General features: G+C 46.9%; 14 protein-coding genes and 1 pseudogene across 20 annotated transcripts; 6 read left to right on the top strand and 9 right to left on the bottom strand.

Annotated features, from left to right (window-relative positions):
- The first annotated feature begins 12,218 nt into the window (after positions 1–12,218).
- On the top strand, positions 12,219–13,276 carry LOC117864903 (uncharacterized). Its single transcript, XM_034748970.2, has 3 exons — positions 12,219–12,223; positions 12,328–12,598; positions 12,680–13,276. Exons 1-3 carry the CDS (start codon positions 12,219–12,221, stop codon positions 13,274–13,276), a joined length of 873 nt encoding a protein of 290 aa, XP_034604861.1.
- Positions 13,277–15,421: 2,145 nt separating this feature from the next.
- Positions 15,422–19,722, top strand: LOC117865969 (uncharacterized). The gene is made up of 2 exons (XM_034750252.2): positions 15,422–15,858; positions 17,245–19,722. The coding sequence occupies exons 1-2, from the start codon at positions 15,721–15,723 to the stop codon at positions 18,451–18,453; spliced, it is 1,347 nt and encodes a 448-aa protein (XP_034606143.1). The 5' UTR covers positions 15,422–15,720; the 3' UTR covers positions 18,454–19,722.
- Positions 19,723–28,410: 8,688 nt separating this feature from the next.
- LOC117864394 (V-type proton ATPase 16 kDa proteolipid subunit) lies at positions 28,411–31,361 on the bottom strand. Its single transcript, XM_034748483.2, has 3 exons — positions 31,122–31,361; positions 30,430–30,715; positions 28,411–28,868 (listed from the first exon to the last, which is right to left on the bottom strand). The coding sequence occupies exons 1-3, from the start codon at positions 31,195–31,197 to the stop codon at positions 28,736–28,738; spliced, it is 495 nt and encodes a 164-aa protein (XP_034604374.1). The 5' UTR covers positions 31,198–31,361; the 3' UTR covers positions 28,411–28,735.
- Positions 31,362–32,878: 1,517 nt separating this feature from the next.
- On the bottom strand, positions 32,879–38,877 carry LOC117864902 (fatty acid amide hydrolase). Its single transcript, XM_034748969.2, has 18 exons — positions 38,469–38,877; positions 38,183–38,292; positions 37,762–37,822; positions 37,321–37,644; positions 36,246–36,471; positions 35,379–35,491; positions 35,184–35,259; positions 35,011–35,082; positions 34,863–34,905; positions 34,695–34,766; positions 34,527–34,607; positions 34,287–34,390; positions 34,101–34,193; positions 33,965–34,033; positions 33,777–33,841; positions 33,606–33,667; positions 33,403–33,498; positions 32,879–33,288 (listed from the first exon to the last, which is right to left on the bottom strand). The coding sequence occupies exons 1-18, from the start codon at positions 38,566–38,568 to the stop codon at positions 33,226–33,228; spliced, it is 1,830 nt and encodes a 609-aa protein (XP_034604860.2). The 5' UTR covers positions 38,569–38,877; the 3' UTR covers positions 32,879–33,225.
- Positions 38,878–42,367: 3,490 nt separating this feature from the next.
- LOC117863463 (uncharacterized) lies at positions 42,368–43,454 on the bottom strand. Its single transcript, XM_034747168.2, has one exon. It carries the CDS (start codon positions 43,216–43,218, stop codon positions 42,889–42,891), a length of 330 nt encoding a protein of 109 aa, XP_034603059.1. The 5' UTR covers positions 43,219–43,454; the 3' UTR covers positions 42,368–42,888.
- Positions 43,455–43,727: 273 nt separating this feature from the next.
- Positions 43,728–50,517, bottom strand: LOC140223314 (uncharacterized). 5 transcript variants are annotated; one of them, XM_072294963.1, is made up of 5 exons: positions 50,359–50,517; positions 48,297–48,516; positions 47,101–47,386; positions 44,510–46,884; positions 43,728–44,359 (listed from the first exon to the last, which is right to left on the bottom strand). In XM_072294963.1, exons 2-5 carry the CDS (start codon positions 48,411–48,413, stop codon positions 44,003–44,005), a joined length of 3,135 nt encoding a protein of 1,044 aa, XP_072151064.1. In that variant the 5' UTR covers positions 48,414–48,516; positions 50,359–50,517; the 3' UTR covers positions 43,728–44,002. The 5 variants fall into 5 exon arrangements, with proteins under 5 accessions (XP_072151064.1, XP_072151065.1, XP_072151067.1 ...); XM_072294964.1 differs by having other exon boundaries at positions 50,355–50,512; XM_072294966.1 differs by lacking the exon at positions 50,359–50,517 and adding an exon at positions 50,082–50,260.
- A 7,425-nt stretch (positions 50,518–57,942) lies between these two features.
- LOC117865512 (CBS domain-containing protein CBSCBSPB3) lies at positions 57,943–62,971 on the bottom strand. Its single transcript, XM_034749740.2, has 14 exons — positions 62,671–62,971; positions 62,407–62,566; positions 61,663–61,795; positions 60,855–61,025; positions 60,341–60,419; positions 60,145–60,258; positions 59,997–60,063; positions 59,802–59,907; positions 59,661–59,719; positions 59,469–59,578; positions 59,264–59,391; positions 59,084–59,166; positions 58,628–58,717; positions 57,943–58,524 (listed from the first exon to the last, which is right to left on the bottom strand). The coding sequence occupies exons 1-14, from the start codon at positions 62,826–62,828 to the stop codon at positions 58,345–58,347; spliced, it is 1,638 nt and encodes a 545-aa protein (XP_034605631.1). The 5' UTR covers positions 62,829–62,971; the 3' UTR covers positions 57,943–58,344.
- Positions 62,972–65,476: 2,505 nt separating this feature from the next.
- On the top strand, positions 65,477–69,034 carry LOC140223344 (uncharacterized). The gene has a single exon (XM_072295033.1). It carries the CDS (start codon positions 65,679–65,681, stop codon positions 66,684–66,686), a length of 1,008 nt encoding a protein of 335 aa, XP_072151134.1. The 5' UTR covers positions 65,477–65,678; the 3' UTR covers positions 66,687–69,034.
- A 3,900-nt stretch (positions 69,035–72,934) lies between these two features.
- LOC117863190 (fructose-bisphosphate aldolase, chloroplastic) lies at positions 72,935–74,653 on the bottom strand. The gene is made up of 3 exons (XM_034746805.2): positions 74,375–74,653; positions 73,809–74,279; positions 72,935–73,717 (listed from the first exon to the last, which is right to left on the bottom strand). Exons 1-3 carry the CDS (start codon positions 74,519–74,521, stop codon positions 73,169–73,171), a joined length of 1,167 nt encoding a protein of 388 aa, XP_034602696.1. The 5' UTR covers positions 74,522–74,653; the 3' UTR covers positions 72,935–73,168.
- Positions 74,654–75,615: 962 nt separating this feature from the next.
- Positions 75,616–80,445, bottom strand: LOC117863189 (calcium-dependent protein kinase 28). Its single transcript, XM_034746804.2, has 7 exons — positions 79,182–80,445; positions 78,536–78,679; positions 78,272–78,424; positions 78,040–78,155; positions 76,539–76,706; positions 76,202–76,426; positions 75,616–76,119 (listed from the first exon to the last, which is right to left on the bottom strand). The coding sequence occupies exons 1-7, from the start codon at positions 79,789–79,791 to the stop codon at positions 75,988–75,990; spliced, it is 1,548 nt and encodes a 515-aa protein (XP_034602695.1). The 5' UTR covers positions 79,792–80,445; the 3' UTR covers positions 75,616–75,987.
- Positions 80,446–84,052: 3,607 nt separating this feature from the next.
- On the bottom strand, positions 84,053–87,142 carry LOC117862766 (probable sodium/metabolite cotransporter BASS1, chloroplastic). The gene is made up of 7 exons (XM_034746277.2): positions 86,687–87,142; positions 86,423–86,563; positions 85,770–85,925; positions 85,564–85,685; positions 85,337–85,474; positions 85,080–85,140; positions 84,053–84,330 (listed from the first exon to the last, which is right to left on the bottom strand). Exons 1-7 carry the CDS (start codon positions 87,071–87,073, stop codon positions 84,142–84,144), a joined length of 1,194 nt encoding a protein of 397 aa, XP_034602168.1. The 5' UTR covers positions 87,074–87,142; the 3' UTR covers positions 84,053–84,141.
- A 2,842-nt stretch (positions 87,143–89,984) lies between these two features.
- On the top strand, positions 89,985–93,707 carry LOC117864417 (zinc finger protein STAR3). The gene is made up of 2 exons (XM_034748521.2): positions 89,985–90,255; positions 91,987–93,707. Exon 2 carries the CDS (start codon positions 92,049–92,051, stop codon positions 93,480–93,482), a length of 1,434 nt encoding a protein of 477 aa, XP_034604412.1. The 5' UTR covers positions 89,985–90,255; positions 91,987–92,048; the 3' UTR covers positions 93,483–93,707.
- A 5,685-nt stretch (positions 93,708–99,392) lies between these two features.
- Positions 99,393–103,259, top strand: LOC117864463 (wall-associated receptor kinase 1-like; annotated as a pseudogene).
- Positions 103,260–104,058: 799 nt separating this feature from the next.
- LOC117864465 (uncharacterized) lies at positions 104,059–107,438 on the bottom strand. 3 transcript variants are annotated; one of them, XM_034748578.2, is made up of 5 exons: positions 107,167–107,437; positions 106,828–106,998; positions 106,256–106,366; positions 105,583–106,182; positions 104,059–105,498 (listed from the first exon to the last, which is right to left on the bottom strand). In XM_034748578.2, exons 4-5 carry the CDS (start codon positions 106,081–106,083, stop codon positions 104,236–104,238), a joined length of 1,764 nt encoding a protein of 587 aa, XP_034604469.1. In that variant the 5' UTR covers positions 106,084–106,182; positions 106,256–106,366; positions 106,828–106,998; positions 107,167–107,437; the 3' UTR covers positions 104,059–104,235. The 3 variants fall into 3 exon arrangements, with proteins under 3 accessions (XP_034604469.1, XP_034604468.1, XP_072151120.1); XM_034748577.2 differs by having other exon boundaries at positions 106,934–106,998; XM_072295019.1 differs by having other exon boundaries at positions 105,583–106,366; positions 106,934–106,998; positions 107,167–107,438.
- A 1,461-nt stretch (positions 107,439–108,899) lies between these two features.
- On the top strand, positions 108,900–112,467 carry LOC117865888 (alpha-(1,4)-fucosyltransferase). Its single transcript, XM_034750148.2, has 4 exons — positions 108,900–109,585; positions 110,640–110,813; positions 111,381–111,956; positions 112,041–112,467. Exons 1-3 carry the CDS (start codon positions 109,049–109,051, stop codon positions 111,948–111,950), a joined length of 1,281 nt encoding a protein of 426 aa, XP_034606039.1. The 5' UTR covers positions 108,900–109,048; the 3' UTR covers positions 111,951–111,956; positions 112,041–112,467.
- The last annotated feature ends 6,234 nt before the right edge of the window (positions 112,468–118,701 follow it).

Raw genomic sequence — 118,701 nt, 5'->3', positions numbered from 1 at the left:
CTTTTATTCTTTCTAAAATAAAATCAGTAGGTTTTGTAAACAACAGGATCTAAAACGGATGACCCACATCATGGCGTTCTTCTAAATTAAAGAATGTAGACCTACACCCCGTCTGGCTAGACAGATCGACCTCCTACCATTGATCTCAAGCACCAGTCCCCAGCAAGTTCACGCGTCTAATTATATATGCCTCCTTGATATAAGAGAAGAAACGAATGCTTGATCAAGACGAGGAAAAGCATGAGAGATGTGCAGGTGAATACGTACTCTCGGCCTCGAAGGGGATGGCGCCGTTTCTGCCGAACATCGAGAGCCAACTCTTGCGGTGCAATTCAAAGCAACTTTCCGGCCCCAGCTCCTCGTCCTCCTCCTCATCCGTCTCCATGGCGCTGCGGTGGTCGCCGTTGTCGGCCTCGCGGGGCCTTTTAGCATCGCCGCCCTGAAGCACTTGACCCGTGGCCTTCTCCGGATCCAGATCAGACCCCTTGTGGCCGTGGCCGTTCTCACCCAGCTTCGCCTCCAGATCCATCGCCTCCATATTCCGCCGCCGAGAAGGTTAGGGTTTTTGCCCCGCCACCGAAGAGAAGGTTAACGAGATGCCTCTAGGGGGTACCCCGGACTAAACTTAGGCCCCCTTTGGTAGGGCTTCTCAACCGGCTTCATACCTGAAGCTCCGGAAATCTCGCTGAGAGGAGCCAGGAGAGGGAGGAGAAGCCCAAAAAGGGGCTCCCCGCGGCTTCGTCCCTTCGTGGGGCCAAAATCCCCATCTTGGCCATGGGCGCACGGGGTCGGAGGATGGCACGGGCGCGGGCGCAGGGAGGCCGGAGGACGGCCGGCGGCGGCGGGCGAGGGGCGGAGGACGGCCGGCGGCGGCGGGCGCGGGGCGGAGGTGGCCGGCGGCGCGTGCTGGAGCGGATAAGGCAAGCGGTGACAAAAAAGGATGCCAGCGTAGGGGGTGTGCAACATGTGCTTGTGACAATGTTTCTATTGGCTAGTACTGCACCTGTCTGGTTCTTAGGCATGCAAATATTTTGCATTTATCTGGTGCCAAAGACGTCCAAATAGATGGGGCCACCGGACAAGCTGTGCCTCCAAAGACCAAAAGCTAGTATGTAATAGCTTTGTCTTGACCGTGAATTCTTTTGTCGGACCAAATCTCATTGCTCTTCAATCTTCAATCGGGCTTAGGTTTACTTGGTCGAGCTAGCCATTGTAGCAGGTCTTGGTGCTTGTCACATATGAGTATAGGTGAGGATATCGAGTGGCGACAGGCTTTCTAGATATCCAACTGTCAATGCCAATTATCACAATTGTCACTGTAAAGGTGAATTAGAGATAATAATTGTCACCACCAAGCTGCTGTCGATTTATTCACTTTATCCCCAAGTCGTTTTACCATTGGCAAACACTGTTGTATTAATCCATCTTTCCCAAGGGGAGTTTGGCTCTGTGTGAATTTTGTGCAAAAATTTAAAAAGTAAACTGATGCTTTGTTGTTCTATACTTTTTTTTTGTCCCTAAACCACTTCATTTTGAGGGCGACAAGCCTCCTGTTCGCTTCAGCTTATTCAGCCGGCTTATCAGCCACCAAACAGTATTTTCCTCTGTAGTGGTGTAACTGAGACTGCCTTTGTAAGAGATGTTGTTGTATCCAAAGAAATCCAAGCATAAAATCTTGTCATCTTCAGACGATGAACTCCCTTTGTCCTTCACTTTCAGGTCAATCTCAAAAATAGGCTCATCCCACAGCAGGATAGCTCGGCTAGGACCTGTAAGTTCCAAAAGAGAATCCTGCATACAGTGACACAAATTCAAGGCCAGCAAATTTCAATTGCCTTTAGGAACACCATCACTAAAGGTGCATCAGCAGCCAGACAAATTAAAGGCCAGCAAATTTCAATTGCCTTTGGGAACACCATCACTAAAGGTGAATCAGCAGCCAGCAATTTATTTCACCAGTGATGCACATACAAAACCACTTAATAGCATTCTCTAAAATGAAGATTTAAGGATCAGAAATGTGCCCACCTACTGAAATCTTGCATGTCAGGGCCAGCCAACCAAGAAGTGAAGTGGATACCAACTATAAAAACTACATTTGATATACTTTTAAAAATACAACCAAGTTTTACTATTTACGTTTTAAGAGCCAGCAGCAACATGCATAAAGTATCTCTGATGGAAAGGTTATGATCCTAATTCACAGTATCAACCTGTATAAATATTTCTTCCGAATGCTAGCTTTGAGTTAAACGCCATAAAAATCAGCTGATATTACCAGTACTACCAAGCAGATTACACCATATACATGCATTGAGATGCTTATAGTAGATTAAATGGGCGATGGAATAGGACAGAAGTTGAAACACAGATGTTTGAACATGCCTGAGAGGTGAGGGTCTGGCAATTATCTCTGCCTCGACTGAAGAGGTAGTTGCGCTTCCAGTCTAGGGAATCGCGCACAACGACGATGCCATAGACATCTAGTGGCCATTGGAGGTCGCTGGTGATCTGATTCACCTTGACGAAGAAGACCTCCATGGTATCACCAGGTCCAGCAGTTGCTGGCAGCATCGGTATGTCCGTGTAGCACATGGGAGGGTACTGAGCTGAAAAAGGAAGGGGGTTATTTGTTAGTCCAGTCATCTATACCTAGACATCACAATTGATTGATGATGAAGCAAACAAATGCCGTGCATAAGGAAAAACTGTTACTCGTAGCTGTATATGATAAAATGGCTTGGAAAGGGGATTTATTTGACAAACAATGTAATTAGGAGCAAACATATGGGTAACTCACATAGATCTCAAGCCAATATCGGATTGAAATGGGGTTCATATTAACATTTAATATTATCTTTTATTCTTTCTAAAATAAAATCAGTAGGTTTTGTAAACAACAGGATCTAAAACGGATGACCCACATCATGGCGTTCTTCTAAATTAAAGAATGTAGACCTACACCCCGTCTGGCTAGACAGATCGACCTCCTACCATTGATCTCAAGCACCAGTCCCCAGCAAGTTCACGCGTCTAATTATATATGCCTCCTTGATATAAGAGAAGAAACGAATGCTTGATCAAGACGAGGAAAAGCATGAGAGATGTGCAGGTGAATACGTACTCTCGGCCTCGAAGGGGATGGCGCCGTTTCTGCCGAACATCGAGAGCCAACTCTTGCGGTGCAATTCAAAGCAACTTTCCGGCCCCAGCTCCTCGTCCTCCTCCTCATCCGTCTCCATGGCGCTGCGGTGGTCGCCGTTGTCGGCCTCGCGGGGCCTTTTAGCATCGCCGCCCTGAAGCACTTGACCCGCGGCCTTCTCCGGATCCAGATCAGACCCCTTGTGGCCGTGGCCGTTCTCACCCAGCTTCGCCTCCAGATCCATCGCCTCCATATTCCGCCGCCGAGAAGGTTAGGGTTTTTGCCCCGCCACCGAAGAGAAGGTTAACGAGATGCCTCTAGGGGGTACCCCGGACTAAACTTAGGCCCCCTTTGGTAGGGCTTCTCAACCGGCTTCATACCTGAAGCTCCGGAAATCTCGCTGAGAGGAGCCAGGAGAGGGAGGAGAAGCCCAAAAAGGGGCTCCCCGCGGCTTCGTCCCTTCGTGGGGCCAAAATCCCCATCTTGGCCATGGGCGCACGGGGTCGGAGGATGGCACGGGCGCGGGCGCAGGGAGGCCGGAGGACGGCCGGCGGCGGCGGGCGAGGGGCGGAGGACGGCCGGCGGCGGCGGGCGCGGGGCGGAGGTGGCCGGCGGCGCGTGCTGGAGCGGATAAGGCAAGCGGTGACAAAAAAGGATGCCAGCGTAGGGGGTGTGCAACATGTGCTTGTGACAATGTTTCTATTGGCTAGTACTGCACCTGTCTGGTTCTTAGGCATGCAAATATTTTGCATTTATCTGGTGCCAAAGACGTCCAAATAGATGGGGCCACCGGACAAGCTGTGCCTCCAAAGACCAAAAGCTAGTATGTAATAGCTTTGTCTTGACCGTGAATTCTTTTGTCGGACCAAATCTCATTGCTCTTCAATCTTCAATCGGGCTTAGGTTTACTTGGTCGAGCTAGCCATTGTAGCAGGTCTTGGTGCTTGTCACATATGAGTATAGGTGAGGATATTGAGTGGCGACAGGCTTTCTAGATATCCAACTGTCAATGCCAATTATCACAATTGTCACTGTAAAGGTGAATTAGAGATAATAATTGTCACCACCAAGCTGCTGTCGATTTATTCACTTTATCCCCAAGTCGTTTTACCATTGGCAAACACTGTTGTATTAATCCGTCTTTCCCAAGGGGAGTTTGGCTCTGTGTGAATTTTGTGCAAAAATTTAAAAAGTAAACTGATGCTTTGTTGTTCTATACTTTTTTTTTGTCCCTAAACCACTTCATTTTGAGGGCGACAAGCCTCCTGTTCGCTTCAGCTTATTCAGCCGGCTTATCAGCCACCAAACAGTATTTTCCTCTGTAGTGGTGTAACTGAGACTGCCTTTGTAAGAGATGTTGTTGTATCCAAAGAAATCCAAGCATAAAATCTTGTCATCTTCAGACGATGAACTCCCTTTGTCCTTCACTTTCAGGTCAATCTCAAAAATAGGCTCATCCCACAGCAGGATAGCTCGGCTAGGACCTGTAAGTTCCAAAAGAGAATCCTGCATACAGTGACACAAATTCAAGGCCAGCAAATTTCAATTGCCTTTAGGAACACCATCACTAAAGGTGCATCAGCAGCCAGACAAATTAAAGGCCAGCAAATTTCAATTGCCTTTGGGAACACCATCACTAAAGGTGAATCAGCAGCCAGCAATTTATTTCACCAGTGATGCACATACAAAACCACTTAATAGCATTCTCTAAAATGAAGATTTAAGGATCAGAAATGTGCCCACCTACTGAAATCTTGCATGTCAGGGCCAGCCAACCAAGAAGTGAAGTGGATACCAACTATAAAAACTACATTTGATATACTTTTAAAAATACAACCAAGTTTTACTATTTACGTTTTAAGAGCCAGCAGCAACATGCATAAAGTATCTCTGATGGAAAGGTTCTGATCCTAATTCACAGTATCAACCTGTATAAATATTTCTTCCGAATGCTAGCTTTGAGTTAAACGCCATAAAAATCAGCTGATATTACCAGTACTACCAAGCAGATTACACCATATACATGCATTGAGATGCTTATAATAGATTAAATGGGCGATGGAATAGGACAGAAGTTGAAACACAGATGTTTGAACATGCCTGAGAGGTGAGGGTCTGGCAATTATCTCTGCCTCGACTGAAGAGGTAGTTGCGCTTCCAGTCTAGGGAATCGCGCACAACGACGATGCCATAGACATCTAGTGGCCATTGGAGGTCGCTGGTGATCTGATTCACCTTGACGAAGAAGACCTCCATGGTATCACCAGGTCCAGCAGTTGCTGGCAGCATCGGTATGTCCGTGTAGCACATGGGAGGGTACTGAGCTGAAAAAGGAAGGGGGTTATTTGTTAGTCCAGTCATCTATACCTAGACATCACAATTGATTGATGATGAAGCAAACAAATGCCGTGCATAAGGAAAAACTGTTACTCGTAGCTGTATATGATAAAATGGCTTGGAAAGGGGATTTATTTGACAAACAATGTAATTAGGAGCAACCATATGGGTAACTCACATAGATCTCAAGCCAATATCGGATTGAAACGGGGTTCATATTAACATTTAATATTATCTTTTATTCTTTCTAAAATAAAATCAGTAGGTTTTGTAAACAACAGGATCTAAAATGGATGACCCACATCATGGCGTTCTTCTAAATTAAAGAATGTAGACCTACACCCCGTCTGGCTAGACAGATCGACCTCCTACCATTGATCTCAAGCACCAGTCCCCAGCAAGTTCACGCGTCTAATTATATATGCCTCCTTGATATAAGAGAAGAAACGAATGCTTGATCAAGACGAGGAAAAGCATGAGAGATGTGCAGGTGAATACGTACTCTCGGCCTCGAAGGGGATGGCGCCGTTTCTGCCGAACATCGAGAGCCAACTCTTGCGGTGCAATTCAAAGCAACTTTCCGGCCCCAGCTCCTCGTCCTCCTCCTCATCCGTCTCCATGGCGCTGCGGTGGTCGCCGTTGTCGGCCTCGCGGGGCCTTTTAGCATCGCCGCCCTGAAGCACTTGACCCGTGGCCTTCTCCGGATCCAGATCAGACCCCTTGTGGCCGTGGCCGTTCTCACCCAGCTTCGCCTCCAGATCCATCGCCTCCATATTCCGCCGCCGAGAAGGTTAGGGTTTTTGCCCCGCCACCGAAGAGAAGGTTAACGAGATGCCTCTAGGGGGTACCCCGGACTAAACTTAGGCCCCCTTTGGTAGGGCTTCTCAACCGGCTTCATACCTGAAGCTCCGGAAATCTCGCTGAGAGGAGCCAGGAGAGGGAGGAGAAGCCCAAAAAGGGGCTCCCCGCGGCTTCGTCCCTTCGTGGGGCCAAAATCCCCATCTTGGCCATGGGCGCACGGGGTCGGAGGATGGCACGGGCGCGGGCGCAGGGAGGCCGGAGGACGGCCGGCGGCGGCGGGCGAGGGGCGGAGGACGGCCGGCGGCGGCGGGCGCGGGGCGGAGGTGGCCGGCGGCGCGTGCTGGAGCGGATAAGGCAAGCGGTGACAAAAAAGGATGCCAGCGTAGGGGGTGTGCAACATGTGCTTGTGACAATGTTTCTATTGGCTAGTACTGCACCTGTCTGGTTCTTAGGCATGCAAATATTTTGCATTTATCTGGTGCCAAAGACGTCCAAATAGATGGGGCCACCGGACAAGCTGTGCCTCCAAAGACCAAAAGCTAGTATGTAATAGCTTTGTCTTGACCGTGAATTCTTTTGTCGGACCAAATCTCATTGCTCTTCAATCTTCAATCGGGCTTAGGTTTACTTGGTCGAGCTAGCCATTGTAGCAGGTCTTGGTGCTTGTCACATATGAGTATAGGTGAGGATATCGAGTGGCGACAGGCTTTCTAGATATCCAACTGTCAATGCCAATTATCACAATTGTCACTGTAAAGGTGAATTAGAGATAATAATTGTCACCACCAAGCTGCTGTCGATTTATTCACTTTATCCCCAAGTCGTTTTACCATTGGCAAACACTGTTGTATTAATCCATCTTTCCCAAGGGGAGTTTGGCTCTGTGTGAATTTTGTGCAAAAATTTAAAAAGTAAACTGATGCTTTGTTGTTCTATACTTTTTTTTTGTCCCTAAACCACTTCATTTTGAGGGCGACAAGCCTCCTGTTCGCTTCAGCTTATTCAGCCGGCTTATCAGCCACCAAACAGTATTTTCCTCTGTAGTGGTGTAACTGAGACTGCCTTTGTAAGAGATGTTGTTGTATCCAAAGAAATCCAAGCATAAAATCTTGTCATCTTCAGACGATGAACTCCCTTTGTCCTTCACTTTCAGGTCAATCTCAAAAATAGGCTCATCCCACAGCAGGATAGCTCGGCTAGGACCTGTAAGTTCCAAAAGAGAATCCTGCATACAGTGACACAAATTCAAGGCCAGCAAATTTCAATTGCCTTTAGGAACACCATCACTAAAGGTGCATCAGCAGCCAGACAAATTAAAGGCCAGCAAATTTCAATTGCCTTTGGGAACACCATCACTAAAGGTGAATCAGCAGCCAGCAATTTATTTCACCAGTGATGCACATACAAAACCACTTAATAGCATTCTCTAAAATGAAGATTTAAGGATCAGAAATGTGCCCACCTACTGAAATCTTGCATGTCAGGGCCAGCCAACCAAGAAGTGAAGTGGATACCAACTATAAAAACTACATTTGATATACTTTTAAAAATACAACCAAGTTTTACTATTTACGTTTTAAGAGCCAGCAGCAACATGCATAAAGTATCTCTGATGGAAAGGTTCTGATCCTAATTCACAGTATCAACCTGTATAAATATTTCTTCCGAATGCTAGCTTTGAGTTAAACGCCATAAAAATCAGCTGATATTACCAGTACTACCAAGCAGATTACACCATATACATGCATTGAGATGCTTATAGTAGATTAAATGGGCGATGGAATAGGACAGAAGTTGAAACACAGATGTTTGAACATGCCTGAGAGGTGAGGGTCTGGCAATTATCTCTGCCTCGACTGAAGAGGTAGTTGCGCTTCCAGTCTAGGGAATCGCGCACAACGACGATGCCATAGACATCTAGTGGCCATTGGAGGTCGCTGGTGATCTGATTCACCTTGACGAAGAAGACCTCCATGGTATCACCAGGTCCAGCAGTTGCTGGCAGCATCGGTATGTCCGTGCAGCACATGGGAGGGTACTGAGCTGAAAAAGGAAGGGGGTTATTTGTTAGTCCAGTCATCTATACCTAGACATCACAATTGATTGATGATGAAGCAAACAAATGCCGTGCATAAGGAAAAACTGTTACTCGTAGCTGTATATGATAAAATGGCTTGGAAAGGGGATTTATTTGACAAACAATGTAATTAGGAGCAAACATATGGGTAACTCACATAGATCTCAAGCCAATATCGGATTGAAACGGGGTTCATATTAACATTTAATATTATCTTTTATTCTTTCTAAAATAAAATCAGTAGGTTTTGTAAACAACAGGATCTAAAACGGATGACCCACATCATGGCGTTCTTCTAAATTAAAGAATGTAGACCTACACCCCGTCTGGCTAGACAGATCGACCTCCTACCATTGATCTCAAGCACCAGTCCCCAGCAAGTTCACGCGTCTAATTATATATGCCTCCTTGATATAAGAGAAGAAACGAATGCTTGATCAAGACGAGGAAAAGCATGAGAGATGTGCAGGTGAATACGTACTCTCGGCCTCGAAGGGGATGGCGCCGTTTCTGCCGAACATCGAGAGCCAACTCTTGCGGTGCAATTCAAAGCAACTTTCCGGCCCCAGCTCCTCGTCCTCCTCCTCATCCGTCTCCATGGCGCTGCGGTGGTCGCCGTTGTCGGCCTCGCGGGGCCTTTTAGCATCGCCGCCCTGAAGCACTTGACCCGCGGCCTTCTCCGGATCCAGATCAGACCCCTTGTGGCCGTGGCCGTTCTCACCCAGCTTCGCCTCCAGATCCATCGCCTCCATATTCCGCCGCCGAGAAGGTTAGGGTTTTTGCCCCGCCACCGAAGAGAAGGTTAACGAGATGCCTCTAGGGGGTACCCCGGACTAAACTTAGGCCCCCTTTGGTAGGGCTTCTCAACCGGCTTCATACCTGAAGCTCCGGAAATCTCGCTGAGAGGAGCCAGGAGAGGGAGGAGAAGCCCAAAAAGGGGCTCCCCGCGGCTTCGTCCCTTCGTGGGGCCAAAATCCCCATCTTGGCCATGGGCGCACGGGGTCGGAGGATGGAACGGGCGCAGGCGCAGGGAGGCCGGAGGCCGGCCGGCGGCGGCGGGCGAGGGGCGGAGGACGGCCGGCGGCGGCGGGCGCGGGGCGGAGGTGGCCAGCGGCGCGTGCTGGAGCGGATAAGGCAAGCGGTGACAAAAAAGGATGCCAGCGTAGGGGGTGTGCAACATGTGCTTGTGACAATATTTCTATTGGCTAGTACTGCACCTGTCTGGTTCTTAGGCATGCAAATATTTTGCATTTATCTGGTGCCAAAGACGTCCAAATAGATGGGGCCACCGGACAAGCTGTGCCTCCAAAGACCAAAAGCTAGTATGTAATAGCTTTGTCTTGACCGTGAATTCTTTTGTCGGACCAAATCTCATTGCTCTTCAATCTTTAATCGGGCTTAGGTTTACTTGGTCGAGCTAGCCATTGTAGCAGGTCTTGGTGCTTGTCACATATGAGTATAGGTGAGGATATTGAGTGGCGACAGGCTTTCTAGATATCCAACTGTCAATGCCAATTATCACAATTGTCACTGTAAAGGTGAATTAGAGATAATAATTGTCACCACCAAGCTGCTGTCGATTTATTCACTTTATCCCCAAGTCGTTTTACCATTGGCAAACACTGTTGTATTAATCCGTCTTTCCCAAGGGGAGTTTGGCTCTGTGTGAATTTTGTGCAAAAACTTAAAAAGTAAACTGATGCTTTGTTGTTCTATACTTTTTTTTTGTCCCTAAACCACTTCATTTTGAGGGCGACAAGCCTCCTGTTCGCTTCAGCTTATTCGGCCGGCTTATCAGCCACCAAACAGTATTTTCCTCTCACAACAAATCAGCCGTTTCAGCTTTTCAGCCGGCTTATAAGCTGAAGCGAACAGGCCAAGCAGTTTCCCATGCTACCATGCAGATGCAGTTAGCACCAGTCACATGTTTTCCCCTTTCCAGAATTTTTTTCAAAAGATCCGGAAGATGTCCGACGTATATTAATAAGAAGAAGAGAGTTAGATCCAGTTTATGAGGGAAACCGGATCCAGTCACATGTTTTCCCCTTTCCAGAATAAATCTCTTCTTTTGTCAATCTCTTATATCAGCCATTCAGGGACCCTTAAACACGACATCAAGTAGGCTAATCTAGTCGTCACGACTGAGTTAGTTAAAATGAGCCTCCCACCACTGGTTATACCTCTCCTGGAGAAAGTGTCAATACTAGTATCGATTTTAGACAGGATCACAGGATCTTGGACTGGATTTCACGTGGGATAGTGGTAGGCCAAGATAGATTTGAGGGAAGGATGAAATTGGACAGCTTAAGATGTTTGAGATGCTTTGAATTTCCTAATCATTCCAACATATAGAGATAAAGGTGGACTTTAAAAAAAATTGACATTAAGACCAGTGTTTCTTTGCCAAATCAGTGAGGATCTCATGTAACCATTTCACTTGTACAGTATCTCCTTCGATAAGGATCAAAGTTTCATCTGCATATTGTAGAACTAGGCAAGGGCTGTTGGGTAGAATGGGTGTCTTAGAACCCCTTCCGGTGCAAAACGGTTGATTCTTTGTTGAAGGATTTCTGCAACTATTATGAAACGCACAGGTGAAAGATGATTCCCTTGACGAAGCCCTTTTCTCATTTGAATCCAGGGTCCCGGTGTGCCATTTGATAAAACCGCCGTCTTTGCTGCTGTTTTTAAAGCTGACGTCCAGTTGATACAATTCTTTTGGGATGCCTCTCACTTGCAAAAGCCCGAACAGGCATTCCCAAGAAAACTGTGTTAAAAGCTTTCATCAAGTTTAAGGATGTCAGCTCTCTTTTTCCTTTTTTTGCAACATTGAAGTATTTAACTAAGTCTGCAGCAACCATGAAGTTGCCTGCTATACATCTTCTCTTAACAAAACCAGTTTGCTCTTGATTCGCTAAATTTCCATTTGGAATCTTGCAGAGAGAACTGTTGTTACCAATTTTACTGGGCAATTTAACAGAGAGATTGGTTGATATGAATCTGGAGTGCAATAATCTTTATTTTTCTTAAGCAGAACCATGAAAGATCTGCTGATTCTCACACGATCTAGAGTGCAGTTATGAAAATCCCGGAAAGTTTGATGTATGTGGTGCTTAGTAAGTTGCAAAGAAAAATGGTAGCAGCCCAAACCAAAACCATCTGGTCTTTTGTCTTTTGGAACATCTTTGACTGCTGCAAGAATTTCTTGGTCAGAGAAAGGTGCTACGAGAGGAAAATCATATAGTGTTGGGTAGACAGCACAAAAACCAATTTGGTCAAAAAAAATTCCTATGTACCAAACAGGTTTTTGTATAAAAAAGAGTTAGAAAAACCTTACGAGTGTAGAAATGGTTGCCTTCACGTTCCACGGTTCCACCACCTTTTGCTGTTATTACTTGGTCATTGGACTTTGATTGCCTTTCAGGTACGATTGGAATTACAAACAGATCAGATAGGGTTCCATATATCTTGAGGTAACATTTCGTCAGCATCCTTCACAATCATCTAAGTGCATGCCCTTTTCAACAGTTAGATTGCTTAGATATGGTCTGTGTTGATGAGGTATTTTCTTGTTGTCGTTGTTAGTTGACATTGATATTTTTCCGTGAAGGGCTGTATTTTCCCCCCAATTAATATTAGCTACTTGCAATGTTGAGATGTTGTAAGCCATTGATCTTTTATGTGACTGTACAATAACATGCTCACCAGTAAGAAAATAGCCATGCTAGACACAAAGAATTTTGTAACACCAAATGCCGAGGATTTTTCTTTTACAAAACCTCTCTATAGAAGGAGATAAAGAATGTACGGTCAGCCACTATAGATACCTGCAATGGCACCAACTGTGACTGTAGGCGCTCAATGCAGTATGCCATCGTTTAAAATTTACCTGGCCTTTTCATATCTCTTCGTTGCTTTAACCACCAATTCAACTATATATCACTTTAAAAAATACATAAAAAAACAATAGGATAGTTTGTGAGATTTTTGCTGATGAAGTTTTAAAAGGAAATAGATCAAGTACTCATTTGAGTAAGACTGGGTACAAGAATGTGATAGCAAGGTTTAAAGAGAGGACTGGGATTGAGTACACTAGAAAGCAATTCAAGAATAAATGGGATAAGTCGAAGCAAGATTATGGTATTTGGAAGCAGTTGAAAAATAAGGAGACTGGGATTGGATGGGATGAAACTGGGAAGAATATTGTAATGTCAGAGGCATGGTGGAAGAAAACAGCAAAAGTAAGTAGACAAGTTGCAGTTGTTTCAAATTTTTCATTTTACAATATGTAAAAATATTAATATCTAACTATTGCATTTCAGGATATAAAGGGCTCTACCAGATTCAAGCTGAAAGGACTACAAAATGAAGAACAACTAAGCATTATGTTTGAAGACCTCAGAAATACTGGTGATGAACATTGGTCCGCTTCTAGTGGTATAGCACCTTCTTCAGCAAACTTGTCTCGTGAAAGCTCTCCAATTCCTATTGATGATGAAGATGAAGCAGACAAAGTGGATTCGGACAGTGAGCCGGAGGAGGTGACACCTAGGAGTGTGCACGGTTCAAAGAGAGGTCGAGGGGCTAGTAACATCAAGGGAAAGAAACCCAAGACAAGTACAGGGCATTGGTTTCAGGAACAAATGGGCAAGATTGTGGAGATGAATGAGAGGACAACTGCATCTTGTGAATCTATTGCAAGGAGGGAGGATACATCTGGTTGTTCCATCCAGGATGTCATGGCTTTGGTCAAGAATTGTGGGGCTCTTCCCTCGACGAATGAACATTTTGTTGCATCTCTAGTTTTTACCAAGAGGGCTGAACGAGAGATGTTTATGACTTTGGATACACCTGAGGAGAGGTTTGATTGGCTGAAGAGGAAGTATGAATGGATGACTAGAAATGATGTGCCTAAGTAGTTTGTATCCTTTGGATTGGATTCTATTTCTATTTCTATGCTACTCAGAAATATGTATGCTTATGTATGCTACTTTGAATCTATATTCTATATATGCCTAAGTAGTTTGAGTGTTGTTACTTTGAATCTTATGTATGCTACTTTGAATCTATATTCTACTTTGCAATTCATGAGTGTTATTTATATCATGAACAGATTTGAATCTTCTGATGATGAGATATCTGATCATGATGAATGGGTTAAAAACACTCTAGGATTGTTGCGGTCTGCTCAAAATTGTCAATTTGCCACTGCTCTTATTTGTTGCAAGTACTTCATGACTTACCATGACAAGAATGATGTTAGAATTCCGGCTCAAAGTGGATTCGGTTGGACAATGGAGAAGCTGAACACTCCAGGTGAAAGTCATAAGCAATTCCGAATGAATGCATCTCTATTTTACAAGTTGCATGATCTGTTAGTGGGTAACTATGGACTAAAATCATCTCTTCATATGAGTTCTATGGAATCATTGGCTATTTTCCTACTTGTGTGTGGGCATGGTACTTCTACCCGTGGTGTACATGGTATATTCAAGCACTCTGCAGAAACAATTAGTAGAAAATTTGAGGAGGTATTAATATGTATGGTGGCTATGAGTGTAGACTACATAAAGCCAATTGACCCTAATTTCTCTACTACACATCCTAGGATTAGTAATGATCGTAGGATGATGCCACACTTTAAAGATTGCATTGGAGCTTTGGATGGCACTCACATTTCAGCGACACCACGTCCTGAGGACCAGATTAGGTACATTGGTCGGAGTGGCAAAGCGACACAAAATGTTCTTGGTATTGTTGATTTCGACATGAGGTTCACTTATGCGTCTATTGGTCAGCCCGGGTCTATGCATGATACTAATGTTCTCTTCCATGCACTTCGACATGATCACTCTACCTTTCCACACCCCCCTCTAGGTATGTCGGATCACGTACCTTATCTTTTCTCATGTCTATACATGAATGCACGTGGCTCACAACCTTCATTTTTTTACATGTGTATTTAGGAAAGTATTATATGGTTGATGCCGGGTACCCAAATAGACCTGGATACTTGGCACCATACAAGGGTGAAAGGTATCATGTGCCAGATTGGAGGAGAGGTCCTGCTCCAAATGGTGAGCAAGAACATTTTAACCATTTGCATTCAAGTATTCGCAATGTGGTAGAGCGCTCTTTTGGTGTGTGGAAAATGAAGTGGAGAATCCTTCTCAAGATGCCGAGTTACCCAATGGAGAAGCAAATGATGATAGTTGCCGCAACCATGTGTCTCCATAACTTCATTCGTGAAAACCACACACAAGATAAGGATTTCCGCAAATGCGATCGGAATCCCGATTATATGCCCACTATACCTTCAAGATATAGGAAGCACTATGTCTCTCAAGATGCTGGAGATACATCCAACATGGAAACAGATGATCGGACCATGGATAAATTCCGAGATGATCTTGCTAGAGCAATCTTCCTTTCTAGATCATCTTGAGTATGTCAGTTAGCTTATATGGTTGCATGCTATGTAAGGATCGTAGCTATTATTTATGAACCGTGATGAATTCAAATATTAAAAAAAATCAGCTGAATTTTTTTGAGAGAAATACAGGAGTAGCAATTAAAATACAGGAGTAGCAATTCACGGTCAAATATGCAAATATCAGCTGAATTCAAATATTTCTAACCTGGATGCGACATCAGCTTAGCATTCGCTAGTAATCTATTTATGAACCGTGAGTATCTATTTTCATCTATTAAAAAAATCCATATAGTTAAGGGCATCTATGACATTTGATTTATCAAAGCCATTCCTAAAAATACATGAGAAGCCGTTTTGCCAAACACTTTTCAGAATGGCTTCAGCTTCACCAGAAAAGCTGTTTCACCAGAGCAGCCACAGCCGCAGCCATTTCAGCCACAGCCACAGCCCTACCAAACAGGCCCTTATAGAAAATAGGTTAGTACATGCCACTTTTTTCCAAATAACGTTCCAACTATAGGACAGTATGAACCGTTCCCTTGGGCGACCCCACCAGCCAGTGGAAAAGGCTCCGGCCCCATCCCGTTGCGTCAAACGCGACTGACGGAGATCCTCAATTTCAAATCAAAGTTATAAAATTCGAATTTCAAACTCTCCCATTTTTTCTTCAATTTAATCCTCCTTCTAAAGCAAGCCTCCGCTTGGGTCCCACCACGACCACGGGTATCTGGTCCCATCAGTCAGCCAGTGCCGCACCGCACGCGACCCGAGGCGCCTCGCCGCGCCATGTCCATCGAACCACTGCGTCCCTCCCCGGCGGCGTCTATTCCGTATTCCACCAACGCTCGCTCGTCACTCCCCTACCAAAATCCGTCGATCTAAGGGCGGCGATTCAAGAGAGAGCTGGACCCGAGCCTCTCCGGCGGGTGGATGGTTGCGGCACGGAGCGGGGGGATGGAGTTCGCGGCGATGAAGCGGAGGGAACTGTTGGAGCTCTGCCGGCAGCACGGCCTCGCCACCCGCGGCTCCAAAGCCGACCTTGCTGCTAGCCTCGCGGGTGCAATCTCGGTACGGCCTCCAAAACCCTCGCTCTTGCCTCTTGGTCCTGCCCATTGCAGAAAACTTCAGATTGCCTGTCTATTTGGGGAAAAACTATATTGTCAGAAAGAGGCCCTTCCGAAAAAAAAAATCCTGTCAAAAAGAATATTTTAGAAAGAGTAAAATGCAACGTGTGTATCAAAACTTGTGGAGAGGAGTGGATGCAATCTCATCGCATAACTTGAAATTGAAAAGTGAGCGAACCTGGTATGATCTTGTTTTATGGGTACTATATTCGGTCATTAGCATGTCATCATGGCAATGACTGGACTGCCACCATGGCAGTGGTAGGTTTGCAGGCTGCCAAAAAAAAACTTCCCTGTGCGTTGGGAGGGAGCAGCTGAACTTTTGTTTCTTCTCATTTGCATCAGTTCCTTCATTTGCATCACTTAATGGAAGAACCACTCTATGGCACGCATGGTTTAACGAGGAGAAGACTTGTCACAGAACAGATCACGCTCGCTGGTTTTGTTTGCTCCAATGATTTTGGAAGAGGAATTACCTAATTAGAAGGCAGCAAGAAGAATGATAGGTTCTGCTGATAGGTTCTGCACTTCTATCCTGTTGCTGCACACTTGTACCTCTGTAATATCATTAGTCAGACATGATTTCTTAAATTCTGTGTTTAGAGTGACTCAATCGGTAGCTTTTCAGTTCACATATGTACTGAAAAACATGCTAATAATCCTTCGATGCAGGGACTGCTGAAGTCAGATTGCTCCCATGCAACAAGAAAAATGAACAAATAAAAATTATCAGACTGCTAAGTCAGATTGCTCCTTTGCATGCCACATTGGAGGTTTAGTGCTTAGTGGTGTCCACATGGGTATGGGTTTGATTGCTTTGTTTGACAGAATTATGACCTGACTGCACCTCTAAGTTCTAGGACGAGATTGCACTAACGGCATAAGTTTGGTACCCCTCGTGCGTTTTACTCTTTCAGAAAAGAAATAGCAGAGAACCCAAGCCATTTCCACTTCTTTTTACATGAAGTAAGGAGCAATGGTGTGCGTATTATAGTCTCTGTTTATATGCACAATCCTACTAGAAAACAACTAAAATATATTGCAGGTAGTAGCTTAGTAACCTGAAGTGTACATTTTCCTTTTGTTTCCCATTTCATCGACGTGTGGTCTGCGATTCTGGATACCTTATGAAGAACCATCAGAGAATCACCAAAAACCATGGCAACATGAACAATAGTCCATGCATGATGCGATCAAGTTGCCAAGTTTGCTTATCCATTCACATATGACATGTCACCCTTATGACAAACTACAACGTTTCTAACAAATAGTGGAGTGCTTTCTATTCTGATCTCTGTTGATTTTGGGTTTGATTGCTTCTTTTTTTCAGGGGGCTGCTGCTGCAGAGAATGCGGTTGAGGTGGTGGTGGCGAAGGGGTGTCTGAAGCGGCTAGGAGGTAGTGCTAGCTGTGGCACTTCCGGTGCTGCCAAGAAGGTGCGATTTGCATTGGATGAAGAGTCGGAAGAGAGGGCAAGAAGACGGAGGTCCCTTGTGGTCTTGCAGCCGGTTGTTACCAAGACAAGGGGGAGGCGCAAAGCCAAGAAGGCACTTGCTGCTGCAGCAGTGAGTGGAAGGGGTCAGCAGCAGAAGTGCAATGATGTTGGTTGTGATTCTGCTGATAAAGATGTCACAGGAAAGGTGGGTACAGATGCCCCAGTGACGCGGTCCACAATGAAAGCGATGTGTTTATGTGCTCATAGTGGGGCTGAAAGTTGGAATAATCCTGCTGTGGCTGAGAAAGAAGGGATGGTAGAAGCAGCTACTGATAGGAAGCAGAGGTGGAAGACCCGGGAGAATGCCGTGGTTATTGCTGCCAATTCTCATGAAAGAATTTCTTGTAGGATCACACTGAGTTCAAGCTCATCATCGGCAGCAGCCCTGGTGTATCCTTTTGTTGAAAAGAAGAGAGGGAGGAGCAAGGCAAGAGATGGTAAGGATGAACTAAGTGCTGTGGAGCAGGCTGCTGAAGTTCAAGATTTGACTACTGCAGCAGTACCGGTTATTATCAAGAGTAGAAGTAGCAGGAATGGAGAGTATTACCCTCTATCTGCTCAAAAGTCTCCTAAGATGCTGGTATCTTGCCGGACCACATCAAGCTCACTAGCAGCTGCTGTGACATTGCCCACTGACAGTGGATGCAAGTGGAGGAAGACAAGGGGTAGGCCCAAGTCCAAGGAGGGTGCAACAGTAGTGAGCGGAAGGGGTAGTCGGCAGAAGTGTGATGTTGGTGACGATTCTGTTGATCACGGTACTTTTGGAGAGGTGGGTGCAGATGCTCCACTGACACAGTCCAGGAAAAAAGCTGTGAATTTGTGTGCTGAAAATGGAGTTGAAGGTCAAAATAATCCTGTTGAAGCTGAAGAAGAAGGGCAGGTGGTAGGAGCAGCTTTTGATAGTAGGAAGCAGAAGCGGAAGCGGAAGGCCCAGGGGAATGCTGAGGGTACTGCTGCCAATGCTCTGGCTGGAGTTTCTCATGGAAGCACGAGGAAATCAAACTTGTCTGCTGTTGTTGACAATAGGAGAGGGATGAAGAGGTAGGAGATCATAATGATGAACTTGGTGTTGAGGAGCAGCCTACTCAAGTTCAAGTTGAGGAGCAGCCTGTTGAAGATTGTGTTCCTGCTGTGCAGAAATCTGGCAGGACCAGAAGAACAGACTCAGTAGTAGCTGCTGCGATGTTGGCCATTGTCACTGAAAACAAGGTGAGGAAGGCAGAAGATGTACACCCAGATGGAGAGCTACCTGCAGATTTGGAGGTTCCTCGAATTGGTGCTCCCATTACCAGGTCATCAAGGAATAGAAATGTTCAAGTTTACAACAGTGTGGTGGAAGAAACACATGTCGGCGAGAAGATTGAAGACAAGAGGAAGCCCGATAGACCATCTACTCACAGTTGCAGGCGTCAACAGCTTGCATCATCTGTAAAGGAAGAAGAACAAGTTGCTGCTTCATGTGAGCTCCCTCGACTAAAGCAATCAATGAGAAACCATCCTGAGGCTGATGAATTGATAAGTAATGCAAATTTAGAAACCAACAAGTTTTGTAGATTACCAGTGGCCAATGACTTGAAGATAGTTCACCCATTGACACTTAAGGCTGCTAATACTAGTGTGGAAGATGTTGTGACGAAGGCAGGAAAAGAGATGGGTTTCACAAAAAGCAGCAGGGAGGATAAGATAAAAAATACTGGTGGAGTTTCAGTCTCTGTTGACGATGGTACTAAGGCTTCAGCGGCAAAAACGGAGTTAGGAGTGCTTGTTAAAACAACCACAGGTATGCATGAAAGTGTTAGCGGTGAGGAGTTTCAAAGTGCCAAGGGTGGAGATGTGGGTAAGCAGCCAGCAGTAAGGGGCCTGTTAGGCGATCAACACGTAGATGTGTGGTGGCGGGTTGAATCTGAGGCAGCCCTCTCTTGGATTGTGTCCATATGCTCCACCACCTGGAGCTCATGGAGCCAGGTGGCTTTTTGTTAGCATGCCCAGGGTCTTGTGGGAGCAAGATTATAAGGTCAATCTAATCTTGAACACCATCGATGCGCCGGCTTCCTCGTCAATTCTTTTGGTGCCTGCTCTCGGAAAGAGTATCTGAGAGTGAGGTTGAAATAGTATATTGCAATTTCTCCTTAGCCGCTGGAGAAAGAAAATTATTTTGCTTAGTGGTGGAATTATAACATAGTGCTATCATGTAATCAAGTGTATTTTATGTGCTCACAAATTATATTGACCATGTAGTTACCTATTTGATTTGAGCCTCACTTGTACGAACTCCATTAAATCGTCATATGTATCTCAACCTGCATTGCATCCATGACTGGCGTGGGCACTTGGCTGCGCAATGCTAGATTCTGCATGTCTCTGACTCAAATGCTCTGATTTCTTGTCAGCCTTTGTCTCATTCTATGCTCAATTCCATTAACTGATGGTGCATTCTTGTGAACTAGAGCTTCTACCTGAATTTGTGCCTTCCAAGCTATTGGTTGGTATTTTTTTTTAGTTTTCACCAAGCTCGGCCAACCAAGATATCAGACTGCCCAGGTATTGTGATATTGTCAATCAATCTTTCATTAGAAGCTCAGTTAAGTTCTGTTTGCTAGAGCATGTTTGGAACTGCTCCACTTCAGAAAAAAAAAAAAAACAGCTCCACTCCACCAATTCGACCTTTCCGTAGCTCCACTCTACCAACTCCAGAAAGACATGAAGCTGCTGCACCTGTTTGGCTAACAACGTGACTCCAACTCTAGAAATTGTAGGAATCGGTGAGAATAGTCTTTCTTGCCCATCGTTGTTATATGTATATTGTTTAGTTTTTAGGAGGACATACTGAACTTATCCCTGAAATTTATTTGGAGAATAGGAACCTATTTGGAGATTTTAGCTCTGAAGTTTAGAGGAGGGGATCCAAATAGGCCCTTAATCTACCACACTTTGTCCTGAATTATAGATCATTTTAGCTTTTTTAATACTTAACTTTTGTTACACACATAGATATACAATATGTCTAGATACATAATAAAAGTTACGTATCTAGAAAGCCAAACCAACGAATAATTTAGAATGGAGGAAGTATAAAATAATTATTCTCTCCAACAAAAGGTTACAATATTTAGCTAATTGTTGATAGAAACTTTTAAAACTTAGAAAAACATTTCTTTTATGTGTGTTTCCCAATCACATCCCAACAAAATCTAAAAATTTTGGAGTGTGAGCGAACGAATTACAACCGTACTCTTACTGTACATTATTGCTTCGGGAGACCCTGAGAGCATCTCCAAGAGTATCCTATTTTTTACTCCTAAAAACAAGTAGTTTTGCAACTTCTAAAATGATATTGGAATAAAAAGAGAAGGTCGTCTCAAGAGTTTCTAATAATCCACTTCTAAAATATAAAAGACAATTTTACATCGGGAATCCTATAATATTTCTAAATTATCGTAACCACTTTTATATATTCTTTGTCTCTCGTACATTTACATCAGGAACTGTTTTCTACTCCTTATTCTTTCTCACATCCTTCCACCTTTAGATTGACCTATCGATACGCACGGAAAGCAGTATCTGCATGACGGAGGAGCCGCGCAAAGTTATGCGGAACGGGGGTGGATTTTTCAAGTGCGTAAATTTTAGGAGGAAGTATTAGGAGTTGTTGGAGAGGGATTTTTTTCTTATCTTTCTTAAAATCAAGGATTAGGAAAGGATTTAGGAAACTCTTGGATCTCATAATCCTTGGTTTTTAGCAAGATGAGAAAACCCCCTCTCCAATAACTCATAGTCTATCCTCCTAATCTCTAGAACTTAGGAAAAGTCAACATGTTCCGTGTAAAGTTACGCGCTTCCGGTGGAAGGTCAAGCGCGTGTTTGTCGGCCAATCTAGAGGTGGAAGGTCGTGGAAAGAATAAAGAGTAGGAAAGGGTTCCTGATACAAATGTACAAGAGAGAAAAAATATATAAAAGTGGTTAGGATAATTTAGAAATGTATATGATCTTTATGTAAAATTATCTTCTATATTTTAGGAGTGGATTATTACAAACTCTTGGAGATGGCCTTCTTTATGCCTTCCGATACTTTTTTAAGAGTTGTAAAACTTTATGTTTTTAGGAAGAAAATATTGAGTACTTTTGGAGATGCTCTTACGCCCTATTTGGATGCTAAGAATTTGAAGGACTAGATTTTTTTTCCATTTCTATATCACGGAGTAATAAAAATAGGAGAAATTGGATTCTCATTTTCTATATGGATTCACAATTACAGGATGGTTGCCGACTACAGCGCAACGGTCGGTAAGGGACAGAAGAGGAAAGATGGAAGACCTCATAGCTCAAGGAGAGCAACATGGGCTGTTTGGAAGGTCGAAACGTCTCAAATTCTATCTAGAAATACTAGAATCACTTCCAAACGGTAAAAAGAGCAAAACGGTTTCTGTCCATAAACAATTGAAATTACCTACACATGGGAAATGGCCAGGGAGTGGTTTTGCATGATTCTGTTTCTTACTTCTCCTGTATACTAGCAATTGTATATTTTTTAGGCAATTCATTTTTAGTGCAAGAAGCTTAAAGGGATTGTATTTAAGTTGGTCTTTGCCCACAAAAAGTTCTTAATTTTTTTTGAAAAAACAGTTTTTCGTTAATCAAATTCCAACCTACTAGCCAAACGATTCTATGAAATGATTTTGGTTCACCGTTATACACGTTTCCTGCCAGAATCTAGATCCAAAATGTTTTTTATGAAAATCTATATCCCTACCAAGACTTGACAAGGGTCGATAGCCTTGGAGTGGGCTCCACTTCCAGAAAAATGACATAATACAAAGATGAATATAGGCTGAGAAAGACTAGCTCACACCTAGATTCAGGATGGAATCTCCTATTTCAGTTCTAGAGGGTGGCAAGCCAAACATGATTGTGGAATCAATTCCAGTTCTATGGTTTCTGCTCCAAATGAATGATGCAAACGGGACCTAAGAGAAATCTTACTACAGCAGGACAAAACAAATGATATCACTTGCAAATGATCGAGATATGAAAATTACTCAAGAGACTCACTACTGGATGCAATTCGATAGTGCATGCAAAGGCTTAATCTTATTCATCAATTTGGAAAAGCGTGTCAATTCTTGGCGTAATCTTTGATCCACCAGAATATTCTACACAACGAATTTGGAATTAGACAGCGACCACAAGTAGTAAAAAGGTGCTCCACTAGACCACTACACAATGAGCTTCCTGGCGGCTTCGGTGACCCCTCCCAGGCCGATTGCGGTGAAGAAATTAATGGCAAAGCGCGTGTTCTTGGCGCAGTCTATGGGGAAGAGGGCGTCTCGCACCGCGGTGTCCTTGCCGTTCATCTTGTGAGGGTTTTACCTGTATGCCATTATGAAAGTTGGGTCTAACCTCCATGTCCCTAAAAAGTTCGTCGACACCTGTATGCCCAAGTGCATCTTGGTTTGTCCCTCCATGCCATTCCGTCCCTATTTTCTGCTAACGGTCGTTAACTGCGCTGAGAATGGACTCAAATACCCTTAGGCAAAGGAGGTCTGTTGAACTTAGTTGTTTGCCTCGGTGCCACTCAGAGGTCTGTTGTTTTGGCGCCAAAGGAGGCAGTGGTGTTGGCGCCAAAAGGCAGTGGTGTTGGCGCCAAACCCTCTGTGCTCCTCTATATATACATCTTGAGCCATATCTGTTGGATCTCATCCTCTCCTCTGCTCTCTCCTTCATTCTCACTCTCATCCACTCCTGGCGCACCCCATGTCTGAAGCTTCCAACAGCTATGGGGGGAGGGTCAAGCGGGTCCTTTGCCCGAACTGTCATGTGCTTGCCAACCGATTCATCTCCACGACAACAAAGAACCCAAACCGTGCATTTCACAAGTGCCCCTATTTTGCAGTTTGTGTTCTCTGCTCATTCTTGGTTGCCCTTTTTTGTATGTTTTCCAAGTGCTAATGCTTCAGTTTCTTTGGCTTGCAGTTTGGTGGTTGCCAATACTACCAGTGGGAGGATGAAATGATGGACAGTGGCATGCAGTCACCTACAGCGCCAGATCCCCTACAGGCAGTTCCCCTGCAGGCAGTGGCACCACCTGATCCACTGTCCATGTACCAGCATGGTTCCAATGGTGCTGGAGTGGTAGGCAATGCAGTAGTGGAAAATAGGGGAGACAATAGGGTTATGCAACAGCTTAGGTGGCTAGAAAAGATGGTATATGTATGCATTTTCCTTGCTCTGTATGCTATTATGAAGAAGTAGGGTTATGCAGCAGCTTGTGTTTGTATGAATTGACAAGATGTATGGATGGATGCATGAATGAATGAATGAATCAGCTAAGGTTTTATCACATTTCATCATGTCTTCAACATTAATGACACAAAAGATAGTACATGACATCCAGGTTTAATCACATTACAGCCAAGGTTCAAATAGTACATGACATTTCATCACTGAGTAATAGTATCAGTTCCATCCACCAAAACATCCAGTTTTCATCACATCCAAAGTGCTGGACATGGCATCACAGAGCAAACTAAACAAAGAAGGGCTGGATGGGGTACCTTTCACTGCAGGTGCAGTTTCTTCTTGCTCCTTGTATTAGAAGAAGGGCTGGATGGGGTAGCTTGGCTGGCTGCTGCAACTTGAAGCCTCTTTGGTGTCAGCTTCTTCTTAACTGTTGTCTTCTTCCTTGGTGTAGCAGCCTTGATAAGGAGAGTGTCCACTGGGTCTGTCTGTACTGTGCCAACTGAGGTCTCATGATAAGGAGCCTTGATAAGGAGAGTGTCCACTGGGTCTGTCTGCACTGTGCCAACTGAGGTCTCATGATAAGGAGCCAGGAAAATAGTCTGCAATGGTATTGGGTCATTGGAACCAGTTCCAGACCTTGTGACAAATATGACAGGTTAGATGATAACAAATGGTGCATGAAAGTAACAAAGAATTGCTCATAAGCTCACCTGGTTGATGTACTTGTAGTTGTAGCTGAAGAAGAGGAAGGTGCCTTCCTACTTCTTTTCTTGGCACCAGAAGAAGAAGGTGGCTTCCTACTCCTTTTCTTGGCTGCTGCTATGTCTACAGCCTCAATTATTGGGAATTGCATCACTTATGGAGTAGCAACCACAATGCTTGTCTCTGTGTTACATCTTGCTACTTTTTTCAATCTTTTCTTTGGGAGACCCCTGCATAGGACAACTCAATATAAGTTGCAAAACAATGTGAATGTATACTAATTTCAGTTAAGTTATTGTACCTTTGAGCCTCCATTGCAGCTATGTCTTCAGGATTGCCATTCTTGCAAGTATACTAATGGTGCCCTTTTTCATGGCATATTGGGCACTCATGAGACCTTGAGCTTCCCTTCTGGCTGCTGCTGCCACCTTCAAGTGATGATTTCATCCTATTCTTTCTTCTTCCTCCAGCTGTTGCCCTAAGTAATGAAGTGTGCATGAAGAAGCCATGGGTGCTGTTAGGCCACATACTCTTGTCAGGAATGCAAGGGATGGAACCTTCATATGCAATTTTGAATTTGTCGACAGAATAGTAATCATGCACATAGTCTTCTAGTTTAGCACCAGGGATTGAAGTGATGTAGGCAATAGCATGTTTGCAAGGGATTCCTGACCCTTGCCAAACCCTACAAGTGCAGGTTCTCTCAGGTAAATTGACCACAAATCTATATACACCGCCACCCTTAGCACAAATCTCTACCACACCATCAGGGGAATCAGTGATGACTTCAATGTCAAGATTGTAACTGTCTTCCCTCAGTTTCCTCTCAATGTGAGGCAGAATCTTCCCTGTGAATTTCATGGCAACTCTCTTCCTATGATTCCATTTAATCAAGAGCTTCTGTCTTATAGTGTCCAATAAATCATCAATATTCTTCCCCTTTTCAGGCTTTATCCAATTGTTGAATGATTCAGCTAGATTGTTGGTGACATAGTCCACCTTTGATCCTGTCCTGTACTGGCTCCTTGTCCAAAGCTTCTTGTGGTTTTCATGTAGATACACCATTGCCTCAGGTTTGGCTTGAGCCATAGCTGTATAATGCTTGTTGAACAAATATGGGCTCCATGAATATGAGGTAGCCCATAAGTGGTCATCAAAAACCTTGCCACTGAATCTTTTCTTGAAATTTTGTACTACGTGGTACATGCACTCCCTATGTTCAGCTTCAGGGAAAACTTCAGTGACCCCATTCATCACTGCCTGGCCACAGTCTGTACAGAAGACCAGTCCATCTGGGGATCCAATTACTTCTTTTAACCTCTCCATGAACCACACCCAATTCTCATTAGTCTCTGAATCAATTACACCAACAGCTACTGGGTACATCCAGTTATGTCCATCTACTGCACAAGCGGGTGAAGCAACGAGGCGAGGCCGACCTGCGACGGCGGCTCGGCTGATTGATGGAGATCTGGGGAAGCAGGGCAACATTGCTCACCACCCTGATGGCAACAAAAAAAATGGATCCATAACGTGGAGTACCGTGGCGAGCGTGGCGAGGCCCCCGCGCGCGGTGTTTCTTCGAGGCGACGAGAACGAGTGTCGTTGTCAAGATTAGCGGATCAAGACTTAGACTAGTAAATTTCTTTTATGCGTGTAAGGCTTGAGATGGTGGCGTGGGAGACACGGGGTTTAGACTGATTCGGGCAAAGGAACGCCCTACGTTCAGTATCGGGAGCTGCTCGTGTTATCCACGCGGGGTTCTGTAGTAGGGGTTACAGAAGTGCGAGAGAGGGAACCGATCCCAGGTCTCTTGGGTGTGCACTGATGCTCTAGGAGGGTGTCTGCATGTGTTCTGTTGGCTTGGAAGCGTTGTGGTGCTTTTAGTTATCTGTCGAGCCTCTCGTCTCAGGCCCCCGATCCTCCTTTTATAGCGTAAGGAGACCACCGGGGTTACAGGCAAGAGCGAGTGTGGGGAGCAGTAAAGAGATAAACGTAGCTGGGTAAAAATACAACACGAAGGGAGGAACCGAGTTCCCAGGTTCCTGGCGTCCTCGCCGGCCTTCGACTTCTGCCGGCGCGTATGCCGGAGGAGGGTGGCCGCCGTCGCGCCCTGTCGATGGCCTCCTCGGTGGCTGTAGCTGCCGGGTCATGATGAGGGTGTTTCGTCGTGACTCTGGTGTCCGTCGGGGGAGGCGGCGGATTCCGCCGTCCTGCTGACGGCTTGCGGAGGGCGGGCGTCACATCCCTGCCGCCGGGGGCGCGGGACGCGAGAACGGGCGAGGCTCCCCTCTGCTTCGGGCGGCGCAGGCCATGAGTGCCTTGTGGCAAATGGGAGGAGGCCGCAGCTACTGTAGCTTGTACAGTGCGGCCGCGCATGGGTACTTGCAGCAGGTTGCGTGAGGGGCGCGGACATCCTTCTTCCTGACAGACCTGCGGCGTATTTATGGCGAGATCGACAGGGGGACCCACAAGATCTGCGCCCGAGGCGGATACTTGTCTGGTGGGCCCAGGTCAGCCCGACCCCCTACGCTTGGGGTCGGGGGAGGCGGAGACCTGCGGCGGGGGGTCGGACGCTCCCGACCCCAGACCTGCGGTCGGGCAAGGCGGATCTTGGTCTTCCGGAGGTCGGGGATGCCTGACCCCGGGATGCCCGACCGGGGTCGGGCGAGGCGGAGCGTGATTCTTGCCCCCCGTGCTGGGCGACGGCAGTCTTGTTACCTTAAGTGGGCCTGAGCCTTTACGTTTTGTTGTTTCCATGGGCTCGGGGAGATCGTTAATATTTCCCCCCAACAACGAGGTGAAGTCCAACGATGGATGTGGCGAGGCCCTCGCACGTTGTGTTTTCGTTGTGGCGACTGCGAGGCAGCCTGCGAGAGGTCCGAATTCGGTGGTATTACTCTGTCAGGTGGAGTGTGGTGTTTGCAGCGACACTTCGGCGGAGGGTCCCGCATGGCGGTAGCTTTCTCGATGTGGTGCAGTTTGTTTCTACCAGGTTCCCTGTCGACGCAGGGTCATGCCTGGAGGTTTCGGCAACTATATGAGGGTGAATGTTGGTGTGTTTGAGTTCGGCGCGTGTTGATGTCCCAATCCAACCGACCGATGTGTTGTTTAGTTGAGTGGAGTGCTATTGCGTGGTGCGGTACGTGTTGATGATACAATCCAACATGTCGGTGTTTATTGTCGTTTCTTCATTTTGTTGTATTCACCCAATCTAGATTTTATTCTTTTTAATATAATCGGTAGCTCTCCTAGTTCGTTAAAAAAAAGAAAGCAGCTATTTTAATTTGCATAAAGAAAATTCGCCACAACGGTATAATACTCACTCTAAAAACCCGTACCAATCACGAGGCGCGTAAGAGAATTTGGCATTGGCACACGCGGGAGCCTCCGGAGACGGAGCGTGCGGGCGGCGCGGCACACTCACTGGAGTCGGTTGGCGGCGGCGACGCTCCGCCCTGCGGGTGGATGGATGCGTGCGTCGTGCGGGGCGACGCAGCAGGTCCTTTTGCAGGAGTTTCGTCCGCTTAAGCCCAGTCGACAGGTCTTCTTGCAGGAGCAGGTCTTGTTTTTGCGTGGCAGGCAGCCTGCGGTCAGGCAGCTAGCTTACTACTCCGATCCAATAGTATAATCAGGTGATAGTTCATAGTTGACGTGGTTAACGTGATTCCATATACGCAGCAGCTTTGAAGATTGTGTTGTAAGAAAATTGCATCAAAAAATAAGTGAGACCAACTCTTCACTACGCGTTAGTTCCATACTTACTGTACTTTTCAATTAGTGAAAAATTGATTATGTTAGAGTTGAAAAAATGATTGTGTTAACTCTAAACTAGACCATTGGAGACTCCCTGATAAACTCATACGTAGCTGTATGTGTGAGCCTCTTGCTCCGGCACCGCCCAATCAGCAGCATTCGGGCAACTCATCCGTCAAATGTGTGTACGAACTTTGTGCTTAAAAGAGTTTCTAGCAGACTAAGATCCCTGCCAAAGATCTAACAATAAAACGGGATTAGTACCACTTACGCATAATTCGCCCAAGAACAGCTGATGAACAGTAAGTTGTCCTCAACACTCGTTGCATTGCATGTCCTTGCTTATTCTTATTCACCAAATTACAACGCCGTCCAGCCATATCCCCCAACAAAAACTGTGCATAAATAAGCATCGACCACAACCCACCACGACGGAGAAAGAATGGCATCGGCACCACAAGGGCAAAGTCCTCCCTTGGCTGCGCATGTTTTTTGTTCTCGGACCCAAACAGAAGATCGAAAACTAGACAGAATAATAAGAATATCCCGCTAAAAGAGCTCCAGCTTCTTGTCTCATGAATATAAAACAAGGCCCAGCCATGGCAGGCATGGTATCGAGACCTGGATGGCGCCTAGTCTGCACGCGACTGGCCAGCGCGGGATGAAAGGATGATGCCGACGATGAGACCGTAGAGCGCGAGCGCCTCGGCAAAGATGAGGATGAGGATCATGCCCACGAACAGCTTCGGTTGCTGAGCGTTTGCCCTGTGGAAGACATCAAGGATTAGGAATTGGTGTCAGTATACTTCATTTTCAATGCAACACATATAATAGCATGTCTGAAAGACTGAAATGACTTCAAAACGTCCAGCCACACACAAGTAGAAAGTGAAAAAAATATCTTCTAAAAGAAATGTTTTAATCCGGAAATAACTATCAACATTACTGGCTCTCCATGTATTCGGTACTGAAATGAAAACAAAGATAAGCATTTAAAGCTTTAGGCCTTCAAATACGGTTACAAGAAATACGGTTACTCCCAAGTTCAGAGATTTCTTCCATACAGCACCATGACAAGCAACTATAGCCTTCTATTGGGTTCATGATTTGGCATAGAGTTAACTCACAAATAATAGTGGCAGGTTTATAAATGAAACAGTGTACAGATTCAATATCCTACTGACTAGGAAATTGCAAGGCTCAAGAAACAGAGCATAATGCTGAAATAATAACATAGATCAACAAATGATATCCCCCCTCCCTGCTCTGCAATGATATGTGTTATAAGCTAAACAAGATAAATAACTGTGTTCTGACTACAAAGCTACATTCTCAAAAGAATAAAACAATCCACAAATAGCAACTGCTGGGAAGAAATGGCATCATGTAAGTTTTCAATGCATCAGGATAACTTCCTAAGATAAACAGCATGATATTCTGACATTATTAAGCCCCCCATATACCAGTTACAAATAAACATCTTGAGGCAAACTGTTATCTTTTTACCATATAATCAGCGTAACTTCCTAATTTAGTTGCTACTACAGTCATGACATTAGCAGAGAACCACTATGAATAGCATAATAAGAAATCATAAGTTCACCATAAATTATTAGAAGTTTTGCTATTTATCTGTGGACAGATTTTAGAAGAAAATCTGTCGAATTTTTTGATGTTGTAAATGTCGTCATTTGATGTTGCAAACATTATTCTTTGATATTTCAAAATATTTCATGATTTTAGGGGAGGAAATGTGGCAGATTCTCCTGATGTTAGCGGTGCTATTTACTATGTTTCAATGAATTGTTCTCGCATGTTGCATAGTACTTCATGTTTCAGTCATATGCAACATGGGAGAATAATATCTGCAACATCAAAGAACAACATATGCAACATCATAAAATTCAACAGATTTTACCCCTAAAAATCTGTCAACAGATAAATAGATATACTAGAAAAGCTAGTTTCTATTAATGTTGTGTTTCATTTGCTATTTGAAAGATGCCATCAACCTTTACAAACAAAAATGTATTGAGGTTATAGACATTATCTAACAGGACAAGTGATTCAATTAAGGAATATGAAAATAGTTCCTAATGAGTCCCAACAACAAGCATATACTTTTAAGATTTAAATGTAACATTCACCTAAGCTTTAAATGCAGTATCATAATAGAGGAGAAATCTATCTACAAACAGGTATTGACAACAACAATATGCAATTTTAGAAGTGACTGCCATAACTAATTCATTAACCAACAATTAGCTGCCAAACCATCAAGCATGTGCATCACATAGCACCATAAGATAGAGCAAAGGGTCTTTACCTGACACCAGCATCACCGACAATGCCAATGGCCATGCCAGCGGCAAGCCCAGCAAGACCACAGGCAAGGCCAGATGACAGGTGAGCATATCCATCAAAGAGGTAGTACGGCTTGGCCTTGGGGTTGATCCCAGTACTGATGATGACAGCAATGATGAGCCCGTAGATACCGAGCACACCAGCCATGACCACGGGCACGATGGACTTCATGACGAGCTCCGGGCGCATGACACCCATGGACGCCACTCCGACGCCACTCTTGGCCGTCCCGTACGCCGCCCCCATGCCTGCAAGAGGCACACAGAGATAGATCTCGTCATTGACCATCAGAAATTTCGCCCTCACAGAGTCCCAGACACACACACACATGGATCCACCGAAAATTCTATCTGTTTCTCTTCTCCTGTTTCTCAAAGCAGATTGAAAACTCAATTTGCAGGCGTGCATTCAGTATCGTAGAGCGAATCTAGCAATTGAGCAATGGAGGCGCCGAACCGCGGCAGATCAGAGCAAAACGAAAGCATCAGGGCGTCCCGGATCGAACGAACAGTACACCGGCAAGCAGAAACCCCAATATCCCGAATGGATCGGAGAACGAGTCGCGCAAGCTCCAACCTCTCCCCTACCCAAATTCGAGAAACCAGAACAGAAAGTAGAATAGAGGGGAGGACCAGGGGGTGGGGTAGTACGTACATGAGAAGACGAGCGCCGCGGCGGCGCCGAGGAAGCCGAAGAAGGGGGCGGTCTCATCGCCGCTGAACGCAACCATCTTCCTTCCTTCTGCCGCTGCCGCTGATGCTGCGAAGATAAACGGAACCCTGGGAAGCTCTCGTGCCGCAGTCGGAGTCGCCGGCACGAGCGCTCGAGATTTCGCTCCTCCGCTTGGGATTTGGCCTCGCCGATCTGATCTGAGGAGCGCGTGGGAGGGGGGGCGGGGGAAGAAGACGAGAGGGCCACGGCGCTGATGGGGTGTTTTCTGAGCTGGACGGTTTTGCCCCTGCGACCGGGGAAGGGCAGGACCGTCCGTCTCTCTCGGGGCAGGTGCCTACCTGGTGCCGATGAAAGTTGAATGGGGCGTGATTTGGTTCAATTTTAGCTTGGCTTGTGACTTTAGCCAACCATACGAAATCCCTTCATTCATAGTGATTTATATGGTGAAAAGTTAGGGCATCATACTATCCTCAGATGAGTTGTGCCATAAATAACTTTTTTTAACTTGTTCTTTAACCCATATGAGTGCTCATTTTTAATATAATTAGCACAATCAATTTTAAAAAGTTGATAAGGCACTGCTAAGAAACACGTAACATAAATTAACGGTACTTGTCACCTCTTACTTGGTAGAATTTATGCGATCTTGTTCACTGAGTTATAAGGTTTCATTGTTTTCTTTTTAAAACAACATTTCCAAATTTAATTATAGAACTACCATGGGACATTCACAAATGCACAAGTATATATGTTCTCAATATGGATTAAGTTTAATGTTTGTTAGATATATATAGCACTAACGTGCAGAGTTACAAATGAGGTTATGTGATGAAGGTCTAAACTTTCTATCCTAAATTAAATAAGTCAGTCGTTAACAAGTTAACGTTATAAAACAAATCAAAAATAGTCCAATCCCAAGTCGAAACATATTTTTTTTCAAAATTTTAAATGTAAATATAGCAGGCAATCTAAGCCTAACTTAAAAAAAGCCAAGCAATGTCCAATAAGTAGCAACAATGTCCAATAAGTAGCAACAAGTCATGGCTCGAAAGAAATCAAACTTTTCTTATGATCCGGTCTAAGTCCAGCTTAGGCTGACCTTAACATAATATTAAGTCCAACAAGAACTCTTGAAAAAAATCTATTTAATATATAATCTCGTACAATATTACGTATGTTTAGAGATTTAAACTGGTATAAGTTTATTCGAGCAAGACGTCAAAAAAGTCACTTAAGAGTCATCTTGGTACGTACAACATTTGTGGAAATTAGAATTTTATCGCACTACTGCTGCTCAGTCATTCGTTTGTCCGGTCCAAATCCAATGCTTCTGTTACAAAACCGTACCCCTTGATATCTCAGCCGTGGCGACGTGGCGTGTCGCGTCGATGCGCTGGTCTTCTAGGCCCTGACCATTATGCCCTCTCGAGGACCTTTGTGCCGAGGCGCCAACACATGGACGGAGGGGTAGTGCCGCGTCCACCCGCGGAATAATAGTTGGAGATGCTGGTCGCCACGTCTGTGGCTCGCCGCCTGCGCCCACGTGTACCGCGCGTTCAAGGCGCTGAGACAGCAACATGATTGGCGGCGACGCCCCGCGGGGCCCGCACGTCAGAGTGCATTCCCATGATCCCATCCATTTTTCATTTTTTGTCTGAGAAGAAGACAAACCAAGATGCAGCAGGCATTCGCATTTGCTGATCTCCTCTGTTCAGACTCGGGAAATGCAATGCAACAGATGAAAAAACATCACCAACATGCTCTTGCACGAGATAGACTCGGTACACAGAAACGTCTTGGAAGATTTCATTTCGCATACACCGCCTACAGTGACATTCATAAGAATAAGATGGAACTGCTTGATTCACCGCTACACTGAACTTGAGCCATTGTGCTCTCAGAAAGAAAGAACTGCTTTCTTTCTCTGGACTGAAGACCCTGTACTCTAGACAAGATCAAATTTGCTATTCCAATCCTTCACTTGGACGCATGGTTCTGCCACTCATGACCAACTCAAGGCATGTCACCTGATATCAAAACGGACAGAGCTGATGCGTGATCTCTTCTGCGCTCGTCTGGGATCACACTACTCTTTCTTGAGGAGATCGTAGAACACCGCCGGCTTCTTGTGGCCCTTTGCGCACGCCTCCTGCATCCCAACCGACATCGCAGTTCATCACCAACCATGGTTAGTTTCAGTATTGATCGTCGTCAGACGAGAGCAACCACAGCTTGCATCGTTGGATCAGATTTTCAGACTTGCCTGCATGGCGAAGGCGATGTGGAGCAGCGTCGCCTCGGACCAGGGCCGGCCGATGAACTGGAGCCCGATGGGGAGCCCGCCCTTGTCATGCCCAACCTGATGGCAACAAACAGATCCATCATCATCACCAAAGATTTTTAAAAGCATTCGAGATATCAACGAATATCCTAAAACGGAGATCGATCGATCGATCGATCGGTTACCATGACGGTGATGGCCGGCAGGCCGAGGAAGTTCCCGGCGATGGAGTACCGGACAAGCGCGGCTGGTCGATTCAAAGTTTGAGAACAGCACAATGAGTTTGGAGCATCATCACATAGCGATAGATGTGTAGTAAGGTCTCTGGAGATGTTGCTGAATCCTTGCTTTCTTACCTCCGTTTATGTAGTCCAGTTCCCCGGTGTTGAACGCGTCGTCTTGCAGAGTGTAGGCGGTCACACTGACAATGGAGGAAGAGGAAAAGATGGATCAGAGGCTACATTTTACAGGCATGTGATCGATGTCTATCACCTTACGAAGCTAATCAGATGAGAAACAACGGTGAGGGCTGAAGATAACATACCCGGTCATCGGCGAGACTATCACGTCGGCGGTCTTGAATATCTCCTTGTGGAAGTACATCTGCCGGTTCCTGTCAAAATGTTTTTCACGTCAGCATTTACATGTCATGTTTAAGATTTTTATTTTCAGAAACTCACCGAAGCCGTTGCGAGTTGAGGTACGCTCTGCTGCTGAAGGAACCGTACACGCTCAGCGCGACCCTTGCGTCCCAGCCGATTTCAGACCTCTTCCTGCCAAAATGTTCAGCTCATCAACATCCATATGGCCATTCGCATGAAATTTACAAATAGCATCGAAAAGAAAAAAAATCCAAGCTTGCTTACAGCTTGTCGAGGTACTTGGCGAGCGACGTGGTGCACTCGGAGCCGATGGTGACGTAGTGCGCCAGCCGCATCTCCTCGATCTCAGGAATGGTCACATCCACGGTCTTTGCAGTTGCAGCCAGGGAAACAGTTTTGATGTCAAACGACGAACAAATTCTTGCCGAAATCGAATGAACTTTGTGTGTCTTCCAGTGTACTAGTGTAAGTACGACAGTGGGCAGGACGCGTCATGTTCCTCACCTGCCAGCCGTAGTGCGCTTGCAGCGTCTTGAGAGCCTTGTCGCAGCAGCTCCTTATGTCCTCGGCGCTGTCGTTGAACCACTGCAGATAGATGTTCAGCAAAATGTTAAGATCCGGCCGCTTTATTTGAATTTTCGTGAACGATTATAGAGCCACTGATTGACTAACCTTTGCGTACTTGGCTAGTTTGATGTTGCTCATGGACAGTGTGGACTTGAGCTGAGGCAGATTCAGCTCAGGCTGCAGGTAAAACTTGTCAGGAAATTCAGGCTCACTGGATACTGAAAAAAAGAGATACCAAGTTCAGAAATGGTAGGCCTTATGGATCAAGTTTACCCGCAAGTAGGACGGCTGGGATTGGTCGACGATCGCCGAGTACCTGAAAGAAGCAAAATGTCTCAACATTTGTAGTGGAGATTTCAGATCACGGTACGCAGTTGACGATTATTCAGTGAAGATTGTGAAAGAAAGCACGGGCACTCACGCGAGGAGGGCGTCCTCCACCGTCCCCGCCAAGATCCCCGGCATCCCCACCGTCCAGTTCAGCGGAAGCACCCTGCAGCAACAGCAGCGATGGTGTTCAGAAATCTGATGTGGCCAAGGATTACTGAAGCAAAGTTGCTGCTGCTGGAAACAGAGTGCACCGGCCGCGCGTACCCGGCGTTGGAGAGGCGGCCGGCGGTGGGCTTGAAGCCAACGATGCCGCACAGCGCCGCCGGCATCCGGACGGAACCTGTGGCACAAGCACACGGCATTGTTCAGCGTCGTTGCACTTGCACGTCCGAAAAAAAAAAGAAAAGAAAAATTGTGCAGAGGACAGGAGATCGACGACCGCAGGGCCACTGCACGTACCGCCTCCGTCGACGCCGAGGGCGACGGGGCAGAGGCCGGCGGAGACGACGGCGGCCGAGCCGCTGGAGGAGCCGCCGGCGATCTTGTTGGAGTTGTACGGGTTCCTCGCGGACCTGATGCAGAAGGCAAAAAGCAGCGGTGCATAAGAGTCAGGAAGACAACTACACAAGATTGAGGGGGCGTTTGGTTTCTCAAGTTTAGTCCGTGTCCCATCAAATATTTGAAGGTTAATTAGGATTTAATTAGAAAACTAATTGTACAAATGGAGTCTAAACGGCGAGATGAATCTATTAAGACTAATTAATCCATCATTAGTAAATGTTTATTGTAGCAACACATTGTCAAATCATATTAATAGATTCATCTCGCCGTTTAGCCTCCACTTATGTAATGGATTTTGTAAATAATCTACGTTTAATACTCCTAATTAGTATCTAACTAACCGGCCCCTGAGTCACAGTGTCACTGGTCCGGTCCCCGGTCGCAGTACAGTTTCAGTTAATGGCCAGTCAAAAGAAGAAAAAGAAAACAGAATCCTAGTAATGCTAATTTGATGCTGTAGGTATTGTTGGCGCAACAGTATCGCAGGAGACGCACACGCACGGCTATACATTATGGAGCGATGAGATGAGCGTCACTCCGTTGCTTCAGGTCAAGCTAGGCTGTGCCACGTACGTCACCGGTGACCACATGACGCAGCGATCTCGTCACTGATGACTGACCGCGGCGGCGGCTAGCGAATAATGAGCAGCAGTGGTGACTCCGCGTTGCAGGTAGGTCGCTAGGTGTATGCGTATGCATACGTACGTATAAGCGGGCAGGTGCCTGACAGCATGAGTATACAGGACGTAACGTAACGACTCGTACCCGTGCTGCGGGTTGATGCCGCTGGTTCCGGCGCCGAGCTCGTGCATGTTGGCCTTGCCGGCGAGGACGGCGCCGCAGGCCCGCAGCTGCGCCACGCAGGCGGCGTCCGCCTCGCACCGCCGCGCCGCGGCCAGCCACCGCGTCCCGCCCGTCGTCGGGTACGGCACGCAGTCCATCTCGTCCTTCACCGCAACCAGAACGCCGTCCAGCGCTGACAGCGCCGCACCTGCATGCACCACACAATCCAATCCAGGTTTACAAAGCAGAAGCCATTGGGATTTCAGTTCATCAGCCACCGAAACTCTGCAAGAGCCCGGACAACAAGTCCTGGCGGCCTGCACTGGATCGCCTACAACTCTGTTGCAATCGACGTAGCTGTGCCACGCCTACTGGTACTAGCAACAGGCGGTTCGCATCTCACCGGCCGGCTCGGCTGGCCAGCGGGCGGCGGCGGCGGCGCAATGAATGAGAACCGCCGATACGGGTGGGGCTACCTGCTACGTATGTCAGTGTCGATGTCAGACACCAACGACGGCAACCATCTGTCTTGCCAGAATGTTTATACCTCTCCTACCAATTCAGTGCTCACTCACTCATTATTCGCAAAAAAAAAAGGTGTTCACTCACTCATTCACTCTGCAATTTTGTTTCTTCTTTTTTAAAAAAAAAAACACTTCGGCCAAACATGAGTACATGACATTATGACAAACGCCAAACTGACCTCTACCACTCCTGTGACCGGCGCTCACTCTTGTCTCGACAGCAACATGTAACTACTCAGGACTCTCTGTCACATGCCCTGATGCCCATGCCGAGGACTCAGGACTCAGGAGCTCTCTTTCTTTCTTGGACACCTTCTCATTACGCCTGCAGGCTACTAAAGCTACTAAAAATGAAGGCTACAGACAAACTAGAGCTTGGTGGGCTAGCTATGCGTCAATAAGGCTGAGGGGTCGTCATCAACCTCCAGATCCACCGAAGAAGGAGCTCAAGGAGTTTGTTGGCTGAGAGCAGCAGAAATGGCAATTCCCTCCTCCTCCCAAACTAAAGAAGAAAAAAAGAAACTCTTCATTACCTCTCTGGTATCTGCGAGTGGACTCCTCCGCCTGCCTCATCACGTCCTCGGGGTCGCAGCTGATGAAGAAGGCCATGTTCAGGTCAGGCCCCGAGCTCTCCTTCACCGCCGCCAGGAACCTCGTCGCCACCTGCACGGGCGTCGTCTCCCCTGAGCTGTACGCGTCGGCGAAGTCCCGGATCGTCCACCGCTTCAGCCCCGACGACGCCGCGCCGGCGGCGAGCGTGGCTTCCAGCCGCGCGGGGAGGCAGCCGGCGGCCTCCTGGACCCGCTCCGCCGCCGACAGGTCGGGCTTGATCAGCCTCACGTTCTGCTCTGGGATGTCTGCATGCACCGACCAGGAGGGAACAAGAACAACAGTGTGTTTGGTCGGTTCAGAAGTTCAGAGTTTGGCAGACAGAACAGAACAATACGAAGCGTAGCGATCAGTCAGAACAGAACCTTCCCAGCTGTGGGTTGCAGTGAACAGCGGCGGCTCCGGGATGTCGGCGTCAGAGACCAGCTGCCACACAGTGGATTCGGCGGTCAGAGACACTGGAATGTGAACCCTGAAAATTAACACTCTCTTGCTCTGACCGATGGTCTAACAAAAGTGCAGGCAGCCAAGGGAAGTTCGAAACGGAACACCACAGGAATCAGGGTGCCGTTTCCTGTTGTGATGGCTGCTGTGTTCAACTCACAGCGTTTTGGTCAAACTTCATCAGTTTCACGAACCTTTTACATGGCGACTGCTATGTGTTTGACTGAAACATTGTCAGAACGGATTTTGATTTTTTATAGGAAAAAAAATAGAAAGATTCATATTTTTATAGAGAGAGATGAAAGTTTCAGGGGAGTTGGGGCTCTGCTGCATGAACTGCACCTTGTTGATGAGGTTGTCTTTCTTCAGGATGTAGAGCACAATCTGTCCGACGATCGGCATCTCCAGGATCCACACGAAGATCTTCACCAGGAGCCCGGCGACCCGAGGAGCTGAACATCGAACGCCAAGATAAGGAAATAAAAATTCTAAAAAAAAAAGGACCAGCAGAACTCTCGTGTACTCCAAGAACTGAATTCGGACCAGCAGAATTCTCTTCTACTCCAAGAACTGAATTGAGAACACCAAATTCCGCACAAAATTGGTGACCGGCAGCAAGGTAGCGGACCTTTGACATTGGGGCTGATGTAGAACTCGTCGCTGCCGGGGCCGAGGTCGACGTCGGCGGCCGGCTTGTAGACCTTCGCCGGCGAGCTGAAGAGGCCCATGGACGACGACGACGACGACGACGACGAGGCGGCAGACAGACAGCCACAGCCGGGTACTCTCGGAGCGTGGATAGGGGGCTACTGCTTGTGGCCAGCTGTTGTGTGATTAGGCCGAGGACTGTTGCTTTTATACGCCGGTAACGGCGAAGAAGAAGAAGAAGAAGAAGAAAGCGACGACAAGAACAAGGACGAGCTAAAGGTGATTGATTTCTTGGTGAATCGCGTCAAAAATATTTATTGGTGAAGAGTTAATAGGAGGACAGAGGACAAAAGGATGAGGAATTGTTGCCCGCGGGGGTGGGGGGTGGGGGGGGGGGGGGGGGTGCGAGCGAGAGAGAGAGAAGATTATGGCTTGGAGCCTTGGACTGACCCCATCTCTCTCTACTCTCTACTGCTGGTTTTCTTGTTGCGATTTTGGCGGGGAATCAGGGAGGCGGTTGCTGTCTTGCTGAGTTTCCAACGGTATCTTCCGTGAACGAGGTTGTTTAGCCTTGCGGAGTTGTAATACTGCCAGCCATATCAATGCCGTAATCTAATCGACGTCAATTCATCTGTTCTTACCAAGGACAACATTAAAACATGCTCTGTTCTTGCGTGTACAGGGGTGTTTGATCCCGAAACTAAAGTTTAGTCCGTGTCACATCGAATATTCGAAGGCTAATTAGGAGGACTAAATATAAGTTAATTATAAAACTAATTACACACATGGAGGCTAAACGGCGAGACGAATCTATTAACCCTAATTAATCCATCATTAGCAAATGGCTACTGTAGCAACACATTGTCAAATCATGGACTAATTAGGCTTAATAGATTCGTCTCGCCGTTTAGCCTCCATCTGTGCAATGGATTTTGTAAATAGTCTAGGTTTAATAATTCTAATTAGTATCTAAACATTCGATATGACAGAGATTAAACTTTAGCCTAGAGATCCAAATTCCCCCTAAGTCCAGTTTTGCAAGATAGGCCACTGAAGACCGCTAATTGCAGAGCTAAACTTTGCATGTAGCAAACATGTTTTTTCTTTCCAAAGGAAATTATAGGGTGTTAGTCAAATATGATCGAAAAGGTGCAGGAGATATCCTCTCGAATAAATCTACAATGTTTTTTTTTGAAACTATACTACTACAGTACGTTTCTGGAAGACGTAGGGAGTAGGGAGTTCAAACAAGTGTGTGGAAGAAAAAAATTTTAAGCGGCTGTGGATGAAATATTATGTTCTTGAAGGATCGGGTTGCATCAATAATGTAAATTTGAAAACGATGCCCAAATTTTAATTCAGAGCTGCCTGTATTGGTCATATCAAAGCTTCGTACTGCTAAAGACAATTCCCTCTTGGCTGTATCCTACTACTCCTACGTTTTATATGGGGCAAAAAGAAGGACAGTGAAACACCTTATTTCTGTTCCCTATCGTTCCGTTGAGACCAATATTCAAGCAAGAAGCAAGCACGTTTTTCATCAATAAAATAAGGTTAGAGTCAATGCAGAATTTAATCAGACAGATAAGAAAGCTATTTAGTGGCTAGGCAAAATCGTTTTCGACTTTATTCGATCCGTCTCTCTCGAACCATTTTTGTTTTTTGGTTTATTTCATTATGGAGTTTTTTTTTGTGCACAGTAGATTTTGAGGTGTAGTTCACACTCATTTTTTTACAATCTAAAGATTGGTATAGCCGCACTGCTTTAAACAAGGGGAAATTGATGTTGAAGTAGTATTTGAGTGCACTAATCAATGATGAGCCTCAATGATATAGTATATGAACATCGAACAGGTAGCTGAATATTTGAGTTTTCCAAGAGAACCTATCTAAATGAGCACTAAAATATTTTGGGCTAGAAAACTGATGATTTATTATAGAGGAAAAATAAATTGATAAAGCCTTCCGTTATCCATCCACAACGTGTGCATGGAGCAGTACACACACCAAACTCATTCCAACTTGTCACTTCACCAAAAGTGTGCACATCCAGCACAGAACCTTCCAACACTCCAAGTGAACCAACAATCGCCAGCAAATGCCGCCGGTTTTTCCACACAAGGTCACAAGCATGCAGAAAAAGGTATTCTAGAAGCTAAGCAAATCGATAGAAAAAGGAAGAAGAGATTGAGGAAAAGGATGGGAGGATTCAGGTAGCAACCAACTATTCCAGCCATTGATTGGGCTTGCTTGAATGCCCATTTAATTCTCCTTCCCCTCCCCAAACCCATCACTTGCAAGATGGTTAACCCAAAACCACTCCATGCTCCTATCCAAGTCCTTGAGCATTAACTTGCCTCCCATGACTAAACCCTATGCAATGCTCACCCAAAATGGAGGCTAATTTATGCTTGTGGTGCTGAGCTTCCTTTTCATTATGTGTTCTGGTTGTGCTATTGACCATTGATGATTGCATGCAGATCCAAGGCTTGATGACACAAGAGCGTGGTGGTTCTTCCATGATGTGTGCCCTAACCAACCCATATTGTATCATGGAGTGGCACTGCATGGGCTGCATCAGTGTCCATTTGCATCTTATGGTGCAAGGCCACTACTGGGTACGTATTCTACACAGGACATGCAAAAGGACACTTGTATCATTGTACTAGTTAATAATTGCCTTTCTAGCTGAAACCGTGATAGAAATTAATTTCTGCAATCAGTTTACTCGTAGGTGCGCATACCATGTCTATGCAAGGAAAAAAGAAAACTAGGTGCTCGAAATAAATGAAACTTCAAATTAGTAGAAAACATATAGAAAATTCAAATAACGAAATACAAAATAATCCATTCATGGAAATTGAACTCGGTTTTTCAATTACAGAGTTATTAATTTGCCATACTACTGCAGCAGTAGGTCAAAATTAATTTTACTTAGAGTGACGTACTCACATTTAAGTGCTGGCAGCTAAATTACTCTTTTAAAAAACGTGCTATAATGGCGCACAACTCTCTTTCTAATTTTCCACTAAAGAACTTGCCATACCACGTGAGACTGTGTCAAAATTTAAATAGTTAACGGTGGCTTAAAAAATTTGGTAGAAACAGCGCGCGATCTCCCCTAAAATAATTTTTTTAAAAAAAAATGCACTGCCTTTGTGAGAGGGTGACGGCATGTTGAAATGGGCAAAAGGAAAAAGAAAGAGAGGAAAAAAAGAGAGAAAGGCTCATTCAATGCCCGCGTCATATCTTGGGTCGATGACTAGAATACGTATTCTGCTGATGATAGGCTCCATAGCGAGTTGCGTGCGGCAGTAGAGTACCGTAGGAATACTACTTGCCAGGGAAAGTATTGTATTTTTCAAGACAAATCTGCGTAGAACAATCATTCGTCAACGAACTAAGCGTACATTCGCGTGGAATGATGGCAACTGCTCACAAGCCATGAATTCAGGCCGAGATATTGGAGTACCATGAGCATTATTATTGTTGGGAGTAGGAATCACAAAACAGCAGTGGTTGCCAATACGCAATAACTGCTAGGCCAGCACTAGCTATTGTCACTGACGGTTTTTCAGATGCGTCGTTTCGATGATTCTGAGGATGCCAAATTGATGGCTTGGAAGATGCCACCAGCTCAAACATTTCACTCGCAAGTTGCAACTGCAGCGCAGCAGAACACACGTTATCTTCTCAAAATAACCTTTTTTTATTAAAAAAATCCACCTTGGATATAGAACATATGAGATCATGTTCCATCTCTTGTGCTAGTTGCTGCTACCATTTTCCTAAGCTTCCAGATGAACGGGAATTTGACGCACTGCACGACAATACTCATCGCACTATACTGCTACAAACAAAATAAGTTAAAACAGCAAGGCATACAAACACCAGATGAACATTGAATCTGCACTTCCTCTGCAACAGGAATCACACAGAGATACCGGGTTTACATTTAGCAGAAAACAACGAAACAACCACCATCGCTGATACAGTAAGACCTCATCAAGCACAAGCAGGCTATAAAAACACCAACCCCTGCAAATGAGCAGCTGCATTCCTGCATGAAGTTGTTTAAACAAGCAAAATATAAGTGAGAGCTCCGGGTTGTAATGCGCTGCAGCGTGCGCCTCTGCCGTTGATCGATCCACCGTACCAAACGCTAGCTGACCTGTTCATCTCCTTTTTTCTCATCTGGCAGGATAAACTCTACAACTTTATTTGTTTGTACAGCGTCAGTTCCTCAACTGGAATCAAAAGCCTTTCTTCTTCTGAGACGAAATCTTATTCTGTTGGATCTACTTGAGTCTTTTACAACGCAAACGCTAGGTCCTCGACAAAAGCTGAGCTCAACACGGAACAGCAGGCTACCTCTACAGCTACGTACCACGGACCTGCGCTTACTTCCCTTGACGCGCGCCGTCGGGGGGCTCACGCCCGGCGGCGGGGTCCCCGTGCCCGACGGCCACCTTGGCCACCTCGGTGGCCGGCGTGCCGGGCCTGGCCTTCTGGTACAGCACCAAGAAGCCGATGGCGCCTACGATGCCGAATCCGACGAGCGCCATGGTTCCGGGACCGTACGGCAGCCGGCCGCGCTGGTGCAGCACCTCCCCGGGGCCCCGGCCGGGCGGGCGCATGGACGCCTCCACGCCCGCCGCGCGCACCTCCTCCGCGCTCATCTTGTGCGTGTCCGCGTTCCGGCGCCACTCCTCCGTGCCGCTCTTCGCCATTGTTACTGACTGCTAGCTGCGTGGTTTGGTGTTGGACTTTTATTTGCCGCTGCGCGTGCTACGAGCTTTGTAAGGTGTGAAGAACTGAACACGTAGGGGCGGCAGGTGCCGGAAGCTGGAGGGGACACGTCCAAGCGGTGTGCCAGTCGATGCCGCGTGGGAATGGGCTGCGATTGTTTATTTCGGCGTCAGTGTATTATATTGGAGGAAGACGCACACGTATGATTTTTTTTTTTTGAAGATTGCACACGTATGCTATGATGCATCAACATGCGGACACCTCTAATTTGTTCTAGGCCGATCGTGAGATCATCCATCTAGCCATGAATTCAGGCAAACTTGGATACAAGTAGAACATATGAGAACATGTTCCATCTCTTGTGCTAGTTGCTGCTACCATGCATTTTCACAGCTTCCAGATGAACGGATTTTTTTTCTACACACTGCACAACAATATTCATCTCAGCATACCGCTGGCTGCAAACAAAATAAGTTAAAACAGCAACACATACAAACACCAGATGAACATTGAATTTGCACTTTCCTGCAACAGGAATCACACACAGATACCGGGTTTCTACATTTAGCAGCAAACAACGAAACAACCACCATCGCTGATACAGTAAGACCTCATCAAGCAGGCTATAAAAACTGAGCTTGCTGGAATGGATGGAATTCAGCACACGAATCTAACGATCAGTTTCTGTGAATGTACATCGACCTACCTACATATGGTGGCATCCAGGAACTGTTTGTTAGTATGGGATCTGGGCAGCATTTTCTGTTACCTCCTACTTGCTCTTTTGCTCCTGTAACTGCTAAGAGTCGAGAGCCCCCCTGCAAACACTGACATCTCCGAGGGCGGGGACGAGGGCTGGATCGACGGGAGCGGAGAAAAGCAGCTTGTGTTGCTGTTTGGAAGGTCAAAGTCGTATAAATCATCCGCAAACATCGCGAATTCAGCATCCCCATTTCTGAAGTCCAGTGGCAATGGTATATGCATATCCCTGCTGGATTCAAGCCTTTCAGGCTCCAGCACCACACTGTCGAGGTCTGTCAGTGATTTCAGTTGATGCTCCAGAGAAGCAATTGTCTTTTGGCACTCTGCGAGCTTCCCAGCTGCGTTGGCGAGCTCCTTCTCCTACAACAATGACAACAATTCGACTTGGATTCAGTGAAGTTAATAGTTTTATTTATCCTCTGATATGATATCCTTCAAGCACTATAAGTTCATAAGGGTCCACCAGGTTCAGGTGTTCGAAAGGGGAAAATAGGTATAAGAGAAATTTACCTTTTTAGCCTTCAGATCTCCATTTGAATTTGCGAGCCGCCAGAGCTTTGCATCCCTGCTATCTCTTGACAGCTGAGCCTCCAGCTTTTGGCATTTCTGTTCATACTCTTCTGATAACAATCTCTCCTGCTCGATCTCCCTATGGAGCAAGCTCACCTTGTTTGTCAGTTTTATGAGTTCCCTGTCTGCTGTTTTAAGTTTATGCTCCATAGCCATCTTCTCTGACTGTAAAGCCTCTGCCTTGGCAGTGAATTCTTCGGCTGATGACATCTGGTCCTCGAGTTTTGCTTCCAATGACTCCACCTTCTGGTTGAGATTTCTGGCATCCTGAAGTGCAGACTCCGCCTCTGACTCCAGCACCTTCTTTATAGCCTCTAGAGCTTCTAGTTGCATCTGGAGCTCTGCAGAAAATATCTTCTCCTTTTCCACATCGTGCTCAAGTGCAGTCACCATATCACGCAGGTTTGCAGCTTCCGAGTTCACTAACTGTAGTTGTTCCTCTAATGATTCTTTAGCAGACTCCACAGAACGAGTTCTCTCTGCTTCAATCTTCATCTCTAACTGTGTTGAGAGTTCCTCATAAAGTGCCTTCTCTTTTTCTAACTCACTTTGTAGTGCTTTTGTGATATCTTGCAGTTTCTGTATTTCAGCGTTTGCTGAACACAGCTTTGCCTCCAAGGATTCTTTAACAGCCTTGGCGGTTCTTGCTGCTTCAGTTTTCACCTCTATTTGTGCTGCAAGCTCTTCATGCAATGCCTTCTCTTTTTCTACCTCATTCTCAAGCTCTTTGACAACACCTCGCAGCTTCCCTGCTTCAGTATTTGCTGAACATAACTGCACCTCCAATGATTCTTTAACTGCACAAACAGCTGCTTCCATCTTCACCTGTAACTGTGCTGTTAGTTCTTCATGCAACGTCTTCTCCCTTTTGACCTCATTCTCTAGTGCTTTGACAATGTCATGCAGTTTCCCCATTTCAGTGTTTGCTGAACTTAGCTGTGCTTCCAGATCTTCTTTAGCATTCCACATTGCCTCTTCCTTTTCTTTATGCTGCACAGAAAGAGCCCTCTCAGCTTGGATTCTCTCTTCTAATGATGCCACAGTAAGGCGAAGCTCTGTGGCTTCTGCTGACATCAGTTCTAGCTGCGACTCCAACTCTTTCTGCCCTGCATTTTCCTCCATTGAAGTTACAGCCATAAGTAGCTCCTCAACTTCTACAGACTTGGACTCCAACTGCAACTCCAAAGCCTTCCTCTCGGAGTCCAGACGCTCCACATCTTCCAAAGCTGCAAGTTTGGAGTTATTTTCCGAGTCCAACTGCATTTGCATTTCGACCAGCCTGTTCTTTGCCGCCACTAGTGCATCGCAGGAAATGTCAAGCTGATTTCTAACCTCCATAAGTGTCATCTCAAGCTCCCTTTTCTCACTTTCAATGGCATCAAACTTTTGCTGCAAATCTGTGACCTGATTTTGCAATTCTTCCGTTTCGACTTTCAAGGAGAAGCTTCTTGCCACAGCCTTGTCAGAATCTGTTTCAAAGTTAGAGCTTGTGCGGTCTGATTCAGGCAGCGCAGCTAATCTTTCCATCTCAAGGAAATCATCCATTATGTCAATCTCAACAGGATTGTTCACAAGATTTCTTGAACCATCCTTGCCATTCTTGAACTGATCAAGCTCCGCGATCAAAGCTGATGCCCATGAGTCGGAATTTCGCAGATCATTATCTACAGCCACCATATGCTCCCCATGGTCAGACTGGCTGTCAGTCAGTGATTCCATGCAACCATTGTTTTGTGTAGGCCTAGAATCGTTGATCAGTGTTGGTTTCCGAGTTAGATGATGTAACCTGCGGCACTCTGCCTCAACCCTTGCAATCTTTTTGACACTTTCCAAGTGTTGTTTACTTGCTGTCTCCGCTGCTTTGTTGCTCAGGTCTCTTTCCAACATTAGTATCTTCAGATCCTTGGACTGTACAAGAAGCTTGGCCTTGAGATCCATATTCTCTTTCTCAGTTGCTTGAAGCTTGGCCTTAAGGTCCAAGTTCTCTTTCTCAATTACCTGAAGCTTTTCTTGTAGGTTATGCTGTAACAGCATGGATGATGATGCTTCTGATCTGGTCACTTCGAGCCGCTTTTTTAGCTCTGTGATATGGTTTTGGAGCTCAGAGTTTTCAGACTGCGGCACCTGAGACTTCTTGGAAACTATTTCACGAATTTTATCCTCTTGTTCTTCCCTTGCCAGCCGCAGTTGCCTGACACATTCCTTGAGGGCCTCATCTAGGTGGCTGACTTGATCCTGGAGAGAAGCATTCTTCTGACAAGAAGCTTCCAGTAGCCCCTTCAGAGCAGTAACTTCAGCTTCAGCTTGTTCCCAACCTACAGAAGAGGTTTTCACAACAAGATTAAGAGAACGGCTACATCAAGAAGGATAAAATCAAACTTCTCATGCGTGCAAATTTAATATTGCCATTCAGTACTAAAAAAATAGAATGAATCAAAATTGTTCTCTCACAGTGACTTTACAGTTGTAACTCTAAAACAAAATAATGTGTTCACTCACTTACAGTGAATTCACTAAGGAACAAAAGTTACCTGCAACAGCCTCTTCTGTGACTTTAGCATGCTGCTTCACCAAGTCCTCTTTTGCTCTGATAGTCAGAAGTGCAGCAGAGAGTTTCTCATTTAAACTCCTCACGGTCTCCTTGACCTCTTCATCTCTTACATTGGAGGATACATGTTGTTCTACTGATTGACCATTCTCTGGACTGGAATCATTTAAATTCACCCCTGCTGCTAGCTTGCCATTCAAGGATCTTGCAGCTCCAGTTTGTTGGCTGTAATCATATCTATTTCTTGAAGAGGCTTCAGGAGATTGACCCTGACATGGCAAAGCATGATTTGAGATGGGACTCAGAACTCCTGGATTAACATAAGTAAAAATAATATAGACAGAGTATTTTCATAGAAAGAGCAAATAATTTGTTGCAGTATTCATACTATGACCACTGACCAGAGCTAGCACTAGAAGTTATATATGTCTAGACCATGTTAAAAAAAATCAATAGTTGTCGTACTCTCCATTTGAGTTGTCAAATCATTCACCTTTCTTCCGATGAATGTGCAAAGATGTTGATTGTTAACAAAAAGGTACATCTAATGTGATTAATTTTAATAAGTAACTTAATAGCATTCGAAGATAGAGCTCATAGTTTCAACGCATAAAACTTTGCAGACCTTAAATCTATTCATTCAATGATACATTTTTATCTTTCTTTGCCAGAGCTAGCAGGCTAAATCATGTGATCAAAGATAATTAACAGATGATACTAATTCCATATTTCCATTTAAAAGAACAAGTTGCACCCTCATTGGTACTCCAACAGCTTTCAAAGCTAAAGAGAGATACTACCCTAAAAAGATTAGATTGAGCAAAACCAGCACGGATCCCTCAAATGTGTCCGTTGCTTACTATGTTGGGGGGGGGGGGGGGGGGGGGAGGTTAAAGAAACAAAATCTGATAAGAAGGCCCCAGTAGCTTCTCACTATTGGGGACAACCAAAACAACAGGGTGAAAGCTAGCAAGATTTGAAATCAACCAGACCCAAGTATCAGGAAACTTCTTCCCTAGGAAATATCAGTGTCCTATAACTTAAAACAATGCTAAAGCTTTCAAAATTACAGTAAACTTTGAAAATTGATCATAAAGTAAAAGGTAATAGCTGCAACCAAACTGCCCTGATGAAATGAAAAAAATGTACAGGATACAAAATGAAGGCATGGTGCCGAACCTGATCGTCGGAGCACTGCTCGGAATGCGACGACACAGACATAGAGCTGTCGCTGCCCCCGGGGCTCTTATCTGACGACTTGCGCCTCCAGAGCCAACTTGCACGATCCATAACCATGAATCACTCAAAGGATCAAAAGTGGTTCTTCTGCCTTCTGCCTCTTTGAGGGGCTACCACCATGTGCAGGTTTCAGAGATCAACATTGACACTGGAGAGACAGCTGTGCACCACAAGCAGGGACGCTGATTACTATTCCAAATTAAACAGCATGCAGTATAAATCGTCACTTGTGAATGATAACAACAATTTGTTGAAAGATGAAGTTCCAACAACACCTACAAGACAATTTGTGAAAGGTGCAGAGACTATTATAACTACCGCTAGCATGATGGTGCAAAGGTAGAAAGCAGCTGATCTTTCTCTATAAGACTATTTTTCCCATTAAAAACTAAAACGTTGAACGAACATTAGCATCCAAATTCCCTTGTCCTGATAGAATCCGGCCAAACGGATACTAATATGCGTGCTCCACACATCTGTTGAAAAGGAAAAGGACACCTCGCCTAGGATGATTCAACTCGGCAAGAAAAGTGGGAAATTGGTCCCCGTCGACATGTGCAGCAAACTACCCGTTCCTTTCTTTAGCACAAGTTGGCAGCACTTTCACACACACTATAGCTATCGTCAACAGCAAATCCGACCACGGTGGAGTAGAATCTCAGTAAAACCAGGCGATGCCCGAAGAAATTGCAAATGGGAAGAACTCCTAAGGCCAGCCGAGGAATCCAATCAGCTCCTGTTTAGGGTTCCAGCAGCCAAGAACACCCGAGAAATGAAAAACAATGTGCAAGCATTGATGTAGAGAAGTGGTAGGAAGATTAATTCTTTCACCATAAAATTCACTCAAGGAGTTCCAACAAAGAGCTGCGATAAATAGTCGCAAAGAGTGTGCAAGTACAAATCTTTTCCTTATATGCAGCTGAAAGGCGCAGGTAGTAAAAATAAATAAATTATAGCCACCGACGAGCCCCAATTAATTCCCCAGGAGAAGAGGAACGCACCCGAGAAATCAAAACCCAACCGCGGCAAAACAAGAAGCGCCAAGGCGAGAAAAATCCGTCTCCTGAACCAAGCCTATCTGATTCCTCCTCGCCAATCACCCAAACCTCTGGAGAGAGAGAGAGAGAGAGAGAGAGAGAGAGAGAGAGAGAGAGAGGAAGCCGCCAGCAATCTCGTCAGAATCCCATCCCGCGCGCCAGGAAATCGACTCCTAACAAATTTGGGCGGAGAAACCCAAGATGAGGAGGAGAGAAAGGAAGCGGGCAAAATAAAGACGGCTGCGACTGAAGAAGCTGCAATGTTCCATGGAGTAGTAGTACCCAGCAAGGAGGCAATGACGAAGTGGGGGAAGGAGTGGCGATGAATGGCGGCATTGATACCTGGACGGAATTAAAACGGGTGCACGGAGAATGCCGCGCATCACAGGAACAAGCAAGGACGCTCGCCCTCCGTCTCCGTGAGCGAAGTGAAGAAGCCAGCCCAGCAAAGCAAGCAATGGCTTCTCCCTCTATCTCTCTTCCCCTCGCTGACTCCGCTTTAGCTGCTGGGTAGTAGTAGTAGTAGAGTAGGGCAGCGCGGCGCAGGTGGGAGGGATCGGAAAAGCGGCGTGGCCCCGCCCGGCCGGGCCAGCTCACTCGACGGGGAGAGCCGAACAAGCAAAGCGGGCAAACCGCGCAAGAACACGAGCTGAAAAGGCGAAAGGGGTGAGCTACCAGCGGGCACCACCTGCGGCCTGCGGCTCTCTCGCCATGTGAGGTGGGGAAGCCGGGCTGCAAGTACGGGTGGGTGTGGGAAGGAACTCGGGGCAGGGGATCTCCTCCTCGAATGCTCTCGGGCCTCGAGGCGAATGGTGGTGATGCCCCAGCCCAGCGCGCGTGCGATGCGTCGGAGGGAGCGATAAATGCGAGGATCCAAAGCCGCCCCTTTTCTCCCTCCCCCGAAATGCAAAAGGAAAGGAGAGAGAGAAACAAAGAAATGGAGTAGATACGCAGTACGTACGTACAGTCGGAATACTAGGCGGCGCCATTGGCGTCTTCTTCCTCCTCCCGCCTGCTCTGATGAGCGCCCTTGTTGGGGGGCTCAAAATCGACAAGCAAACCGGCAGGTGTGCTTTCCTCCCGCTTGGTCCCCTGCTCCCGTCCCGGCCTCCCCTTCCTTGGCCTCCTCAACTGAAATGGTGGACTGGTAGTTGAAGGGTCTGTTTTGGTGCCCACGTCCTAAAATGTTTTGAAGTAAAAAGTGACTAAAAACTGATTAAAAGTCAAATTAAAAGGTGACTAAAAAATAATTTTAGAAGCTTAAAATCCTCTAGTCATCCTACTCCCTAAAACCGACTAAAATCTCTTATTGCCCCACCACCCCCGCGCCCCACCCCAACCCCCGCGCCCTTCCCCGCCGCCCACCACTTGCTTCCCCCCCTCAACACCGACGTCCCTCCCCGCCGGCTTCCCTCCCGCCCGGCCCCCGCTGCGCTCGCCGAGGACCTAGGGCGCGCCGGTCCTCGTGGACATCCTCACCGGTGATGCCAACAACTGCCTGCTCTGCCTCCCTCTTGGCGAGCGGCGATGACGTGCCAGTGCCGACACGGGGCTCCGCCTCCCTTGCACCGCCGCATGGGCCGGCCGCTCCGCCAGTGTCGAGCAAGGGGATAGCGCACCGGCGCGCTCGGGGATCGACACTGTGGGGATCCAGTGGGTGTTATTCATTTCTTCTAGTGGGGAGCAAGGGGATTGCTCTGGATCTGTTCACGATGATCTAGTAGGTTCTGTTCATTTTTTCATGCGGTGCGGTGTGGTTTCCTGAACCGCCATGGATAGGCCGCGGATCCGATCCTAGGATGATGTTTTTTGCACGCAGGGATACCAAGGGTAGGTAAAATTATCTTTGTTCAACAGCATTTATGGATTTTAATCCATTTTAGTTCATGAAACCAAACATTATGGACTAAAAATTTAATCCAACTCTAGTCCAAGAGAACAAACAGGGCCGAAGTAGGATTAGCGTAGTGGATTGTTGGGTGAAGTACTACAAGTACGCCTAATCCAATCTACTCCCATGCTAACCACCGCTGCATTAGCCGTTAAAGATTCCCAGCCAGCCTCTCTGGCGCCTGATTGCGAGATTGCAGCGACGGGATTAGGGGATCCCTTTGTTTAATTTGATTTCATCTTTTAGAGAAGACGTAAGCTTGGTTTGGAAGAGGAGGAGCGTTGAGACTTTGAGTGCGGGCTCGGGTTTGGCTGTTCCCGTGCACCTGACGACGGGCTCCTGTCCGCTTGTCTGCCAGGCGGGCCCCAGTGACCTTTTTTTTCCTCCTCCTCTTCCTCGGCGCATGTGCCGACTGGGGCCCAGCCCGGAGGATGGGAGGGCGGTTCCGCGGTCGGTCGGTATCCATGCGGATCCGTCATCCGTCGGTCGGTCGCCCCGGACGAGCAGGAGCAACTGAGCAAGCCATGGACACTCGACGGAACGGAACGGAACGGAACCCTCCAGCTGTTGAATGAAAAGAAAAAGCAGTGTGTTGGACAAAATGTACAAAACACTGTATGCAAAGCGATGGAAAAACCATGGCATTCCTGTGTCCTACTAAAAGCATGATGGGGGATTCTTCCTCACCATACAGTTCGATACATGGCCTGTTTTCGTGTGATGTCGCAGCTAAGATAGAGACCATGATGCTAATAAGGCCAGCTTAATTAGAGCACTCAATTGCACGTCGGTTCAGTAGCTCAAAAGGCCCCAACATTGCACGTGCCAAGCCTAGTTACATTGTGCCCAAATCTCATCGCCAAACAGCTAGCTGACAGTATCCAACAGTCTCCGAGCGACATGGCATTACGAGGTAATGATTTCGTACTAGTGCATAGTACCTTGCATTATTGCGTTGATGGTACTTTGTCCCGTGTACGTGCTGCCATGCTGATGGTACGGTCCGGCCCTTCGCCATCATCAATGGTAATCAGCCAGTGCTAGTTTGTCTCCATTTTCCTTTGTGGCAATATTCAAGTAGGAAAAAAAAAGCACGTAGGCACGTAGCGAACGCTATCCTTGACTGGTTTCTGTTGGCTGTATCCGTGCAACCGACGATGGTTCGTGTTTGCTTGTCTCGAGTAACGTAACGTTCCTCTGATCCTCTCCCTTTGGCCGGCTAGTATTTCTCTTTACCATCTGCATGCATTTACATGTGGCAGCTGGGGCCCGCGCCTGCCAGAGGCCGGGCCGGTTGCAGAGAAGGCACGGTGGCCGGCCGCACGCGCAATCATCGGTGGGAATCCTCGATGGGACGGGGGGCTTTGGGTACCACAAATACCAACGCAACCTCGTCGACCTCACAGTTTTCGTCTGGAATCATGCATGCGACTCATCCGTTCTTCATTCAGCACCCGCATCTGCTTGCAGACCAGCGCAAGTCCATACCAAATTACTATTTATTTTTATTTTTTAAAAAAAATTATGCACTCAGATATATATTATGTATAGACTACGTATCTAGAAAAACTAAAATGAGGGATAGAGGGAGTATTGGATAAGAGTACACGCCTTATCCAGTATATGGAATGGGTTCTAACGGCTGAATTATTTGCTAGTAGGAGTGTGAACATTCGTATATTTCTTGAAAAATGTCATATTTAGACTAAATTCTATTTATGAACTAACACTGAACGCCTAATAAATTATACACCCATTGTACGGTAATGCAGAAGAAAACACACACGTGGCATTCCAAAGAAAAAGAAGCTAATACTCCCTTCGTCCCAAATTATAGGTCGTTTTGACTTTATTAGATTCATAGACTTTGTTATGCACTTAGATATACACTATGTCTAGATGCATAATAATATCTATGTATCTAGAAAAGTCAAAACGACCTATAATTTGGAACGGAGGGAGTACTACATTAATTGAACATAAATATGTGAAACGATACATTATTTTATCTCTACGCAAAATCTAGCGGCGACCTTATTTGGGGGAAAAGGAAAAGGACGTTACGACTCGTACGAGAAAAGTTTAACATCATTGGAGTATCCAATATTTAGCTTTCAAGCTACAGAATTTGGTAGTTGCATTTTGCGAAGAGAAAAGAGTGGTAAACCAGCAGCAAGGCAAGCGAAGTGATGTCCTTGTCAACCTGCTATAATGATCTCAGTTGATGTGTGCACTGCATGCAACTGCTGAGACATGCCATTATTACACAGTCGCTAATGATTCCAGCAACTGCATTGTGTTATCTGCTATACGGCTTAGCGCAGTCGTTGCCACGCCAGGTACTGGCAGGTTTCCGGTTGATCCGGTTCTTAATCATCATCACCATACATACAGTTCGCACTAAATGCCTGTTGTAGTATACATCATCAAAAAAATTTTAAAAAAAAGCATGCGTCATTCCAAAAGAATAAAAGAAGTTAATGCATTTACTCGATATTTATATACTACACAGATGTTGCAGTTTTATAAATCTAATGTAAGCGCTTTTACTTAAATTTTAAAACGGATGTTGCGGCTCCTAGATGAAAAACACACATATACATGCCGTGTACAAAAAAAAAAGATTGGAAAGTTAGCATCATTGCGTATCCAAGAATTGCCTTTCAAGCTACCGAGGAGAAGTGACAGTTGGGACTTGGGAGATGAGAAGCAAAGTAGGGCAGGAGAAGTGCAAGATTATTCCAAATCAAAGTTCATCCAGCGAGGAAGAAATGCACCCAACGAACCAAAGGGCTCACACTCCCCAAAAAGCTCCACTACTAGTAGTAGGCTAGTGGCATGTGAGTAGTACGTGAGCATGTGACTTCAACGGCACGCTATTCCTATTTTGCTTGTCAATCATTTTTTTTCATGATCAAGCCATCACACAGCTCAGGATTAGCCGATTAGGAACCAATCTACTCTAGTGTGGCCGGTAGCGAGGGTTTTGGAAACAAAGAAAAAAAATCATGTGATGGACAAAAGTTGCCTATTTATTAGGAACAAAGAAAGAGAATTTCAGAACAACTTATGGGACAAAGCTTACAGTTAGGAACAGATAAGGAATTTTATGGGAATCTTTTCTCAAAACCATTTACTCCTTCCATCCCAAAGAAGTGTCCTTAGTTTTGTTCCAAGTCAAATCATCTCATGTTTGACCAAGTTTATATAAAAATATATCAATGCTTTTGATGTCTAACAAGTTTCAATAGATTCGTTATGAAATATATGTTCATAGCATACCTATTTAGCGTTATAAATATTGATACTCTTCATTATAAATTTGGCCAAACTTAAGATAGTTTGACTTAAGATAAAACTAAAATGGACACTCTTTATGGGACGGAGGGAGTAGATAGGAGAAGTCCATAAAAGATTCCAATCCAAGCTTGCGAGGAGGTTAAGCTAACTAACAACACAAAGAAGAGCTCACCCAAAAGCTCACTACTAGCGTGTAACCGTAACTTGAACCACACACTATTTCTTTTCAACTTTTCAAATACGGAGTATCAATCATGTCTTCACACATCACATAAAGAATTAGGGTACCAACAATGCACTCTCCATTGGGCTACCGCTACATAAAGGGTTCGTTCATATCTAGTTATGAATTTTAGACAGAATTATGGGGCTGAAATCTTAAAGGAAGATTCCTAAGGTTACATCTGAATTATAAACATGATGTCAGACCAAATGTTATGGAGCTGCACTAGGCATGGTCGCATAGTGTTTTCTTCTACACCTTGTCCTAAAACTCTGTTTTGTACGTTCCAAAAAAGACTACCAAAAGAAAAGAAAAAAATGATCACATGTATATAAGCAAACAAACTACCAACGAGATTAAAGGTGACATTTCTTCAAGGTAGATAAAATTCCCACAATAAGCTAGAAAATATTAAAATACCTGTATAATCTTCAAGGTAGAAGCATTGTTCAAGGTGAGTCTTTTTTTGAATGTAAAAAAGATGTACGTAACTCTATGTTGGACTGTTGTTGCTTGGCAGTGTGGCGCGGCAGGGGTTGAAATTGCTCGACTCATTCCTCGCATGACAGATAACATGGCGACGGAAATGGTCAAGTAGCATGGAACCTCGATGCGCGCTCGTGGATGCATCCTTCATGCGTGCCAGGTGGAGTTGCAGGGTGCTCAACGGCACGCGTGGAACCCGGATTGCCCATGCCGTGGAGCCCGGGCCAAGCCGCGGTGCTCAGTCAAGTCGCTGGTAACCGCCTGCCCGCGCCGCGCGCGCGAGGGATCAAGATCAAGGCCGCATCGTCATCTTGGCGATCGTCTCCGATCCTAGGCTATAAATGGGACACCTCGGCGACGAAGGAAGGCAGCCCGTGCCCGCCGCAGGAAGACGAGCGAGCATGGAGCTCACCACCTCGTAGCGGGAGCTCGACGCCGCCGTCGTCCGCGTTCACCGGCGACAGACAGACCAGGGAGGACACGGCGCTCCGCTCCTCTGTCCCGGGAGCCGGGGCAAGGCCGGGACTTACGCAGCTCGTCTCCTCGCACGACTCCACGTCTCCACGCCATGGGTTCGAGGAATGGAGCTCCGTGGCGCCGCCGTTGGCCGGCCGCCAACGATTATGTATCCGGATTCTAAGACTCTCGCTGCTCGCGGAAGAACGGATGAGAGCACCCACCCCCTGCTGTGCTTTCCCTTTCCCTCCTCTGCTTCTGCTTCTCCGCCTCCCCTCCTTCTCCTTGTAGAATAATGGTAGTCAGTTATCTGTTGATTTCTTGGATCATCTTTATTTTATGTCAATGATAAAAGGGACGTTATTTATACTTTGTTCTTAGTTAGGCAATCTGAGATGGTTTTCTGGAATTTACTCTTATTAATTAGTACCTTTAAAAGTGATCACCTAGCAGCAGCTAACCTTAACTGAACCTGAATGCCTCATAGGAGAACATTCAGCATTGTCCTCTGAATAAGTTTCAGTTTTTAGCGCGGTCCCCTGAGTAAGTTTCAGTTCTTCGCATCCTGTTTTCGTATCCTCTGTTCGCCGGCAAACAAGTACAGTACCAATACGAGCTAGGAACGTCCCTGGTATTATTTGTAATCTATGCAACTCACGGCAGTCGTACAACATATAATGCAGAGAGGATTTACTAAACATGACATTCAGTATAGACATGTGGTCTTGTTTTCCATATTTTTCCTTTACATTCCGGTCGTGCAACGGGTGGAGGACAAATTTCTTCAGGTAAGTACCTCTGCTGCAGTGCTGCTAGCCTGCTACACACGGAGGATCTGCAGGCGAAACAATTGCTACTCTCGAATTTGGTAGCAATATAGCATAGTAAGCTCAGTGCTCTTTTCACTGCGAAGAATTGAAACAAAATACTCAGCAAGAAATGCTATACTAGTGCTTTCTGTTCTCGGTGACTATAGTTGACAAAGAAGGTCTGAACATCCTCTCATTGAAACTCTAGAGATGGTGAGAAGGCAAAAGGACGTTGATCTGACAGTTCCACATGCTGCTGGAAGGAACAGTATCAAAGGTTAATTCATCAGACTAGGAACACACAAGAGAAGAAACTGATGGGGATCATCAGACTAGGCATAAACTAGCGGAGATGCACAGTTGCCATTGCAGTTCGATGAACAACTGCCAAGTCGTTCCGCGATAGCAAATGGCAACAACGCCCTTCTACCCTTCCGCATCTCCGCCTCCGTATCCTTCGTCGCCAACTGCCGCCGGTGAGCCGGGGACCTCGCCGAGGAAGCCTGCCGCCGGCCCGCCCCGCAGATGAGAATAAGAGCCGGGACCCGAATCAGGGGGATTTATGCAAAAGGTTGGATCGCGATTATTGATCGTGATCCAAATTAGGGGTCTTTTGAAAAATGTAAGGAGTTTTGTGAAAATAATCGAATCGCGATCCAAATTAGGAGTTATTTTGTAAAATGCAAGGGGCATTTCGTAAAACCAGGTCTTCTTCCTCCTCTCGCCCGCTGGATTTCGCTGAGCCTCGCCGTCTCATCCTCTGCCCAATGGGGCAGCTTAAGCAGGGCATCCCATGCCCGCCGTAAGAAGACGAGCGAGTATGGAGGTCATTATCACCACGTAGCGGGAGCTCGACGCCGCCGCCGTCCGCGTCCACTGGCGATAGACAGACCAGGAGGACACGAAGCTCCGCTCCTCCGTCCCGGGAGCCGGGTCAAGGCCGGGACCTACGCAGCGCAGCCTCGTCGCACACCACTCCTACTCCATGGCGCCGCCGTTGGCCGGCCGCCGCCGACATTCCGGATTCTAAGCCTCTCGCTGCTCGCTCCTCCATGCCCCCTGCTTTCCCTTTCCTCCTCTGCTCCTGCTTTTGCTTCCTTGAAGAATAATGCATGGTAGATCAGTAGATGTGTCGAGTCAGTTATCTATTGTGTTCTTGTATATCTGCAAAAGTGACGACGGACAAATTTCCTCTATTTCCTTTTCTTTCCGGGCGTGCAATGGGTGAAGGACAGATTTCTTCAGATAACGAGTGGTGCTGGTGCATGCTGGAAATATTTCTGTGCAGAGGTTATCGATTCCTCCCCAAGTCAGTCTAGATCGTTTCATGGTTTAAACCATGACTGTTGCGTGCTAAGTAAACCCTCTAAATTTGAAACAGCAATGTCATCCTCTGAAATCAGCTCACTTCATCTGTTTATCTACAAACAAGTACACAAGTATGAACAGTCAACGTATACGTAATGCTTATACATTACACCGTAGTCGTGAAATTGCTCATGTTCGTGCCGAATGAACAAGGATTAGGCAGGCCCTTCTGCCAGAAATTACCTACTCCAAAAGCAACCATCTTGTCCCGTGACCTGTATGGACCGTCAGTTCAACAGATCACAGATGTGATCTTCATTTCTGTACTTTCCTTCATTTTAGCTTGGTACCGAGTGAAGGCAAAGCTTCAGAATGCATTAGCTGATGGCAACGCTACTTTGGAATGCCATCGATCCCGCTCTTCGAAAAAGAGAAGAAACCTAAAAAGAAAGCCATGGATCTCTCTGGGTTTCAGAAATCACAGCTGAGCTCGTTTCAAGTAAACCATAACTGCTGCACCACTGAGAGCAACTGCACCAGCCATCAACCCAACATGAACCGGCGATATCCCACTCCTGCTGGGAGGTGGTGCCAGCTGCTGTGACGGTTTTGTCACTTCGGTATTCAAACCAGGATCTTCGATGTGCAACTTCAGCACCTAACAGTGAGCATTCAGTTTGGTCAGGTGGATTGAGCAAGTAACTTGTAGCCCAACAACTTGCCATTGAATAAACAATCACAGAAGGCAAGAAAAATGTTACCTTCAACCCAGATGACTTGGCATGGAGCACTGCACCAGCCAGATCGGCGTCTGTTGTCAGCAGCACTCGGTCGCCTTCATCATCTTCATACTACATAGAACAAGACCAGTTTAAGTTGGTTAGTGCAGTCAAATCCCCATCATCTTAAATAGATGGAATGATTATTGAAATTTGTTTGTAGCATCACTGATGAGATGACATAGAGATGATGATGATGATGATGACACAAAGTCATGAATTATAGTACACACATTGAAGCCCATAAACACATTTTCATTGACAGAACAAGGAAAATTTGCTATCAGGGTAGCCCCTCGTGGGCCTCCCAAAGGGAGTCCTGCTATGCCAAAAGCGAGGGGACAATTAATACCTACCCTATTAGACCCTGGGAATATTCTCAATCCAAATGCCTACTAATTCATAGGAATATTCTCATGCCAAAATACTCAATCTTACCAAAAGTTGCAATGTCTCCTTTTCATCTGTAATACTTAATCTTTGCCTTACAGAAGACACAAGCTCATCCAAGCTCTCAGAGCCTGCAGTGATGAATTATGACAAATTAATAACCAATTATATTTGGAGAATCACAACCATATCATACATCTGCAGGCAAAGTATGGGACAGGTAAATACCACAGGTGAATCTATGCACACGGCCCTTTCTGTCTTGAAGCTTAAAGGAAAATGAATTGCCAATCACAGGGGGATAAACACTACTCTTTCCATCTCCAGCCTCTGATGGCAGGAGTAAGGATACCTCGCTGAGAAATACAAGCAAAATTATATTATAGGAAAACAGAAGAAGACAAAATAATCCTCAAAAGACCCATGAACAAACCTATGACTATCGAATTCCTCATCTGGAGGCTCCAAAGCAAGAGCAGAGTCCCAGAACCTCTGCATTACTGAGTTTGCGACATCATTTACAGTTCCATTCCCTCCTTCAACCTAAAAGTAAAGAATTAGATGAAGAAATTCAGCATATGAAACAGAAGAGAGCTGATGAAAGGATTATGGAGTTATGAATCACCAATTGAATGGTTGCATGGGTAAGTTGCAGGACATCCAGGCAAGCAGCAATTTGTCCATCTGGTTACAAAAATGAAGACATGTAACAGATAGAGTGGCAGTAAAATATTCATGACAGAGACAGAAATCAGGTCGGTCGCACCTTTGTCAATAACAGGAATATGCAAAAATTTGCCATCATGCATTATATGTAGTGCATCGAGAATTGTTGTATCTAAGGTGGCACAATCTGGGTTGGCAGTCATCACCTGAAAAAGTTATAACCAACACAGTTAGGGTGCAACTAAACAAAACTTTGATAATGAGAACAAAGAAAAATATAAATATGGTGGAATACCTTTTCTACTAGGGTCAACTCAGGGGAAATATTTTGTGCAACAACACGCATAAGTACATCTTTTGAGCTGCATAATATGATCATATATCAGCGAATAATTAGCAAGTAAATCATGTACACTACTATTTTACTAATATAGAATGCTTACGTAAAGATTCCCTGCAATGTGTTTCCTGTAGCGACGACCACCGAATTAACTCGAAACTCTCGCATTTTCTGTGCTGCTACACACACAGGATCTGTAGGCAAAACAATTGCTACTCTGGAAGTTGATAGCATAGTAAGGACTATGTTCTCTATATTGCTAACAATTGAAAGAAAGTCTGAGAAAACGGATGTTATACTTTGTGTTCTCTGTGATGATGGTTGACAAAGAAGGTTTGAACATCCTCTCTCGTAGAGTTTCAATGAGAGCAGAAGGAGCTGTAATAATAGTAAATAAATACCTTCAAATGATTGGTAGCATAATAGAAAGTAAAAAAAAGAGTTTTGAAACGTGGTTGCAAAAATCATGATATATAATATAAGAATGTAACAGTAGAACAGGATATACCTAACAAGTTGGTATGATACGAATTTTTTCACTTGGATTTAGAATGATAAGGCATAGCATAATTATTATTCCCTCCATCCCAAATTATAGATCGTTTTGGCTTTTCTAGATGTATAGATATTAGTATGCATCTAGACATAGCATACATCTAAGTACATAACGATATCTATGAATCTAAAAATGTCAAAACAACCTATAATTTGGGTCGGAGGGAGTATTTTATAAAATCTAACTTATATGTTATATCAATGTACTTGCAAGACTAAATGTTTTTTTTAATTGAGATAGCATGTGTAATGCAAGACCTGAAAAGTTGCCTCCTAATTGACGTTCAACTCCTTCAACAGCAGCTGCTATTGCACTTCCTTGTTCTGCAGCCTTTTCAAGTCTTGCTATTGCGTCATAAAGGCATTTTGCAATGTCCAACATAGCAATAACCTCACCATTTTCTACTACAGGAAGGTGTCGAAATTTCCCTAAAATATAAAACAACATATTGGAAAAGCTGATGTTAGTGAAGAAAGAAACAAATATCCAACTAAGTGTTGACTCAGGGTTTATATGAAAAGACATGATAACAGCCAGTCTACACATACACAGTATATACGCAAATATTGTTGCTGAAATCATGCCAAAAACTCAGCAACATGCCAAACAAATCCTAGACATCTCACCATCCCAATCAATTCATTTGTTACTGAAAAATTGAGGACTGAGATACAATACAGCTAAATATGCCTAACCATCTACCAAAAATTGTGTTTTCATTGCAAGCAAGTTCAGCCAGTTTGACAGCGACTTATGGACACATATACATCACATGATAAAGTAGTTTTTTTCCGCAACATAAGGTTGTGTTTTTAGACATAGAAAATTTGCATATTGGTAACAGAAAAAGATATTAGTCACACAAGAATTTCAGAATGTAGCCAATACTGTTACCAAAAAAATGTACACAAATGGTTTGTGCACTACAATTACATATAAAGAAGAACAGCCCGCTATAAATTAGTGAAAATAACAGGAATACACTTGCTCTACTTTGTTTTCATATTGTACATACAAACAGATATCTAATGAACTCTATCAAAGGGAATGCCTCACTAGACATACCTTGAACCATCTTCTGCAATGCCTCAATGGCAAGAGAATCAGACATCACATAAGTTGGATTGCGTGTCATGATCTTGGACATGATGGTTTGCTCCACCCTAAGCCCCTCAGCAATCACCCTTGTAGCTATATCCTGCACCCCAATTCCAATACAAATGAATATGAACAAGAGTCACCTCACCAGTAGTAAAAATAGGCCATCACCTGCTTGGTTAAAAAGGAATTTACAAGGCTGCTTACTTAAAATTGCTTCATAGAACATAATGATAAAAAAATAGATGCCAGACAGAAGTCATGTGCAAACCATCATCATTTTACCTTGACTACATAGATAGTCTTAGGCAGAAACTAACTACTAAGCAAGTACAAGAACATTCTCTTCCATTTTCAGGTCTAGGAAAAACAGAAGGGGAACGAAAATGGGAAATATATACGGTGGTAAAGCAAAATAGCAATGAGTTGTCCAAGTTTGGTAAAAAAAATTGCTTGATCAAAAGCTCCAAATAAAAGGGAACTTTGTTTTGACAGAAACAGCCACTTGCTAAGCTCCAAACCAAGGATCTAATCCAAACATAGATTCCCCCCCGGGTAGTGAGAAGATATGTGGCATTTTTTACTCCTGTTACATCAAATTCAAAAGGTATCACATTTTCCTCAGCTCTGAAGGACTATAAAAGCACAACGGACACACATTATAACCATCAAATTCAACCCAAAAATAAAGAAAATAAAAAAGAACACCACCTTGTCGGTGACTATGCCTGAGAGGAGGCCCTGGGCGTCGGTGAGCAGCACGGCGTCGACCCGCCTAGCCGCCATCCGCCGGCACGCATCCGACACCGTGGTCCCCTCCGGAATCGTCAGGGCCTTGGACAGACGCAGCTTCTTCACCGTCCTCTCCCCTCTGCCCAAACAGACCAAGTAAAAATCCAATCTTTGCCGGTCTCGGTTCGAACCGAGGCGACGAAATGGAAGGACAAGAGTGGCGTAGGCTTGCCGCGCGCTTACGTGAGCTGGTGGGGAGAGGCGGGCTTGGAGGCGGCCTTCCCGTTCCCATTCCCGTTGGCGGCGGCGGCCGAGGGGTCGTCGGACTTGCGGGAGGAGGCGGAAGGCGGCCGGCTGCGGGTACGGCGGCTAGGTGGCGCCGCCGAAGCGGCTGCGCTCATGGCGATGTTTTGCCGCGGGAGCTCGTGGGGAATAGTGAGGCGGCGGCGGCGGCCGGCGAGGTGGGGAGCAGCTGGTGGAGCGGTGCTTCTGCTCCGTTTCTCCTGACCTCCGGGGCTCCTTCGTTAGCGTGTGGACGTTTTGCGTTTCAGTCACTCCAGTCCTGGGTTATCATGAAAACCTCGTGGTTTGGGAGTTTTCGGACTCAGAATCTGTTCTTGCTATTTTTTGTTCTGTTTTAATTAAAACTAAGTTTTCAGACTATTGGAAAAAGATACCACGATTTACGGTAATAATTTTAAAAGATAACTAAGTTTTCAGACGATTGGAAAAAGATACCACACGATTTACGGTAATAATTTTAAAATATACTATATCGCAAACTCAGCTAATTAGCAGCATGAGGTGATATCAGTAATTCCATCGCTAATGAAAAGAAGGTTGTAGGATAACGTGACACTGTCACCGGTCAACTCGCAACGCACAAGCCCAGTGCATCCTTTTTTTCTTCAATAGTTTTTTGGTCTTCAAGAGTTTGCTAACTTTTCATATGACTGATAAAAATAAGTTTGTAAATCATAAAAATCTAAGGTGCGCAAACTGTCAAGATTGGTAAAGTTTTAGGCAATAAAAATGCAGTTAATTCTAATTCACCCTAGCGCAAAACCTCTATATTTCATTGGTTTTTGGCTGGCAATGAATAAGAGCATGCTATATGTTACAAAACATTATTAGAGGTCTCCTAAACGGCTCGCCATTTCAAAGAGTAATCCAGGCATCATTGAATAAGTACCACAGCTGTTTCTTTCGCTCGCTTGTAGACTTGTAGCTGTGGCGGCTATCCCTTTCTTTGGGACACGAAGGCCAGGCATCCCAATCGGGCAGTAATAACGCGATAGGTGCAGGGCCTCATCGAAACATTCCCCCCATCAATTATATTTGTAGCAGAATATTTGTTATGCTAAAAAAAGCACTCATTAACTCGTCATTGACTCGCAAACCGCGTGCACCACATGGCCCGCACCCTCCGTATATGGCCGTATCCCACCGTCCCCACAACACCCCCACCGCGTGGGCCCCGCCGCGCAGGATCGCGTCCACGGTGCACCGGGTCCACGCAGCTTCCCCTCGCCACCGGCCGCCGGGATGCGGATTTGAAAATTTTGAACTTGCGGCCCGCCCCCCGCGGGATGGAGCCAGCAGCAAGGACCCCTCAAACTTTCGGGAAATTCCGTACAGACCCCTCGGGGGGCCGTTCGTGGGGCCCGCGCGGCAGTGAGAGCACGTGGCTGCCCGTGGGAGGAAAGGAAACAAACGGACGGAGGGGCGGGCGGCAGCGTGCAGCGGCGGATGGCCACAGGAGTTGGGTGGCTCTGGCGCCGCCATGGCGTGCGATCCGTGCATCATGTCTCAGTCCAGGGGAGGAGAGGATGGGACAAGAAAACCTTGGCGGCCAAGCGACACAACACACGGGGGCGCCAGGAGATCCATCCACACGCATGCAGGCACTTGCGGCTTCTGTGGCAAGCACGTGAGCCACGCCGAGCGCACTCCGAGTTTAGTTGGCTGGTGTTTCTTTGTCGCGCGCCAGGTGTTCGACCGCGCGCCCCACAGGGACGCCTTCCTCTGGAACGTCGTGCTCCAAGGCTACGCGCGGGCCGGACCGTCACACGGGCGAGAGGCAATCGCGCTCTTCGCGCGCATGCACGCGAGCACCGGGGCGCCCGCGGCATCCAACATCTACACGTACACGTTCGACGTCAAGGCGTGCTTTCGTGGCCGACGCGCTCGTCGCGTTCTACGCCAGGCGCGGCGACGTGGCGGCGGCGGCGAGGAAGGTGTTCGACGTGGCCGCCGCCAAGGACGTCGTGAGCTGGATTCTAACTCGTTGATCGCCGGCTACGCCCAGAACGGGCGCTCGGACGAGGCGGTCGCGCTGCTCCGTTCCATGCCGCGGCGCGACGTGCCGGCCAGACCTCGTCACCTTAGTCGCCGTGCTCCCGGCCTGCGCGGCGTCGGCGGCCAATCCACGGGCCACGGTTGCTGTTTTTTGACAAAAAAAAAATCCTGCACACCAAAGTACGTACTGCTCTGGTAGCTTCGGAATGGTTTTGTCCTTCCTGATCCCAGTACTGCTCTTTTCTTTAGCATGCTTGCAAGATTCAAGATCATGTGGTCTTGCAAGATGGAAAAAGTAAAGAAACGCACTGAATCTCTACTACATTACATGTACGGAGCAGCAGAATGACCGCACCGAATTCTTTCCACCGAGAAAGACCTGCGCGAAAAATAGCACCCGCTTGTCCTGGTCTCCGGCGTCGGCGTCCATTCTCGTAGCCAAGAAGTTGACATGGTAGATTCCCTGCATCCGGACGTCGCTTCTTGCCACGGCACAGATGGTGTCAAACTTGTAGCTTTCGTCCCGCCAGATCCAAGAATTACTACTAATTACTGGTGTGTAAATTTCAAACAGCACCAGCAACAGAAAATAATCAGATACTTAGGAGATGAAAACAAATTACCAGCAAGAGGCAGACGCTGTCCATTAGGAAGCTTTGTTTCCTTTCGAAGGCCCTTCTCTCCTCGGCTATTTCTGCCAGGGCCCTTCGATGCATCACCGTCACAACCGGTGGTGACTTGAAGACGGGAAGGGTCGTCGCATGCGAAGACAGTAACGTGGAGATGTGATCCATGGCCTCAATGGATAGCTCATGGCCTTTCGTAGGCAGGAGATCACACAGCTTGGCTTCTAATGCAGGCGTCATAGAATCCAAGTGCGCCATCATGGCAGCCTGCCTGGGGTGTTTCATGGCCTTGACTGCAGACAAGTCGTCGCTGGAGCTTACGACAGCATGGTGCCCGGCCCCTTCCGCCAGCTCTGCCGCGACACGGAGGGCTCCAGTCTGCACTGCCCTGACATAGACTTCTTTGGCACGGTGTTTGCTGAGGTGCCGCCGCCGGCGATGGCGGCGCCGCCAGCGAACATCGTCGACGACCAGCCGGCGCCGACGCCTCAGGTGCCGCAAAAGAGGCACAGCAAGAGGCTGCTGGCCAGGCCGCCTTCTGTCCCGGTGTCTCGCAGGTCGACGCACCGACTGATGCGCCAGCTTGACATCGTGGGGCAGGACCAGGCAATTGGAGATGAGGCGGTGGCGCAGTACGAGAAGATGTACAAGGGACCGATGCCGAGGAAGACGGTGGCGGCCCTGGCGGCTATCTCCCGCGTTGCTAGTGGTGTGTTGATGGCGGCCCTTGCTGCAATCAACTGTTGTGGGTCTTGTGGGTGTCGTCTATTGGTGATAATGAATAGCAACTTTGCAATTTTCAACTGGAACGTCAGGGGCCTCAATTCAGCTGCGCGCCGTGAGGAGGTGCTCAAGTTGTTACAGGCATCTCGTCCAATGCTAGTCTGCCTGCAGGAGTCCAAGCTAGAAGAAATCACTGACAGTTTGGCAGTGGAGTTTCTTGGACAACGCCTATCCAGTTTCAGTTACCTACCAGCCCTGGGAGTTAGTGGTGGGATCATCCTGGCTTGGGATGATGATCACATTCAGGCAGGCAGTGTCTCTCTGAAGGAATTCTCTCTGACAGCAACTGTTACACAACGCCTCACAAATGTCTCCTTCATTATCACTGTTGTGTATGGACCGGCCACAGATGCAGATAAACCTCGTTTTCTGGAAGAATTGAAAGGGATCAAGCCAGTGGACAACCAACTTTGGTTATGTCTGGGAGATTTCAATTTGATATACTCAGCCCAAGATAAAAACAACCTGAACCTGAACCGTCGCTTCATGGGGATGTTCAGAAGAACTCTGGATCAATGTGAGCTGCTGGAGATATGCTCTGCAAAATCGTAAGTATACTTGGAGCAATGAAAGGGAGCGGCCAACACTTGTCAGACTTGATCGAGTCTTTTGCAATAAAGAGTGGGATATTGCTTTTCCGTCTATTTGCTTGCATGCACTGTCCTCTTCAGCTTCAGACCACTGTCCATTATTTCTGTCACAAATCCGACAACAGCCCCAGCGAGAGCGGTTCAAGTTTGAACAATTTTGGACAAAGGTTCCTGATTTCCTTGATGTGGTCAGAAATGCTTGGGAGCTGCCGGTCACGGGCATATCAGCTTTGAATATTCTTCATCACAAAATGTGCAACACAGCTAAGGCACTTCGTTCTTGGAGTAGCTCTATTTTTGGTGAAGCGCTCCTACAGTTCCACATGGCCCAAGAGATAATCCTCAGGTTAGATATGGCTCAGGATACACGAGTACTGACAGAGGAGGAGAAGAAGCTGAGGAAAGCATTGAAGGTGAGAGTGCTGGGACTAGCAGTTGTGGAACGCTCACGCCGACGACAATGTTCCAGACTGACTTGGCTCAAGGAGGGTGATACTTGTACAAAGTTTTTTCATTTGAAAGCAAATGCAAGAAGAAGGAAAAACTTCATCCCAAGTCTCACAAAAAGCAATGTTGATATCATCTGGTCTCATGAGGAAAAGGAAGAGGAAATAGCACAGCATTTTCAGAACACAATTGGCAAAAAGGAACAATGCACATGCAGCTTCAATTGAGATGACCTGGAAATGACAGGAGTTCAGATGGAGGGCTTGGATGCACCATTCACTGAGGAAGAAATCTGGTCAGCAATCTCTCAAATGCCCTCGGAAAAGGCACCAGGTCGTGCCTTCTATAAGATGTGTTGGCCAATAGTTAAGATTGAGGTGGTCAATGCTTTTGCATGCATCTACAACATGCATACTGGCCCATTATTTAAATTGAATGGGGCGTCAATATCTCTGCTACCAAAGAAAGAGCTGGCAGAGAGAGTGCAAGACTTTCGGCCCATTAGCCTGATCCACTCATTTGCAAAGATTGTATCAAAGGTGTTGGCACTGAGATTGGCACCGTTCATTGACAGTTTAATATCTAACTCGCAGAGTGCATTTATCAAGAGAAGATGCATCCAAGATATGTTTTATATGTCAGAAATCTAGCCAGATCCTACCACAGGACCAAAACACCTGCCCTGCTGTTGAAACTGGACATATCTAAAGCTTTTGACTCTGTCTCTTGGGAATACTTGCTAGAGTTGCTACAGAAACGAGGTTTCCCTGCAAGATGGAGGGACTGGCTGGCACTAATCTTCACTAGTTCATCCTCTTCGGTGCTGCTAAATGGAGTGCCTGGTCCAATAATCAAGCATCAACGTGGTCTTCGACAAGGGGACACCCTCTCCCCCTATCTGTTCATCTTGGCGATTGATACCTTGCAGAATTTATTCAAGATTGCTAGAGACGAAGGATGCCTGTCCACAATAAGGGGTCGGCATGCCAAACTGCGCCTATCTCTTCATGCTGATGATGCGGTGATATTTGTGAACTCGTTGAAACAAGATGTAGATATGGTGGTTGAGATAATGCAAAGGTTCGATGATGCCATAGGATTGAGAATCAATCTGCAGAAGAGCACAGTAGCAAGCATTGGAGGACATGACCTGGATTTGGATGAAATCCTAGCTTCTTTCCCAGAACAACGTGTGGGTTTTCCCATTACCTACCTTGGCATTCCGATCGTGCTGGGTCGTCTACGTTTGGTACACCTACAAAATGTGCAAGACAAGGCAGTTGCAAAGATGTCAGGTTGGCAGTGCAAACTTCTGAATCCGGGAGGACGCAGGGTGCTTGTGCGCTCGGTTCTCAGTTCATTGCTAGTGTACCTACTCACGGTGATTAAGCCCCCAAAGAAATTCATCAAAGATTTTGACAAGGTGAGCAGGCGTTTTCTCTGGGCTGGCAATCAGCAGCTGCATGGAGGGAAATGCAAGGTTAGCTGGGCAAGATTACAAAGTCCAATTAAGAGGGGCGGCCTGGGGATTACTGATCTCGATGCTTTCAGCAGAGCACTTCGTCTAAGATGGCTATGGTTTCGCTGGAAATACCCAGAGCGTCCATGGGTTGGCATGGAGTTACCTGTTGATGACTTGGACATGGCCCTTTTCGCAGCAGCAACAAAGTTCACGGTTAACAATGGACGAACTGCTAGCTTGGTAGTGCACCAGCCATGCTCTTTCCACACCTGTACAAGCACAGCAAAAGGAAAAACAGAACAGTAGTAGAGGCAATGCAGAATGAACAATGGATTTCAGATCTTATGCATGATCTCACGGTGCCACTCTTGGATGAATTTGTTAAGCTACGGGGACTGATTGAGGAGGCCCAGTTTGATCATGGCGCCACAGAGCCAGACACAATACTCTGGACAAGAACTGCTTCAGGTGAATATTCAGCAAGATCGGCATACGACATGCAATTTGAAGGTGGTGCCCTCTCGTCGTTCCCAAAGACGGTTTGGAAGGTCTGGGCACCTTTCAGGTGCAAGTTTTTCATGTGGTTGCTCCAACAGAACAGAGTCTGGACAACTGATAGGCTGCTGCTCAGAGAATGGCCTAACTCATACTTCTGCCAGATGTGTTACAGCAGTCTTGAGACAGCACGTCACCTGGTGTCCAGTTTCTTCTTCCATTTGGCAAGCAGTCGGCACCTGGTGTGGTCGCGCCTCCCTGCAACCTAATGCCTGGAACAAAGAGGCTGATCTGGTGGGTTGGTTCCATGATTTGGCTGGAAGTGCTATGGACGCTGCTACGAAAGGAGCTCGCTCCATGGCGATACTGGTAGTGTGGACGATATGGTGTGAGCGAAACAACAGAATTTTCAACAATCAGGAGAAGCCGATCGCAAAGCTTGTTGAGGATGTTAAGGATGTTGCTCGTCTATGGTGTGTGGCTGGAGCCAAGCACTTGGCTGTCATAGTTGATAGATCAGGCCGCGAGTAATCGCTGTAATGTTTTTTTTTTCTTCCTTTGTTGCGGGCCTATTTCGATGCCCCGGCCTATCCTTCAGGATGGGTTACTAAAACTTGGCGCCTCTGGTGCCTGCAATTGCTTCTCTTTTTATTAATTAACGCCGGGAATCATTCCGGGTCTTTCGAGAAAAAAAAAGACACGGAGGTTGCAGTTAGTGAAGTAGAGGTACTCCAAGGCACCGTGGCCGGACAACATGCTGTACTTGGTGCAGAGGAAGACGACCTGGGCAGTGAGGGCGTTGAACCCATTACGAAGCATCAGGTCAGTGCAGATCATGTTTTCGTTTTCATGTGCTGGGAAGTTGAGCTGGTACCGTATCGCATTGAGGAGGATGTTGAAGATAGGGTCCTCGAGTGGACCCTACAAGTAACCTCTGAGCACTAGCCCATGGTGAAGCACCATTGCTGAAGCTGGAGGCAGCTGGGATATTGCGCTGAGGTGCAGTGCGTGGATGTAATCGACAAGTAGCGCCTCGATTCTCTTCAGAGACAATTCCTTTACGCCACACGAATGACTCGTTCCTTTTTTGGCTCTTAAAAAATTTTAGTTTGCTATTTGACACCGGTTCAACTTTCGTTCCTTATATGATAATATGTTGGATTTTCCGTCTGGGAACCGTTAAATACCCTGCAAAAAGACGATTTTGTCCTGTGGGTCCCACCACCCTTCTTCTTCCTCTCCTCCCCTCCTCCCTCCTCTGCTCCACACCGCGCGGGCCTTCTCCCTCCGCCTGGCCGCGCCTCCCCCTTGCTCCACACTGTCACCCTCCGTCCAGCCGCGCCTCCCTCGTTCCTTCTCATTGCCGCAGGGGTCGGCCGCGCCCCTCCATGTCCAGGTCACCGACAGCGCACCCAGCCGGGACCCGAGCTCGAGGAAGTCGGGCGCCAGGTGCGGCCTCTGGTCGTGCGCCGCGTAGGGGAGCAGCGTGGCCGCCGGCCGCGCGTGCAGCCCACCCTCCGCCCATGCCATCCACACCTCACTCCGCTTTCTCCGTGACTGCGACACCACGCTCGCGCACATCGACCATGGCCGCCCGCTCACATCGCAGGACCACCGCTACGGCTCGTACGCCCCGCCGGCGCTGGCGACGGTGGCGGCCGGGGTGTTGCCCCCGCGCACGCGGGAGAAGGATTTACAACGGCATAGGTCCAGCAGCGTGGAGGCGGCGGAGCCCGAGGGGCCACCTCCGGCCGCGGCGGCGGCGTTGAACGGCTGGGAGAAGAGGGAGCGGATGGCAGAGGTGGACTTGCGGCTCAGCACAGCGGCCACGGCAGCGGAGGCCTCGAGGCCGGCCAGGCGCTCGTGGAGGTAGGCGGCGCAGAAGCCCGTGAAGGACTCCCCAGGGTGGAGATCGCAGGTGGTGCTCACCGATCGACGTGGAGGTGGCACTGGTGAGGCTCCATCTGCAGGCGGCGATGATGCGGCGGGCGCCACTGGATCCGACCTGCCCGCGCGCGTTCCAGAGGCGCAGCCGCTTCGACACCCACGAGGTGTTCCTGGACCCCGCGAGGCGCGCCGACCCGGCCGCCGCCGGCGCACACAGCGAGATCGTGCGGTGTGGAGCATAGGAGGGAGAAGGGAAGGAGAGGAGGGAGAAGGGTGGTGGGGTCCAAGAGATAAAATCATCTTTTCGCAGGGTATTTAACGGTGGTTGGATGAAAAATCGAATAGAGTGTTAATTTAGTAACAAAAGTTGAAGTCAGTATCAAATAAGGAAGGAAAAAATTTTAAGGGCACGAAAGGAACGGATCATTTGTCTGGTGTCAAATAAGTAATTATCCGTAATCGCATGGAGAGACCTCCGAGTCCCAACCCGCTTGCTGGTCCTTGAGTAGGGATGAGCAGCGGTGGGTGCATGTGTTTAGATTCTGACAACTCGCCACCGGCACCACTGCGTCATCAGTGTCAGGGTAGCTCAACCGCAGGTTGTAGAGATACCGGCCGTCCGGTGCTCTCCCGTACTTCAGAGAGCTGTAGATGTCATCGACAGCGACCTTGCAGAGCTGATCGGTACGCAGCCATGCCGCGATCCTGTCCACATGGTCGGCAACAAACGTTTCGGTGGCGAGCGCGACCAGGCGATCAGGGTTGGGGTGCTCAGCAGCCATGGCAGCGTACATGAGCGAGTCCTTGATCGTGAGGATCCAGGCGTCATCATCAAAGCTGGGCAGCAGCGCCTCCTCAACCAGGCACTGCGTGTCGAATTCTCGCTCGACAAGATCCATGGCCAAGTAGATGTCAGCCTTGGCCAAGTAGAGGTACCCCACGGCCTGCTCCAAGGTGAGGTAGCGATACCCGCTCATCAAGAATGTGGTGAGACCATCCAGAGATCTCTCCGCCGTGTTCTGCCAGTACCAGCTGCTGTGCATCTTGTCGAGGAACTCGGTGGTGATGTCCTCCCTCTTGTACGGTCCTTGGCCACTTCGGCCATGCGCGACGATGGCGTGGAGGATGACGTTGGAGACCGGCTCCAGGAGGCCGTAGCAGTGGCCGGCGACGGAGAGGCAATGTATCGGATTCGGGTAGTCGCGGATGGGGAGGCGGTCAAGCGCCTCCACGTAGAACCCGCATATGGTGTCGAGCAGGGCTTGATGGGGATCCTCTCGATCAATGCCGCTGTCGCCACAGCAGAAAACTGGGAGGTGGTTGCTGGCCATTGGAGAGCAAGCACACCGGCGGCTGGCTGTTCCGGCGAGTCGACGACGATGCTGATTGTTAGGGCCTTGGGATGCCGGTTGATGATGTTACTTGCTCCAGGCCTTCTCGGGGCTCAGGACACGGCTGGTACGAGATACCGTGTCCGATTCCGTTTGGATGACAGCGGAGATGGGAATGAAAGAAACAAGGAATTCGACTTGGACTCGGCCAGGCCCGGACCACGGACACCGATAGGGTAGGAGGAGAAAGTGGGTCCCAGGAGAAAGAAACCTCACACCGGCCGGCTCGTCTCCTCGTCCTGTTCGGACAAGACTGCAAAGCCTGTTAGTCATCTCCTACCGTCATCACCATCTCCTCCCAACCAGCTCATTACACTAGGGACGGACGTGCGTTCGAATTACCAGAATTGGTTACTAGAGAGAACTTCATCAACACAGTTACACAAGGGTATCGCGTTTTCAGTAGGGATTAGTAGGTTTTATAAAACTTTATCATCTGCTGGACCATTTTAGTTGTACAGAGAGGAAACACGAGTAGTAGTAGTGAAGAAAAAGAGGGAAGGATCATTTTATGCCCATTCAACAATCTATGCAAAATACTCGATCGATCAACTTCATAATTTAATTTCTCTTATACATATAGTATAGCATTACCATGCCTCAAGCTTGCATCTCAATGGCGAGCTCGATCTTTGCAGTAGCTAGCAGTAGTAACTAACGGCACGCACAAAGCATCGATGAGCACCATGCATGGATCATCACGGCGAAGACGTGCTTAGCTTGCGTAACCAGTATGTATCGTCGGAGTTGCTAGCCGATGAATTAGTAGCTGTAGTTCTTGACGAACATGCCCTCCTTGGCCTCGGCGGCCTCGCCGTCGGAGGTGTACTTGCCGAGCTGCGCCAGCGAGTTGGCCTTGGCGCGCAGCAGCAGCGCGTCCTGCGCCGCCTTGACGTTCTCCGGCACGCCGCCCCACGTCTTGAGGCAGGTGTTCTGCAGCGCCCGCGCGTAGGAGAAGGACACGTGCCACGGGTTGGGCCCCTGGTTCATGGCGTTGAGGTTCTGCGTCGCCTCCACCTCCGACTGCCCGCCGGAGAGGAACATGATGCCGGGGACGGAGGGCGGGATGCGGCGGTGGAGGAGCTTCAGGGTGTACTCGGCGACCTGCTCCGGCGTGGCCCGGTCCTTAGCCTCGGCGCCCGGCGTCACCATGGATGGCTTGAGCAGGATGCCCTCGAACATGACGTTGTTCTCCGCCATGGCGTAGAAGGTCTCGGCCCACACCTTCTGCGCCACCTCGAAGGTCCGCTCGATGCCGTGCTCGCCGTCCAGCAGGATCTCCGGCTCTACGATCGGCACAAGTCCGTTGTCCTGCTCGGTCGATTCCATTCCATCGGTGTTAGCTTTTATTAATTAGCTGGATGAACTATCTCCATGGCTAGAAGCAAGCAAGAAGGCGTACCTGCGAGATGGCGGCGTAGCGGGCGAGCCCCCATGCGGCCTCCTTGACGGCGAGCTCGGATGGCCCGTTGGGGATGCTGACGACGGTGCGCCACTTGGCGAATCGGGCGCCCTGCTGGTAGTAGGCGGCCTCGCGGGCGGCGAGGCCGTCGAGGCCCTGGCACCAGGACTCGTCGTTGGAGCCGGCGAGCGGGACGAGGCCCTTGTCGACCTTGATCCCGGGCACGATGCCCTGCTCGGTGAGGATGTCGACGATCCGGCGGCCGTCGACGGCGGACTGGTAGAGCGTCTCCTCGAAAAGGATGGCGCCGGAGATGTAGTTGCCCAGCCCCGGCGCGGTGACCAGCAGCGTCCTGTACGCCTGCCGGTTGGCCTCCGTGTTCTCCAGCCCGATGGACGCCAGCCGCTTCCCGCACGTCGCGTTCGACTCGTCCATGGCCAGGATGCCGCGCCCAGGCGACGCGATCGTTTTCTGCAACTCACCATGTCATCATTATTTCTTTCAGCAAGCAAGATGGCGATAGTGACAGTTTCGATCGGCCACTAGTGAAGAAACGACGAACGCACCGCTGTCTTGACGAGCTCATCGGCGTAGGCGCTGGCGCGGACGACCACGGAGACGGTGACCGGCCGGGGCGCGGTGAGCTGCCTGGCGGCGCCCCATTCCGACTTCTTGGGAAGGAAGGAGGACTTGAGCAGGGTAGCAGAGGCCATCTTCTTCTTCCTCGATGCTCTTGCTGTCTTCTGAAGTTCAGCTCAGCTCAGGCTGGCAGTGGCCTCAGGTTCACACCAGTGAACAACGAATGGAGTGTCTCCTTCCTTGGGGTGAGAGCTGCAGCCACATCACATATTTAAGGTTTCTGCCAGGTAAACCAGTGGTGGCTGGACAAGGGAAGGAAGGATAAAAAGACATGCGTTGTGAGGCTGAGGTTGCTGCCCTCTGGATTTCAGTGGATGGAGTGGCTGCTTCTCACTGGTTCCCATGGTCTCTTCAAAAGAGTAGGACCATGCACGGTTATCACCTCCTTTTTGTTTTGTCCTGATCCGGATTCCTGATTCTAGGGAAGATCTTTTCTGTGATTTCCATCCCATTTTAACTGTGTGCTGTAAAAAAATGACAAAAAGTTCAGAGAAAAAGGGACAGCTCAACTCTGGAATCTTCGTGGCAGCTCAACCATGGGATTGCCTGAATGTTGCTGGCCTCAAAATTTCAATAAGGATCCCAGTTTATTATATATATATCTATAAAAAAAAGGATCCCGGCTTTGGGTGATGAGGCTGACAGGGAGGTTTCTGTGGGCGCGCCAAACCAGCAACTGTTGCCCGTAGATGCGCGCCTGCGGTGGACATCCATCCATCGATTCCCACGGTTTGTCATCGTGGTTTTCGCAGAACGCCGCGGATTTCTTGGGGGCTTCTGGTGATGCCAACGGCTGCAGCTACGAGTTGTTTGTTGCCATGCGCGGTGTGGAGAGCTCTGCAGGCAAGCAATGGCGATCCAGGGGCGTCCGGTCATGTCGCGCTCCTGCATATCATCTGTCACAACACATGAGACATTGATCCACGTATACGGAAATGGACGAACTGTTCTAATCTGTCGTCTACGGAAATGGACGAACTGTTCCAATCTTTCGTATACGGAAATGGACGAACTGTTCCAACCTGTCGTATACGGGAATAGACGAACTGTACCCATCTTTCATTGGTTGTATTCAAGAAATTACTGGATGGAGATACACATGATTCTTTCCTGGACAACCAGAGCAAATACCTGACAAATGATTGTAACCATCCCTGATATTGTAATGTGAAAAACAGAGATTTTGAGAAATCATCAATAAGAAATAGGTTTGTGATGAGAACATGTTTACAAATGGATTGGTAATTCAAATGGACAGATCTAGATGCCTACCTTATAGGACAACGGCAGTGTACACTGGAAACAAAAATCAGTAATGGTACAAACCTGAGAATTATCAACAACATTCATGACAAGACAACAGGACTCCTAAGTAGCATCATAGCACCTAAATTTTGTTACACTTGTACCATAGTATGCTCTTTCCACTAACTACTAGTACCACTGCAGAAATTTAACAGCTTTTTGGTGGCATTGGTAATAGATCAACTGCTCAATTGGCATATGGGAGCATCTGGAAAGCAGAATCCTCTGATACCAATTAGCTCTCAGCGGGCTTCAAAAGTTCACCAAGATCCACATGCAAGCTGTTCCTCATGGTCCGCCTTCCTGCTCCACCAGCATTGCCCTTTCTCATCATCGCCGCAAACTCGCTATAATCAATTTGTCCATCCTGAAAAATGATGCATAATAATGAGACAATAGGACAAGTATGGAGAAGGATTCAAAGAACAAGAGGGGTTAAGAAGACCAACATTGTTTTGATCCACATCTTTGATCATATCCTCAAGATGAACATCAGAAAGACCAAACTGTTGGCATGCTTGTGAAAGCTCATCAATTGTTATGAAGCCACTCCCATCCTTGTCAAAGAATGCAAACGCTGACACCAAGCTTTCCTCCCTCTCCAGTTTATTCATGTGCAATGTAGCTGCCAAGAACTCTCCATAGTCAATGGTTCCACTGTTGTCAATATCAGCCTGATATACAAGACAAACCCAGATTACAATCTCAACGGTCCATACAATCAAAGGCTGCTACAGTGCATCTATTTTATGTGGACAATAGACTCGACGCAATAGTAGTACTTACTGCATCCATTAAAGCCTGGATTTCAGGTTCCATCAGATCCGACCCCACCCTTTTCAGACCGTTCTTCAGTTCATCATAAGTTATCGTCCCACTGTTGTCAGTATCGATCATTTTGAACAACTCCTTTAAGCCCCCGATCTCCTCCTCAGATAGGCTTTCAGCAATCACCTGCACGAACAAAAAGATTCATCTGAAAAGATCAATTTCCATGGTCATTGCACATACCATCACCTCTTATTAAACATTTGCAACCTTATGCCATGCCTGTTATGCGAGAAACCAGTTAATCTAGAGTTCAAGCAAACAATATTGTAAAACCCCATAGTGAAAAACCGAGCATTAGTTGTTTTAGAATTGTGTCAGACACTTAAGCCAAAACAAAGAACCTCTTCTCTTCCAACAAAAAGAATCTGTTTTGAAACTCCTGGTCCCTTCATTCCTTGCATCAGATGACCACTGACCATACTGCCCATGAAACCTCCTTTCCCAAAATCAAATGCTTCCTAATGCCCTTATCTGAGAACACTTGGTCAAATCCGGTGTGCCATTGCTGCTACCAATGCAACACAGCCCCAGATCTTAGCATTTACTGCTTCCTGTCACTAATATTGAAATTGTCCTCCCGAATCAACAAACAAACAAGGACAACAAGAGGTGAACATGACCAAGGCATTGTTGAACTAAGAGGGTGATGGTAGCGTGGTCACCAAGGTGGGTCAATGGGTGGAACTAGACATGAGATGTTGGCAGTGCAAACCCCACTCAATCAAGCAATAGAAGTGCACAGTAGTAATGTGTAAAACAATGAGGTCCAGTCGCTAACCAGTTTGCAGCTCACCACCATACAGATGCTCACCACCTACAGTCACTCACCTTTCTGACATCTTACCGTTGCTACCATTAGTGGCCTCCTGCTGCTAGTGTCAAGCAGTCTTTAGCCATGGGTTCAATGGCTTTTGTGGTCGGTAGTCATAGAATACCATGGCTGGCATCCAGGTCTCGCACTAGTGCAGCTGAAGGGATTGGAGACAACAGGGTTGGATCTGGGAGGACTGTTCTTTTGGAAAGAAACAGGTTCTGTGAATTGTATGAAAGGTGACATGTAGGCCAGCTTTTTTGTTTATTGGGACTGTGTGAGTGTGTGACATCGATGGTTGGTGTGGCAGAACTGCCATTAAAAAGAACAGGCGGCTAAATGACTGGTTTCAAAAGCTTTGGTTTTTAAGCAGATGTGTGTAAATTGGGCTTTCTAAAAATTAAAGGGGACAAATACAGATTTAAAGTGCACAAAAAATCCAGTTAACATGGAAAACCAGGAGAAAGAGAAAGGAAAAGATTCATATGAAGTTAACTTGAGTGCACAACACAGTAGGCAGTAAGGCAGTGTCATAATAGAAATGACGCACTGACCGTAACATTGCAGTACTGAATTTCGTTTGCAACATAATCACACATCAATGGGATAAAAGTTCTTATTTGAGAAAAATGAAGTTCTTCTTACCCTCAATGCCATCTTCTTAAGCTTGTTCATTGCAGAAAAGTTTTTCAGCCTTGACAAAACAGCAGAATCAATAGGCTTATCAGGTGCGACAGCATCATCAACAATCCATGGATGACCTGGCATAGTCAATGTCACCATGTTTAATAAGAACGAACTTCCATGACCCAGGAGCACAAGCATGCATACAGAATCTCAGACAGAGAGAGGGAGGGCATGTAGGCAGAAAACTTACATAGAACCTCATGAGCAGTCAATCTCTTCGTAGGATCCCGGATAAGCATCTTACGGACTAGATCTTTAGCACTATCAGAGATACTTGGCCATGGTTCAGATTCCAAGTCAAGTTTGCCTCGCAAAATCTGCCTGAAGATTCCAGCTTCACTTTCTGAAAGGAGGGGGAAACAGGAAGATTTTACATATGGAAACATGCTAATATCAGTAAACGACAATCAATCTCAACGTAGAAATTCAATGGTTGGAATAACAAACAATTTACCTGCCCAGAATGGGGGTACACCACATAGCAAAATATACAGAATAACTCCAGCACTCCAGACATCAGCTTCTGGGCCATAGCATTTCTGGAGCACCTCAGGGGCAACATAATAGGGGCTACCAACAACGTCAGCAAATTTGTCACCTGGAGATATAGCAAGGAATATCTTTCAGTGTGTGTTCTGTTAATCACTTCAAGCAAAACAGAATAAAGCACAGCATTAACTGAAGACTTCATTAAACACTACTTTAACCACAACACCACATTTGTCACAAAATCTGTTACAGTTCTACGAGAGAAGACAGTTCTTGCCATCAACCTTGAAAGGCTTATTGGCCTATTGCTATTGACAAGTATTCTAGTTGCAACGCAGATTTATTTGTCCCCAGTACTAATATATACTAGTTCTCATGTTAGCAACATTTTGACAGGGATTCTTTATATTCTAACAAAATGAGCCACATATGGAAATGAAATGTTAACATGCTTGCTGGTGTATCAAAACTATCTATGAAGAGCAGTACTCCCTACCAAACCCAATGCTAGCAGTTAGCGCGCATACCATTGCCGCATCAAGTGAACCAAATAGCAACATTGTACAGCACAAATATTAAACGTCAGCACAAACAATTGCACAGATACGCACCGGGCTTGTAGAACACCGATAGCCCAAAATCAGTGGCCTTGAGCGGGGCATCCTCTGCAGTGCTCGCGAAGAGGAAGTTCTCCGGCTTGAGGTCCCGGTGCATGACGCCGAGCGAGTGGCATCCCTCCACCACCCCGACGATCGTCCTGATGAGCTGCGCGGCGGCGCGCTCGCTGTAGTGTCCCTTGGCGACGATGCGGTCGAAGAGCTCGCCGCCGGCGCAGAGCTCCATGACGAGATGCACGAAGAGCGCGTCCTCGTAGGCGCCGCGGATGCGGACGACGTTGGGGTGCTCGGAAAGGTGGTGCATGATCTGGATCTCGCGCCACACGTCCTCGTAGTCCTCGCGGCACAGCAGTTTGCGCTTGGGGATGGATTTGCAGGCGTACTCGGCGCCGTCCGCCTTGCCCACGCACTGGTACGTGGTGCCGAACTGCCCCTGCCCCAGCTTCTTCCCGATGCGGTAGTGGTCGCGCACGTTGTCCGTCTTGTGCGGCAGCACCGACGCCGGCCGCCCCGCCGACCCCGTCGTCACCGGCGGCGGCAGCCGGGCGTGCGCATTGGCGCCGCCCGCCTTTCCCCTGCCCGGGCCTTGCGGGTCCGGCTGCATTTCCTTTCGCCGGCGGTGATTCCTCCCCGGATCAAGAACCGTAACCGTACGGACGGCCTGCCCTTCCTGGAAAAAACCGCGGCGAGGCTCGACGAATTCGCACCGTCGACCAATCAGAAATGGAAACCTTTTCCAATTCCGGCTACTATTCTGGGAGCTTTCCGGGGAAATCTACACGGATTGGAACCGAATAACTCGAAGGATTGGATCTTGGCGTGGGGGGCTCTCGCCTTTGGGGATTCCTGGGGAAATGGCCGACGAATTGGGCGCGACAGAGGAGCTTTAGCGGAGGTTTATGCGGCCGCGCAGGCCGAAGAACAGAGGAGAAACGCCAACAGGAAGGCGAAGATGAGGAGCAACGGGATTGCTCTGTTCTTCTCTCCCCTCTGGGATTGATGGATTGGTTCCTGCGGGGGATTTAAGGAGAGGTCACATGCCAAGGTTGGATTTTTCCTCCATGTGAGGGTGGAAATCTACACGGCTAGGTTTGGTGATTGCTCGGGCCTTGGATTGGGTCTACAAATGGGAACGGATCGCTAGGGCATGTGGGGGAGCATGTCGGTGGTTATCGCCTTCGCCTCCCTTCGCGAGGAGAGAGCGCAGAGGGGGGAGGAGAGAGGAGAGAGGAGGAAGACAACGTGGTCGGAAACTACCCCTTTCCATTACTTTTCTATTTCTTTTATTTATTTATCTAATAGTTTATCACTACATTGTTGGAGCTTCTGTTTAATATACTAAAATTTTTGTATCATCTTTTTATACAAATATACTGAAGTTATCTGAAAACTTGAAGGTGGCACCCTTATTATCAAATTAATCGTGGCACGTCGTCAGGATTCGAAATTATTTCCATAATTTGTTTTCAGTTGGTAAGATGCTACGTTAGCACAATTATCCAATCCTACGAGGTGCCAATAATGGGAAAACTCATCTACAACTAGTTCATCAATTATGATAGGCGTCGATCACCAAATTCCCAGCTTATCCAATTTGAGGCTGTGGGACTATTGCTATGCAGGACTGTAGGAGTATGGCAAGAAACTCTCCAACCTCTCAATGAGGCCTCCGTTCAATTAGACTGAGAGCTCATATCTCACCGGGCCCTATCATGATTGTTGAAGGCAATGGCATGCTAGTGCTACAATACTCTTTGGCACATGTCCTTGTACATTTTCACCGATCAGACATTGCAATGTTTTCTTTCGTGAAAGTGGCTAGGTGTTAAAAATAGTAATCTTGTTGGGCCTGTTGATTAATTAAAACTTATTTGACAATGAAAGCCAACCTGCGCAAAGACGAAAATGAAGCCCATTTGCCATGGCACTGGTAAGTCCTGACCTATCTCGAAAGATCATTTCCGTGGGGGTACCGTACTATAGTGGTATGGAACTACCACTTTTGCAGACGCATATCCTAATGATTCCTTTTAAAATTTTGCAGAGATGCATGAGAAGGAAGGTGCCAAGACGTGCAATGGGATGAACACTAATACTAAACAAAGACACAACACGCATGTATAAAAATAAAATCTAAAACGATAGTGAAAGCCGTTCATTTTCAATGGGATAACATGCGTCCCCACTAACCACGCATTGATCTAATGATCTCCTTGTCGTCTTTGACTTTTTGCACCAAACTCTTGGGCAAGTCTTCCGACGAACAAAAGCGTTAGGAAACATTGCAGATATGATAGGACTCTGTCCATAACCTTCTGAAATTGATGTTGCCTGCTTACACAAATAAAATGCCAAATAAGCATAGTGACCCGTCTTGATTTCTGTTCATGTATACACTGTACTACATTTGTCAAATTAATCTTCGATGTTGCTCCAAGTTTTAAGCCAGCTAGTGTTCTAACATGTTAATCATCATTAGGCTTGCGGTCTCGTCTGTGTTCTTTTCCCTTTTGAAATTATAATGCCAGGTGGCAATAATGAACATAAAAAAACAAGAGCACATTATTTTGTGTGTCGATCATATCGAACAGTCATGATGTAATTTATTCCCCATCATCTCATAGCCTCTTTTTATTAAAAATCAAGTTAAACGAATCGTGATGCGGACATTTGGATATCATCTTGATCGTCGTCTCTTCAAGGAAAACCATAATGCGAATACTGGAGTGGTTGCTCGCATTTTTTTTCTGAATTTATTTCATGAAAAAGGAATAGTTATACCATCTTCATACATAAAAGAATTATTATTGTTTTATTTTTTGAAAACATAAGAGAAGAACCAATGCTATAGCCGTGACTCACAAATTACAGGACGAAGCTGATTTCAACGTAAGTGTAGAATTTACTGTACGTTCTCAAAAAGTAGAATTTACTGTAAGAATTACCCCTTCTCTTTTGGATTGGGGCATTGGGCTGTGCATTGGCAACTACGAGGCAGTCAGGTAGAGATTAGTTAAATATCTAATCACCGATCAGTGTGAATTAACTTTATTAATCTCCACTTGAACAAAGGTAGCCGACATCAGCTTCGGCAAAGTAACATAAACAAAGGGAAGCCAAGTCAGAACCATTGCCTGTTCTCTGCAAGGGTTAGAGAGAAAAACAGCCATTGCTAAAAGCAACATGCCATATGAATGGGTCATGGATTTATCAGGAGGCACTGCCAAGATCGTCATGCCTCTCTTTTTTACGCTCAGGAATCATACCAAACCATATCAAGGATAAATTCTTTGCGCACATGGCTCAACAGCAACAGAGAGAGCAAGATAATGCTCTTTGGAGCTCTACTCTACATTGCCACAATTCCTTGCTTCAAAAAAACATTACCAAAAGTCCATTGTCAGTCAGATTCATGCTCACTAATATATTTTTAACATATTTGACCGCGCAGTTTGCAATCAGCCTAATGGCCAAGTGGAGGATGCTTTTTTTTAAGAGCAATGCAAATGGAGGATTTTATACAAATTTGACCGGTCAAGCCTGATGAATCATTCGCATGATAGCTTCCTTTGACCATATGATGCTAAGTTGCTAGCCACTGACCAAGATTCAGAAAATCGAAACCTGATCTGGACATGCTACGGTGTTGACATTCCAGGATATTATCATGCGACTCCAGGAAAAACACAAAATAAATATGATAAATGGTTCTCATAATCCTACAGCTGTCCTGTTCATAGTGTTGATCAGACCTTCAAACATCTCTGAACAGCATAATTCAGCTCCCAGAAAAACAACCAGTGATCCAATTGATTCCACAGCTGTCCCATAGATTTATTTTGCTCAGAATCTATAAACAAGTCTGCAGTCTTGTGTCTAAGGATGAGGAGGAGAAGGATAGAGATCAGACTGTTCTCATGGTTCCATGAACCCCACCAACCAGCACATTTCTTTCCATGTGGGTTGCTGCAACCTTGGATGATCATTGCCACAAGTGCATCGATGCAATGGTACATGCCCTTGACTGATGCCATTACACCCTGCCTCCTAGTGCACTGACAATAACAGCCAGATCAAAGCAGGGGCATAGGGTTTTGTTTGCAGTCACATGCAAAATTATTCCTCTGGTTGCAGAAGTGAGAAGGGGACCATGTATGATGGTCCTGGACTAAAATGGATCCTGCAACTCTAATGAGGCTCAGCCCAACAAAAAAGTTTTTTTAGAGCTAAACAGGCTCTCCTGGAGCTCTAAAGAAATATCAAATATAGGTGGCTGCATCAATCCTAGACTAAGATCGCAATTTTAGGAGTGACTTTTTTTTAATGTATTTCATAGCACTATTGCAAGCCAGATTTCCTGTCCTTAAGCCAGCATTCTGCCATAAGTCAACAGAAATAAATAGCTTGCTTCAGAAACCTGGTTATGGAGAACCAGTGGCCTCACCTCAGATGAAGGCAACCCAAGTCCTACCTTTGAATGCCAATTGGAGATTTTTAACACATCACATTATGAACAATATAAGTAATTTCATGAGACACTGCACAGATTACAAACATAATGTGGGTTCTTTCTCCCCTAGTTTGCAGATGTGTATAGTACAGTTTCTTGACTTCCAACTTGGAGTGATATTATATGACATCATACCTCCTCAAGTTTGAGTTATTGATTCTTGAGACAAAAGTTAACTGTTCCAGATTTTTTTTCCTTCACTAACTTAATTTAATATCCAGATTGGCCTACATAAGCAAGACTGTAGTTGCTTTTTCCTTTTTAAAAAAGAATGTTGTTATTTCAAAGCTTACGAAGGCAGTAAGTTTCCAGAGTTATCGACAGTATCCACAAAACAGAAGAAGGGCACGATAAATAAAGTAAAAGGAGACATGGTTTCAACACCACGCATGTTTGTGGAGAAGACATGACAGAGGAGATTAAGCACACAACAGTAAGAGTTGATCATGCATTGTGCATGCCGGTGGTTTCATTCTCTAAATCAGAAGGTGTGATATACTGCCATACAAGACCTAGTGTGCTACCCATTATGTTCATGATGACAGCTGAGAGTGCAGGTGGCAGGGAAACCAAGGGTGAGGAGAAATGTGCAGCTGCTAACACTACCCCTAAGGACGAATTTTGCATTCCTACCTGCAATCCAGAGAAAAAAGAAGGCCATTGAACATTTTTCATCGTATTCAAATTAAGTCTCTTAATCATAATTCTGAAAGACAATCAGGTAGGAAGCATTCTAAAAAAATAAAACATGGTCAAGGCAACAGAATTATTGTTTTAAGATTTCTGATACTATGATTGGAATTTGTAACAGTCTGCCAGTACTAATCCCAACAGTCACAAATAAGTGATGTTTTTAGACAACACGTGCATGCAAAAAAAAAATTGCAGCATTGTACACTATTTTCAACATATACTTATAAGTTCAAGTAAATTTATACACATTATGAAAGTACTTTTCAAGATATAAGGCCAATATGAAGAGTGGTGGAGGGTAGTGGAGGCCAAAAGGGGCCATGCACCCCCCCTTCCCCGGCATTGATGTGAGGCTCCGCTACTGAATAGCCCAAGTTTACGATATCCAAGTGCATGCATACTGAAATGCCACTTATTTTTTTACTAGAGCAGAAGGGTACTTGAGTCATAGCCTCATAGGAGAGGACTAATTTACACAATCTGTTGACTGATAATCTGATGTTTGTGACTAGTCAGCTACTCAATCCTCCCAAGTACTTTACACCTCTTAATATGAAATGCTAGTGTGCTGGAAGACTTGCTTGGTTTGTTTATTTTATTATACACATGGTTTCAACAATGAATATGCTTCTTCGTTTTACTGGTCATATTAATTGGGAAATATGGTTAGATCTGGTCAGGATCCATACCTCAATTGATATTGCTCTCCTTTGTTTTTCTTTCAAACCACTTATAGCTGCTGCTGTATACCTGTTTGTTATAGAGCCAACTAAACAATTAGACATCTGGATGACAAATGTCAGTAACTTGTAGCTTACTGAATTTTGATGGTTCACACCAAGTTCTGTTCTACTATACTCTTTTTTTAATGAAAAAAAACCATAAGATACAAAATTTGTGAATTGCATCACACATAAAAGGGTACAGTATGCATTCTTGTGCTCACCCAACAAAGAAACCAGCAAAATGCAGCAAGGAGACAGAGAGCATGACAACTCCGATATCCCCAGAGAAGAAGTTTCCATTCACAGAAGATGCATCAGCAATTGTTGAACTTAGGCGTACAAAATTCTCAGAGAAGACACTGTAACATTGAAAGATAAAGGGTAAAAGGATGCACGGTTTCTCCTATTCCCAAGCCAAAATAACATGGTAAGTTTGAAGGATCTGAACCTGCAAGCCAGAAGCGATGAAGCCAAGACTGCCATCAGAGGTGCAAAAGGAGTCACAAATTGAACTACCGATGGGAATGCTGTTTGTATAGAAGAACCTAATAGAATTGGGGCAACAACCACCTGAAGAAGGAAAAAAGGTCAGAGACAGACAAAACTAACTATGAGTAAAATCTTGCTATGAACTAATGGCGTCAGAAATTTCACCTGCAAAGTACTGAGAGAAAGCTTAACAGCATCCACAGGAATGTAAGCACCAGCTAGAACTTTCGTTAAGAGAGGGGTAAGGAACACAGCAGCAAGAGTGCTGCAGACAGTCATCACGATGGATAACGGAACATCGCCTTTAGCAACTAAAGTCACCTGAACCACTATAGGAAACAATTAGGTCAGTGCATAGGAGGACACATCTAGGAGAGAAGGATCATGAGGCAGAAAAACGGAACTGCTTATAACTGTTAAAAAATCGAAACAATTTTTCAATTTTCCAGAAGTTTGGTAGCATTGTCTTGTAAATAGGTGAACATGTACACTTCTGTAGGCAACATAAAAAAGGATAAAGTGTCAGTGCATGTCAGAACATCAGACGTTGGCTTCTCCAGAAGCTAAAACAACCAAGTACTCAACTCCCATTTTTGTTTCAAAAAAAAAAAAGGTACTCAACTCCCATTTCAATGAACAAATGCATCTGAACTCTCAATTGCATAGCCATTCTTAATTTAGCCCTTCAAGCAATCAGTTCACTTGAGTACATAACTGGCAAAGTTAAGTTCACTATAAAACAATAATACTAATGGGGAAATCCACACTTTTAATAGAAATATGGAGCGTGACAAACTGAATTCAGCTGACAATCTTACCACATTGGATGCAGTTCCACCAGGACAGCATCCTAGCAGGATAAGGCCTGCAGAGAGGGATGGGGGGAGCCCCAGCGCGCGGCTAATGATCGCCCCAAACACAGGCATTACGGTGTACTGCGCGGCGCACCCAAACAATATCTGCAGCACAGAGACGAACCAAGATTGCAATGGATCGGCAATTCGGCATGGAGAAAATGCCATCAATCAGAGGATCAAGCTTCTAGGAAGCAAGGAAGGGATGGGTTTGCACCGGCCACGTACGGAGAGGGGCCTGTCGCGGAGGAGTGCGGCGAAGTCCCTGAGGTTGAGGGTGAGGCCCATGGCGAGCATGATGAAGCCGAGCGTGGCGGTGTACGACCCCGGCGCCATGTCGACAAACCACCGGAACGCCTCGGGCCGCGCAACGGCGACGGAGGCGCCCGCCGTGACGTAGGCCGGGTACAGCCCGGCCGCCGTGGCAAGCGCCGCGTGCCACCGCGGCGCGGGCGGGGGCGCCGGCTCCGCGGGGCATTGGACTCGTCGGAGGGCGGAGGGAAGGCGCCGGCGCTTGGTGAAGAGGAGAGGGAGACACGGCCGTGGCACCGGCCGGGATACCGATCTCGCGGACGGGAGGGGGCGGAGGGATACGGGGAGGAGGAGGGGAGCCATGGCGACGGTGCCGCGGCGGTTTGTCTTTATCCGGTGCGCGCGCGGAGCGGTTGGGGGCGGCCACGACCGCACGAGTAATAAAGTGTCAAAGTGAAGTGTAGCACAGATTTTTATGGCACGCAGCGTCCGAAGGCGGATTTTTGGAATCTACGTCTTCGCTGCGTCGAGGCTGGTTTCACGGCTCTTGCCTAGTGGGAAAGAATCTACGTCTTCGTTTACTATGCCCTGACCAAGCAAGCCGTGGAGTAGTGATGAAAGATGTCCACGTATACAAGTATAGTAAGATGTGTCCATTTTGCTGAACTATATTGCTACATGCAAAGACAGCGCAGTAGTGTTTGCCTCTTGATGCCACGCTGCATACAAAGTACGTTGGAAACCTCACTAGCCATTTTGCTAGTTGAATTGGCATATGGAGGAAATTGCATATACTGATACACAATTCTGTTTTGCGAAAAAAAATGCATACACAATTCTAGCGTGATACTCTATAAACATAGCATAAAGAGCCGCCTCTTCTGTTGAATAACGGGCCGTATCAGCGGTGAAATTTGTTTGCACAAGCACAATATTGATCTAACTAATGTGAAATTAATTTTCACAATATTGATCTACCGTTGGAGTAGTCGGGTACAAATATTTCTCTCGCATACGACGCCTAATTAGTATTGAGGTACACCGAGTTACTTAGATCCTGTTTCTAAAATTTTAGCTGGTTAAATTTAGCTACTAAGGATCCAAACAGGTCCATCTAAAACTCAGCTTAAAACTTTAGCTACAACCCAGGAATCTAACCTAGAAATCTTGCGGTCCCGCGAGATTTTGAGCTAAACCACCTAAAAGTGGTGAAAGACCGTAGTAATACCTAGTGTTCAGCGTACTTACCCACCGCCACTGCAGTAAATGCTCCCCCCTTCCCCGTTCGCTCGATCCCATTAAAGAGGCAAACAGAGAAGAGCAGCAGGTCTTGGCACCCGGGAAAATGATGCTGGCGCCAACAAATCGAGCAGATGAAGGGGCAATTAGATGAAGGGTAGTATGGTCACAAATTAGCAATTAGCTGGTGGATCCAAACTTTAGCTAGTTAAAAAGGGCATGTATCGTTAAACTTTAGTTGGAGCGGATCCAAATAGGGTCTAAGATTATGTTTGGAGACCCCTGCTAAAAATTACTCCCTCTGTTCCAAATTATGAGTCATTTCAACTTTTTTGAAGAGACAAATTATTTTATGTTTAACTAAAATTACAGAGAAGATCAAAAAAATTATGACAGCGGATAGATATACTATGAAAATATATTTAATGAAGAAACTAATGGTAACTATTTAGTATCATGAATGTTAGTACTTTATTGTATAAATTTGGTCAAATTTAAGATGTTTTGATTGTCAAAAAATTAGAATAATTATAATCTGAAATGAAACGGAGGGGGTAAACGCTAAAAATTAGCCGGCAGGCTCCAAACGGGGCATCTAAAAGCCGTCTAATTTTTATCCAAGTGCCCAGCTAACGATTAGCTCGTTAGCTGCTTCAGCCGAGCTAAAAGCAACTAAAAGCGACTAAAAGCTGCTCACGGATGGACAAAGACCCAAATGCCCTCACATGCACAGCACAGGGAGTGGGGCAAGAGCGCCACACGGGGGACTAGGCTTTTTGCCTGGCTACCCTTTAGTCCAGGTTGGGGTGTTTGAATATGAGGTGTTAAACTTTAACAATATCACATCGGATGTTCGGATGCTAATTAGGAGAACTAAATATGAGCTAATTATAAAACTAATTGCAGAATCCTGTGCTAATTTGCGAGACGAATTTATTAAGCTAATTAATCCATCATTAGCAAATAGTTACTGTAGCACTACATTGTCAAATCATGGACTAATTAGGCTTAATAGATTCGTCTCGCGAATTACACTCCATATGTGGAATTAATTTTGTAATCAGCCTAAATTTAATACTCCTAATTAGCATCCAAACATCTGATGTGACATGTGTTAAATTTTAACACCCTGTATCAAACAGCTATGCACTAAACTTAGCTAGCCAAACAGGGTATAAGTGAAGTACACTATACGCAGCTAGCAAACAGGGTCTAAGTGAAGTACACTATATGCAAAGGATGGACACTTGCATAATCGATCATGTGATGCCACTGTCATAGGCATCTGTGCACGCCCGTGTACTAAGGGTGTGTTTGGTTTGGAGACGAAATGGGATGGGACGATCCTGTCCCCATTTTCATGGATGGGACGGTTCCATTTCGTGTTTGGTTGAGAAGGATAAGTCCATCCCAATTTTTTATTTGGTACGAGGGATCGAGAGGATGGGATGGATAACGATTTTAACACCGTTAGACACAGTAAATAGACCCCACCTGTCAATGGACCCTATTTGTCATTGTCTATCTATTTTTTTCAATTATCTTCTTCCATCTCCATCTCCTCCTCCATCCCCAGCTTGCTCGAGCCGCCAGTCGGGGAGCAGCTCGCTCGCCCACGCCGGCCGTAGAGCTCCAGCTCGCCCACGCCAGCCGCGCTCGAGCTGGCCCACGCCGCCCGCGAGCTCCCGCTCGCCTGCACTAGCCGTGTCGGAGGTCACATACCTGTGGCCGTTGCCGCTGACTCGATTCACTCCGCCGTCGTCGAGATCCAAGCTCGCCAGAGCTCGCCGCTGTGGGCCTCTGCTCGCCCCGCCGACCATGGAGGGCGCCGCGGAGCTCACCCGCCGCCGGCCCTTCACGCTCGCCCCCGCCGGCCCTTCCCGCGACTGCGTTGAAGTGGGACAATCCTATCCGCTCGTTTTGGGCCAATTGAGTCGTCCCACATCTGCACCGAATATTCCCCTATAAATGGACTCGTCCCGTGTCTCCTAACCAAATACTAGCCAAGACTATCCTATTCAATCCCATTCCATCCTCGGAACCAAACACACCCTAAACAAATCGAGCGAGCGGGCACCGGGCAGCAGAGGCAGCAACGCAGGTGAGAGGTGAGGTGACGAGCAGCAGCCAAGAGGATGGATCGGGACTCTCGAGGTCGAGGGGGGCAATTATTTACCCCTCCCCCCCGCCTCATCGTACCTGCCCCCGCCTTGGTCCCCGGCTCCTTCCTCCTCATCGTACCTGCCCCCGGTTCATGGTGACGACCTCCGCCGACGCCTGCTGCTCCTCCGGCTCATCCTCTTTTGGTATGTCACTGGCGACTCGCACGCTTGAGCTTGAGGCGATTCCTTCCTGGCAAGGGTGTCTCGCTTTTGTTTTGCTTGATTCTTCGAGAGGGCGTTAGTTCTGTCTTGAGATCTCGACAAGAGGAACGGATCGGATGTTCTTGGTACAATTAAGGAAAATTTGGGTTTGCGACACTGAAAGATCCATGTTTTAGAAATTTACCAGCGAACTGATGTGGTACGCTTTAATACCATTGAAAAAGATTCCACCTGTCAAGAAATATACCATTCCGTGACATTTTTCATCCATCCCACGTCATCTCCGTTATTTCCTGTTCATCTTCTCCGTCTCTGGCGCAAGCGCCGCGCCCAGGTTGTTGGCGGCAGCCCGCAGGCCGCCGTGCCTCAACCTACTCAACCCATGGCCACGCCTCACATCAGCTCCACCTTGCCCCATAGCCGCGCAACAGTTTGGCTTGGCCGCAGGCCGCCGCTCTGCCCGCGCATCAACCCACTTCTTCGCCCCCAGCTCGGCTCGGCCACTGCGCCCAAGCTAGCTTCCAGCCATGGCTGCCCCAGCTTGGCTACGCCAAAGTCCGCCGGGAGCCAACTGTGTCCCGTCACACGGCACCTCTCCCCGTCGGGCTCAAGTACATTATGTCACCTGCAGAGGAGCTGAATGGATTCGTGTTCCATTGAGGATGAAGCCGATTTAGAGCTGGGCACTGAGGATTTGCAGCTCGCTGCCTGCTACTGCTGTAGTACATGCCATGGCAAGGGAATTAGATCCTGCAGTGGCAGCACCCAGACCCAGCACGCATCAGCAAGGGCCCTTCACTTCCTGACCAATGAAAGCAGCAAGCACATGCGGCTCGCCGGCTCCTCTGGTTTGGTTGGAGGGGGAGCAGCTCCTCCGTTCACTGGTTGGAGAGAGAAGAAAGGTTGAGAGCCAAACGGCAGAAGGAAGAGAAATAGTGAAGAAACGGCAGTATGGATGGAAAACGTGACCGAGTGGTAAAATTCTAAACGGCGACATCTGTTGATGGTATTAAAGTGTACCGGAATGATTCGATGATAAATTTCTAAATCATGAATCTTTCGGTGTCACGAACCCAATTTTTCCTACAATTAAAGGTCCTGGTGTTCTTCTCCCATCAAGGAGATCGATTGGCTTTAAGACGACCAAGCCTTTCACCCCCTTTCTTTTATTATTGTGCCGTCAATTTTCGTGAAATCTTTGGCTCCTCTGAACCAAAGATGGCCCCTTTATGCAAAGGTCAGTTTTTTTTCCTCCTACGAGGCTACAAGTACATCATAGTGTGCAGTAATTAGTGGTGAAGTACGGTCTCTACCCAAACTACAAATACTCCATACATCATGGTCTCATTAGTACGACCGCACTGCTTGGAGTGCTGAGCTAACTTGTTGGATTAGTGGAGTGTTGGAAGTTTGGTACCATTTATCTTCATCTGGCAACAAAACAATCTGAGTAATCAAATATGCTAATTTCTTTGTTTGCTCCTCTCTTTGCCTTAGGACCTAACTCGTCATCTGAATTACACTTGAAAATTTTATAAGTACCTGCCTCAACCTCTTGGGCTGTGTTGAAATTTTCTACATGCTGTTTATACCCATCAATCAGCTAATACGTTGAGCCTATATATGCACTCGAGCATCTGCGAACCATGAATGCTCAAATCTGCAGGTTGGTTGGTTCTAATGGTCTTTCATTTGAACTCTTCTTTTTTGCAGAGTGCAGACTAGAGTCTCCCTCTGAATTCAAAAGCGAGATTTTTTTTGGAAGTTGATCGTAGATGGATCACAGTCAGAACCACATCCATGGCCAATCTGCTGCGAACTTCTGCTACCAGTTCGGTTCAGACAATCCGTTCCTTGGCATGGGAGTTCAGCAACCATTTGCGTCATTCACCTCGCCATTTGGTGCCACTCCATCCACCAACATTCCCCACATGGATTGGAACCCGGCTACCATGCTAGACAACCTTACCTTCATTGAGGAGAAGATACGGCAAGTGAAGGATGTAATCCGTACAATGGTGGACGATGGTGGCCAACGCCCAGGGGAGCTCGCTCAGCAGCAGCAGGTGGTCAATGCAGACCTGACATGCCTCATTGTTCAGCTCATCTCTACTGCCGGTAGCCTTCTCCCATCACTAAAGAACTCGACCTTTCTGAGCCACCCCCAAGCTGGACATATGGGCATCGTTAACCATGTTGGGTCGAGCTCGAGCTTCGTTCCTAATGTGACAACCATTTCTGAAGAGAACAAGGAGGAAATGTGTGGCCCTGAGGACTACGAAGAACTTTTCAAGGGTTTCACTGATGGCGCACTGGAAGGAGGCATTGAAATTGGCAATGTTCTTGTCGAGGAGCAGGATGCAAAGGATGGCGATGAAGGTGGTGATGTTGGCATGGATGGAGAGAGCTTACCGCCGGGCTCTTATGAGTTACTGCAGCTGGAGAAGGATGAGATATTGGCCCCACACACGCACTTCTGCTCCATCTGCGGAAAGGGTTTCAAGAGGGATGCGAATCTGCGAATGCACATGAGAGGGCATGGTGATGAGTACAAGAGCCCTGCCGCACTAGCCAAGCCACCTAGAAACGCAAGCGCAGAGCACGAACTGGTGAGGAGGTACTCTTGCCCATTTGTAGGCTGCAAGCGGAACAAGCTGCACAAGAACTTCCAGCCCCTCAAGACGATCCTGTGCGTGAAGAATCACTACAAGAGGAGCCACTGTGAGAAGAGCTACACCTGCAGCCGGTGCCACACAAAGAAGTTCTCGGTCATGGCCGACCTCAAGACGCACGAGAAGCACTGCGGCCGGGACAAGTGGCTGTGCTCGTGTGGAACAAGTTTTACAAGGAAGGACAAGCTTTTCGCACACGTAGCTCTGTTCCAAGGACACACCCCGGCGTTGCCAACAGAGGAGCCAAAGACTTCTTCAGACCAGATCAGTCGCGTAGGGAGCCACCAGGAACCAGCGAAACTCCCAAGCTCCATGGGCAGCAGCTTCGTGTGGGGTACCTCCTCAGGTAATGAAAATGCCCTGGATATCAAAGGGGTCGATGGCTGCAGCGATGACTTCCTCTCGACAGCGAACTTTGGTTCCTTCAATTTCAGTTTCGGGCCAGCTGATGGATTTACAGGAGAGCCTTCTGGCAGCTCATTCTCAATGCTGCCTTCTGAGCACTTCCAGAGTGCTCAAAAGAAGGGGAAGAACTAGACATAGATAATCTCGGGAAGCTTCAGATAGAATTGATGGTCAGCTTCAGATGGACCATAATCATTGCTCTTGTTTTGCATCATTTTCCACTGTAGTATAACATCACCTTTTCTTCCATGGCATTGTACTTGGCTTCGAAGTTCTCGCGGTCATGTTCCTAGCTTCTTGTATCCTGTGAACTACTCTTATTATTCCTAGTCTATTGAGCTTCCATCTTGCCTCCTATGTCCAATGTGCGTGAATGATTGATTCCTACCGTTAAATACTTTTTGAGGTAGCAACTACAGTGCTTCTGATTAGCATCCCCACTTCAAAGTAGTATCAGTCAATGAGACTGCTGATATCTTAAGAGATATGTGTGCAGAAAAAGTGATGAGGATTTTTATCACATTCTTTTTTCAGCTATTATGTTTAATACAGTAACATGAACATGTTTGGAGTCTAAACCGTGCCTTCATTGCTGGAGTGCTGCAAAGCACATGGTGATGCTGGAGCTGGAAAAGCATGGGAAGCAGTTAGCCACTGATCTTTTTCAGTTACCTTTGCATAACGTATGAGAGCCTGCAATTTCTTTTGCTGTGATCTGATCTCTCTGCTAGTTGTTTGACCTCTTGGGAATCTGGTGCTATCTCACAGACTGACAGACAAGATCAAGGATTCAGGGATCGCCATGTTAGTGCCTGACCAAGCAAGTATCAGCGTACCATGGGTTATGAGCAGTCTGCACCACGGAAGCACATGCCATGTGGCCTGCACGCTCGTGCAGCCCACGATCTGTCGATCGATGTGCGTGCAAGTTATCAGGGTGATGCGTGGATCGATGCCACACGATCTCGTGTCAGTCAGGCCGCGATTCATTCTGCCCCTTTACGGAGCCAATTGGCAACGAGCAGGTGTATGAGCATCACTATACAAGTTGCTTTAGAGCATCACTATCAAGTATAAAAACATCCGAAACCTTCCCCCGTGATATGAGTAGTATACATGAGTAATACGGTTAGTATAAGGGTACCATGGTAAAAGAACATAAATGAAATTACTATAATTTTATTTTTGACACTAGCATAAAATTTAAAAGACCATTCCATTTGAAATATCACTTTTTACTATGTAATAATTACTAAATTATCCATAATAATGAATAATTAGATCTTATATATACTATATACCACTACCACTAAGTAATAGTATTATGTACCGTAAAAGAGCTCAAGCCTTTAACCTGGTCTTAAGGAAAGAGAAAAGGATAAGGTGCAGCTCATGTGCGGAAAGAACGTACCTGCCAATGCAGTATATGTGATTTTCATTTTCGGTCTACTCCACGCCTAGCAGCTGGAGAAACTCTGCATAACCATCACCGGTAAGAGCATTGAACTAGATTCTTTTTTATAAAAGAAAAACGAACCGGGCAGGCATCGAACAGTTTGCAAAATGCATGGTTTTGATTGCAGGTGTTCCATGGCATCGCGAACTTTGCAATGCAACGCGGGTAAACATTTCAGATTTTCAGTACATGAGATTAAGGAAGTCAAGCTTCATCTCTTTTAGATAAAAGACCATCTCTGGCCCTGCTTTTGATTGAAAGCAAGCTTCATCTCTTTAGCAAACCGCATCAGCAGCCCTCTTGTTCCTTCTGAAACTCATAAAACCTTCTGCTCTCTCTACTTCAGTTCCGATCCTTTTTGCTTCAGGGCCGGCCCTGGGGCAGATGGCCCATGCATCGGCCAGCAACAAGCAAGTTTGGCCCAGTATTATATCTCATCAGTTGCAGAAACTAAGCCCACTTCCCCATGAATGGCGCTCCTGGCCCGTGTTTCTTTTCCCTTTCGCGAGAAACCAATCAATCAAGCTGATAACTTCCCACGGAATTGCCAAACGAATACTCTTCTATGCTTCCTCGCGCCATGCGCGAGGCCATCAGTCTGGCGTTAGTATATGTTTCCTATCGCACGAAGCAGCTTTTTTAGCATTGCAAGCATGTACATTCAGCCTGATTAGTATCTCGCATTATGTGCCGTCAAAACGTTTTTATTAAAATTAAAAGTTTCCAAATGACAATACGAAGCAGTTTTTAAATTTGAAGAATTTGCAAGCATGATCCGCCGCAGCTGTAGCATATTGCGCCATCTGCAATCGTGAAAACGCATCGATTTTCTTCCAGTTCAGGTTATAAAAAAAAACCCCAACTATTTGCTCGTTGCATTGCATTCGTACAACGCATCCTCGTGAGTCTTTGAATAATACCCAGTTATTTGCTTGTTGCGTTGTGCAACGTATCCTCGCTGGTCGCAGCCCATAAGCACCAAGCTGTCGTGGTCATCATGCTCGTCGTTGACTCGTCTCTAGTTTTTAGAACCACATGAACCAACAGCGCAGTGGTTGAGCATTCAATTCCATTTCATTTCACACAGGTTCTCCCCCAAGAAAACAAGTACGAGCACTACTATAAAACGATTTACAGGAGCGTCGGAGCGGGTGAAATTGCCACCCGTACTACAAAAGAAGCGGGACTACTGTAGCAACCGATCCGCCTTGAAAGCATTTGTAGGGGCGGGTCATGGGGCGACTCATCCCTAGAAATGGGGGCTATTTTCAGGGGTGAGTGTCGGTGTTTAAACTCAGCAACCTACCGAGGGGGATGCTCAAGGTAATGTTTTGGTTAGTGGGGCTCGTCGAGATCATAAACTCGAAGGTAAACGCAGACACACGGTTTAGACGGGTTCAGGCCACTAGATTGCGTAATACCCTACATCCTATGTGTTGGTTGGATTGAATTGCTTTGGAGGGGTCCCTGCCTCACCTTATATTGTCGGGAGCGGGGTTACAGGTCGGTTAGTTACAAAAATACTAGTTGGATACGACTAGAGGAGTTCTACTCTTATTACAACGAGTACTTCCTAATCCTTGACTACTTCCTGTCTTTTCATGTAGACTACGCCGTCCTGCGCTATGGTCTCCATGTCAGATGCGTCTCGGTGTCCAGTCTCATATTTAGGACCGTCCAAACCTTCTGGTGGGCTCATAGATATACGTACGACATTACATTACGTGATATGGTGACCCGCGCCTAGACATCATCATTTTCAGGGGGCGGGTCACCCCATCACTTGCCCCTAGAAATAGCATCACCCGCTCTTGAAAATGATTTCCACGGGCGGGTGATGACATGACCCGCCCTAGAAATGATCCCGTGGAAATAAATTTATAAATTTTTTATATGATCGTCGATGAAGACAAACTTTATATCAAAATTGTATAGCTTGACGAGGGCTAAAACTTTGTAGTTGAAAAGTTTTTCATTTTAGTTTGTTTAATACTTCAAAATATCCGTTTAAGTTATATAGTTTTAAAATCTAAAACTTTTGAATTTTCAAATGACTTTGGCTATATAGAAGCTCAACATCAAACTTGTAGAGCTCGACGAGACCTAAAATTTTGAAGTTGACAAGTTTTCAATTTGAAATTATTTAATATTTCAAAATATTATTATAATTTCTCTAGTTTTGAAATATAAAATTTTTGAATTTTCAAATGAGGTCGACTATAGAGAAGCTCTATATGAAACTTGTGGAGCTCGATGAGACCTACAACTTCGAAGTTGACAAGTTTTCAATTTGAAATTTCTTTAATATTTCAAAATGTCATTATAACTTCTCTTGTTTTGAAATATAAATTTTTTGAATTTTCAAATGAGGTCGACTATAGAGAAGCTCTATATGAAAATTGTAGAGCTCGATGAGACCTAAGATTTTGAAGTTGGCATGTTTTTTATTTGGGATTGTTCGATACTCCAAAATGTGTTATATGTAAGTCCTCTAATTTTGAAATCTACAAATTTTAAACTTTTCAAAGGACTTCGGTTATAGAGAAGCTCTATATGAAAGTTGTAACACTCAACGAGGTCTAAATGTATATAAATATATGTAAATAAATGAGTATATGCGTGAGTATATGTTAATGTATAAAATATGTGAATGTATGAGTATATATGTGAGTATGTGTGAATGAGTTTATTGGATGTATTTTTTGAATATAAACTTTTTCAGGTCATCTTGGATGAATATAAACTTTATATCAAAATTGTAGAGCTCGATGAGACAAAACAACTTTGTAGTTGACAATTTTTGCATTTGAGATCATTTAATAACTCAAAAAATTATTTTAAAATAAAAATAAAAATATATAAATAATTGTAGGGGCGGGTGATGGCACCAGCTACTCCTGGAAATAATTTCTAGGGGTGGGTGATGGTGTCACCCGCCCCGGAAATTATTTCTAGGCATGAGTGATGGCATGACCCGCCCCTAAAAATGGTTTTGCGCAAAAAAATCATAATTTTTTCATATAATCTCAGATAAAGATAAACTTTGTAATAAAGTTGTAGAGCTCGACGAGATCTAAAACTTTGTAGTTGACAACTTTTTTATTTAAGATCGTTTGATGGTCTAAAAAAATCGTTATAAGCTCAAGAAAGAAACACATACTGCGACGTCAACGATCCATGCCTTCAAAATTGAAGCCGTGGGTCCTCGAGGCGCGGGAGCTCGACGGCCGGCAGCACCTTGGGTCCCCACATTTTTTTATTTTTTTAATTGGTTACTAGGGGCGGGTGACGGGGTGACCCGTCCTTGGAAACGCTATTTGCAGGGGCGGGTGAAGCCATCACTCTCCCCTGGAAACGGCTTTACAAGGGCAGACCTTTTACCCGCTCCTGCAAACAACTATTTGTAGCTGCGAAAGTTAGGAGCAGGTAGTGCGCTGGCCCCTGCAAATGCCGTTTCAACGGTCCCTAAAAACCCTTTTTTATAGTGAAATCAACATACATTTGCAGTTTGCACTATTAAAAGGCATCCCAATAATCCCCTCTAGAAATTAAGCTTGAGCATATTCTCCCAAGTTAACAAATGTAGCTTAACTAGCATAAAATATCAAAGGGTTCATCTGTTTAATTCCATGGCAACTATGTCAGTTTCTTATATTCGGGAAGGAGGAATAATGGGAGGAGGAGGAGGAAACAAGAGATCCAGAATCTGCTTGGTTGCTGGCGGTAATTAACGAGCCATGCCAACATGTGGCGGGAAAATTCGACGCCCAACCTTCGGCAGCCTTTGGCGAGAAAAACAACGGGAAAACTGGTAGAACGTTGTGGCACGCCAAAAGTTGGTAATCAACCAAGCACCATCGTAAATCGTTGTGTCTGTCAAAGTCTATGCTGTGGCTCGTTGTAGCCGGGAGCCCGGGAACCATCCCTGGTACTGTGGTACGGAGGAGGCGGGGATAAAGAAATGGGTCTAACGCCACCACGTCATCACGTATAGAAGTATAGAAGGTAGCATCCATTCCTAGAACCATTATGTGGGTTTTAGTAAATTGTTTCATACTTAAATTATAGGTTGTTGTATCTAAGATAGAATCTATTGCATGAGTAGGGACGAGCTTTTCTGTTTTAGTTTTTTTATATTCACATATATTACCATATTATTTTGTAGAAAAGTCAAACCGATTTAAAATTTGTAACCTAAAAAGATCAAAACGATCTGTAATTTGGAATCGAATGGAGTATAAGGGTTAAATAGACTGATCTATACGGCGGTTGCATCAGACATAAATAGAGAAGGATTCGAAAAAATTTAGAGTCGAAGTGACGGTCGAGTTCGGTTTGACTACAAAACTTTTTGTATAGTCAGTAGAGAACCTATATTGGTTCGTGTGAAAATTTGGTATTTTTTTGAAACTGTTGAATATTTTTTAAATTTTTTTCAAAAAATTTTTGCCGAGTGTCCTACGTTGGACACTCGGCAAAGAAACTCTTTACCGAGTGTCCACGTAGGACACTCGGCAAACAGACGGCGCCCAACAAATTAATATCGGCCCCCCCCCGGCCCCCCCCCCCCCCGCGCACCCGGCCCCCTCCCCACTTTCCTCTCTTCCTCCGCATGCGCGCGCCTCTTCCCCCCGCTCTCCTCTCTTCCTCCGCATGCCTCCGCCGCCGCCGCCGCCGCCCGCCTCCGCCGCCGCCGCCGCCGCCGCCGCCGCCCGCCTCCGCCGCCGCCGGCTCCCCTCCCTCGCCTAGCGCGCCCCCTCCCCTCCCTCCCGAGCCCCTCCCCCACCATCACCATCGCCCGGCGCCCCCGGCCCCGGATCCGCCGCCGCCCGCCGCCCCCGGCCCCGCCGTCCCCGGATCCGCCGCCGCCGGCCCCGCCGCCCCCGGATCCGCCGCCGCCGGCCCCGCCGCCCCCGGATCCGCCGCCCCCGGCCCGGCCGCCCCCGGATCCGCCGCCGCCGGCCCCGGATCCGCCGGAGTCTCGCGTCGGGGGCCCCGGATCCGGCGGGCGTGGATGGCGGTGGCGGCGGCGGCGGGCGTGGATGGCGGCGGCGGCGGCGGGCGTGGATGTACTGGAGGAACTCCAGTACGTGCGCGCCGCTGCACCGCGACAGCGACAGCGGCGGCCGGTGGTTGCGCAGCGACGGCGACGAGCTCGACGGCGACGGCCCGCCTCCTCCCCCCACCGAGGATCCGAGCGCCGCCGCACCGGACGACGACGACCCGGCCCCTGACGCCCCGGCGCCTCCGGAGAAGATGACGGCCGCGGCGGGCGTGGATGGTGGCCGGCGGGCGTGGATGGCAGCTGGCGGCGGCGGCGGCGTGCTGGTGGTCCGGGTGTCGGCGTGCGGCGGGCGTGGATGGCAGCTGGCGGCGGCGGCGGCGGCGGCGGCGGCGGCCGGAGTTTTTGTTTTTTTTATTTTTTTTCAAAAATATGTTTGCCGAGTGTTTTTTGGGACTCGGCGAAGCTTCGCCGAGTGCCCGATGTATGACACTCGGCGAAACCCCTGTTTGCCGAGGGAGAGTTCGCCGAGTCTGTTTCGCCGAGTGTTACACTCGGCAAATGCGTTGCCGAGTGTTTTTGGGCCTTCGCCGAGTGCCTGGGGCACTCGGCGAACTTCCTGTTTCCGGTAGTGAATATTTCGTTAGCCATCGGGAACACTTCAGGTGGCAAGTCGGCCAACCATGTTTCCTATTCCTCCCTTCCAATGATTGATTTCATGGACAGTCTACTGCCCGACCACCACGCAGACCCAAATGAACAATGGCTTCTTTAAAGGTCAATTTGATTATCCAACGTTGTAGTAATGGCCATCTAGCTACGACGGCATGCAGCAGGTGCTATATATTCAGATCGCAAGCTGAAGCTGCCATTGTACTCGAACTGGCTAGACTCAGAGACAGTTGGGTGCGTGTGTTTGGAGCTGTGCAACAAGGAACAATATGATGGAAGCATGGCGGCCGCCATGGCTGGCACTGTCATCAGTGCTACTCCTGTCTCCAGCGGCGTCGCAGCAGCCGCCGGGATGCCGGCACCAGTGCGGCAACATAACGGTCCCCTACCCCTTCGGCATCGGCGCGGGCTGCCACCGCGCCGCCGCCGCCGGATCCGGTGGCCGGGGCTTCGAGCTCGAGTGAGACGACGCCCACACGCCGCCGCGCCTCAGCGTGGCCGGCTACGGCCACGAGGTGTCCGCCATCTCGATGCCCTCGGCCGAGGCGACGGTGCTCCTCAACGCCAGCCGCGCGTGCTACGACCGCCCCGGCGACGCCGACGGCCGCGCCGCCGCCAGCGTCCTGGAGCACCCCATGGTGCTCAACGGCAGCGCGTTCCTCTTCTCGTCGATGAAGAGAAAGTTCGTGTCCATCGGCTGCCCCGAGCTGACCTACTTCGTGGACGGCGGCGGGGACTACGTCGCAGGGTGCATGTCGGTGTGCCGGCCGTCGGGGAGCACGCCGCTGCCGGGATCGTGCCGGGGCCACGACGGCTGCTGCCAGAACAACATACCCTTTAGGCCTCGACACCTACCGCCTCTACCTCGGCAGCTTCACCCGCCGCGGCGGCCAGCAGGTCAAGTGGTCAACCTGGGGATGACGACGACGCTCTTGGCCAACTCCACCGGCTGCTCCTACGCGTTCATGGTGGACGCCATGTGGTTCTGGTTCTGGCTCGCCGGCACCAACTTCAACCGGACCGGTGATTTCGCCGTGCCCGTGGTCCTGGACTGGGCCATCAGTGACGCTCCGAGCTGCGCGGCGGCGCGGCGAGATCCCACCGCGTACGCGTGCCGGAGCGCGCAGAGCGTCTGCCTCGAGTCCAGCAACGGCCCCGGGTACACCTGCAACTGCACCGGCGGGTACGAGGGCAACCCCTACGTCACGAACGGCTGCACAGGTACGGTATTCAGATCATCCATGGATATTCCTTGAAATAATGTCATTTTATTTGTGTCTGGTGATCGATGTGCCGGTGATCGATCCCTGACATTGATTGAAATGGATGTAACGACGGATCATCAGATGTTGATGAGTGCCAGCGCAAGGATGAGTTCCCGTGCTATGGGGTGTGCGTGAACACGCCGGGCAGCTTCACCTGCACGTCCCAAGGGATCCAGCGGGAATGCTACTATTCCAGACGGCTGCCGCCCTGATGACAAGTTCACGCTAGCACTCAAGGCTGTCACAGGTATACAGACATAATTCGATAGAAAAATCTTCAAACTAATAGAGTTTCACTTTACTAACAGATTATCAATTGGCAAACGTGTTGAATCCGGGTTCGTTTCAGGTGTGAGCATTGGCGTGTTCCTGCCGCTGGTGTCTTGCTTCTCGGCACACCTGTGGCTCCAGAAGAAGCGGCTGCTCCGAGCAAAGCGGCGCTTCTTCGAGCAGCACGGCGGCCTCCTCCTGCAGCAGCAGCTGGGCTCCCTTGCCAGCTCCGGCGTCACCTTCAAGATCTTCTCCGAGGAGGAGGTGAGAAAGGCCACCGACGGGTTCGCCGAGGCGCGGGTCCTCGGCCGCGGAGGGCAGGGCGTCCTCGCCGACGGCTCCGCCGTGGCCGTTAAGAGGTCGAGGGTCATGGAGGAGAAGCAGGTCAGCGGGTTCGCCAGGGAGATGCTCATCCTCTCCCAGATCAACCATCGCAACGTGGTGAAGCTGCTCGGCTGCTGCCTCGAGGTCGAGGCGCCCATCCTCGTCTACGAGTACGTCCCCAACGGCAGCCTCCACGGCCACATCCACACCGGCGACGGCGGCAAGAAGCTAGTGCTGCCGGCGGACGCGCGCCTCCGCATCGCCGCGGAGGCCGCGGACGCGCTCGCGTACATACAGTCGTCGGCCTCGCCGCCGATCCTCCACCGCGACGTCAAGACCGCCAACATCCTGCTCGACGGCGAGGTCAACGCCAAGGTGTCCGACTTCGGCGCTTCGCGGGTGGCGCCGGCGGACGGCGCGGCGGTGGCCGCGCTGGTGCAGGGGACCCTGGGGTACCTGCTGACGTGCCAGCTCACCGGCAAGAGCGACGTGTACAGCTTCGCGGTGGTCGTGCTGGAGCTCCTCACCGGGAGGAAGGCGTTCTGCGCGGAGGACGACAGGGAGGACGGGTGCCTCGCCTTCAGCTTCCTCGCGGCAGCGCAAGCGGGGCAGCACCGGGAGGTTATGGATGGCCGGGTCATGGCGGTGGTCGGGTTGGAGGTGGTAGACGAAGCCGCGGAGCTGGTGGCGCAGTGCCTGAGCTTGAGCAGCGAGGAGAGGCCGACCATGAAGGAGGTTGCCAACAAGCTTCAGACGCTGACAACGCGCGCATGCAGCGGCGGCAAAAATGCAGGAACTAAAACTAATGGGGTTGCTCACTACTGATGTTTCTGCAGCTCTGCTTCATACTGGGAGATTCGTACACACAAACTACTGGATTTCCAATAAAATTGAAAAGCTCAAACTACACAGTTTATGTATATTCACTGTTTTTTTAATTGTGACCATCGAATATTTACTTTGTGTATATAAATTCATTCAAGTTTGCAACCATCGAAATTCAAGGCTTCAAGTGTCGACCCATTTGAATAATTTATAACCCTAGTGACAGCAACTGTTCCTTTTGATTTCCGTGTCTCCACGCTCGTCCTTTGTTGCCCTCTGTTTGTGTCAAGGATACCATCTCTACAATGGACAATGGTGACTAGCTACCATCTATTGTTGCCCATGGGAGCTCACTTAGCAGCAACAGGTAGTCAATCCAGAGATGACACGACTCATAATTATCCTCATCTCCATTGCTAGGAGCCTGCTCCCATCTCTGAAAAACGAGGAAATGAAACATCTCCAATCTCCATGTTCACATCATGGCATGCAAGTACCAAGGCTCAGGGCATGAAGTATTTCAGATCAACTTGTTATGAAGCACGTGATGATGCTTTGAGTAGTAAATCCTGATAAGCTGTGAGTTATCGATCCATTTCTGCTGATGCATATGGGAGTCTAATTCTTTCGCCCCTATCTCTGCAAATTGTTGATCTCCTGGCCTCCTGGAAATCTGCTTCTCACTGACGGATTAAACAAGGATAACCATGTTAGTGACTGAGCTGCTATCATGCAGGGAGCAAGCACCACACGGAGCACATGCACTTGGTTTTGGTCTGCTGATCTGCTCCTCCAGCCCATGACTCAATTCGTGAACATTTTTCAGGATTCTTGCCAGGAGAAACAGGTGCCACACCGACTAGAAACAATATTCATACATACATGACGCCCATCTCAGGGAAGATAACTTCTTTTTTCCTTTTTGAAAAGGGTCACCTTGGTTCGAGCCCCAGCCAGTGGCACTTAGCAACTGTACACTCAGGCTCCCAAGAAGATAACATTTCACTACAGGTGTTTAATGAAACCAAGTGCAAATGCTTCAAAGTTCAGATATAACATTTCAGACATCCACTACATGTGCTTAAGGTTACTAGAAGAAAGTGGCATGCCATTGTTAACAAACAGCATCTCCCCCATGCGCTTTACTGCCTTTCGGTGCTCTTCCTTCTGGAACTCATCAAACCTCTGAGTGTTGGCCATCAACAGTTCCGTATACTTCTCGTAGAGTGTCGTTTCCTTCCTGTCCTTTGCTTCTTGCTGCTTCAACCTGGCTACCTCAAGCTTCTCTTTCGATAGGCGGAGCTGCACCTCCGACATCTTCTCACGGTCCTTCTGGAGCATGGCCTGCAGATCCACTGCACGTTTAATGTCTTCCTGAACTTCTGAGGGAGGAGTTGATGCATTCCCTTTGCGTTTCCGCTTGAAATTTGACATCTTTGAACCTTGTGGGTATGTTTGTTTCTCAGGAATATCACCTCTCACTGTCCCTGCATGGTCTAACGTTTTGTGACATTGTGGATGTGTTTTCTTTTCATGCACATCTTCCCTCACTGCACTCCCGTGCTGAAACTCATTAGGCCTTGCAGTGTCAACCATCAGTCCATCTCTTCCATGCTGAAACTCATGGATCCTTGATGTGTCAGCCATCAACAGATCTGTTTGCATTTCAGATATTATCATTTCCTTGTCCTTCATTTCCACCTGATTCGATCTGGCCAGCTCAAGCTCTCGGTCAGAGCACTGAAGCTCTGCCTCTGTCATCTCCTTGAGATTCTTCTCAATCATGTTTTCAGGATACACTGAGCACTGAATGTCTTCTTGCAACTCTGATGGAGGAGATGACACCTTACCATTAACTTTGTGTTTCTTCTTCGCAGGCACGCTACCCTGTTCACCTGTTTCTGTTTCAGGTGCATCTTCGGAGGATGATGTGCAGTCCTCAGATTCAGACAACTCAGTTTTCTTGAAGTATAAAGAAGAGACGTGTCTTTTCCACTTGGGTTGATCCCAAACAGCTTTCCAACAATGGCTGAGGGCGAAATGATGTTTTGCTTCCTCAAGGTACATCTCCCGTGCTTCCTCATTATACATCACCCATGTTTTGTCCATCAGTTGCATTTTCTCAGACTGGATACAGGAATGTTTTGCCTCAACTCGGCACCAGCAATCATAGAAGTGGGCGATCTTCGTATTAATCCTCTGCCAGTGGGTCTTTAATTGCATTAGTGTCCGTTTCCGATCTTTCGGGGTGTTCCTATTATACACACCCACGACATTTGCCCAGAAATACTTCTTGGAATTACTCCGCCTGGAACTATTTAACCAAGCACTAACCTGCATATCCGGAAAAAAAAATATTAAGGAAAAAAATGTAAGGACTAGTCTAAACAAACATAAAATGAATAGAAAACTTCTTACCAATCTTAAGTTCTCCACTTCTGTCCAACTCAGTCGCCAAGAGGTTCTATCAGGTTCAGCATTCCTGTCATTGCCTACACTAACAATGTCTTGTTCATCCGGACCAGTTACTGAATGTGGGGTGCCTGACTCTGACACTGATAATGGTACCACTCCAGCAGGTGGAGGAGGAAGTGGCGATGATGGTAATGGTAATGGTATAACTCCAGCTGGTGGAGGTGGAGGTGGTGGCTGTGTCAACATAGCCCTGGAAGGTGGAGGTTGTGGTAGTGAAAAAGGACCGTATTGTGGTTGGACAACAACATATTGGACATGTGGTGGGTATAGGTGTTGCTGTGGATATTGATGATGGGGGAAGTTCATGGAATGCGATGGTTGTGAAAACGACACATGGTGTGGAAATTGTGTGTGGTGAAAGTTCATAGGATTGGGCCTTCCCAATGGCTCATTTGGACAACTCTTACAATTTGATGAGGAGCCACTGGGAGGACGAGGGTCCATTTAAAATGGAGGAAAACTGATATTGTGTGAATTTGATGTGATCAAATGATAGTGGAATTCAGGGTAAATAGGAATGGAGTAACAGTTGCACCTTATATTCTGTACAAAGTTTCATTGAGGTATAAGTTTAAAATACACATCACGGATAAAATTTGCAAAAGCTATTTTTCACCTCTGTATTTCCTTTGACGTTCATTGGACCCTATCTCAGACTGTCAAATATTCCATGGCTCGAAGCTACCAGTAGTATTGTAGTAACTGTGTGCTTGCAGATGTCACACCCCTGGGAAACAAAATGGGTGATCAATGAAGATGCAGAATCTCTGTAACTCGACTGGATAACAGGGGATAGCAAAGAAGTTGACTGACTAATGTAAAAATATCCATGTTCTGATGATAAACTAAAAATTAAGGAGTCATCTTTGGATTAGCGTTTGGAAAAACTGTTTGAAGGAAAACAACACACTGAAATTGAAACAGCACCAAGGTCATATTTCCCAGCAAAATGATCCAGCATAGAGTACTCAAAATACAGGGTTAAAATAAGGTCAGATCCAACTACCCAAGGAGTGTGGCATTTACCTTAACGGTAGTTAAATAATTTGGTCAAACCTAATTTACAGATACAAACAGACATTTACAAGATACAAAACAATTCTAGCTTTAAAACTAAAGATAGCATGAAGATTAGCAGCTAGCTGAATCATACTCGCATTTTATCTAAAGAAATGAAGGCAGAAATACCTCCAGATTCACGGTATTGGGTACCAAACCGATGCGGAAATGGTGTCACTTGCATAGTCTGAAAGCTTTAAAACTGGAAGGAGTGAGGCGGAAACTTAACACTGACCTAATCCAGTGGCTAGCATGCTCAGGTTCTTCCCTCCCAGATCGTTGTTCCCACCTTGACCCCTCCTGAGGCAAAACGATTCAACTTTAGAGACAGGACTCCGAAGTACAGAAAGGCGACGCAAGACACGATCCTGATACAGGTTCGTACAATGCGCGGATATCGCGCGCCTAGCCGAACCCAAATTCAAGACGGAGAAAGAAAGAGCAGTCGAATAAAAGCAAGAACCGTACAGCAGGCGCGGAAGGGGGAACGGTTTCAGCCTCTGGCAGCGGGGGTTTCGGGGCGAGCCACGACTGGGGGGGGGGGGGGGGGGGGGGGGGGGGGGGGGGTACGGGAGAAGCAAGGGGGACCGTGCTGCCCTCCCCGCCGCCCGGCGGGGTGCGTGGCACTGGCACCGGGTTAGGAAACGGCTGGTCTGGAATCGCCGGAGCTGGTGAGCTGCCGCGGCGGCGGGTCTGGGGCGGCGGGCGGAGTTTGCGTGGAGCCGGCGAGGTGGCGGTGGTGGGGTGGTGGGCGGAGTTGGTTGCTGTTTTCTGTTGGGCCGGGTTGGTCTTGGTCAACAATCTGCGCTGCGGGCTGATAATCATAGGCCGGACCAGGCGGACAAAAATAGCCCAGTTTATTGTGGACCCAAAATAGGCTTGGCCCAGAGCACGGTCGAGCCCAGATAGATATATGATCATCAGACATAGCGCCCACGGTCGAGCCCAGATAGATATCTGATCATCAGACTAGTTTGGCTAGTCTAAAAAAAATCAGACTAATTTGGCGTGTTCCTTGTTGAACTCTTCTCATCGTCCACATCAACTTGTCCACGACGGACAGACGTGGAGGAGAGGACGAGGACGGGGGCCTTTCACCCTCACCACCATTGCACGTACCACTGCAAGCACACCCGTCGCATGTCACACAGATCACACTCACACAGCCCCAGCTCGCACCTCCGATCACACGATTACAATGTTGAAAGCACCCGTAATTTTTGCTTTGCATTAAAAAAAGAAAAAAAATGTATTTTTCATCCCTCAAGTATTGCAAAAGTGTGATTCATCCCTTATGTTCCATTTGGTGTAAATCAACCCCTTAACTAACTAAATCAGTACATTTATCATCACCACCTTAGTTTAGCGATAGTTAGTGTCATATAACATTGGTTTAGACCATGTGATAATCTTACTAGTCACTGCTTAGTTACGTTTAATATTGAGTCAATCGCTATAATAATTCTGAAAGTTGTCAAACTACATTCCAACGTTCAGTTTAAAACCGAATTGAATATTATATGTCTGAATATACCATGTTGGTAATAACCCATAGAAAAATGTATGTTGCATGCTCTAAAGAAATGTTTTTCCCTTCGGATTGATTTTGTAACAAGCAAATTGTCATGATCTCGTACAGACCATAAATAGACTCAAATTCAGATAGTGCAACCTTTTTATCCACCAGATCACTGTGTCAAGGTTGTTCTCATGGTTCTTAGACTCAAATTCAGATCAATGTACATACTTCAGCTTTCTATCCATTAGACCGCTGTGTCGAGGTTGTTCTGATGATTCTTTGAATGAAGTGGTTTTATAGTTCTCATTGAGACTTATGATACTGCTTATTGGTGTTGAACTATGTATTTTTCTTTCAGCTTGGAACCAGAAAACAATAAGGAAGGAGTCATAATCCGTAGGTACTTCATGTATTGCAATATAAATATTTTATCCCCATAGTAATTCCTGGTGTCAAAAAAAAGTCAAAGTCTAGGAATGATAGTCAGCTGACACGTGCAAGCAGACGTACTCCAAAATTCATCGAAAATGGTAAACAACCACCACCGCCGACCGGCGGCCGCCCCTGCCGTCCTACCACCCAGTCCAACCACTACTCCACCCTTTCTAAAATACCAGATTTCTAAGGACCAAACGATAAAACACCTCAACGAAAGAAAAGCCAAAGCGGGCCAGCGGCAAAACCAAAGCCTGCAACTTTTGCGTAAAAGCCCCCTCATATTCTCCCTTCCTCCTTCTTTGAGTGCTTCTCCCCTTCTTCGAGGTCTCGCCTCGCGCACCGGCGAGCGGGCGCGCGGTGGAAGCATCTAGAAGGTTCCCGACGCCACCCCCGATGCTCTTCCGGAAGCGAATCAACTACGTGGCCCCGATGCTTGCCTCCGCCGCCATCCTGCTCCTCCTCCTCTCCGGCTACTTCGAGCTCCCCTCCATCTCCTCGCTCTCCACGCCCGCGCCCGTCCTCCCGGGCGGCGGCGCCACCCGCTTCCCCACCGCGCTCGACTCCGTCGGCTCCCGCGACCGGAACCCCTTCACCTCCCTCCTCGAGGCCTTCAACGCCTGGGACGCCGCCGTCGGGTGCCCCCGCATCCGCGCCAAGCTCGCCGCCGGGGAGCTGCCCGGCGCCAACGCCACCGCCGAGGCCTCGGCTTCCGCGGCAATCACCGGCGGCGCGGCGTGGGGCGGGGCCAAGTGCGAGGAGATGGCGACGCGGCACGTCGGGGTGCTCGTCAAGGGGTGGACGTGGATCCCCGACGCGCTCGACGGGGTCTACACGTGCCGCTGCGGGGTCAGCTGCGTATGGAGCAAGTCCGCTGCCGCCGTCGACCGCCCCGACGCGCTGCTATTCGAGGGCGCCACGCCGCCGCCGCAGGTACCCGACTTCTTCCCCTCTTTTCTTGTCCAGTCATGATGGGGGGATCACTTGTTTTCTTGAAAAATGAGGCGTCAGCTGCGAGCTGCCTGTTTATGATGAACTGATAGCTGCTAAATTTGGCACTTGGAACTTCAGAGATCAAATTGGCGATGAATTCTAATCCTTCGTGGAATCAGAGAATTGGTATACCAAAAAAAAGAAGAAGAAAAATTTGGGGCCATTTCTGTTGGGGAAAGAGGTAGGAGTACCTAACAGGTGCCGATGGTAGCATGTGTGCCCTTTTAAAATGTTGGTTAGGTTATAAAAAATGCTTTTGAAGTGTGTTCTAAGTTTGTTTGTGTACACTTGATGACATGGCAAAATATTTTTTTTGAAAATGTGGCAAAATATTTTGTCCGAATCTTAGTTTCTTGTTGAAATGTGGGATGCTCCCACCATTTTTAAATCATGACGTTATAAACTAATTAGCTCCCACCATGTCAGCATCCAGGTGCTGACATGGACCATATGGACCTGTGGTGCTGCATTTGACAAGTTTAGTGATATGGAAATGCATTTTCTAAGTTTATGGGCCTCATTGATACACAGTAACAAGTTCACGGACTGTTGATGTAATTTTACTCTATTTAAAATGGAGGGAGCAGGAGCACTCATGATACCAGTTCTTCTAATTGAATTGTTTAATGTAGTAAATTGGTGAAACAGCAGATATTGTTTCCCACTGATCTGCTGCTTTGATGAAAAATTCAGAAGCTGGGACCTGTAACCTGTCCGTATCAGTATTGTGGATTGCTTGCCGCCTCTTTCCTTTGCATCTTATTTCTGTCTGTTAATTTGGCAGTTCTGGTTGGTCATTTGGTAGCTAAAGGTTTGGTCAGTGGCATGGCTACAGCTTTGCAAGTTTGCCATCTTTCATTGGACTTGCGTGGAATCAAACACTTATTCTCTTTTTGAATAATTTAAGATTTATTTATTCATTGTTTTATAAACTGATTAAGTATATACATCTATCTGATTCTCATTTTTAAGTGTTCCCTAACATGTTTTGCAGAGAATGAAAGGACTGCCTCTTCGTGTTTATCTGGATCTGGAGGCTAGTAGAAAGCCAACAGGTTTTGAGGACATTTTTATAGGTTACCATGCGAATGATGATGTGCAAATAACCTACGCTGGAAAATCATTTCACACCAGCCGGAGCTATCATATATCAACTGAAAAGAAAAATGTAAGTCTAAAAGTATAAATTCCATTGCATAGTAATATCAAGGCAACAATTTACTTGGCTTACAAAAATAGTAATTTTAATACCCTGTGCACTTCCTAACTCCAGCTATGTTTTTCCTTAACATGAGTATCAGTGTATTACTCATAATTTTTTATGGGAACTGTCCTGTCCAGCATTGGTTGTTTGAACTTTGTCCATAGAAAATGTAGACAATGTCTACAACTCTACAAATTGGCTTACTCTAGATTATTAGCAGGTGCATAGAGACCCATCTTAACTGAAGGTTTTCCACTTCTTTTTACCTTTTTATGGCAAGCCTGAAACAGTTATGTGGGGGATGATGCAAAGAGTGATCGCAAGATGATATAGAGTGGGGGACGAGTGTTCACAGTACCAAATCTTCTGTATTTTTCTGTAATTTTGTGTTTTACTGTCACAAGATGAAGTCATGCATGTCTGCTGTTGCATCAGTGCTACATTTTATCAGATAGAATGAGTCCTGCTGTAGTAATTCTCCCTCGCATCATTTTAATCTTATGAACTTTTGATTTCCCTGTCTGGTATCAGGATGCACTTATTTACTGGTCATCTTCAAGGTGCCTTCCTCACAGAGACAAGCTTGCAAAAGATTTTCTCACATTGGTGCCACACCATTCCTTTGGCAGATGTTTGAACAATGTTGGTGGTCCTGACATGGCGCTATCTATGTATCCAGTTTGCTCCACCAATGATAATGGTTCACCACACTGGTGGGATCACCTACACTGCGCAATGTCACATTACAAGTTTGTTCTTGCAATTGAGAACACCAAGACAGAAAGTTATGTGACTGAGAAGTTGTTCTATGCTTTGGAGGCTGGATCGGTGCCCATATACTTTGGGGCAGCCAATGTCTGGGATTTTGTTCCTCCCAATTCTATTATAGATGCTTCCAAATTCAGCTCTCTGAAAGAACTGGCATCATATGTGAAAGCACTTGCAAATGACCCTGTAGCCTATGCAGAATACCATGCATGGAGACGCTGTGGTGTTCTGGGTAACTTTGGCAGGGCCCGTGAAATGAGCCTTGACACGCTGCCTTGCCGACTCTGTGAACTAGTTAGCAAGAGAGGTGGTAAGAGTGCGGATGCATTGTGATTGGCGGTAGGTGTCCTGACTTAGATACTCCCTCTCCATCTACTTTAACGCTAGCTCTGTCTGATATAACCTTTTTTTGGTTTACACTAGGTGATTTTTTGGCTTGTATACCTCGATACATTGAGAACTGAATGACTTACAACTCAGATATGTGAGATGCTAATGGTATGTCAAACTGCTCGTGCTATTCAGTTCAAGAAGTGCTCTTGATATTTGGGTGAAGATCACATTGTCGGAAGAAAATAGTGCAAATTTTTTATTATTATTTTTGACCCGTATCTTTTACCTTCGGAGTTACGAGGTGTGTACAGTTTCTGGGCTAGAGGCTCATGTTTTTTTGGCGGATAAGAATGCTGTGTTTGGTATGGTATGAGCCAGTAGTCATCTATTATATATCAATACAAATTGATTGAGGAAATTTGATGATAGCACAGAAATGACAGTATCAAAACTAATGTTACGGCTCTTCATGTGGCTACAAAAGATGAACTAACCTTTAAGTTTTGTGTTGATGTTATGGCTGGGTGTATTTGTTCTATGTAGGATTTATTGCATTCGGCATGGTCTCCTTTTTAAAATTCTCGAGTATGGGCATGCAAATTGTAACATTGTGAACCCCTCGCGGAACACTTTGTATGTTTTGGTATGAGGTTCCAACTGAACTTCACATATGGGTAAGTCTGTCAGGCAGGTTTTTGGTGTTAATGCATAAACTCAACACGGTAACGAGTTCGCTTGCCTTCAATTTGACTGGCGTGCAAGTTTCTATTGATCGATGGTATGTTGGAACACCATGGGCTTTTGCTTGTGTCACATGCTCTGTGTGGGCTGACTGTTCGTGTGTGCTTGTTGGCGTAAGGGACACAAGCATGTAAGCTAAATTTCAGAGGTCAAAGAATGAATGCATTTCAGATAGCGTTGGTTATTTTTGTGAGACTAGTACTGCATTATCATGACATGATCCTTATGCTAACAATGTAACAATGGATGAGTACCGGAATAAACGTAAATGTCCCTTTTTAATGACTCTCATGATGAAACTAAAATTTGATTCTTGCACCAGAACCAGAGTGATCTCATTCGAAACATCGATCGGTCTGAACAAGTAGGCCAGACTCACCCCGACTCTAGATCAAGTCTAACACACAGAAACAAGAACATGATGGATTAAAAAAAAAAGGAACATGATCACAGACGGAGGCGGAGGTGTGGAAGCGGAGGAGGACGTAGGTGAAATCGGCTTGAACATGCTGATGCGGTGGCCAGGGCGGCCAGGGCGTCGGAGATGCCGCCGACGAGGCTAAGCGCTGACGCGCTATGCGGTGCGGCAGGAATCTCCATTCTGCCATTTGCTATCGCGGAACGACTTGGGAGTTGTTCATCGAACAGCAGTGGCAACTGCGCATCTCCATCTCCGCTAGTTCATGCCTAGTCTGATGATCCCCATCCGTTTTTTTTTCTCTTGTGTTTTTGCTATCTGAATTAACCTTTGACAGTGTTCCTTCCAGCATGAGTACGTGGAACTGTCAGATCAACGTCCTTTGGCCTTCTCACCATCTTGTGGGAACTGTCAGATTGTGTTGTGTGATTACAGCTCCTTCTGGTCTCAATGAAACTCTGAAAGGGAGAGGATGTTCAAACCTTCTTTTGTCAAATTTCAACTATCGTCATCGAGAACACAAAGTATAACATTTATTTATTTATTTTTGACTATTTTCTTTCAATTGTTAGCAGTAAAAGGAACATCGTTTCAGAGTAGCAATTGTTTCGTCTATAGATCCTATGTGTGCCTGTAGCACAGGAAATGTGAGAGTTTCGAGTTAATTCGTATCGTCTATGATTTACTTGCTAATTGTTCACTGATGTATGATCATGATCATGTTATGCAGCTCAGAAGATGTACTTATGCGTGTTGTTGCACAAAATACTTCCACTGAGTTGACCCTTCCTTTATTCTTGTTATCTAAGTTTTGTTTAGTCTCTCAGGCGTTCATGCTGAGTTAGGTAAATCTGCATTGCGTAGCTCCGAGTGGTAAGACAACCTAGCAAGTAGCAGTACCCGAATCGCCAGACATCAGTTAGAGTTGAGGAGGCACAGGCACCTGAAGAGCCTGCTTCACTACAGCAAGTCAGCAACAGTCATGGTCTACAACTTTACATGAAACGATCTACACTGACTTTGGGAGGGTGGGTGAAGTCACATGTCAAAACTGGAGATAGTGGAAGAATACAAACAATATCAGAGACGTTCCTAGCTCATTTCAGAGGATGCAAAAGCTGAAACTCATTTCAGAGGACAACGCTGAATGTTCTCCTATCAGGGACTCACAGGTTCGGTTAAGGTCTGTTGCTAGGTGAAGGTGATCACTTTCAGAGATATTAATGATAGTAAATTTCAGAAAACTATCGCATATTGCACTGACAACAATCAGAATATAAATAGCGTCCCTTTATATTCAACCAAAGATCATAAAGAATACAATTGACAGATGAGATCTACCATTATTCTACAAGGAGGAGGAGGAGGAGGAGAAGCAGAAGAAGCAGAGGAGGGAAAGGGAAAGCACAGCAGGGGGTGGGTGCTCTCATCTGTTCTTCCGCGAGCAGCGAGAGACTTAGAATCCGGATACATAATCGTTGGCGGCCGGCCAACGGCGGCGCCACGGAGCTCCATTCCTCGGGCCCATGGCGTGGAGACGTGGAGGCGTGCGAGGAGACGAGCTGCGTATGTCCCGGCCTTGCCCCGGCTCCCGGGACGGAGGAGCAGAGCACCGTGTCCTCCCTAGTCTGTCTATCGCCTTCGTCGCCCAGCTGGCCCTCCCGGGACGCGATCCATGCAGTAGTGTTCGTTGAGGCTCTGCCCGGATGATGCGCCCTGATCCCTCGCACCCGCTTACCAAACTACTTGACCGAGCACTGCGGCTTGGCCGAGACTCCAACCAAAGCATAGGCCATACGTGGTGGCAAGCTCCGATAATGGACTGAGCTGTGAGCTTTGGGCGCCGCCGGCCGGATTCCATGCGTGCCGTTGAGCACCCTGCACGCATGCATGCACGCGTAGGCTGCATCCGCAAATAGCTAGTTGACCATTTTCCTTCACCGTATTATCTGACGTGCAAGGAGTTACCCCATGCTCGAAATTGCAGCTCGGTGTTAGTTTGTTCATCTATACCTATCTATATCTATACCTATTATTAAAGCAAGTAACGCCTCCGCCAGATTTTTCGTACGTCGTGGTATTTTTGCAGAAAAACCCCTGTTGTTTTGTGTAATCAACCCGCAGTCCATTATTATGAATAGTTTGGGTGTCGGATTGAAAAAGGAGGAAAGAGAGGGGGTTTAAAGGGAAAAAACTTCTCCTTTCTCCAATCCAAAACAAGGAGGCCAAGGAGGGGGACGGGGCGCGGGCAGCGGCCGGAGCGGGGCGCCCCACCACGGCCGCGCCGCCCGCCCGTTGCCGAGGCGGCGCCACGCGCCCGCTTGGAGCTCCCCATCCGCAGCTGCCTGGATCTCCCCCGCTGAAGCCGCCACCCAGAGCTCGCCAACTGGAGCTTCCCATCCGCGGCCGCCCAGATCTCCCCCGCCGCAGCCGCCGCCTGGAGCTCCCCATAATACTGATGCCCGTGCGTTGTCCACACGCGCGCACAAGCGAGAGGAACCGCAGCAGCTTGAAGTGTCGGGACCGGAGCATGCTGTGGACGTCGGAGCTCGCCGCATGGCTTGCGCTCGGAGTTACGCGGAGGGAAGCGAAGCCACCGCCACCGCAGCCACACGAGCGGGAGCGCAGCCACGGTAGATGCTACGCATGGTGCTCGCCACCGCAGGTGCCGCGCGTAGTGGTCGCCGCCGCCACTCGAATCGCACGCAGCTGAAGCCTCGGTCTTGTCGTGCTGTGGCAGAGTGTGCTGCTCGCCTCGGAGCTCGAGTAGCACCATGTGGTTGTGAACGAACAAGGCACCAAAAGATAAGGACCATCCTTTTTTAATTAGTTTGTGGGTCCCGTAGAAAATCTAGACCCAAATTAAAGAACCTAAACACGAATACGGGGTAAGGTCCAGCGTGGACGAAGAGAAGAGAGAACCAGAGATAAGGGTGCCTCGCAGTTTGGATTATGACGGTGCCGTTGCATCAAAAAGAGAAAACGGCCAAGTCCTCTTCCTTTCTTTTTCTATTGCACGTGGGTTCCGCTTTAAATCCAAACCATTTCCTAAGCACAGCCAAACCATGGATTCGGATTGGAGTTTTATTTCCCAATCCATAATCTACTTCTCCGTATCCCATCTTATATCCATTTTCATATCACATCCACCGTCCAAACGTCACCTTAGGATTTCACATGAGATGCTGGAACCGAGTTGTGTTTTGCATCGTGAGTGTCTCGACCGCCCAATCCAGATGGATGGCTACGAGCCAGGTGCGAAGTTAAGCTGCCATGTCGGGGGAGATATTGGGCCAAAAACGGTAAGGCAAACAATTAAGACTCAAGAGGAGTTGAAGCAGTACGACGGGTCCGACCCTGAGAAGAAGCCACGGCTGATGGCCATCAATGAATAATTATTTCAATATAAGGATATATGTTAATAGAAATGCAATAAATATATAGTGATAAGGATATATGTTAACAGAAATGCAATAAATATATAGTGATAGAAATAGGAAAAAAACCCACGAGTTTTAAAAATATGATTATCATTTCACCGTAGCAACGCACGGGCATTTTGCTAGTATATTATTAAAGCAAGTAGTGTCTCTGCCATATTTTTTTCGTCCGTCGTCCTATTTTGCAAAAAAGCCCCTGAAGTTTTTAGAAATCAACCCGCAGTCCACATTCTAAAGAGAAAGGGGTTCAGGTGATAAAAGAAGAGAAGAGAGGGGGTTAAACGGCAAAAAGCTTCTCCTTTCTTAGCAAAGAGCGAGGGGCGAGGGTGCGGGCGGCAGCCGGAGCGGGTGCCCCGCCGGCTACCGCTGCCCCGCGCTGCCCCTGCGCGCGGCGAGGGTGAGGGCAAGGGGCGACCTCCTACCACCTGCTCGCCCGTGCCACCTCCTCCCAACGCCTTGCGCTCCCGTGCTCCACGCCACCGCCCGTGCCTCGCACTCGCCTCCCAAGTCACCGCTACCCCGCGTCCTGGTCGCGCGCTTGGCCGCCACCGCCCAATACCGCTGCCGACCTCCGCTTGGAGCTTGGGCTCCCCGTCATCGCCCGGATCTCGTGCTCCTCTGCCCGCCGCCGCCAATCCCCGCGATGAATCGAGGAGGAGATTGATGAGGAGGCAGCGGCCGCAGGGCCAGGCTCAAGAGGAAGGCGGGCGACAAGGACTCTAGCGCAAAGACGGCGGCGGCGGCGGCGGCGGCGGCATTGCCTGGAGGAAAGAGGGTGGCGGTCGGCGAGAGCGCTGGTACGACCACGACCGAGGAACTCTGCGTTGATTGGAGGGCCTCTCTTGATGCTGCGGAGGAAGTCAAGGCCCCAACAAAAGCGGAGGAGCCCGACGATCCGAGCAAACCCAAGTGCCACGAGTTCCTTTGAGATCTCCAGGAAATGGTGCGCCGTCACAAGCCCCAAACTCAAACCCCTGCTTGTTTCGTGTTCTCACGATTCCATCCCCAATCCATCCCACGATAGGCTCTGTAAAATTTCACTGTCAGTACTAGGTGTCAATGTGGTTTGTGGTAGCATGCAGAGTGCAGCAACGATTTCTCTTGTAAGAACACAGTTCCGAGATTATAGCTGAACATTTAGGACAGCTTTCTTGACATTACTAAGCATCAGTTCTTGTGGCATAATGGAGGATTTTTTTTTGAACGAAAATAATGGATGATTTTAGAGTAGAGTAACAGGAAATACAGGAAAGCAAACGCACAAAGGAAACAGAGTGCTCCCTGGTTTGGCCTTTGAAGGGCACAAGAAGAGCAACCTACGATTGCACGATCTGAATTCTGAAGGATCGCATTACAGACATACAAATGCGCAACTTAGGAACATGTGAATCTAAACTACCATACAAGGAATTTTAGACAATTCACAGGAACTATTTTGACCTTCAATATCATCTCCCAGCTAACTCAGATGTCTTCCGTGTGCGCAGACGAAGGCCAAGCTTATTTGTTCTGACCCATCTGCTGTATGGTTATTGGAGCTGCAAGCAAATGAACATAGATCAGAACCATACACGGTAGCCCAAAGATGAGACCCCAAAATTAAAATTATGGCTTAATGGCACAATGCACCAGTGGTGTTAGTAGCATTCTTGCCGATGGGGGAAAGAAACAATTAGAAATTAAAAGCTTCATGTTCAAGTCAAGTGCCAAAACAGCAGGCTACTGTCTGTTACAATGAACATTTTGTGATACTTCCCTCAAAACTATTTCAGGTGTGTGCTACTGCTATACCTGGCCGGACCTTCAAAGTGCAAGAATGATTTAGCAGCAGACTAATATAATGTGCAGAAAATTCTTTCAGATCACATTGAAACCACGGTTGCACGATCTCTTTTTCTTGAACGAGGGTTGCACGATCTCAAGATCACATTTCAGGCAGGCATACAAATGCACTTTGTATCAGAAACACATGAAAATTATACTGACGAACATGGAAATCTGAGATGCTTACTTCAAATTTAAAACAGTGTTGTGTTTGCGAGTATTTTTTTTCTTTACAATTCTTGAGCAGGTAATGCATGAAGCAGTACGCTACCTTACCTGAAATTCAAGGGCACATATCAAAAGATGCAGCATGAGGAATGCACCTGAT

This window comes from Setaria viridis, chromosome 7 (genome assembly GCF_005286985.2).
Source record: "Setaria viridis chromosome 7, Setaria_viridis_v4.0, whole genome shotgun sequence".
In the NCBI taxonomy this organism is placed as follows: Eukaryota; Viridiplantae; Streptophyta; class Magnoliopsida; order Poales; family Poaceae; genus Setaria; species Setaria viridis.
This window is presented reverse-complemented; position numbering and strand designations above follow the sequence as displayed.

Coding starts and splice junctions, on each gene's coding strand:
- LOC117864903 (XM_034748970.2), top strand. Junction 12,599..12,679: donor GGTGGAAGAAAACAGCAAAA/GTAAGTAGACAA, acceptor ATTGCATTTCAG/GATATAAAGGGCTCTACCAG.
- LOC117865969 (XM_034750252.2), top strand. CDS start 15,721: ATGGTTGCGGCACGGAGCGGGGGGATGGAGTTCGCGGCGATGAAGCGG. Junction 15,859..17,244: donor GCCTCGCGGGTGCAATCTCG/GTACGGCCTCCA, acceptor TCTTTTTTTCAG/GGGGCTGCTGCTGCAGAGAA.
- LOC117864394 (XM_034748483.2), bottom strand. CDS start 31,197: ATGGTTGCGTTCAGCGGCGATGAGACCGCCCCCTTCTTCGGCTTCCTC. Junction 30,716..31,121: donor CGCGGCGCTCGTCTTCTCAT/GTACGTACTACC, acceptor TGCCTCTTGCAG/GCATGGGGGCGGCGTACGGG. Junction 28,869..30,429: donor GTCGGTGATGCTGGTGTCAG/GTAAAGACCCTT, acceptor TGTCTTCCACAG/GGCAAACGCTCAGCAACCGA.
- LOC117864902 (XM_034748969.2), bottom strand. CDS start 38,568: ATGGGCCTCTTCAGCTCGCCGGCGAAGGTCTACAAGCCGGCCGCCGAC. Junction 35,083..35,183: donor GGCCGCCTCTCCAACGCCGG/GTACGCGCGGCC, acceptor CTGTTGCTGCAG/GGTGCTTCCGCTGAACTGGA. Junction 34,391..34,526: donor AAGCGCACTACGGCTGGCAG/GTGAGGAACATG, acceptor GCAACTGCAAAG/ACCGTGGATGTGACCATTCC.
- LOC117863463 (XM_034747168.2), bottom strand. CDS start 43,218: ATGGCGAAGAGCGGCACGGAGGAGTGGCGCCGGAACGCGGACACGCAC.
- LOC140223314 (XM_072294963.1), bottom strand. CDS start 48,413: ATGGTTATGGATCGTGCAAGTTGGCTCTGGAGGCGCAAGTCGTCAGAT. Junction 47,387..48,296: donor AGCAGTGCTCCGACGATCAG/GTTCGGCACCAT, acceptor TTGCCATGTCAG/GGTCAATCTCCTGAAGCCTC. Junction 46,885..47,100: donor CACAGAAGAGGCTGTTGCAG/GTAACTTTTGTT, acceptor CCTCTTCTGTAG/GTTGGGAACAAGCTGAAGCT.
- LOC117865512 (XM_034749740.2), bottom strand. CDS start 62,828: ATGAGCGCAGCCGCTTCGGCGGCGCCACCTAGCCGCCGTACCCGCAGC. Junction 60,064..60,144: donor ACATTGCAGGGAATCTTTAC/GTAAGCATTCTA, acceptor CATATTATGCAG/CTCAAAAGATGTACTTATGC. Junction 59,579..59,660: donor CCCATGCAACCATTCAATTG/GTGATTCATAAC, acceptor CTTTACTTTTAG/GTTGAAGGAGGGAATGGAAC.
- LOC140223344 (XM_072295033.1), top strand. CDS start 65,679: ATGGTGCCCGGCCCCTTCCGCCAGCTCTGCCGCGACACGGAGGGCTCC.
- LOC117863190 (XM_034746805.2), bottom strand. CDS start 74,521: ATGGCCTCTGCTACCCTGCTCAAGTCCTCCTTCCTTCCCAAGAAGTCG. Junction 74,280..74,374: donor ATGAGCTCGTCAAGACAGCG/GTGCGTTCGTCG, acceptor GGTGAGTTGCAG/AAAACGATCGCGTCGCCTGG. Junction 73,718..73,808: donor GCTACGCCGCCATCTCGCAG/GTACGCCTTCTT, acceptor TCGACCGAGCAG/GACAACGGACTTGTGCCGAT.
- LOC117863189 (XM_034746804.2), bottom strand. CDS start 79,791: ATGCAGCCGGACCCGCAAGGCCCGGGCAGGGGAAAGGCGGGCGGCGCC. Junction 78,680..79,181: donor ATCGGTGTTCTACAAGCCCG/GTGCGTATCTGT, acceptor CTATATCTCCAG/GTGACAAATTTGCTGACGTT. Junction 78,425..78,535: donor TGTACCCCCATTCTGGGCAG/GTAAATTGTTTG, acceptor CCCTCCTTTCAG/AAAGTGAAGCTGGAATCTTC.
- LOC117862766 (XM_034746277.2), bottom strand. CDS start 87,073: ATGGCTCCCCTCCTCCTCCCCGTATCCCTCCGCCCCCTCCCGTCCGCG. Junction 85,686..85,769: donor TTTCTCTCAGTACTTTGCAG/GTGAAATTTCTG, acceptor TTCCTTCTTCAG/GTGGTTGTTGCCCCAATTCT. Junction 85,141..85,336: donor TTTGCTGGTTTCTTTGTTGG/GTGAGCACAAGA, acceptor TATAACAAACAG/GTATACAGCAGCAGCTATAA.
- LOC117864417 (XM_034748521.2), top strand. CDS start 92,049: ATGGATCACAGTCAGAACCACATCCATGGCCAATCTGCTGCGAACTTC.
- LOC117864465 (XM_072295019.1), bottom strand. CDS start 106,083: ATGGACCCTCGTCCTCCCAGTGGCTCCTCATCAAATTGTAAGAGTTGT. Junction 105,499..105,582: donor AAGTGGAGAACTTAAGATTG/GTAAGAAGTTTT, acceptor CCGGATATGCAG/GTTAGTGCTTGGTTAAATAG.
- LOC117865888 (XM_034750148.2), top strand. CDS start 109,049: ATGCTCTTCCGGAAGCGAATCAACTACGTGGCCCCGATGCTTGCCTCC. Junction 109,586..110,639: donor GCGCCACGCCGCCGCCGCAG/GTACCCGACTTC, acceptor CATGTTTTGCAG/AGAATGAAAGGACTGCCTCT. Junction 110,814..111,380: donor TATCAACTGAAAAGAAAAAT/GTAAGTCTAAAA, acceptor GTCTGGTATCAG/GATGCACTTATTTACTGGTC.